Source organism: Corvus hawaiiensis, chromosome 5 (assembly GCF_020740725.1).
Source record: "Corvus hawaiiensis isolate bCorHaw1 chromosome 5, bCorHaw1.pri.cur, whole genome shotgun sequence".
Lineage (NCBI taxonomy): Eukaryota > Metazoa > Chordata > Aves > Passeriformes > Corvidae > Corvus > Corvus hawaiiensis.
The window spans coordinates 12,276,392-12,399,236 of NC_063217.1; the positions used below are offsets into that span (position 1 = coordinate 12,276,392).

Consider the following 122,845-nt stretch of genomic DNA (forward strand, 5'->3'; position numbering starts at 1 on the left):
CAGGGAACAGATCCCATTATTATGTCTCCATGAATCTGCAGTGCTGCAAAGAATTTAGTATTTTTTTATTGAATACAATTACAGGAAAAATGGTGGAAAAATATTTAAAACCCATGAATAACAACTTAGACTTCCTGAAGACTTTGTTGCCAAATAGATGAGGGTTCCAGAGTCAAATAATTGAGGGCTAGAGCTCCATTGCAAAGTGAGGACATTAAGAAGCCAAATATCAATGCAAAAATTAGAAGTTATTAAATGTAAGAAAAAAAGGAAAAAGGCAAAATCCTACTTAAAGGGTATTGGAAACATATTGAATGAGGGCTTCGGTGGATCGATGCCGTGTTTGTCCCTGCTGGGTCCCTCGTGGCCCTCTTAGGCGGCGCTCTGCCAGCACCCACGCGTGCACACAGTCTCACCTTGGCAGTGGTTGTGAACAGCCGCTCACACACACAGGCTGTGCACAGACCGGAGACAGAGAGGCGAGAGGGGTTCTCTGTGTGCAGTTCTGAGGTGTTTAATGGCAATACCCCGAAGAGAGGCAAGAAAGAACAACCAAACCGAAAGCCCACGCCCGTTTTATCCAAAAAACTCCCAAAGGCAGGCAGAGCATTTAAAACCAATGGTCTGAGGGCTAGGGGGCAGAGGCAAGGTTGAATGGCATAACAGGGGCCAATGGGAAAAGGGATGGGAGGGGGGAGAGGGCCAGTGACCATCAGAATCTAGACAAAGGGAGAACTTTCCAGCACAGTGTTGTAGGGAGAGATCACTTTTAGGGTAACTTGGGGGGTGTAAAGTGGACTTAGCCACCGCAACAGAAACATAAAGGCTGTTCTTAATATTCATTATTGCACAAATAAAGTAACTGCAAAAATGAAAAATTCAACACCAAGTTCTGTCCCGTATCTGTAAGGGATCAGGCTGGCCCATCATAGCAGGTAGAGGTTAATGAGGCAAATCGCTCCTCAGACAATGGGCCTAAACAACACACAAGTTGTACTTTTTTTCAAGTAAGTTGGGGATCAGTAAAGGAGAAAACTACACAAGTTTGTGTGGGTCATGACATCATTTCTGACACATTTGTCTAATATGTTCCTAAAAAACTCCAGTGGTGGAAATGGCACCCTTTTTTTAGGTGCTGCTTATGTATTTGCTTTCAGTACTGCTATTGTACTGTACTGCTCTTTGCTTGAGCATTTCCATGGCTACACACAGAAAAGCAGAGATTAATCTGGAAGTGTACTCATCTATACTTTTTAACAGTATTTCTAACAGGCATGATTGCTTAGAGTGGTTTGAGAAGAAATTCAAGAATTTGGAGACAAGGAGAGTTGCTGCTTCTCCTGTGTCTCTGCTTGTAGTAAGTAAAATAAGGCCTGTGCAGAAATGATGGGTAGTTAACCATTAACAATTCCTGAAATCTTTATATGACAAGCAGCTGTAGCACTATTAAATGGCTGTTACTGCTGTTAATAGAAGGGACCCTGCATTTTTACCGAGGGACACAGAGACTTAGGGCTTTTGTAGCCTTCCAGAATCATTTGCCCTACAGGAAGGCCATCAGGCAGAAGGCAGTGTCCATGGCAGCCTCTCAGCTCAGCCTCTGTCCTCACTGTTTATAGGTGAAGTTGTTACACACAGATGAAGTAGGGCAGTGTTTTGTCACTCAGTGGCTTTTTCTCAGCAGCATGTTGGCCCACTGCCAGCTCTGTCAGCTGCTTTTTCCTGTTCATCCCATTATCACTCCATTGGAGCACAGAGGTAGATCATAAAATTTATAAGCACCTGCATGTAATACTACATTTTCAGAGGAACTTGAACAATGGAACAGAAGTCTTACAGTAGGAAGCTAAAATGTATCAGTAAAGTCTCCTTTGTCACAAACCTCTGGAGTCCTGTTGCTAATAGTTTCACAGGTAATAAAGGAAAATTATGTGAGATGCTGTATGTGAAAGGTAATGACTAATTAATTTGGGATAATACTTAACTATGCTGGTCCTGGCAGAGAAAGAATGAGTTACTGTGAAGGAATCCTGGCTTTCCAGAAGGTTCACTACCTTTCCATGTATTTTCACATCAGACACTCCCATGAAGTCACAATGTGACATGCATTTACAGCCTGTCCTCCCATTGACAGATGCATTTGCTGCCTAGAACTATACAGTCATTTTTGCATGACAGAAGCATTTTTTACACTGGAAACAAATTCTTTATGATACATGTATTTAGTATTAATTCAGATACAGGAACTGAAAAGCCTGGCTGATGCAATGTAGTTCTTTAATCAAGCATCTTCTACAAACGCTATGAAAATATACTCCTTCTGCTGTATTTAAGAAATAATTGAGAATAATGTAGGCCTTTAAAAGTTTCAACGATGAAGTTTGAACAAAAGTACTCACCAAAGGACCTTACAGAGTGACTCTTCCATTATTTCCAAGCGTGAGTTTCTGTGTTGTTTTCACTGGACTTCTAATTCAGCAGAGTCAGAATCATTCTGCCCAGGATCCCAAGTCACTTTGGCTGCAGACTTACAACACCAAAGAGCACAAGGCTCCACCAAGTGGAATGTGAGCTGTTGGGACTTTTTTTCTTTTCTATGAAAGGAGGTGCAGCCATAGACTTAGGAAAGTGCACTTTGTTGCCACAGATGCAGTTTTTCACTTATATCACATAGAAGTGAGATACTGATTATTTGATGGCTGAACACAAGTTGAAAGCAGAAATAGAAGTCTGCTGGGTTAGATCCCGTATTACATACAAGTTCTGTAACTGTTATGTGAGAGAGGGTCTGCTTGGGTCAGGTTTTTTTTTGAAAAGGTCTCATGTTTTCTAAACATGAATTTATCATTATAAATTAACAATTAACTTCTACAGAAATAAAGTGGGGACAAAGCTAATTTTGTCTTTTTTTTTTTTTTTTAAGAACATATGCAATGTATTTAATTTTCCTACATCCTAAAAATAGTTTAAAAAATTACAGCAATGAAAAGGACTCCTAAGCTACTTCTCCAGAATGTTTAATGCTTAACTGCATGTTGTATCTAACTTGTACACATTACAAAAGAAAATGAAGACACACACACACCATCCAATTGTCCTTTTATATTTTTATTCGGTGTTAAGTAACTCCACAAGAAAACAAAATCAGTTACTCTGGTGTACGTGAAATCAGAACAATACAACCACTTGAAGCAAAAAGTAGAAACAAATTTCAGCCCAGGAATGGAAAACTGATACTTCAGTGCTATGGATATGCAATGCGCTTCATCCCACAGAGCGGTTCAGCGTATGCCAACCTTTAATGCTCTTGTTGTTATTGTTGTTGGTGTGTGTTTCTATCCATATAGAAAAACTAAAAACCACACTTCAACTCTCACTGAAAGCCTTAGAGCTTTAGCTGTTAAACTATGAAAACAAGTAAAGACAATTTGTTATTGCCCAAACTCAATCTAGGATTTTATTCTCCCCAAAGGTGCTGGAATCATTACATGCCACAATGTAACTACGAGCAACACCTTTGTTACTTTTGAGCCCTTTCTTACCAACAAAGCAGCTCTAGCCAGAATAACTGAGCTGAAGTTTGTGTTTGAAATATGTCCATTTGGTCATTTCCTGTTCTCAAATGAAGTTCTATTCCATTCTTCACTGTAGTGATTTGAAGAATTTGTGTGTAAAGTTCTTTTTTACTTTCATGTTATAGTTAACTAGTTTCAGTGCAGGTGCTAAACAACCTCTCAAGGAAGCTCCAGAAGAAAGTAAAATATATAAAAATCTATTCAAAGTCTGCAAATAAATTAAGAAAAGAAACTGTAAAGTGTCAAAAGATTTGTTGTATGAATACAAACCCTAAAACATAGTCTAAGAGGAGGACCAAAAGAAAGTCCTTGGGTAAGGGCAACCAAGCCAGTTTTAGCAAGTATCTCACAAAAAGCATCGCACAAAGACTGGCATGGTTTCCCAACCACGTATTTAAATTCTTACACTGTCAATTGAATAAAGGCAACAAAACCCAGTTACTCAGAAAGCATTTCTAGCACAGAACATATTTCAAAGGCAGTTCAGCTCACATTTCAAACAGCGACATTTCTTGTGAGGTTTATTGCCTGTCAAAAATAATGGTGAAGCTTTTCAAGTCAGTATTGGACTTTCTGCACTTCCTGGTGTTATAGACATGCTGCAGTCGTGTAGACTAGTTAGTTGTTGTCATTTTTTAAACTAGGAGTTGGTAAAAACTTAGGATGTTTAGTTTTGCAGATATTGCTCCTCCTGGCTTATACATTTTGCATAATGTGTTAAAAGCACAAGGAGTTGATAGTCTTGTACAGATGCAACTTGACAACGTATTGACTTTCTAAGTTAACGAAATAAAATTTAAAAGCAAGTCACATAAAGCAACAATCACTACTGCAATCACACATGTAAGTTGTAATCATCACCTTCCCTACCCCCACCCACCACACACATAACTTGCCCCACACATTCTCTCAGAAACACAAAATGAACTACAAGATTTACTAAATTACAGCCACAACAGCAGCTAACTGCAGCAGCCACAGGATTTCTTTCAAGTGAAGCACTGACTCTTTGCATTTAAAACATTGAACACTCTGAGCATTTTAGAGTTTCAGTCATTCAGGCTCAATTTCAGTTACAGGATGCTTTTGCAGGTTACATGAATGCCTTCATCTGCAACAAGACAACATTCTCATTACTCATTAACAAAATTCACAACAATCCACACATCACCCCAGTGGTTTATTATTTTTGGTGTTACTTTTTGAACTTCTGCCCCACATCGGCAAGTTGCTAAAAAGGACAAAAAAAGAAAAAAAGGAAAAAAAACCCCACATTGCCTCCATACCTACAAAAAATCCTTGGCTTCTCCAGTTAGCAAAAATACAAACCATGGTATCCTCAGTGTTGGTTTGCGGGAGGGGGGAGTCAGAGGATAGAAAACACAGTTTCTGTAAGTCTCTAAAGCACAACCCTGTTGTTCCTACTTCAAAGTTATGAGATTTACTGAATGAAGACTGGACAAGTCATTCATGCTTTTCTCCTGCATTCAGAAAGGCACTGATAGATTACAGTGTTAAGTATTTATCTCCCAGTTCTTAAAGAACAAAGCCTAATGTGCAGAAAGCTGAAGTCTCTGAATAGCAGAAGTAGTTGTAGACACTGCGATGCTAAGAAGATCGTAATAGTGGTAGGGCTACAGTTACGAATGAAAATAACTGCAACTAAGATGCAAAAAAGCAGTGGTACTCCTAAGACAAGCACATGCACATCCATTCTTGATTTGACAACACAATCTAGTCTAGTTCAAATAGCCAAGAATTTAACAGTATTTTTGGGGAAAAAAAAATCTTCAGCAGGACAGCTGTGTCCTCATCTATAAAATAAGCAAGAAGAGAAAGATAAATACACATCTGAATCCATTAACTGAAGAGGAAACTCAAGTTGTTGTTTTAGAGCTACAGACCCTCAAGAAGGATAGTTTTCCATCTCATGTTACTTTTCAATCATCTGTTCTACTCTGCAGTTTTTACAGTTGAGTTCGAGAAAAAAGCTCCTCCTCACACGGATCAGCCCATTCGCTTCCACCTTCTGAAGCTGTGTCTTCAGAGCTGGAGCTTTCACTGGAGTAGATCTTCTTCCTGAAGCCATTTGGTTTTGCCTCAGCATTTATATCATCTGCACATCTTGCTTCATAAACAGAAGAAACCTAAGGATTTAAACTGACAGTGTTGATGGGGAACAATAAAGAACACGCTTGCTTTTCTCTGGGCTAGGAGGTTATATGGTTTTGTAGTTGTCCAAGAGAGATGCCATGATTACAGGGCAAGTCCTCCTCTTTCCTGACTTAGTCCACTAAGTAGAAAGGACTGCAGAACAGCAGGAAAAAATGTGGGGCTTTTATTATTTTTTCCTATTCCTTAATTTTAGGATTTGCACAAAACAGCAAGAGAATCAAAAGTGAACTCAGGATGTACCTTTATCACAGTTCATGTTAGAAAAATTACTGTGAAGGTTATCTCCAAAACTTGGCAGTAAGTATTCAATAGTAAGAAAACACAGCACGTATCTGACTAAACTTCAAGGAAATGTATTTTAAATATATTTTCATCTGGATGAGTAAAGCTATAGCAAGCATGCCACAATGTTAAACTAAGTGCTATCATCACTATGAAGTTTAAAGGTATATCAGTAAATACATGTGTACATGAAATTTTTTCCCTAGCGAAAAAAAATCAGGGTTTTTTTTGCTTGTAATAAGGACAGTATTCAGCATATATTATCTTTATGCCTTTAATTACTGGTCCTTTCTGCCTCATAGTGCACTTCAGCTCACTCTACGCTTACTGAAATTAGAAGTTGAAGGAAAAGAAGACTCATGTTTAACACTCATGACAAGCAAATGCCAAGCATTCCCAAAGAAAACTGGCTTTGCTTATCTACTAGAAGTACAGCTGTTTGTACAAAGGGTTGTACTCCCCACAGTACAACACCTTGAGGAACTTTCAGAACGATGCTCAAGATGCAGAGGAAGTTAAAAAACAAAGTAAGAGAAGAGAAGCTTTTGAAAGTTTTTGCAGGAATTTGATTTGAGGGTAGACTGAGAACTGTGATGAAAGGAAAGATGCAGTAGCCCACCCCTATGAAGTAAGTAAAAAACTTCCTCCCCAAAACCATTGACAAACTTACCATATTAAAATCTAAAAGATGTTCATCATCATTGGATACTTCCTTTACATCTGCAAGTTCTCCTACACCATTCTCTCCCTTGGCATTTGTATAGCACTCTTACATTGTGTTTGTGGGGGTGTTTCAGAGGCAAAGGAAGAAAAAACAGAATTGAGGAACACTGTTATTTACATTTACCATAAATTAAAGCATCCAGAGAAGTATTCTTGGAATTCACACTCTATGCCATGTAAACTCTGTGCTTGTGGGGGATTTTATGGTCTGACACCCTTAAAAAATAAGCATAATACCTCACAGAAGCTTAATCAAATCCTACCTGGATAACCAAATAGTAAAAGAAAAAACTACTTAGATAATGAAAACACCTAAAATACTAACGTGCAAAGAGCAAGAATTACTTTTTTATGATAAATGGTTCAGCACATTTTTAAATTCTGATACTGCACTGTGTTCCACATCACTCCTATTTCTATACCCATACAGTATAGACTGAAACAGCAGCCTGATCCTCACTGAAACTCAAAAACCTCAGTTGACGTGAACGGCTGTGATTTCTACTTACCAGAGTAAACTTATATATATAATGCCAACATCTATCATGTAGATAGATACATATGGATCACATGCACTAACACCCATATATAAAAAGCACCCATACTGAAAACGGGATACAGAAAAAGCTTTGTGGAAGAGTAACACCACCTCTGAGGAGAAAGTCCCGGTCTTGTTTAAAAACTGAGTCCCAAAGAGCAAAGCCTGGCTCTGTTGTCCCTGACAGACACCCTGGCTCTGCGTCAGCAGCTCCGGAGCTGGGCCGCGTTTCCCCCGCGCGCCGGGGAAGCGCTGCCGCAGTGACGCGCGCTCGCCGCCAGGGGACAGCACCGGCCACCGCCACCGGCCACCGCCACCGGCCACCGCCACCGGCCACCGGCACCGGCCACCGCCACCGGGCTCCGCGGCCGTGCCGAGGGACACCGAGTACCCCCGCCTCGGGAAGGAAGACTGACGGCTTTCTCTGACATGGCAGCTTCTGAGCGCCAATCTGCTCTTGCACTGTGCACATTTCTATACTTGGAAGCGAAGTAAAAGTTAAGATCTTCTTAAAAGTCACCCAAACTGTCCTAAACACCAAAGTAAGGCTGATTTAGAACCAAGAACCCAGTTTAGTTGGTTGCACTTAAAGGTGCACTTCAGAAATAGTAACTGGCTAATCTACTTTCAGATTATTAAGGAACCCGGTCTCTGATCAAAACTTTCTCACCCTGAGCCTGTACCAACAGAGAGCACCAGAGATCCTGTCAACTCAGGATACAGAATGTTCTTATTTAGCTTCTTGCCTTCTCCCCAGAAAAGGTGAATTGGTATGCAGGCAAAAAAAAGCTGCCTGGATTCTTGCCAGTCCACTGAAAACCTGGGCTTGAGTCAGTTGTCAGATGCTACAGATTCCTGGGAGTGCTGGAAGCACACCTGCTTCTGGTCATGAGCAGCCTGCCTACTAAGACTGGACTTGCTCTCTGTGCAGGACAGAAAAATTCCCAGACTGGTCAGTGTGAAAGGAGTGGCCAAGTGACAAATCCCTCTCCTTCCCAGTCTCAGAGATATTCCACACATTCACTGAATAACTGGCATGTTATTTATGCACACCCATAAAAGGTAATCATCATGTTTTCACATTTCTTATAGAATTACCTATCTAATAAGTACTTTTCAGGATGAAACATTAAAAAATGTAATAAAGTGTTTTCAGAATCAGAGATTTTCTGTTTACTTAATTGCAGGCTTTGGAATTAAGTAAATTTCCATAAATGTTGAGACTATTTTAAAACCACTTTCTTTTAAAACCAACTTAGAATCATGCTAGAGGTTTACTACAAGTGCAACTGAAGCATCCCAGTTCTCTCTCAAATCAGAGAATTTTTTGTGGAAGCTTACTGGTGTGGGTTTTTTAAATACAGACAGTAAATCCAATTCATCTGCAATTCCAGTCCATAACAAGGAGCATTTCATTCTAACATGGGTGCAACAGCAAGTTAGTTCTAACAGGCAGAGGTGCTTACCTTCACACTGTGATGCAGGAAAAAGGGGAGAATAGAGCGCCTTTTCCCACCAGCATTGCTTTTCCTGGCTGCCACTCATTCTCTGCAGATTAGTATTCAATATAGGAAAGTGTTTAGACAATAATCACACTTCATTATGCCATAAATAATATACTTACATGTAAAGGAGGAAACTCTGGTATTACAATGAATTTTTTCAAGTCTTACAGGTCACGCTGCTCAACTTGTAACACTAATGGGAAATGACTGTCAAACTACAGTGAACATCCATTCTCTGAACTCTTACAGCCAATATGAATTCCATGCTGGGGCTCAGACTTTGCCCATACAGAGTTACACAAATCCAGAAAAAAAAAATTAATTCCAGCCCTACACTTTATAATCTAGAGAGAGCTACCCGATAGATGAAAGTATTAGTGAAATGTTAGCCAACATGACAAATAGTTCAGTGTAAAACAAAACAGAAAAGAAAGTGAACAAAAAGTGGCAAAATTTCATGTTTGAAGTTTGGAAGGATGAATTAGCAGTACCATTACCCAATGGGAAAACACAAAATTAGAGAATTTTGTGTCAACATGAAGAAGTGGTTATGAGGATGATCAATGATTTGTATTTGTGCTAGAAGTAATCTAATCACTAAGATTGCCAAAATACTCTCCCTTCCCCCGTATTTTAATGCTAGTTTAACTTTACCAGAGGCCTTTCCTTACAGAATTGACAGACACGGCTAAAATACCAAGGGCTTGTCACAACAGACATGTCCTCAGTTCCATGGCTGTACCTGAGGTAACCCCATTAGCCTTCAAACGACAATGCCAGCTTGTAACATCCTCTATAGCTATAAAAAACAAACTATAGTGCAACTGCCTACAACAAACACTAACAAATGAGCTTCAACACTGACTTTCTAGCCAGCTTCCTCCTCTGTAAACTTGAGAATGTTTAAACATGGAAGATTAATGAGCATCTTTTTGTTCGTCCTTAAGCTACTGTAGAACTACACACTCATAGAACTTAAACTTACAAACACTTATTCCTTAATAAAGAGAAGCCCCTCTCAAACCAAAGGAATGACTCAAGAGCACTGTATTTAGAAACATGTCCTAGATTCAACTTATTTGAACTTATCTGTGCTGGTTTCCTGTCATAAGACTGAGAAACAGTCTTTTTGGAACCACCCTCCAAAAATTCGAACTTTTAATTCCAGAAAATGGAGTTCTTAGAAACTTAAGCCATTGGTAGGTGTCTTTTTTAACATTAGAAAAAAAAAAAGAAAAATAAAAAAAGCACAGTAGCTCAAGAGTATAAGCAGGACTTCGTAAGAAATATGTACATTTACAAATATATTCAATCCTGAAAGCCTCACTCTGTGCTGATTATAGATAGAGGCATCTAACTCTACAGGCACAATGCTTTATTAACTTCAAAGTCTCTGCTACTGCTGCTGTCACACCTGCACACGGGATAAGCTGGATGAACCCCAGCAGGTTACAAGCAAAGCCAGCTTGAGCCTGGCAGGGCATAACAAGTGCAGCAGCCTTCCTTCCTGGGCTGAGGCACCAGCAGAGCCCAGCACCTGCTCTGGGATGGCTCTGTGACTGAACTGACACTGGCTGCTTCAGCCCCTCTATGCTTCCGTCACAGCCCCGATACCTGGAGAGCTGGAGCAGGTCAAAGAGCTCCCAGCTCAGTGCAGAGTTTTTGTTTGGGAGGGGATAGAGGGCACTTCTGATGTCCATTTTACACATCTGTGGAAGAAGAGTTTTTTCCTACAGTTGCTTAAGTGTTTCCTAGAAATGCACAGTCTCACATTGTGAAATTTTTTGTGAATTCAAGAGACACTCCCAATCAGTAAATACAAAATACCAACTCCAGAATAGCACCAAGAGTCTACCTTCCTTTGCTGGCAATTTTTCCCTTTTAAAACACGATTTTCAATTTATGTCTCCTTCTCCTCCTCTCTCTCACACACACTCATATATACTTCCAGTGTTTTATGAAAAGTTTTAAGTTGTCCAGCTAACCATCTAAATAGCTGTTATTTAGAATAGTTCTGGTATTAAATATTGTGACTGGAAGTCTCTCCTTTCTGAAACTATTCATATTTATTTTACTTTATTCTTAAGTTGAACTCATAGCAGGGCAAAACCAGCTGTAGTGCTGTTTCACTCCCAGTTTTGCTGCTGGTCAGAGGGAAGACTGCTGGGTTTCCTTTCTGTTTTTACAGCTAGGCACAGGGTAACTGAGGCTTCTCCTAGACTATTAGATACTAATTTGGAAACACCATCACTGACTAGCTGTACTGCTTCAGCATACTTGCTGACAAGGGTCATGGCTGACAAGGGTGACAAGAGGCTTGCAGAATGTGAACAGAATAAGCACTAAAGCCTCAGTATGGTCTGAATAAATATTATCAGAATTGTTACAACTGACAGAAAAAATCATATTAATCTGTAAGCACAGATTTATTTGAACCTGCTCTGCAACCCCTTACTATCAGGAAGAATACAACACATGAATAATTCAGAAGTCAAAGCAGCAATGAACCCACTGAGTCCCATTCCAAAAGATCAGGTCCTAATTTTAGTTCATCAGCCACCCAGTGAAGATACACTTGGCTCAAGAAGCCAGTCACAAATGAACAAAGGGAGCCGAGTCGAGACTTCATAATCTTAAAACCTATTTGGCAGTAACCTCATTGTTGAATTTCACTGAAAATATACGTGCAAGGGACTCTATTAGATAATCTAGCCTCTACTCTTGCACAAAGCTGGATTCAACTACAATGCATCATTCCTACATTCAGCCTCATCAAGGCAGAATTTCCACTGCTTCCCTAAAAAATAATTGAGCCTTACAGTATGCTCATTGTCTGGTTAGAATTCTTATTCTCCAATTTCCCTTACTGTGATTTAAGGTCATCACATCCAGTTCCTTTGCGTTTACCAGAGACTACAGAACAACACAGCTTTTCCCTTATCTCCTCTAACTATGAATATGGCTTCTGCAAAACTGCTGCCTTTGCTCCAAGTCTCTCTTATTTGAGATAAAACACCCCCAGTTCCTTCACTCTGTTTTTGTAAGTAGTGAACTTGATGTTCTCTCGTCAAGACACCTTTCCTGATACACAGAGCCCAATACTCTAGCAGAGCAACTCCCCTCTTACAGGAGAGCATTCCTGTTCATGGATCTCAATCTTGCTGTCTTTTGCAGTGTGTCATTCCTGATTTACACTCAACTATGATCTATTTGAAGATGCTTTTCTGTTTCACATAACTGCCTCACCTGTCACTCCTCCCATTGTGTTTGTAAAGAGAGTTATTATTTTCTGTAGAAATTTCAGTTGCCCCTGCAGGATTACATTTTACATTTCAGACACTGCTCCACTTTAACAACCTTTTGATTCTAATCCTGTCTTCCAGGACTGCAGACTTTCCCAGTTTCTTATCATCAGGGATTTTCATAAACATGCCACACACTAGAAAAAATACTCATCTCTGTTGTCCTTCAGTAAGCCACTGGCTGTTATTCTGAGAGTGCAATCTTTCTCCTAAACTAATAATTGGAAACTTTCTCTGTTACCCATGCATTTGGGCCACTTACAATTTAGAGTATTTCTTTATGGAATTTAAGAGGGTCATTGGTTCCATTTTCCCTGAGTTCCATTTTTGTCTTTAAAAACATGATATGCTTTTTACATATTTTCTATCTTCCATGTGCTCTCAAACAAGTATTCTAGTAGGCTTTTCCCAAATTAGTTGCTGCTTTTCATGATACTTGGGTGAATATTGCTATGACTAGCTGCAACAATGTAATACCTGTCTTTTCATTTAGCAATGACAATAGATGCACTAATCAATACCTTGGATATCACATTATCCCAGCTTTCCAAGCTTGTTAGTTCTGTTTCTCAAATATCTTTCTGTCATCTTTCTGTTTCTGATTTACTTCTAGAACTTTCAGGTGTACCAAATCTTTTTTATTGGCTTTGTTTAAACCTTGGTTTTTTTCCTCATGATTTTTAAACTGTTATTGTGAACTCTATCTTTTTTAAGTCCTTTCATACAAGCCCTTCAATATCTCTGCAAAATAATGTTTTCTTAATTAGAAGGTTAGAGCTTAGGAGTCTTTGTAGGTGTTTTCATCACCTGCCCTGATCAGCACTTACCAAGAACTATCTGGATCAGTCCTGTCTTAGGTAGCCCCCAAATTACTCACTCTTTTACAGTCAGTCCTTTGTTTTGTATGTGCATGACTCTACATGCTCTTTTTCCACTTGATTCCCCTGATTTTAAGGCATGCAGCAGACCTCTCTGAATTTTGTCTCCCCCTTATCACTACCTGGATTTATGGCAGTTTATCTTCTACATTGCTGACCTCAGAACCAAGGTTTATAAAGCACTCTGCTTCCCTTCCTCTCTTGACAGCCCTTTCTAAAAGGGTTATGCACTTACATTGCATTACTCCAGTCCAGCACAGAACCTCACCAAATCTCATGGCCAATTCAGTCATGAGATCCACAAACACAGTTTTTGTCAGTAAAATTTCCTCATCCCCAAAACCTTAGGTGTCTTCAGACCTTAAAACCCCTTTTATCTATCTCAAGGACCCAACAGTACGAGCATTCTTAGAGCGTACCTGCTGGTTTGGAGCCCGCATAAAATGTGTTGATAGGAGATGCAGTGTTGGTATATTATTCACAGGCCATTAACTGGTCCACATTGGGTACTTACCCATGACTCCACAGCTAAACGGTAGGAGCATTTACTTGGAAGAAAAAGGACTGTCCTTGGTGGGGGCAAGGGAGCTGTGTTTGTGGGGTTTTATGTAGTTGTTTGGGTGGAAAGTGCTGGCGGTTTTTTGTTGAGGTTGTTTGGTTTGGACTTTTTAAAAAAAATATTATTTTGTTGGTTTCATTTTGTTGTTGGTTTGATTTTAGTTTTTTTTAATCTTATGGCTAGGTATATAAATATCATTCATGTTTGAAAAAGTTCTGCAGGAGCTATTTGCAAATTCCTGCTGCAAAATACACTATAATTCTAAAACAAGTGCTCTAATATAGAAGGTAAGAGGGAGGAAACTGAACCAGATTCTCCTACAGTCTTGTTTATAAATAGGAGGTATTCAGAGATGTGTGTTTGCACAGCACATATGTAACTCCAGTTTAAGTGATGCAAAACAGAATGTGTTACTATTACACTGTGGTTTATACTAGTATTTTCACATCCATTATTTATGCAAAAATGTTGGAGGTACCTCAGAACACAACTCAAACTTTACATTAGATGACTGAGTTAAACAGTGACTTTAATTTCTGTCCTAAGTCAAGCATAGAAACACAGAAAGTTTCATTAAAAAAAAAAATCTTTACAAATATTGATCTATACTAATCAGTCCAGACCATAGTGCCTGCTTTTCCCCCATGCATGTATGTGTGGGGTGTCCATGAAAAGTTTCTCCTAGACTGTCCTAATTCTAGGTATTTTATATTGATTTTGCTTAATGCTCGTGAAAATAAGTAATACCACTCTTAAAAAGAAAAAAGGCTCGCATCTTTTATAGACACTTTTAATGTGCCAAAAAGCCAATTACCTTCAGACTCCAACTACTGGTGCTTAGAAAAGCCCGGAGTGTGCTCACACCTTCTTGAGACACGGTAGATACAGGGGGATGAGTTAACCCAGGCTGTCTGAGCTTAGGGGGTAACCAAGCTCCCCAGGCCCCCCAGGAAGAGCTTAATTGCAAACCAAACTGGAGTCTAGACTGCTGAGAGGGTTGTTGGCCCTTTGTACTTCTCAGTGGTTTATCACTTTGAAGCTATGAAAATGCCTACAAAATCATGTGACCTGAGCAAGGGAAGCAGTAGGTTTTCCTCTTGCACTAAGGAACTTAAATAAAATAAAATACCAGAGCTTTCTGAGCACTGTTCACTACCAAAAGCCCCAGAGCTACCATAAACTATGGTACCACTGTAAACTTACACCAGCCATTTACTAGTTTCTTGAATGGATAAGTGGTTGAAGTGAATAAGCAGCCTCACAGGGCACTACACATCCAGAAAGAAGATCTGAAAAGGGCTGGAAGGAACTTCAGGCTCTTGCTGTCACATGTAACTGTATAATCATTTGTTTGTTCATTGTTCCCTACTGCATGATGAAGTTAGATTTCCCCAACTCCTACTAAAAGGCAATTACAGAATCTGTTCTGACTTACAGTCTATTAATTTTTTTTGATGACTCCTTCTGCAAGGCCTGGCACAAAAACAGAAACTTCCTAGACCCCAGTAAAGATTTTTGAAGCCACTTCATCTCTGTTAACTTAACAGAGCAGGAGGAAGCAAGATGTCTAGAAAGGGTCTGGAAAAGCCACAAACTTGATTCTCTTGTGCAAGCAGGAGATATCAACTTACTGATGCTGGGAAAAGAAGCAATTAATTTAAAGGAGGATGAGAGAAGCAGCAAATAAGGAAGAAGGAAAATAAGAAAGTCTGATTTTGTTCAACAAAAAGGTGAGCTTCAGTTTTAGCAAGAGAAAGGTTAGCTTGCCTGTATATGAGTTAGTGTTTCAAACTTATAATTGAGAAATATGCAATTGCACAACACAAGCTGGGTGCAACTCTTCAGTTGAAAGTGGAAAAACTTCCTCCAAACGTAAATATTACAACTGCTGAGTATGTGCAAGAGGAGGCTGAAGAGGAAAAGAAAATATAAGATGTAAGCAAAAGAAAATGTAAGATGTAACTTATACCTATCCAGACAATATCTCTGGGCTGGCCACACATCTAATTGATTTTGATAGTTACATGTTTCTACTCAAGAGCAGAGGGAGCTCACAGCAAGAAAAACTCAGGGTATTTTTGGCTAGAATGGATTTTTTACCTTGATTATTACTTAACTTATGGCTAAAATTACTGGAAAGAAAACTCTGATCTTAACCCATATTTATGCTGAGTCTTTCTTATAGTACTGTGGTAGTGATGGATATTTTGCATCCACATTTTATTTCTTTTTGGCTCTATGCTGACAAGAGGATGCTTTAATTTCCAGACAATTAAGCCTTTTTACAAGCCTTTCTTTGCTGAAGTTTACATCCAGTAGTTCAACTCCAAATTCTTCTACTTGGAAGTAACTATATTCAAAAGACTGGCTTCAGATCTTTTTCTTCAGAATTTTAAAATATGTTTGAATTAAAATCAGTAATATTTCATTACTCAAAATTTATGCACATTTTAACATTTTATATGTAAATCAGATAACCTAAAAACCTAAGGTAAACAGATTTTAAAGCCACATGAGTGTACACATGCATATATTTCTAAAGGTATGCAAGATGACACCAAAATACCTGAAGATGGTTTATTTTTCACAGAATCACAGAACGACTGAGGTTCAAAAGGAACTCTGGAGGTCATCATGTCCAACTCCCCCTGCTCAAGCTGGGCCCAGTAGAGCAGGCTGCCCAGGACCTTGTCCAGATGTCTTTTGAAATCTCCAAGGATGGAGACTCTACAACCTTCCTGGGCAACCAGCGCCAGCACTCGGTCACCCTTACAATAAGCAAGTTTATTCTTATGTTCAGATGGAACCTCCAGTTTCTCTACAAAACTGTATTTTCTAGAGATCTATACAATCACAAACATTTACTCTAAACTGTCACATGACAAACTGCTGGTTATCAGCTGCCAGCTGCAAATTCTGTAATTTTATATATCCACATACCTCTTCATGCTCTCCTGAAGAAACAGGATTATCCTCATACGTGGGGAAATGACACCCTGCTTTACAACTGCAAAACCTGCCAGTCTCCTCACGTGGCTCCACTATTCTGCAGTTTACTTTAGAGCTCTCCACCACTCTCCCTTCTAGAGATTCTTTCATACTGCATTCTAAGCAGGGATCTTGGTTTCCTACTGGCAACATCCCGGCCGACTCTTCTTGGGAATCCAGTGATGTCTGTGCACTCTTCTCCATTCCAGACTTTTTTAATCTGGGAAGGAATTTTCCAGATTCAAGCTCTGATTTTCCATAATAATGCCCTTCTTTTTCTGCATCTTCTTCCAGAGGTTTGAGATCTGCTTGTGGATCCTCAAATACATCTACTTGAGGAGGAACAGCAATACCTCCCTCATCTTTTTCTGACTCAAATTCTGACTCGCTTCCACCACCTGGAGAAAGTTCAGATGCAGAAATTGGGCGAAAGTGAGTCCTCGGAGAAATCCGTATAGCCCTGTACTGCGTTCGATCAACACCACATATCCTGGGGTGTAAAACCTCACTGTCTGAATCAGAGCACAGAATCGACTTAGGTTTAAAACTAGGGCTGAAAGATGCGATTCCTTCTGGCTCAAATGAACACTCTACATGAAGAACTTGTGAAAATGGATTGTTCAGGTCAAAGGAAGAGAATGAGTATTCAAGCCCTGGTTCTTCGACTTGAAAATTACCACAAGCTCCCAGTAAGTCTTCATGGAAGATAAAAGAAAAACCCTTATTTAATCCATTATCTCCACTCTTTGATTGCTCATTCTGCTCAAATGATACAAACGGCCTCCATAATTGCCTGTGGCCAGGAGCAAAGCTATTACCTGGAGTCATAAAAACATCTGTACCAGCTATTGTCACCACATCAGAAGCTGCACACTGCAGTAAGCTCCCCTTTGAGTGACCAGGTGGCACCACTGCCCATTCTCCATCACTGTTAAATGTTTTGAGCTCCCCATACACACCACCAAGTATAAATGAGTTTTCTTTATCCTGGTTAACATCCCAGGGTTTTGATGGTGTGGTATAGTCACCACCATCTACTTTTGATAAATCATTTGAGACAAAGGCTCTCTTCTCTACATTCTCCTTTTGACCTTCCCAAAGGTGATACTCTGATCTTTGCACTGCTTTATTGGGTTCCTGGAGGGTTTCAACTTTTGCTTCTGTATCCAAACAGCAGCAATAGTTATTTACATCCGTTGAAAACAATTCATCTTCTATTCCTTCTATTTCTACCATCGCTGCAGAATTTCTGTCTGTCATATTTGTCCAAATATCTTTAATAACCCCTGAGCTGTAGCCATCTCCATGTGGACTGCTTTCCCTACACCCTTGTGTAGTTTCATAGTCTTTACTTTCTGCTTTTTGTTCTAGCTGAATACCACAGACAGATTCTAGCTTAGATTTCTTTTTGAAAATCAAAGTGGGCATTTCTCCTAAACCTCTAGCTTGTTGCTGGCAGGTTTCTTCTGGCAGAAAATCTAGAATTTCTTCATCTACATAATTCGAAGACACTCTAGGAACTACATAATTAATATCTTCTGCATTAAATTGCGTGGATTCTTCATATGGAATATTTATAGTCTCATTGTCTGAACGTGTTTCTTCCGAGTGTGACCATGGACTACAGGTTCTTGTTGAAAGATTAGAACAGTGTTCATTTTCATCAAAGGCACTATTTTTGGTCCATATTAGCAATCTAGACTGTGTTTTCCCAAGAATATTAGCAGTGCTACTAGAATCTGCATTTTCATTTCCCAAGTTGAGTGTTTCAAAAGAAAATGGTAAAACAGAGTTACTGCATTGCACTTCAAACACTGAAAAACAAGAGTTTATACCAGACCCTTCATTAATATCTGAAAAGAGCTCTTGATTGCCAGCAAGCATGTGTGAATTAAGCATTGTGCTGTCTAGGATGGGGGAGAATCTAATCGGAGAATCTCCTCCAAAACTTTCCCCATCTGCATCACCAGAACTAGAAGATGAACAGCACTCCCAAAATTGAGCTAAATTACTAAGATCTTGCAAGAACCACCCTTCAGCACCAACAGAGCTGGTCGAATCAGTCCATATTGCACTTTCCCCTTGCAACTCCATTCCATCTAACACTATGCAACATTCTGCCTCAAAATCAGTTTTTTCTTTACTCTTCTGTCGAATCATATTTAAAATCCGACTCTCCCCTTGCATCGTATCTGAGGCACCAGGATCCAACATGGATTGATCAATATCCACTTCATAGAAGTGCGTTAGTTCGGACAGATGAACATCATCTAAATATTTGTCGTCCTCTGGTTGAGAACATATTGAGGTCCCAGCGAGGTCAATATCCTCATTTAGAACTGCAGGCATTTCTACAAAGTGACCATCGATGAAAGTACCTGCTGCGAGGTATGTTTTATGAATATTATTGTTGCTAATACAAAGACCATGCACTGATTCAGACAACTCTTCTACAGCCTCTGATGTTACTCCACATATATCTTCTCTGTTGCGGTATGTAGTCTCCAGCTTGCTTTTTCTGCTAAGAGGAACAAAGTACTCCGTAATCGGCTCAGTATACCACAAGGGCTCTTCTTTATATTCCTTTTCATTTCTACTGTCTAAATATAAATCTTTTCCATCACTACCGCCAGCTTCTTTTCTTCCAATTTCTTTTAATGGCCTTTTACCTCTTTTGCACAGTTGTTTGATGGACCCGCTGCTGCTGCTGCTGCTGCTTCCACTGTGGACTTTTCTATCAGCCTTTTCACTGGATTTCACTGACAGCCTGCTCTGCCCATTACGCCCTTTTTTATTCCGAACCTCTCTTGTTTTGTGTCTTACTTTAATACATTTCATTGATGCCTTGTATTCACCTTGATTACCACTAGAACTTGAGCCAGCCTCACTGGATCCGGACGACCAGGAGCGGGGACGCATCTTTCCCTCAGACTTATGTCGGACTTGCTTTTTGTACAAAACAGGCTTCTCTTCAACAGTGTTGTTACTAAACTTGTTTTCTTTCTCGTTTTTACTCTTCTTCTGCTGGGTTCTTTCCTGGACAGTGGCAGATACTTTATTACTTCTGTCTTTAGTTACTTCACTTTCACTGTTGCAGTCCTTTGGAGAAGATGTATCCGTGCTAGTTGGTGGAACAGTGGATGAAGATGAGGAGCTAGAGTAAGAGCATACTTTGGATTTATTCCATACAGTCATAATTTCCTGCAGGCAAACTGGCTTTTCAGAAAGAGGAGGAAATGCTTCATAGTACCTGAAAGCAAAACAAAAGAGACATTTGGATCATAGAGCTTCAGATAAGCATTAAGAGTATTACTAAAGTATTACTAAAAACACAGCAAAGCACTACCTGTCTAATTGCTAAAAATCTAGTTTGCACTACATATGCACATGCCACTCATTGCTCTATTTGAATGCTATCAAAGGGAAAATGAAAATGAGTTTTGAAAGTGCTTATATTAATATATGTTTAGCAATATACTGCATACAAGTTAAACAATTCCCTTTTCAGAGACTGCTAAATATCACTGTAGAGAGAAATTGTGGATGCTTACAGCAGTGGTTCCAGGTTTATTAGATAATGTGGCAATTCACTACAGTCTTCTTAAGTGTTTGATTTAGATTATAAATGAGGAAGTCCTGAATTTCAGTTAGTTCAGTCCTGAATTTCAGTTTTTAAAATTCTTGTTTATGAAATGAGACACTATCTGTTAAATTCTGCAGTTTGATCGTCCAGTTATTAAGGAAAAGTTATTAAAAAAAGATTAGGTTTTGAGTAGTTTAAGGTGCTTAACAGCTTTATGCAAGAGGTACAAGATTAAAATATGGTTTTCTGCAACATTTAAAGTAGCATGTGTTTGGTGGTAGAGAGATTTATACTGAATCACATATATTTCAATGAAAACCTATTAAAAAAATTTGGACTCCATTAAGTTAAATGCACATAAGCTCAATTAGTTCCCTGAAGATGGATCATCCATTTAGTAACAATTCTACTAGGCTGTTGCTACTATTAAGAGATACAGAAGCAGCTGTATCTCCAAGAGAGGTCAATGATAAAACTCCTGGGTAGTTCAGTAACACTGGACTCAGGTACTTGGTAACTAGGAGATCACTTTGGTTATCAAGAGTTTAAAGGTTCTAAGAGATTTCTTTTGCCATTTATGCAATAGAAAGCAGTGAGTTCTGAATCCAGGAAACAGCTGATTCCCTCCCTGCAAATCTACATGTCAATTAATGCTGTCTTAAAGGTTTTTGTCTGGTTGACTTAGTCTTCAGGAAACTAAAATAAAGTACGGTTTGAGTTCTGTATATAGTCAAACGAAAGCAGTCAGGACTTCGACAGAAATTAAACTAGCCCATGGTACCAAGTGCTTATATTTAAATATACAAGATTAACAAAAGAAGATGGCAGGAAAATAAATGTATTTCTTAATTTCCACAAAACTCCAGATTCCCCACTAAGTTAACTTCACCATGTTAAAATATGGGAGGAAAAATAGAAAAGCGTCTCAGATAACAATAAGAAAAAAAATGCATACATTTCTACTTGATCCTTTGCTGTGGGAGATAAATCAGTCTCAGGAGTCAAAGAGCCTTCTAACTTTTTGTGAATCTTCTCCTCTGTTTTGGAAGAAAATTCCAAACGCTTAACAGAAAAATTCAAAAAAGCCAGTGTACTTTGTAACAGTATTTAACAAAAAACACCAGGATGTATAACTGTAATAGTAGTAAAATTTCCATAAAACACTATAAATAACAAAGAAATTACAAATTACCACCCAAGATTCAAGTTTTTCACAAATCTGCAAATCTGACCAAACGTGACTGGCCAGCAGCTCCATGCAACCACATGGAAAGCAATGCCCCACAAGGAGAATTCCTGCTGAATGTTTAATTGTTTCATATCCAAACCCTTATCTCATTCTTGCACTGCTACAGACACAAAAAATATTTCTTAAAAAAATCAACTATTTAACTGTTTTTATCATTGGCCACATCTAACTTCTCATGTGTTTCACTAAAAGGAAATACCCTTCCAGTAGTTGCTGAGCTTTGAGTGGATGTAAAGGCATATTTCCTGTGTGAGAGGTGACTCTGAAAATTTTCTAATTCTTTATATTAAAACCTTTAAAATATTAAAAAAGTGAGACATACTATTTTTTTAAATTTATTTTTTTCAAAATAAATGCTCAGCATCACCTTGGCTCAGGAAGAAGTTCACAGCATTATGAAATACTAAGAGCTGACTAATGATTACAGTTTAAAAACAAAAAAAAAGGGAATGGAAACAGGTAAAATCATGCTTTAAGCAGGTAAATGTTTATCTCTTATTTACAGCTACTTATACTACACAATAAGCATATTAATTTCACTTCAAGTGTCCAAGGCTGCTACTGTGTCCCTGAACAAACATTTATGTGTGATGAACTTTCACTGGAGATAACACAAGTTTACATTATGCTCCCTCCCCTAAGCTTGATGTCATAAAGCGCCCATTATTATTCCCCTATAGCCCAGAAATTTTAAGTAGTGATGGCTGTTTTGGATGCTTTTCACAGGAATAGTTTCCACATAATTATTTTGAGGCATATCTACTCTTTGCAAGCATCAATACACAAAAGGAACAGAATCAAGTCTACTTTATTTTCATTACTTTTGGTAGGGAGGGGGATGCTGAATTTGGAATATTTACTAAAAAAGCAGGCATAGCTGGCTATGAACAGTTACAGCTTTTCATGAACAAAACTCCATTTGTAAGTAGCTATTTCTAAGGTAAACAAAGCATATCAGCACAAAATTGCTTAAATTGTTTGAATGAAATTATTCAAACATACTTTAAAATTGCATGGCCTGTACTAAAAGTTACTGAAATAACAGCCTACTCCCCCACACCCACCCCTGTCTCAGAATGTTGCACAGTTGATAAATACAATGCATGGCCTCGGAAGTTTTAACATTTTTTTCCTCACCTTGCTTACTCTGAAGGTCTTTCAGTTTGGAGCAAAGCTCCTCCACTAATGTTTCAATCCCAGAGCTCTGCACGACGACAAAACCACATGGGGAAAAAAAAGAAAAAAATAGAAAATATAACTTACTAAAAAGAATTCATAGAAATATATCAATACAGTACACGTATCTCAGCAGACATATTGTTCTTTTTGCACAGTAACTAGATATGAAAAATCAACAAAATTATTTATAGGTATAAATCCAATCCTATAAATATGTAATTAGAGGTCAAAATGATTCCATGAAACATGAAGATACATTCACAGAGAGGTTTCAAACTACAAGTCACATTGTTGCATTACAGGATATCCAAGGCTTTGCAAACACTGCATGTCACATTTACCGCATGGTATTGCTGCAGATTTAGCCAGGAGTCTCAGGATAGAAGTTCAATCACCCACTGAATACTAAGATGCATTTCAAAAAGTTAAGCCTGATCCTTTTGGCTGCACAGTTTATACCTGTGGGAAGGGACTGCTAAAATGATACAGAAAATCAGGCATGAAGGTGGAAAGGAGAACAGTAGGAAGGCGTACACACATATGTGGCAGAGAGGGAGAGGAAAATGCTTCCACAGTATCTATATGCAAAACCCAGCCCACAATCTTGCCAATTTACCATAACCAGGTAATTTTTTCTTTTTAAACAATGTGTTACTAGCTCAACAACACAGGAGAGCAGAGGAAAAAATAAACACCTACTTCATATTCCCTATAAGCCTCTATTTTCCTCCTTTATTCCTCTACATAAATACCGAAATACTGAAAATAAACATACACAAAAACCAGTCCAATATATTACCCATAGAGGAAAACCCCATGATATTCCAATGGAAAAAAGTTGAATTCCCATCAGCAAAATATTAAACACCAATCTACAGCCTGGAATGACCATTCCTGTTGGAAGGAAAACTAGGTGAGGTGGGTACTGTATGGGTACTTGTGTTCTTGTTAATTCGATGCTCAGGAATTGTACTTCACACTTTCCGTAACAGCAAACAGAGCTAGAATCACAGCTAAACACAGCAATCCGGCACTCGTGGGAAGGATACAAGAAGTCCCCTGCACATCACCCTACAGCTGGGAGCGGTAATGAGGGAGGATCATGCAGCTTACTGTATCCTGTGCACAGTTTCCTCAGTATCAACTCCACCATTGTTGGAAATCTAGTTCCAATTACACTTGGAGAAACTTACACAAACCCCCAAGAAAATGATCTCATCTTCTGAATTTAACATGATCTTATTTGTGCATATAGTTATGGGACATGTTTTCTCTCCGAAGGCAACGCCGATCAAATATCAAGTTACAGAAAAAGCACAGAAAAGAGTTTGATTTGCTGTGTGACCATGGTGGTATAAAGATTCAATTTTTCCAAGATCTAAGAGTTTCTCATCTCTCCTGATTACTGTCCAGAAATTGCTGAGAAATGTGAATATATGTTGCTAAAGAACAAGAAAATATTATGAAAAAGAGAATACTAATTTATACAGTCAGACTAGCTTGTTTAATTCACTGTCACAAAAACACTCGAAAAATCATACACTGAAGCAATGATTTATATGCTAACTCTAAACTTTAATTATTTGCAGCCAAGTGAGAAAGAAAGCAATTTTCTATTCCTAACTGTATTGCTGCACTGAACTGCTAAATATAAACCTTTATGCCACATACTTAACTGAGGATGACTTAGCAATATCAAACTTCAGAAGGCATCTTCTGTATCAGTAAATTTACCAGCATAAATGAAATCATTTAGCAAGAACCAAGCAAGACAGTAATATGAATGAAGCTATGTAGTTGTAATAATTTGCCACATATATGCCACTTAATTTATCCATTAATATGCCACTCTTGACTCCCCCCCTCCTACCCCCAAAAGGTCAACAGAGGAGGAGCTGGCCTTGGTTTTCCTTAACTTCCAAAACTGTCTAATCAAACAGACACCTGTAGCAAACACTCCAAGGAATACAGATTCACTTCCTTAATTATAGCATCATGCTAAAAAAATGCCCCCAAACCAGCAACAATATGCTTACCATTGCACCGAAGAAGTGAAAACTTTTGGAATCAAACACTTCATTTCCTCCTGTACCATGAAACTAATACTTGAGTCAGCTGACGTGCTGCCCGCTGTCCTGCATGGCGCTGAAGGAGACAGCGCTCACTTTAAAACAAGGGGGGTGGGACCCACTGTGCAGAACACCAGGTCTCTGGAGATCCCCTGCTCAACTTCTTACTGCAGCACATGAAAACGTGCTGCAGACTTAATGTAACGAATGCCATGGCAGTTACTTCAAATATGACACTGGTGTTAGCGGAATATGAGATTCAGTTGCTTTTTTTATTGTTTACCTTAATGCCTTGTAGCTGTAACGACCCCATGGCCTGAAAATAACACGTTCCAGGCACTGGCTTGGTTCAATAGGACACAACTAGCTAACAAAACTAGGTGATCTGGTTGAAGCATTTTGCTTATGTTCAAATTTAAAGACAGACCCCATACAATACAAATACTGCAGCATCTTACAAACATTTTGAAATATGGAAGTTTTAGTGCCCAATTATGATTGCTTTTGTAATTCCATCATGAAAGGCTTAAAACTCAAAATTGTCTGTCCCAGATTTCTACTAACCTGTTTCTCTCACTCAAATTACAAAGGGCAGCACATAATTTTTTAATTAATATTTTTCATTTTGCATAACAATATTTCCTGCACACCAAGCACATTTTATTCTATTGTACTGTTTTTAACATTTTTCTCTTTCCTTCCCCTGCTTCAAAATACATCCAGTTTCACCAAAAGTTGTTCTTTTTGGCTTTTTATCAGCTGGCTACAGCAAGGGAAGGATTACATAAAGGATAGGTGTTATGTTACTGGCATAGGAGTGATGGTGCTAACAGATAAATTAAGCTTCTGAACTCACCCAGCATGAACAAGAACAGTCAATCTGACTGCTGGAGTTACAGGACTCCAATAGCCACTGTCTTCCTTAGTGACCACCATGACCCTATTCAGAGCCTAATTAATGCAGTTCTGCATAATGAAGAATGAGACCAAATTAATAAAAAAAAACAAAACAGCAAAGCTCACTCACATTTTTATACATATTTGTAAATATGTTTGTTAGTTTTGACTTTTTTTTTTGAGGTTGGATTTTTTTTCTCCCTAAACACACAGGCTCACACATATATATAATATCAAATCTTAAATCAAAGACCTTTTGAACACATTCTGCTTTGGAAGCAGAGCAGCCAGAGATGACAAGTGGTAACTCATTAGCCTGAAGCAAACCAATTGCTTTCATATGTATATCCACACCTCTGTATAGCTACAGAAAATGTTCCCAGAAGATATTAAAACAGTAGGTGTAGTTACTTCTGAAATGTTTTTATAAATTTAAAATATTCAGTTAAATTTATAAATGAACCATGGAAAAACCCAGTATTATGTGTACCAAACTGAAATTCACTAAAAACTGTTGCCTATGTTAACAGTGGGCACTGGCTTCTATGTTTTTACAGTTTTGAGTAAGAAATTGTGAAACATTAGCTCCTCTCATATTCTTGGCAAATCACCTGAATTCTTAAGTGATATTCATCTCTGCTAGCAGGCTACTTCTGAATGTTACAAACAAGCATAGCACAGTCACCATCCAGAAAATTTCAGAAGTTTTTCCTGAATTTCATCGCAAACAGCACCGTTATTATTTCACATAGTTATACTACAGAACTGAGAAGAGGACTGTTCAGTAAATTTTTCATTTTCACTGAGCTTTCACCTCTTCCCATCACCCAGTAATGATATCTGGTTATGGGTCTCATATTTCCGACAAAAAATGCCATGCAAACATATACTTTGTTCTGCAGATCTGTACATATGCAATAGCCAAGCCTTCTGGACAAAACAAAGGAAAATTAAATTCTGATAGCCAGTAGTTAGAATGAGATTTCCACATCCAACAGACCATGAATATATACACAGAAACTGAAAAATTCCATCAGACTGTACAACTCCAAGGGAAGTGTTGTTTTGGGGAGATGTTGTTTGGGCTTAGGTTTTTGGCAGGTTCAGGTTTTTCGCTCCTAGTCTAACATAAGTTAAAAGCTTCCTCCAGAAGCTTTGAACTGTGCAGTGTAAATATTTACTAAATATGGCTTGTTACTTCAGGCCTGTAAGGTATGGAGAAAGGTCCTTGCTCCTCTTCAATCTTTTTGAAAAGCAAAAGCATGACAATTCCTTTTACCTGAACAATTAAAATAATCACTCATTCGCTACTAGGGTTTTGAGAGCTTTCTATCTTTCAAAACAAATCCTTTTCCCAAACATACACAACAGTTTAGGTTGGAAAGTACCTCTGGAGATCGTCTAGTCCAAACCCCTGCTGAAACAGGATAAACTAGAGAATATTGACAGAGTATTTCACAAAATGCAAGTTCAAACAATCTAGAAATTAAAGTAAATCAATATATTCATAGTTTCAAATCATTGATTTTACAGGCCATGGGGCTCTCCAGAGAAGATGGTATTCTGACTGTACCAAGACTGTTTTGTTAGCATGTCTCTGGTCACCAAGTGCAGGATTAGATAGCTTTTCTATATGATTCAGCTGTTAAGCCACGTGAACTGAGTAAGGCACAAAATGTGATTCACCGCAACCACACATCTATTTCTGTATTTTGTAGGATGATGAGAGAAAGTTAAAAGTCTAGGTTTTCATTTTTTAACATTCTGACACAGTATAATTCATCTGATTACAAGTACTCTCACAAGAGGTGCTCAAGACAGACTAAAAAATAATCTTGGCCCAAGATCAGCACTATGTGAATATATGAATAAATAAATCTCAATCCATTAAAATAGCAGCTTCCCTGGGGTGTTCAATCCAGGTGAGTTCAAAGGATTAAAATAAGGTTCCAGCTTGCATTATCATAGTAAGATAGATGACATTAAGAAACACTTAAGACTGTGTACTTGTAAATGTTTTTGACCCTTTAGCAGCAAGAACACAAATCTTTATCTGTTTATTTGAATATGTAATGATTTATCACAAAGATACTGGACCAGTCAGAAAAACAAATTCTATTTATTAACTTCTCTTTTTGGGGCTCATGAATACTTGATCCAAAGTAATCTTCAATAAATGTGTGACCTCAGAATATTAATTTCCAAGCAAACTGCCTTAATATCACATAAATCCAAGCCATTTTAAGAAATATGAGAGCAATAGCTCTCCAACAAGGAAATAAAAATACTTCCTTGAAACTCTCTTAATCCTGTCTTTGGTATTAAAACAACATTAGGAAAGGTAAATTACGTATCTAGCAAATAGCTAGGATCAGGCTCAGATTTCAGAGCTGTAATTCACCACATCACACACCACCTTCTAAGAGAGAGAGAGATAATAAATAGCACGTGTTATTTACTAATTCTAGATAAAAGAGGTCATCTGCCAGCTCAAATTAACTACAAATAAACATGCTATCCCTAAATGTAGGTTACTAGAGCAGCTAATCTGACTTCTGTTATTTAAAACTTAATTCTTTTAGCTCCCTCCCATAGCAGGCTACACTGAAATAGATGTTATCCCCCCAAGAAAGGATAATTCCTCACTAGAAACTATTCTTCCTGATTATTAGTCATCACTTATAAACAAACATGCTGACTTCAAAGCCACAACAGACTTGCTATCCATGTAAGCAGTGCTGCTGTGAGATTTCACTTAATCACAGTACTTCAGCTTGCCCATGCTAAAATGTTCTTATCTGTATTATCAATGAAATGGCAGAAACTTTTAAAGTGAGTTCCCACCAATTACGCAAAAGCTCTTTTCTGCACCAAGTGAAATGCAGAAAGGACACTTGAATTTTCCTCAGCAGGTGCTCTGCCAGGTTCATTCAAGTTTGCTTCTGTGTATGATAAGAATTCATAATGGACCCCCATCTCAAATTGTGAAAATTATTGCTCTACATTAAGGAAAATTATAATCTAATAACACTGCTCTGTGATGGAACACAAGGCATTATTCAGGAGAGCTCTGTAACCAGCTCCTCTGGCATTTTCCTGGCACACCTGTGTGCCTGAAAGTCTGTGCTGCTCCTCCCTCCAAGAAATGCATACACCAACTTCCCTTCTGTCCCAGGCTTATCAGAGAAGCTGCTGCGAGGACAGATCTGCCTTGCCCCAGTTTGCCCCCATTTTCATGGGAAGTACATACAAGGTGAAATAACTTTCAATCACACTGTGTCGGGGTCCCTCCCCCGCCGTGTAGCCCTGGGAGAGGGGCCCTGAGGGCACAGACACGGGGTTCCCCTGCCCCTGCTCAGCCTCGTTCCCATTGGTTGGTTTGTGTTCCCTGCGCGGGCAGAAGGACCCTTGGTCCCGTGACTGGAACAGTTCCTGGGCAGAGCTCCGGCCATGCGGCTGGAGAAATAAACATCTCTGAAACAGCTAGCAAGAATCTGTCTGTCCGTATATATTTCCTTTCCACGGGACGCCTGGTTTGGTATATGCGTGTTGCAGGATCCCCACTGCAACAACACTGAACACCTACTTTCAGCCTCCAAGACAGTCATCTCTACTACGGGAAATATTTAATGTTATGAAGCAACTTTTGTGTAGACTAAGCTCCCACAAGGAATTTCTCCAGTTCAGTATGTACATTTTCTATATTGAGAAAACACATACAAAAATTGGAATAATTAAAACCTTTGCCAACTTCAATTAATGTTACTATTACAGACAGCAAAGTGGTTTCAGTAACATGACAAATCAGATATGTGGAACTATGAATATCTGTTTAATGCCAAAGTCATAAAGAAAAAGGAATTGATTTATTGTAATTAATTTATTCTGTGATGGCTACCTTGGCAAGACAAATGACTTTCATTTCCTATATGGTATCTGAAGTTATTTTTAAAATTCTTTCCTAAATAACGCTGCATGTTCTGGAAACAGCTAGTATATCCCTTTCCATAAGGACAACTGGACACAAACCAAAAGAAAGAGAACATTCATTTAATTTTTGAAGTGTTTTTGGCATTTTCTGGTAAAGGACTCTGAACAATCATCCTCAGACACATAGAAATGCTTACTACTAAGCTAGTCAGGATATATGCTTCAAGAACCATTAAGGCTATTTTGGAACCTTAACTTCATTTTTTTACTTTAATAAATTGAAACTTTTCAACATGCACTTCACCTTTCTATTTGTTAAGATGGCTTTTACACAACTTGATTCATTCTTCTGCTGTCCCGTATCTTTACATTAACACTCTTGTTCATGTCACTTCTAATTATACATAGATCTGTAATTTAAATCACTTACAAAACCGTCTAATGTTTACAACCTGATTCTCCGGTATCCCAGTGTAGTGGTCAGTGTGTATTACCTAATTAATATTAGGTTATGTTAGAGAAGCAGGGAACAGCAGGAATAAATCAGTGATTAAAATGAATTTTAAATCATCTAGTTAAGGTGCCATTCTGCTTAGAAAGAAAGACAGTTCTTGCTATAAACTCCAGAAGTCCTTTTCCCTCAGTTCTTGCCTATCACTATTGCAAAGTGCAAGGCAGATGATGTGACAGTGCCTTGGTCTAAACTGGCACACAGATACCATAATCTCTGGAGACAGCAATAGTTGGCCAGAGTAACCCTCAATAAAAACATGCTCAGATATGCAATCATAACCAATTGATTCATTTGGCCTGATCAGGAGATTATTTCTACAAATAAGGTTTATGTGCAGAACTGTAGTAACTGCATGGATGCCCCACGCCTACTAATGTTCAAGGCCAGGTTGGATGGGGCTGTGAGGAAACTGGTCTAGTGGGAGGTGTCCCTACCCATGGCAGGAGTTTGGAGCGAAATGATCTTTAAGGTTCCTTCCAACCCAAACCATTCTAGGATTCTATGATTCTATGAAAGTTTGACAGTTCTGCACTTCGAGTAAGAAAGATGACAAATGCTAAGAAAATGTCAACAAAATCTTATTTTAGACACATCTCAAGTCTGTGCTGAAAGCAAGGCACATTTGAGAATAAAATTACCATTAAAATTTTTAGCAAAAATTTTTCACTAGAGCCCCACTTGTTCCTCTATGTGCTCCTGCATGATAACACAAGTATCAGAAGAGTTCTATTCCCCCGTCGTAACTCAAAGTCAGCAAAGCCAGTGCTCTATGCTGTTAGCATGCCCACACCTGACTACATTTAAAAGAAATTACTGTTATGAAGTTTCACCAATTATGTTTCCATGTTACCCCCAAGCAGTAATTTCTTAGAACAGTGGGATGTGTGTTCTTGTCAAATACATTAGAGCAGTTCTGTTTCAAAATTCATCACGGAATCTATCAACCAAGACTAGCTCTTGCTTTAACATGTTGCACACGGTTTCATGTGGCAGTTAGAAGACTTTGAGAGCTTGGTTAGTTCAGAATGGACCACACTGCCTGAACCCCATTATGACAGGCCTTGGGAGATCAGCAGCATTAGACACTAAGAATGTCTCAGGATGTGCTGTGGAACAGCTTAGGCAAAGTGGACACCTACATTGGGAGAAGGAAAGAGTCTTGGAGCACTGGTTTCATCAGCGCTGAAAGTAAGATCCACAGGAAGCTGTCTCCTCATTCTTAAAAAGCCCTCACACATTTCATCAGAAGGACACAGACACTGCTTTAACTGAAATTCTGGCGCCATCTTGGAGTGCAGCTTCACGTGTCACACTGCAAGTGTTCAGTGAATTAACTGCACTCCATAGCAACCGCAATAGCACAGCTGCAGACCTGCTCACTATAGAGCAATGCAAATTTTAGCAGAAAAGTCATCAGGTAAAAGCTAATTAAGCTTGGATTTAAGACCAATGGACAGGCATATAAGTAATTTCAATATTATTCCTGGGAAATACACCTATTCAAAAGTCTTACATGTATCAGTCTCCATAAGCAATTCCAACCTTGCTCACAGTATCCACCTTGTAAAAAGTAACACACATGAATTTCTAAACTCTTATTTAATAAATTTCTGAGTCTCAAATATACTGCTTTCTGTCTTTTTACTGACAGTAACAAGACAAGTAATGACAAGTTTCATTATTCAAATACAAAATAATTTAGACTGTCAGAATTAGGAGGTTTTAAAAAAAGAAAAAAAATCTCAAATTGCACATGAACGAACTGATCTGTGTTTCAGATAGGAATTACAAACAACAACAACAAAACTAAACATCAAGTTATTTAATTTTTACAGATCAGCTGTTTTTACTTAAAATTTGAGGCAGTAATTTAAGGATAAAATTTCTTATTTTCATCAGAGGACTTTTATATAAATATTCCCCAGTCCTAAACATTAGGTTTTTTTACTCAACATTTCATTAGAATGGATATCCCTACATGACCAGTTAACTGCAAACCAACATTTTAAAATTTCTTCCAGACTTCAGCAGGATAAAAATTAAGATGAAATCTCTACTCAAGGTCAATATTAACAAGCTTTTAAAAACTTGAGCAATTCTTCAGCATGTCTTTAAACTGCTATTTATTCAAGTGTTTCAGAAAAAATAAACTTTAGAACTACAGTAAGAATAGCAATTGATTGTTACATTAAAGTACTTGGCTTAAAAGTTCTTCTCACCATCATTCTGTCTCCATTTTCTGGCAAGTTGCGATGTACTTACGTTGCCTCTGCTCCTGACTGCAAGAGCATCTGCAGCCAAAGACTCATTCATACGACTATAGACAATTTGAGACACCAAAATGCTTGTCACACAAAATATACTGTCCTCAGAACATACATTAACAATTTGCATTCTTGCATATACCAGATGGAATCTGTTAAAATCAGGCCTCCTCTCACAAACACACTTAGTCCACAACAGGTGCAAAGACACAGTGAGGCAGAGCAGGTTCTCTGACTCGTCAATCTCCATGATGTAGGAAATGTTTTAGAAATAAACACCAAATTGTAGGCTTCTTGAAGTTAAATGTTTGTTTTCAGGACCATGAAATTAAAACTAGAACCTTGAATTTTTGTCTCAGATTAGTGTTTTACAGCATTACTCTTTTTAGTAAGAGAGGAAAAACTGAATTCAAGCAAAACTAAGCTACCAAATGAAGTACACCCTAAGAATGAATACTGTGGAAATGAAAATCGACAAGAGGTGGTTTCAAAATATTTGTTTCAACCACTAAATGAAAGTCTGACAAAACAGTACTTACTGCTATCAAGCCAATTTTCATATAATCCATTTTACAACTTCCTCTCTCCATCAAGCACCTTTTTGAAGCGATCACCCAATTTTAAGGCTTTTGATTACTGTTAGGAGGAGGAGGCAGACTGACTACCGTTTCTCAACACATTATTGGTTTAAATAATTAAATGCAAAATTAAAAATTACATTACCCGGATCTCTGTAATTTCCTATGAGAGTTAGGAAAGTTACTACTGATCCTCATTACCTCTTCATCCTTTGCACACTTTTGTCTCTAAAATAGATCAGGTTGCAAAATCCCAAAGTCTTCACTGAATTGTCTCCCTTGTTTTGGCTCTTTTGTGTGTGTTTGTGTGTGCCTGTACACACGTGTGTATACATATTCTGTCTACAGATGTACATAGGGTAAACCCTAAAATCACTTCACTTAAATACAATTTTATTTAAATATATTTAAGTTGAAATACACCAAGACTTTTTTTTCCAATTACTCCCAATAAAGGGGCTCAAACTTGCTTGCTTTGCTCCAATACTAAGGTTGAAAGAAGAGGTTAGGCTGGAAGAGCAAGTGTTCCATATCCATGTGAGCAGATTGGCATTTCTGTATCCACCTACTTTGAAAAAGGGATCACAGAAGGACAGCAAAACTGTAAAAAAGCTCTATAACTGCCCATGTGGACTATTTATCAGGCCACTTGCAAAAAGAGAACATCCTCATGAACACATCTACCTCATCTGACAACAACAACAAAAAAATCACAGGTAAACGTTTCTCATATGATTCAGAAAACTATTTTAAAAAATTCAAGTGGCACCAGAAAAAAAGTGTTATTTGTATCTCAACAATTTTTATAAATACTCCTTACACACAAGTGACCTACAATTCCAACTACAGTTCACAGAGTATTTTTATCTTTTTGTAGAGACAAAACCATGAAAACTGTTTGGAGCAGCTTGAATACCTCAGCAGAAATAGTATTCGAACATTATCTTTCACAGTCTAAAATCTACTGATTATTCCCATCAGATCAGCACACAAACTTAAACACAAAAATGCAACAACATGAGAAACGTGTTTGAAAAAGCAGAAATAAAAGATATCTTACAAATTATTTTAAAGTGTTACTAGCATTTAAGCAGGATCACCCTTCCCTTTAACTCTAGGGGAAAAAATAAAAGAAGTCTGTATTTCTTTCATGCAATGCATGTGTTAAACTACCTACAAAGCAGCTTTAAGTAACAACTTTTTTTAAAAGGGTTAAAGGTTCAATTCTGTGTTTGAAAACACATTATAAAAATTATGACCTGCAATTTCATTAATGACAACAAATGTGAAAGCTTAACTGTCTGAGCAGGCAACAGAAGTCAAAATAGCTCTGAAATAACTCAAGTCTACAGGTTGCAGATTATAGGTTAATGTTGAACACTAAAAATTTGACAAGGTGACAGGGGTCAAAGATGAAGTTATTTTTCAACCTTTCAGATCCCATGTATTTTTATTCTTTCAAAACTGTAGTTGAATAGTTTCTTCCCTTCTCTGTTATAGGTTATCAATAAATTTACTTCCTTCCTATTGCTCTGCAACTAAATTTCTCTGTATTATATAAACTTAGCTCTAAGTGATGATCATTGATTTTCAGCTATGTGGAGATGCATCAAGGGAGTAATTTCTAAAGTTAAGAATCAAACATCAGTATTCCTGTGGTCTATGTATGAGACCTACATTTTGTTGTTCATAAAATGAGTAGACAAAGTCAAACATATCCTCAAGAAAGACATTACGTCTTGCAATTATTTCCCCATATTTGTTTCATATTTAAATTAACTTCTATGGTAGTTAGAGTTAGACCTCAATATTCTGTAACTATGAGAGCAGAGCAAGTTACCAACAAAATTGTACTTTGCATCACTTTGTTAGGATAATAAGTAATGGGAAAATGGAAGTTCAGAAATCTCCCAGTTAAGTCAGTTAGCTATTTAATAACTGAATGAATACTCAAGTAGCTTCACAAACAGTGAGCCAGAACATGATGGTAATGCTGCTGAAGGTGGTGGGAATAACCACCAAATCATCCTCACTCCCTTGATTATTCTTCCATAGCCTTGCTGGCACAAGTGTCTGTGCCACAAATCTGACCAGGAAACCTCTCTGGGTTAACCTTTCCTCTGCCCCAACCAGGTTAATCTCAGGAAACTGATTCACTTTTCCAAACCAGTTCTCCATGTAACCACCCAAATGCATGTGCAAACACAAGCTATGACTAGGAAGGTGTGTAGAGCAGTAACACAACCAGGCTGCATAGGTGGGGTAGTTTCTTCTTACAGCAGTGACAGATCAGAGAACTTATAGTTCTGTAAACTAAAAAACAGAGTTTCTCATTCTTGTTGTCTGAAAAATCTCCTTAGAGAGCTTCCTTTGACTTGTGCTACAGATCGTTTTTTCTTTTTAAACATTGCCTTCAACTGCCTCTCCCTTTGTCCACTTTTCTGCTCAACTACAATGATACCTGCTGCCTCTGCTATCTTCCTTCACCTGCCACCTTCACCTCTCCTCACCTTCTCCAGTCAGTGCACTTCAACTCCCCTTCCACTCAATCGTGTCATCTGGAAAGTGAACATTTGCTACTATACGTGGCTTTTTATTTAGGAATTCTGGATTACACATGTAGCATGCACAGAGCAAGATGGCTTTCTTCCCAAATATTCCAATCCTTTCTATTTACACAGAACACAAAGTCGATTTAGAATTTTTAGAATTACCTTTATGCAAAGCTTTATGGTAATTTCAACTCAAACTAGTGTATTGCAACTGCCCCTGACAAGAACAGGTGAGGGTTTACAGAAAGAAAAGCATGACACTACATAGTACAGAATCTCTTGTGAAATCAAGAGATACATACCATACCCATACACAGATTTCATAATTTCCTAAAGAAAAATAAAGAACTCTTGGAGAACTCTTGGCGAGCCAGCATTTTAAGAAGCCACAAATTAAAAGATAAGCATCACAAGCTAAATATATCTAGCACAAAGAAGGACATGAAGGACATTAAGTAGTCCAAACTTACTTCATCAGAAGCAGAGCGAAGACACTGGACAGCAGCCTGTTTTTTCATTTCCTCTAGTGTTAAATCAGAGCACTTTTTCTTACTCTTTCCCCATTTCTTGTAAGCTCCCTTTTCCCAGCCCAGGAAGATGTCATTCTCCTAAAATCAAAATAAAGAAATCACATTATTTAAAATACATTAATATCTCAGTACTATAGCAGAACAGGACTACAAATAACATACTGTTCAAAATAAAACCAACTCCTTTCTATCTGCTAAAAACTACTTTTTGCCAAATAAAAGATTAGTTTGATTACATAAAACTTGCACTTACTATTCAGAAAAGCACATGCATTTTTCACAGGACATGGAGGCAACTCACACTCCACTGCAATATTTTCCAATTGCAAAGCATATCCACAAAGGCAATTTTATGGCCAACTTATGGTTGAATGTATTACTGGAATTTACACAAAATATGTTAGAGAGTTTCACTGATCTCTGAAATAATACGAATGAAAAGCAAGTAGTTCTGAGTTAAGATCAAACTTAAGTTAAGCAAGTCAAAAGAAGAAAATGCAATGTTAGATCCTGAAGCCTGTTCAATTCAGTGTTACAATGAACATGACTACAGCTAGAGATAGCAGTACCTATCATAAAATAAACCTGAACTATTTCAGAAGAAAATTCAGATAACTGAGAAGTGAGGGTGAGTAGGTGGGGTTGGCTTCTCATACATGTAAGAATGATGAAGAACAATAAAATCAAAGTAGAATGCTATTGTATTATATGCAATCATCTGAAGATATGTAGCATCCCTTATATATGGCTTTTCAGAATTTACAAAATTTTCTACCTGACTCACTTGTTCTTCACTGTCTGTTCACATATATATACAAGACTTCTCATATTCATCTCATGAAAGAAATATTTTGGCTATCAGTAAAATAGTCTTTAACATCTTATAACGTATGCTTATCTAAAATCATCTTCTTCAGAGAGCTCCACAAACACTTGATGCTTTTCAGCCTACCTGTTTGAATCCCTTCAACATATCTGTGACTGCTTCCAAAGACAACCAGGCTAAGGCCTACCCTCATTTACAAGAACTCCTAATTGCCCATGGTTTTGAAACAAAGTAAAAACAAGTTGTCAGTGAAAATAATTGTCCGTGTGCAAGTAAAGAACAAGATGGGGAAAAAAAACGGAGCCAAGAGAGACCAATCATCTTCAGAAGCAGCCAACAAAGGGCTGCTATTTGTGACTTCACGTGACAGAGTGCTTCATGAAGGAGCAGAGCGATTTGCTGGATTTACTGTTTAAAGTCTTATTTGAGCACCAAAACTGAAGAACTGCATTTAGTGCTGAAAGAACAAAAAGCTACCAGTCACACTGTTTTTCCTAGTACTTGTGCAAGGTGCCAGTGATTCATTTAAAACAAAAAATTTGAACAGGCTACTGTACTGTTATTAGAAGGATTAACAGAAAGAAATAATAGAAAAAAGTAAGAAAAACATATCAGAAAATAGATTTAATAGACTGTGCATATCTACAATTAATTTTTAAAAAATAAAATTTTAAGTCTTTTCCAAAATTGCAGTTTATGTATTTCTTTATACCATGAGCACTCTAACTCTTCCCAATATTCATACAAAAGAAAACAAACTAATGAGAACCACCTACCCCCCACCAGCACCCAAAACCCCTCCAGCTTACTCACATGGGCACAATGGCAAATGAAAAACAGACTCATTTGTGTGGGTGAAAACTCAGGTACACCAGCAAATTTGCACTGGGTTAACTTCATTTATTCTGATTTTAAGTGGGAAGTTCATTAAGACAACATCTACAGTAGGAAAACATTCCCCAAATGCTACGTATTACTGTTTTTCTCTATGCTGACAAAGCTTTGCTTTGTACTGGTATATCACAGCTTTACCAGCTATCTGTCAGCAGAGCAGCAAGAACCTTTATGCTCACAGCAATCTATAGAGTATTTCATTCAGTTCTTTACACACGTAACTTGAAAGATATCTGACACTTGTTTACAGACTTTTGACAGTTTTCAACCTTTAAAAACTGAAAAATCTCTTTTAAGAGATATCCAATCTTTTTAAAGGAGGAAGGGAGGCTAAACATAATTCTCTCTCAGGCCCCTACCCCAGAGCTGTGGTATCAAGGTCTCACCCCTCCCTCCAGAGTGAGCTGTTTGCACACTCTGGGAACAACGTGGCTTGTCTCTCACGATGCAGCGATTGAGGACAGAGCTCTGATAGAGTCCTCATTTTCTTTCTACCTCTGTATACAATACACACAAAAAATTTTTCTGGACACATGGCTTTCAGTCACACTTGGCTGCCAAGTTTAAAACTTGGTTTTGGATTTTTTTTCGAGGACAAACTCATAAATTTTATACCTCAGATTTTACAAGACTAGCAAATGCCATGGATTACAGCTGTTTCATGCAAAATTTTGCAGTTTAAAATCAACATCTAAACTACAGTATTTATCAGCACTATATATGTATTTGATATAGCCTAGGTTACTGAGAATCTTGCACCTTCTGTACACAAATCAAACTACACAAGAGTGAAGAAAAAAAAACTTTAGACATAATTCTTGTGTATCAGAACCATTCTGGATCAAATACAAAAAAAAAAAAATTTAAAACCCCAACATTACAGTAAAATGCCTGAGAAACAAGAAAATGTAATACACCCTCGAGAGTGAGTTTGTAGAACAGTGAAACACGAACAGACAGATCCCCTTCTTTTATGATGACCAAATTGACAAAGGAAGGAAAAAAAAAAAAAAAAGGAAAAACCCAGTAGTTTCAAATGGTTGAAATTACTTAAATTACTCTCTTAATTTTTTTCCCTCTGTTTTTCTCTCTGTTTTCAGTGGTCAGGAGCCCATCAGTAGGTTTACTCCTTAGACTGAAAAGAATAAAGTCCTTAACAAACAGGAAAGCAGCAGCAAAAAAGAAGGCAGCTCAACAAAACATTCTGTATGCATGAAGACAAGTATACTACTTCCTTCCACGTGGAAAGAAGGGAAAGAATAACCAAGGACTTCTGATCTCTTCACCTACTAGATACCTTGTTTCCTAACAGAACCAGAGATCGTAAGATAATGCTCATTTTAACGCAAGAGCTCTACACTGGTCACTGAACATTTCACAAATCAATGCCACTCCAAACTTACAGATTTTAAAAGTGTGCATACACACAGAAGAAAAACTAAAATTTGGTTTACAGAATTCTAATACTTAAACCAGACTACCACTACCTAAATTTTTAAGAGATGACCATCCAATATTAAAGAGATATCAACAGAAAGCCAATGCTCTCTAGATACTGAAAAAAACCTAAGTTTGTACATCTATACTGCTATTTAAACATCTACTCTTCAGAGTCCTACTATCCCCTACCTGCTACATAACTAGGTAATTTTATTAGAGATTTTCAATCATGAAGACACTGAAAGTGCGAAGTTTCATGACAAGAATAACTTAATAACTACAAATATGGCTAAAAAAACATTGATTACGTATCTGTATTCTTCACACTAATGATCCTGCAAGAAATGCGGTACTTTGAGTGCTTAATTCAATTTTAAATTAATATATAGGCACAAATTTTAGAAAGATTTAGAAATGGCTTGTTCTATTCAACTATGCAAAAGCAGCAATTCCACCACTTCCCTCTCAACTACCAAGAAACTGGAGAAGCAAAAAAAAAAGCAAGTTTGGTAGTGATTCTCCTTTCATTTGCTGTAGAGAGAACTATCTACTATCCATAAGAAAACAAATGTGACACCTTGTGATAAGACTGAAATAAAAACATTATGAAGCTCATAGTTCATGTAAATGGCAACATTAGAAAGGGAAATATAACCTATTTTTAAAAAAGAAAAAAAAGGAAGACTCGGGGAACTACAGGCCAGTCAGTGTCACTTCTGTGCCTGGCAAGATCATGGCACAGATCCTCCTGGAAAATGTACTAAAGCACATGGAAAATAAGGAGGTGATGGGTGACAGCCAGCATGGCTTCACTGGGGGCAGATCACGCCTGACAAATCTGGTGGCCTTCTATGACAGGATAACAGCTTTGGTGGGTAAGGGAAAAGTAAGTGACATCAACTACCTGGACCTGTGCAAAGCTTGTGACACTGTCCTTGCCTCCGGAAAGACAAGGATTTGACAGATGGAGCACTCAGCGGATAAGGAATTGGTTGGGATGGTCGCACTCAAAGAGTCGTGGTCAATTGGCTTGATGTCCAAGTGAGGACCAGCGACAAGTGTTTTCTTGGGTCTGTATTGGTACTGATGCTGTTTAACACCTTTGTCAGTGACATGGTCAGAGGGATCAAGTGCTCCCTCAGCAAGCTCACCACTCTGTGGTGTGGTTGACAACCAGAGGGAAGGGATGCCATCCAGAGGGACCTTGACAGGCTTGAGAGGTGGGCCTGTGTGAACTTCATGAAGTTCAACAACATCAAGTGCAAAGTACTCCACCCAAGTTGGGGCAATTCCAAATAAATCCAGGCTGGGCAGAGAAAGGATCAAGAGAAGCCCAAGGAAAAGGACTTAGGGCTGTTAGTTGATGAGAAGTTGAACATGAGCTGGCAATGTGCACTCACAGCCCAGAAGAATAACTGTGTCCCGGGCTGAATGCAAAGCAGTGTGGCCAGTAGGCCAAAGAAGCTGATTCTGGCCCTCTGTCCACTCTCATGAGACCCCACCCACAGTACTGCATCCCAGGTCTGCTCCCAACATGAGAGGGACTTGGACCTGTAGAAGTGAGTCCAGAGAAGGGCCACAAGAGGACTGGAGCACCTCTGCTATGAAGACAGGCTGAGAGAGTTGAGGTTGTTCAGCCTGGAGAAGAGAAGGCTACAGGAAGACCTTTCAGCACCCTCCAGTACCTGAAGGGCCTACAGAAGAGCTCAGAAGGGACTTTGGACAACGGCACGGAGTGACGGCACAAGGGGGAATGTCTTTAAACTGAAGGAGGGCAGGTTTAGGTTAGATATTAGAAAGAAATTCTTTACTCTGGGGGTTATAAGACACTTGAAAGGTTGCCCAGAGAAGTTGTGGCTAGCCCTTCTCTGGTGTTCAAGGCCAGGCTAGATGGGGCTCTGAGCAACCTGGTCTAGTGGAAGGAATCCTTGCCCATGGCAGGGGGTAGGAACTAGATGGTCTTTAAGGTTCCTTCCAAACCAAATCATTCAATGATTCCATGAAAAATTCTATCCAAAATGGAACGGGTCCTCACTGCCTCTAGGAGGATTTCACAATTGAGATTTTGGGGAAAACTGCAACAGATCACAAGAGTACGTCACCTTTAAGATTATTCAACAATGTGTAAAGACCTTCAGTGATCTTGCCTGAAAAAAACGCTTCCACTAAACTTAGATTCAGGAAACTCTTCACAGATTGCTTAAAGCCACAGCAGTGGATACTTTTTCATAATAAAATTTATTATAATTACTGAGAAAGGTCTGATGGGCCAGAATCAGCTTAGACATTTCTTACAGGCTGCCTCAGACTGAGACAAAGATAAAGAGATAATACATAGGTGTGATAGTTCAGAAAAAAACACAAGAACATTGGCTCAAACTCAGCTAATATTCCCCAAAGGAAATGCAGACGAAGAGTACATTTCAGAGAGCAGCATAAGTTTTCTCCATGACAAAAAACCATTGCTAACACAGAATAGAGAGGACTGGAAAATGTTTTGTAATTTTAGATAATAACTCCAAATCCAGGTATTACCAGGGAAAGAATTCATCTTAGACTTTTAGTGAAAAACCAGGGAACCATCTAGCCACTACAGTCACCTCCTTTCCAGTTGCCACAACCGGAACATTACAACCCTGTGGAGCCCGGCTGATAATGTATCAGATAACAACATGCACTGCTACGACCTCAGGATATTTGGTACTGATGGCAGGCAGTGAAGAATTCTACCTGTCAAAACTAATCAATCCAAGTACAAAACCCTGTAATCTGAGTTTCTGTCAATTATAAACTTTTGCTTATAATCCAACCAGTTTGAAAGGGCAGTCTATGTGATGCTCACTAATTAGAAGTTACTTCTAGGCTAAAACTTAAGCAGAAGAAATTTGTCACACCCACTCCAAAGAATGAGAGAACATGCAAATTCTGCATCTGTTGAAATTTTATGTTTGTTGAGCAGGCTGCCTTTAGACTTTTCCCATTAAAGTAAAAGCAGAAAAGAAAATTTAGCAAGACTATAGCTACAGCTATAAAGACATAGTTTTACTTACAAGTCTGACTTACACTGCAGAAAAGAAAGCCAGGAAGCCAACAGAAACTGTCACTACAGAGTCAGGGTGTCTGAAAGGAGCATGTCATTACTGGAGAAGTTATTTCATAGCATTTATAGTTGCTTTCTTGGATTTAGAAATAAAGTTGTGTTGCAATCACCACACCACTGTAATCATCTGATTTCAGAGAATATAGGCAGCATACATCTAAGCTTGGAGAAATGTGACAGGTGTAGTGTCATGCAACGGTCTATACGTAAAGAACACAAAGGAAGTATGTCAGTTATCCCCAGAATTCCAAGCAGTACAATTGTATCAGCACAGAGACAGCTGCAAATAAATCCTGACTGTTATGAGGACTCACCAACCTGGCACTTGAACTTCCATCTCTGCTTTGCATTACATAAGCCTTTGTGAGAATACATTAGTAGTCACAACAAGAAAAAAGGAATGAGCAGTTCAACATGATCACACCAATACAAACGCAGCAGAGAGCTTGGAAATAGTTTCTCAGATAACCACAGTCCTTGAGAACTAATGCTTTTCTTTTGCACTAATACATGAGCTGAAGGTTCTGCAACCCTGTACAGTTTGCACAAATACAATGCCCCTGCGAGCCTACTGCTGAGCTCCAATCCCTGACACCACAATTCCTACCCCTAAAATGGAACAGAGAATACCAAGTCCATGATACTCCAAATCTGTCCCATGCCTAACAGTCACCAGACAGAGAAATACAGAACAGATCAGTTATTGCACAATTAACAAGACAAATGTCAACTAAAAATCAATAAATAAACTTCCTGAGCCACATGCTTTTACAGTAAAGACATTTCAGCTATCTTCCATTGCTTAACTGAAGAGGAATCCATATCCACCTAATTTCTCTCAAAAAACTTGACGTTATACACAAAAAAATTACTTCCCAAAATTTGAATTATATAGTCCTCAGCTACAGTCCCCCCCTTCCTAGAAAGGAATGGAGGGCAGGACCACAGCTAAGTTTTCCTCTGTGAACTTTTAAATTCAGTTATCTGAGCTTTTAGAAGGCAGTTTAACTTCTGTATTAATAAGCTTTATGGGCATAATAATTTCAAGATATAGTACAATTTCCTAAATATGATTAATTGCTCCTTTCTTTAGTTTACATGTTTATGTATGGGAAAAAGAGGAGGGTTATTCCCAATGCTGCAAACAGACACATTTCAGTGATCTAAGGAGTTCAAATTAGTCATATAAAGAAGTACAGCTAAAAGTCTTAGTCTCGCAGTTCCTACCTATTCTTTTCTTCATACACTGATTTCCAAAACTTGTACTTTACACATTTAGTTGGGGCAATGACTAAAAAACTATGGTCAGAAAATTTAAGAAATTGTTCCTACAGGACAGTTATACAGCTTAATAACCAGTAACACAAATATAAACTAAATTGAAAATGCTTTGCACTCAAGAAATTTATTTGTACATGTTGCTGGTGAACTTTGAAATTTACTGACACTTGTGTGCAGCAGTCACACAGCATTTCCCTGCTGTAGCTGAACCCACTCTGCATACTGTAATGCGTTAAGAAAAAATGTGTTTGAGTGACCCCAAAGTATTTCTTAGGGATGATAAAAGAATAGGTGTAATTATACTAGAAGAAGCACTGCTATTTTTGTCAAATAGGCATACCTGCCAGATTAACACTTAACACAAGGTTAGTGGAGTACAGAGGACCAAATCCTCATTTCTCCTCCTCTCTTTAGGTTATGCATGAGACACACAAAACCCATACAGATCCCTATATCCTCTTCCCCCTAAAATATACATGTGAAAAACTAATACCTATTACTAGAATATAAATCCAGACATCAGGTCCCTCTACTGGGTTAATATGGGATGGCAGAAGAAACAGCCCACATTCCACTGGATGTGGGCGCCTAGCAAGTTCGTCCCAAGTTCAGTCACCAAAGTGTCCTGTGTCCTTAGCACATGCAAGCCAAACATAGACTAAAGTTGGCAAGGATATACCCATCCCAGGGCAGAGGGATAGGCTTCCATATAAAAGACTACCTGAATGGAACTACTTCAAATCAGTCTACAAATAATTAGTCTTCCAGCATAAAAGCCTCCCTGTTAAAAATTTTAAAAAAACAAAAGCAAAAATATCATCCTGATCACAGAAGTACATAGTTTACAGTGCAACAGCAAATTAATTCTGAGAGTTAGGAAAACATTATCTTTAAAAAAAAAAAAAAAAGGATATTTACTTTTGTGGGTCAGAAAAAAATTGTTAACTTCCAAAGATGATTTGAAAGAAGTAGATCAAAAGCAACAGAAGACACACGATATGGAAAGTATGCATAGCAAATGCATTTCAATCTTCCTGCTGCATGAGCAAAGGCTTACAAACAAAGCCTTTATCTCACAGAGTGTCTAGCTGTTGGGGTTAGGTTTTGGGGTTTTTTAAATAAAGGCTCTATCCCTTCAAAAGGGAGAGCAGTCTACAGGAACAAGTCTACAGCTTTAAACCACAAATTTGTTATATTCAAAACCAGCTAGGCTTACAAACAGTATATGAAAGATACAACACAGAACACCGATTTTAATACTGTACAAAGAAAGATTAATGAAATAATGTTTCACATAAAGTATGTTTTAAGGCAATGCCTTCTGCTTCACACAGATTGTATTATCTTAATGCAATATTTATTGTATCACAAACTGGTTCGAGAACAGATGCATCTACAAATATACTTTTAATTAGCATTTAAACAACAATTGTATCTTAACAGCACCTAGTTGGTTTGCCACTAGGAAACTGAGAGTAAGGTATTCTGATTAAAAATCAATCTAGTGTGAAGTCAAAAGGCTGTCTGAGAATGTTCAGATCTCCACCAACAGCAATTCTGTGGGTCCCCAAAAGTTAAAAACTTGACAGCAATTCCATGATTTTCTGCTTAATTTATCATTTATTCCAAAGTAAGTAAATTCAGTAAGAAAATGCAAATGATGAAAGCACGTATACTTGGCAGAAACATTCTGCACTTTACTTACATTAAACAGTATGTAAATCCATATGAATTTTGTGAGGTTTTTCTTAATGGACCAAAAGTGACTAAAAATTCATTCACCTCAGCACAAAATACTGGTGGTTTCCAAACATTTTGAAGAGAGACCACTGATAGGCCTCAAATTCAAAAAAAACCAAACCAAATTGAACCAAAAAAAAACCCCTAACACACCTAAATAATGAATACCTTATATAACATGGTTCAAGAGATTTCTTTAGTAATCTTTAGGCCATGTAGACATCTAATATATGTGTAAATCAATTTCAGAATTGTGTTCTCTAGAAAGACTGTAAGCAAGCAACATCTTTGTTTGTAGGAAAAAAAAAAGGCCAAGTCTGCCACTGAAATCCTTACTTGTCTTCTGGTAAGACAAACCTCAACTAGCCACAAAACTCCCAAAACTATTTCTATGAACTGTATCAGAGGAATCAAGGAAAACGTGCAAACCCAATTAGTACTATCTTTGTATTTTCTACTCCATCAGTTGACACTGGGGAAAAAAAAATCCCAAACAGCCTCCTCATTCTGCCCGCTTACACCCTCCCACCAGCAATATCATTGCTGCCAAAAAAACCTGAGGGGAGAGGGAAATTTAAAAAAAAAAAAAAGAGTGCACAGTAAGAATGAAGGACTTTTTAAGAACTTTTACATCTGAAGCTTTTAGACTCATTTCCAAAAGTAGCAAGTACGGCTTGGATAAGAATTGTGCTCTAGGTGCCAACAATAACTACGTTACCTTCAGTACCTGAGTATTTAAAAACAAAACAAACAAATATACATTTAAAGTGTGTACATATGGAGTATTTTACAGTAATTCTTGATAGGTATGTATAACATATGTATAACTATAGCAGTCCTGAAGACTCTGGTACCACAGTACAATTTACCATAAACAAGACTCCTTTCTTGATAGTTCTCTAGTCCTTTGAAATACAGCTGGGTAAAACACACTGGCTTATAAATTTTCCCAATATTTTAATAGCTATTTCAGTTTAAGCCAATGAGTCAGAATAGGAACTGCAGACATTCCAGTAAAATTTGGTTGCAGTGTATTAGGGTTTTACTTTCACCTATGTTTTCTGTTCTTGCAAAAATCTGCTGTGAACTCTCTGCAAACTCGCAAGTTATCAATCTAACATTTTGTGATACTGAGCCTGAATCCGTATAACAATACCCAACAGAGAAGATTTTAATTGGGTAAGGCATAGAATTAACACCAGTAACAAACCCAAACAAAACATAAACAAAAAAAAAAATCCCACTCACACACATATAAAGAAAAGGGAAAGGAAAACCAACACAACCCCCCCTCCCCATCCTTAATCTTATCTTCAATCCAGACATCAAACTAGCTCATAGTACCAAAACAGATAATACTGGAGAAAGCCACACAAATCTGCATTAGACTAACATTGGAGAAATCCACAGAAGTCTGCATCAGAATCAAGACCAAAATCCACATATTAAATATTACTAACAGAGCAGAAGGCAACATCCTGCTTATTCTCAAAAATAACCCTGAAGATCTAATCAATCAAGGCTCCCATATTCTTTTGAAATTCTTATTTTAACTGTAAACAGAAGTGACAGATAATGCGACAACACTGATGTCTTAAATAGCTGTGTATGCCTAGTAAGGTAGGGAATGGTTTTTTTACTTATTTTTGATACTAGATCTTTTTGTACTTACCTGACAGAACCTCAGTCCAGACTTCAGAGTTCCATTTCCCTGCTACACCAGAATACTATAAAGAAAGCACTGAAGGAGGCTCCCTGAAGCAACTAAAACAGTGCTAATGATGCGATCAACGTTCTGAGGTGAAAAGATCTTAATGACCATCTTCAGTCTGTAACATTTCTAATGAAGATGACAATATCCATAAGATTAAGACTTCCTAAATCAGTCCTCTTCACTCCCACTCCCCTAAAAAGCAAACTGCAATGGATTGTTCCTACACATAATCCCAATGTGAGACCACACACTCCTTCTAACCTGCTCAATATAGAAGTTACTGCTATTATTTGGAGGAAAAAGGGATGGCTACTCACTATTCCCAAAAAGAGAGTTGTAAAAGCAAAGAATCATAGAATCATAGGACAGCAAATCATATGGTCTACCCTCCCAAGGGAAAAGGAGCCTAGACAAGACTATCTATCACCCTACTGCGTCTCAAAAACCTCCAGCAACAGGGACTCTATCACATTCCCAAGGTGGCTGTTCCAGGGAATGATTGCTCTCACTACAAGAAAAAAGAAAAAAATTCTTGTATCAAGATGAAACTGCACCCAGTGCAACATGTACCCTCACTGTCCCTTGTCTTCTCCATGTGGATAGAGTGCTTCAGTCCTTTTTGGAGCCATCCTCTAAATTGGAGAGAAATCATCGCACTAGGCACACTATTGAGAAGAGTTCTTTCCCTGGAAATTCTCTCATCTTTCTTAAAAATTAAAGGAATCACATGGGAGAAAAAATTCCTGAGATGCCAAGGGCCAAATTTTCAATGGGAATTAATCCGGGTTAAAGAAGCTCAGCAACTCTAAGTATTTCACTCCTAAATTACTTCTCTTTTAGATATTTAATTCCTGTTCTCTTCCTTGACTTCTATTTGTAAACAACAATAGTATATGTTCTTCCCCTTTGTCTTAACTGCACCCATCACCAAAATTGGATTGAAATTGCTTATATGTAAATACATGTTTTAGAGTAAAGATTTTCTTGTTTCTGAATAACTTTGCTAAACCAAAACTAATTTAAAATGTCAGGTGATACAAAGAACCAGTAAGCAATAAGTAAAATAAAAATAAATTTAAAAATAAATTTTAAAATAAATAATAAAATAAATAACAAAACAAGCATGTGTGTTTCAAGATTTCCCCAATTTTCCTCGTAAGAAATTTGTACTTGCAAGCTTTAAAGACGACTCTATTTGAAAAAGGAATTAGGGAGCAGTATGTTTCATGACAGGTGCATTTAATCATGATTACAAAATGTAATCCCGAAACTAAATTGATATTAGGTCTCAAAACTTTGAAAATGGTTACTTGAAGTAGGGCGAACAAATGCAGTAAAAGTATGCTATAAACAGGATCAAATTGGAGGAGGTGGAAAAGAAACTTCCAGCTTCAAAGCTCAATGGTGTTTCAGAAGACATCCTGTACATTGGTACCACAGCACCCACTCAGCAACACAGGTGCTTGACAGGTTTTGGCTACCCAGTCAGCATGTGGTATTCTTCTCTCTTTGGCTCATTAGGTCCAGATAATCATCTTGGTAAAAGAACAGACACATTCCTCAAAGCTCTCTTATCAAACTCACAAGGGATCCAGTTAAGGTATCAAAATGAGAAATAAACTGAATGAGATTTTCATAATATAGTTACCCTGCTTCTTGCAAAGCCTGATAAAAAGAAAACTAATTTGGGCACTTCAGTAACTTGAAATATCACAGTAGCGACTTCAAAGTTATGACTGTGGTCTGAAATGGACTGAAAAGAAACACGTCTTCACTTTCCCCAATGCCACTGGCCTATCTCTAAAGCTCCTCAAGTTCTCATGTGGTTTCAATTAGTTTGCTTTTTAATGTCCTCATCCCACATGCTCCTTTCAAACAGGTTTTGGAACCTTTTTCTGCCCCCTTCTAAAATACAGCTATTCATGTCTGACGAAGACGTACATGTTAAGGTACATTTCAGAAAGTGCTTACACTGGGTTTTTAAAATTATTATTATTATTATTATTATTATTATTAATAATAATAATAATCACAGGGGTGTTGCTGATGACACCTACTGCTGCCAGATACACTTTTGAACAAAAAGATACAAGTTTTCTGGTTTGCACAAGGGAAGCATGAAGGCTTTTATGCACAGTAATGGTTGCTACAAGTTCAAAAACTGGCAGCATCTGACATTAATTTTTTCTGCTTCAGTTCCATTTATATCTATCTCACAATAACCTGCTCTGCTCTTGCTGGATTTTTAAAAAGATTAACTAGGTGACAATGGAAGTTCTGAAGCAGTTAGGTAGCAATGTATGAAGTATAACCATAACAACAGCAATGAAAAAGAACTAATAATTAAGGTATCAAAACATAGGTATTTGGTTTCCTTCCTGTCACCACAGCCATGTTCTAAGACAAAGTCTATGTTTAACAGCATTGTCACCCCTTTTTGAAAACACTGTCATTTCCCCAAGTCCTGAATTCATAAAACTCCACTATTAAAAGTATTTCGATACAGGTTCATGATGCAGAGGAATTAAAAAAAAAATAAAAAAAGAAAAAAGGTATTGAGACTGAACAGTATGTTCTAGGGTCACAACTCTCTTGCATGCTTTGTATCAGCATTCAGCATTAACATTACTTTAGAGGAGATGAATATAGTGTGCATAACAATGTATTCCAAATACCTGAATACTAAAAAATATTTGGGGAGGTGTTAATTCCTTACTGAAAATAGCACAAAATGAAATCCATGGGAAGTGAGGGAGGAGGTCTACAAACTACTGTGGAGCTGGGCAATTTGACACACAGTTTACAAGAATTACATTAGTTTACTAATGTTCCAATATTAAATTAAGCTTATCACAAGTAGTGATGGTCTGCATTTATGACACAGAATATTCCAGTGTTAACAATTCTGATATCGATTGTAGTCAAGTGAAAACATTTTTTAATGTAATTACCCATACAGCAACCTAACTACTTTAATCTCAGTTCACCCATCAAATCTGACTCCTGCGTGGTTCATACCCTCCTTCCACCCACACACTTAAAGACAACCACCCCCCCCAACTGAGGCATACCCAGGTATAATACACAAAACATAACTGGTACAAAAACTCACTTTCACTGGACAACATCTAAAATATGTAAATACCTGTTCCTGCAGGTCGTAGTCATAGCTATCATGCAGCAGAAGACTGAGGACATACCGAGTATAAATCATGGCATCAATGCCACACTTCTCTAGCTCTTGTCCCAGCCAGGTCTGCACTGGACCCAAAGCATGTAGCAGAGACATTTCAGAAACAGATACAGGGCCTGGATAAGAGCTTGAGGAGCTTTCAGATGGCAAACCATCCACAACAACTGTACAGATAGGGCGCATGAATCTAGGTGGTTGGCATCCTTATAACGTGAAGCATTTTCTGTAGTTGATTTTCCGTCGATATCTGGAGGTGATTTTCACTCCAGTAAATAGGAGAGAGGCTTGACTTCTAGGACAATCATTTATATTTCCTGGCTGTTAGCCGACTAGAGACGAACATCACTCTTCAGGCATGACCAGTGAATAAACTAAATCCTAATAGCAAACACATATGTAGATGTGTTTTTCTACCTTAATTTCACATTGAGGCCAGATGCAAGTCCCCAGCAGGACCTATAAAGAGGAAAAAATGATAAGTTGTGATAATATGTATCCATACATGAATAAATTAAACAGTGAAAAAAACCATCCAAAGTAGAAAGCAGTCATTTACATACTGCTTACTCCAAACATATAGTACATCTACTCAATGTCATTTTGAAGAGTGACAGGAATTATTCCAAGTTTAAAGGTGACTTTTAGAAAAAGTACTTTTTACTGCTGGAAGAGAGACTTTCATCAAAGACTTCACAATTAACCTGTCAATTGAAATATAAGTCTGACCTAGCTTTATGGGAAAGCTGAGATTTTATTACTTTCACTATCAGCTGAAAAAAACCCACCTTCATTAAAAAAAAAACCAACTATGTTAGTTTGAATAAAGACTGACAGCATATTTGGCATCACTAGAAGACAATATAATCCTACTGTTTTGCAGTGATACCCACTTTCCAGAAATAAAAAAAAGTAAAGTATTTTGTTTATAAAACACTGAATTAATGAAATTCATCTGACCAGAAGTTTCATAAATCCTACTACTAAAGAGTTACTACTACCTTCAGGTTCAGGTTTTTTGGTGGCGGTGGTTTTTTCGTAGGTTTTTTTGTAGTTTCAATTATTTGCCTTGTATAAGGACAGTAAAACATTTTATCATCCAGAATCTGTCCTTATAAAAATGTAAATCCCTGGAATAACTTCAAAAATTTGAGCAGAATATCATTTATCTGTGCCAAAAAATAACATTTAACCCTCTTTACACAAAGCATACACCTGTCTTACCTGAGAGCTTAAACTCTAAACCATATCCTAAAATAGACAAACTATCCTAAGATTTTTACCACCCACAATCACAAATCAATCTTGGTAAGCAAGGGGCAGAAGGTGCAAGCACCACACACGTCAGCATTCTGCTCTCAAACGCAGAAGATGTCAGCCCAAAAAAGGCATTTTTGGATTGGTCTACTTATCAACCACATGCCAATCTGGCATTTGTGTAGGCCTTCTCTCTCCTCTCCAGCTTCTTAGCATGAGAAAACAAAGCTCAAATCCAAGCAGGAAATATCCCTTCACTGAAAGGAAACAAAACAGACTCAAGTGACTAAGCAAAATCTACTGTTTTATTTCAACCCCACTTCAAGATAACCAACACACCTACAATAGACATCACCTAATACAACTATCTGAACTATACACTGGGGGTAGCATTTCATGTGCGCAGCATGTGCTCTGTGGCCAAACAAAACTAAAAGTTGATAAACGTCAACAACAAAAGATGATAGATTTTAGGAGCTTTCTTTGCACCACCACCCAGATACAACTGTATATTCCAGATTTTACTGACTCAGCTGCCACATCACCAAAAAGAAACCCATTATGATCAGTTAGTACGGAGTTCACAAAACCCTACTCTCTCCTGAAGTGACCTTACTGCTCTGGGGGCAGTGTTCATTTTGAGAAAGGATGTAACACAACATTATTCAATCTTTCTCAGCAAAATGTTTCAATTAGTCAGAATCTTTTAAGTAAGCACAAATAACATTAGGTAGAAACATGCTGCAAGGCACTGGATGTTACTGCTTCATCACATAATTAGAGAACAGAAAGTATAAGAAAAGTCTAATGTTGTGACCCAAGGTAGTCCAAATCCAAGAGCCACAGGTCCAAACTCTTAAGTCCATACTTCCTTAACTGTTGAAGAACAATATTCCAGAGGATCTGTTTAGTCCTGTTGGCTCTCCACAGCACAGCATGTGATGAATGCTCTCCCTAAGTCAATGCCACAGTCCCTGTCAGCCCCCCACATCCCATATTTCATAGATATGGGAAAACTGACACTCTTCATTTATCTTTCTTGAGACATGGTGCAGAACTACCTGAACAGGAGCTCCCTCCTGTTCAAGGGAACAGGAGCCTTAATCTATCCCATTGCTACCAGTTTGATGCCAGAGCCAGCAAAAGATGCTCAGAGCCTGGAAAGGGATCGTAGGTCAGCAGGAGAGCACTTGAAGAGCAGCACAAAGGAATTCCTGCCACTCTGGCCAGTAAGTCAGCTTTATTGGGAGCCCAGCTTAAATGCCTGTATGGAAACGCGCATAGCAAAGGCAATAAAAAAAAGAAAGTTAGAGACATGTACATGCCTGCAAGGCTATCATCTTACAGGCATCACTGAGACATGGTGGGATGACTCCTATGACTGGAGTGTTGGAAGGCTGGAATGGAAGGATGCAGGGTGTTTAGGAAGGACAGGTATGGGAGAGAAGTAGGGGATGTTACCGTCTATGTCAGTGACCACCTGGAGTGCATGGAACTCTGCCTTGGAATGAAAGGGAGGGCAGGGACAGGTTATGTTATACTAGGGGTCTGTTACAGGCTCCCTGCCAAGGATGACCAAGCTATGAAGCCCTCTATAGACAGACAGGAGCAGCCTCACACTCACAAGCCCTGGTCCTCGTGGGGGACTTCAACCACCCCCATATCTGTTAGAGGGACAACACAGGAGAGCATAGACAATCCAGGACCAGGAGGTGCCTGGAATGTGATGATGATACCTTCCTTTCCCAAGTCAGAGAAGCCAGCAAGGAGAGGTGCTAGGCTGGGTCTTCTTCTCACCAAAACATTGGGGCTGCTGGGGAACGTGAAGCTCAAGGGCAGCCTGGGCTGCAGTGACCATGAAATGGTGGAGCTCAAGATCCTTAGGGCAGCAAGGGTGCACAGCAAGCTTACAGTCCTGGACTCTAGGAGAGCACAGTTTGGCATTCTCAGGGATCTGCTTGGTAGAATCCCCGGAGGGAAGAAGGGCCAAAGAAAACTGGTAAATATTCAAGAATCATCTCCTTCAGACTCAGGAGTGACACATGCCTACCAAAGGAAGTCAGGCAAATGCATGGTTAAGCAAGGAGCTCCTGGACAAACACAAGAAGAAAAAGGAAGCTTACACAGGGTGGAAGCAAGGACAGGTGACTTGGGAGGAATAGAGAGAAATTGTCCAAGCAGCCAGGAATCCGGTCAGGAAAGGTAAAGCCCCAACAGAATTACATCTGGCCAGGAACACCAAGCTTCTTGAAGTTTCTATACAAGAAAAAGCTTCTATAGGTATATCAGTGAAAAAAGGGGCTATCTCTCAAAGGAGACCGAGGACATGGACAATATGGGGTATTTAATGACTTTTTTATCATGGTCTTCACTAGCAAGTGCTCCAGACACACTGCCCCACTCGAAGGAGGCAAATGTGGGGACTAGGAGAATGAAGAACTGCCCCCTGCAGGACAAGGTCCGATTTGAGACCATCTAAGGAACCTGAAGGTACATGAGTCCCTGGAACCTGATGAAATGCATCCCCAGGTTCTGTGGGAACTTAAAAGAGGCTTGGAAGAAAAACAGGGACAGACTTTTTATGAGGGTCTGTAGTGACAGGGTTTTTTTTAAACTAAAATCAGGTTTTTTTTAAACTAAAAAGTTTAGATAGATTTAGGTTGGACATAAGGAAGATATTTTTTACATTGAAGGGGTTCGACAATGAACAACTTGTCTAGAGAAGTTGTGCATGATCTATTCCAAGTATTTAAGGTCAGGCTGGGCAGGGTTTTGAGCAATCATATCTAATGAAAGAGGTTCCTGCCCACAGAAGTGACACATTGTTTAGGTCCTTAGCACCTAGTAAGGACCGAGTTTATCCTTCAGCTTTTCCCTGAATGAGATGATATTGTGGCCTCTCTTTTCTATCTTAACACTTATTTAAGTGAGGCATTTGAGAAATTCAGTTCTTGAGATCTAGGCTAACAAAATTTGATTGACTTCAGCTGACCAGTTAAAGTGTGTCTTGCTTTTATTAGATGGGAAGGAGAGGAAAGACACAGCAAGAGAGAGACACATTCTAAGAGAAATCATGAAATCAGACAACAGAATTTTTGTAATTTGTATTGCAGTCCAGTTTTTTTGAATATCACATTGTCACCTCATCTAACATTCAGTTACATGATATAAAAACTGGAAATCTAAACAAATTTCTTAAATATTATTTAAGAGTTCTCATTTTACAACTCTCAAGTACTTTGTTTCACAGATGGTCCAAAACATTTCCATTATGTTTTAGAATTAACAAAATTTCATAGAGTATTTTCCCATCCCAGTACTAGAGAGACTTTTCATATCAAATTAATACAAGTCACTCAAAGAGCAAACATTTCTACTGATAGATGTGAAGCTTGATTTTAGAGATAACACATTCTGACAAATAAGTTATTATCTCTCTTATATCTATTTCACACCGTCTCGCTAAAAATAATTTTTCCATCCTCACAAGACCAAGGCTAATCTGAACAGAGGGAGCACATTACAGCCTAAATAATTAGTGGAAGGCTAGTTATTTTAACTAAGTCAGAAAGAATTCTCCATTTCCAGCTATAAAATATGACAGATGGACATGCCTTATAACAAGAATTACCAAATAAAAATTTCAACATCTGTATCAATACTTTCTGAAAACTACTTTTTATTTACAAAGTAAAAAATGCATGTTTAAATTATTTCAAAATAATTTCTCCTTACTCCAGTTCTTAGTATATTTTTTCCTTTTAAGTAACCTTCAGTTTTTGCAATACTAATCAATGACCTTAACAAGGTCACACTAGATAAACTGTTAGCAGCTTAACCACTAGAGGCACAAGACCCAATTTATGAAGTGTCTTGTAAAAGAATGAGAACACAGCATTGTGTAAGAACTCAGATTTTTCAACTTAGACTACCTTAGAATACATGTATTTCTCAAAATTCTATTCAGGGTGACAGACACTAAACACTCTTTTGATCTACAATAGACACCAGAAGAAAATAACTAAGCTTTAGTCTCCTGAGATCTAGCTATGGCAAAGCAACAACTTTAAATAACCTACAGCAAGCAACAGAAAGGAGATCAATGGTACAGAAAGTGAAAGTGGAGCACTCCAGGTTTGTTTCCTACAACGGAGTTGCTCTTTCATGGTAAATAACCTTTTTTGAAGACTGAGTAATCTAGTCTTCCCTGTATAATAACTCGAATACCGGTACTGTCATAACAAATACACAGAACTTTTTTTTTTTTAAGTGCCTTGGAACTACAATAATGAAAGCAACACAAACAGCTTCTTATGGCAGTTGTTGTCTATGGAATACAGGATGACAGCATAAAATCAGAGATTACCAGAGAGTGCAGTAAAAGAAAGGTATCATAAATCACTCTTCAATGAAGCTCAATACAAGCTCATCAAGAAAGTGCTAATGTATGGATTATCAACAGAAAGATTAACCAAAAGTTCATGCCAAACAAGACAATTCCATGTCTTTAACAGGTTTTTTTTCCTCCATAGTGTCTTTCATACTACTAGAAAACAGTAACCAAAGCCAAACCACAAAACCCACTGAAATCTAAGGTAACCTCATCTCTATTTTATCAGCACCAAGAGGCCTCTGAAAATTGTGAATTCACACAGCAAGGTCCTAAACCAACATTTTTTGTAAATGAAAAACCCCAAAACAATCCAATGATTTAACAAGCTTTCAAGTTTTCTTAAATATCAACTTTTAAAGTACTAGAAGATACTGGAATAAGAGAGTAAAAACTATACCCCTTACAATTGTATAGGTACAGGTAAACTAAAGTTCCACAGACAATGTCTTAGAGATCATAAAACGTAACTTGAAAAGGAAGCAAATTGTCTGCAGGCGTAAATTCACTACACTGGGGTCTATACCATCAGTAGGAAAAAAAAAAAGTTACTGGATTACATATTGAAAGAGGTTGAAAACTAATATGCTCTTTACTTGCATGATCTGCAAGTGAGTCTCTCAAAACTCAAATTTACTCTTTACACATTTTGATACATTACTACAGAGGAGCTGATCTCTTGGATAAAGCTATAGATGCTACTTTTCCTTCCTTCAAGTACCAAAAAGGAAAAACATCTGTTTCCAGTGTTTCATTCTGCCTACTGCTACATGTTAACAATTACACCAACCACATTGTCACACAATAGTTAAATCATAACTGCTGTTTCATACAAAGTTTCCTCCACTATTCTTTGAAATACACCAGTACATTACAGAGTTTAAATTAACAGCTCTCATTTCAACAGTTCTTTTTCTCCATTTTGACAGCATATGACAGTCATTCAATGAACGGAGAAAAAAAGATCATATACTTCTTAATTTTTTTTTTTTAATGTGGATAGAAGCATCCACATTTTTTAATCAGGACAATATTTTTCAACGTAGTGTTTTCCTACAGAATAGTTTTATTAAAAGCAAACAATCTGTCCTCTCTCTGGCAACTACAGGTATGGAAAAAATATGGAAATCCTAATTAGTATAAAAAAAAGTAAAAATTTTATCAAGTTTGGTCAACAACATACTAAAATCATATATACAATGCAGTAAATTTCAGTCCCCTTTAGAAGACTGATGATCAAAAGCATGACCACATTATATGATGGCAACAGAATTCCAAATTGTTCTTATATATTATGGAAGAATCTGCAATTTTACCCTAATTCTTTTGTTTCTTTCCATGAAAAAACTAAACAAATCCTTAACATACAAACCGAGCAGCCACACAATGGGGAAGGCACTGTCAAAGCCCAAAAACAAAGCCTATTTAAAGTCTAGCAAACAATGGAATCTGTGTGCTTAATAAATTTCACATGGTATTTAAAAAACATGCGAATTCAGAAGTAAGAGAAGTTGTTATTTTTTAACCACATTCCTTGATAATCTAAGAAACCTGGCTGTGTAGTCTTCAGAGCAAAGACAGCTTTTTTATGCACTGGTGATATTTGATGTTATTGCACAACAAACAGCAAGAGCAGGGGCTTGATTCATGACCAAGGCACTGAAACACTATTGTAAAACAAAAAAAAAACTATAATGCTTATGGCTCTCTCTTCATCTCAGTTCATGCAATTCCTGACTCAACATTTCAGAAATATTGTCCGGCCATGAGAAACACCTGGCTGGAATCAAAGCACCATAAGCGGTCAGAAGCATAAAAGCAGCCCTGTGAATCAACTTTAAATATACACAGAACCATCTTTTTTAAGACGCGTTACCAAGAGATGCAAGCATGATACAGTCTTACTTGTAATGGGTTTACATTTTATAGGGGACTGATGTCTAACAGGGCTGGGCTTATGGTTCTAGTGTAACTCAAGTCAGAGAACCCACAGGGGAGACAGAAACTAGTGTGTGGGTGTTACTGCAGGATTTTTTTCCTTACAAATCTGCAAGCTTATTTTCATAACACCAAATGAAAATCTGAAGCTGCTAATCCCATATAAAAGCTTAATGGAATTACTCAAAGGATTCAAGAGCTACCACATAAGCCTCAGTTACTTAGGTTAGCAAAGAAAAAGAACAGATACAATCAAGATGACACCAGGGGAAGTCACCAGCACAGTTCTGAAGGATTCTGCACTGGGACCTGCATTATCTGATAAATTCCTAAGGGGCCTGGAAGATGAGATGGGTGACACAGTTAAGAAGCTACCAAAGGACAGCAAGTGATCAGGGATAGTGACTATAGAGTAACTGAAAAAATGCAGGAGGACATTATGAAACTGGATTGGGCAATAAAAAGGCAAACAAAATTTAGCATAGGTAAACTTGAAATGGAGCAATAAGCACCTGATGCTATTCATGCATAAATCAATGAGTTGTGAGGTATTAATCCATGTCTATCCATGGATAGAGACTGACTGTTCAATGTCTATTTTTTGTTAATAGAAAGTACTAATGAGTTAGTAAGATCTACATACAAAAATTCACACAACAGCTACTAGAATTCCTTGCCAAAAGATACTGAAGACTCAAAAAAAAATTAAAATTAGATGGCCTTCAACGGAAATTGAGTAAGAGAGATCCCTTGAGAGTTTCCAACTTGACAAAGCATATCAGGGTCAGGAAATCCCTTAGGCTGAAAATAGTGTATGGCTGAGGGAGTATTTAGGAGAGGTATCATTCTCCCTGTTCAGTTTTTGTCCCTAACTGCTCCTTTAGAGATGATGTTGCAGGCAAGTACTGGGTTTGTCAAAGTCTTTCGTCTGAACCAGTACAGCTGTTCTTATAAAACATTTATGTTTACCATCATACAAGAACGACACTTCAAAAAACAGTTGCTGGAGAAGTTCAATAAGATGATCCACTCACAGGGCCGCACATTATTAACACATAAGAACTTTGCTACAAGATGTCAAAATACCAATCCTGTCAGGGAGCAAAAACTGAGCTATGGGAAACAACGGCTAACGGACCACAGAATTAGCAGGTGAGACACTTGCACTAGGGGGTCAGTTGCATATCAAAGACCCCAAATTCTTGTAATCTGTGTATTCTTCACTTCTGCAAAACAAATACATATATATGCTGGAAAATGTAAAATTTTTAAGCTAAGAAAAAAAAAAAAGGCAAGACATAACGGGGAAAAAGCATAACAACAAAACCTGCAGACACTGTGTACACCCCAAAACTTAATCATTTCATAGAATTGCAAGGTTTGAATGTGCCTTCATAAGCAAGACTCTTTTGGAAAGGTCCTCGTTACATACAGCAGACTTGTAAAGAATCATCTCTGCGGAGTGGAGACTTATGAAGCAGTCCTTCAGTACATCTAATACAACTTTAAAAAATTCATTAATAAGCCTAATAGTTGGCAAGTTTTGCAGATCATGGTTCAGTGGGAGCCTTGATAATTTAGGAAGCAAATTTTATCTTCAAGATGGAAGTATTTCTATTTCATAGCATCACTCAAGAAACTGTTTCAGGAGGTCAACTCAATAGTAAAGCTGCATTGAAAAAAAACCCAAAAGCAAGCATTTCATTATGCAGCACATAGACACCATTTCTGTTTCAATAAACAGAATGGAGCTCAGAGCATTTCTCACAAAATAAAATTCGACAAATAAAACAATCTCTGGTACCACAGATTATGCAATTGCACCAGGTAAGTTTAAGTACAGCACATCTGTAACTTGCAACCCCCTCAACCCAAAGAGTTGTATCTCAAAAAATTTTGCTATTTAAGAAGGACTTAAAACTGTTAAAAACACCTGCATTGATCAGATTTGAGAAATTGAAAGATTGTCAGAATCTACAGAAGTGAAATGCTGCTTCGCTATTTTCAAATGCCCAGCTGCCATTAACAACGGCAACAATTACATTATTTAAGTAAGAATTTGTCCTAAAGATTATCCAACTACCAATAGAGTCCTAATAATTCCATTCTATCCTTAAAAAACAACATAAACTGAAATGACAAATATTTTTTCCAATTTAGTTTGTTACTGTGTACTGGTGTTTGAACCAAACTTTACTTTGTTTAAACGTGACTATTTTTTTTTAAATCTTATCTGAAAAAAGAAAAATGTATACATATAACATAACATAGATGTATGATAACTTTTTAGAAGTTTAAAAATACAAATCAGCATCTAATGACAAAGAATTTAGGTAAACATTTTTCATATTAAAAATTAATTAAAACTAGTACCAGTTTGCAAAAACCAGAAGTGATCATTTTTATAGCAGCAGTAACTAACTTTCAAGAGAACAACAGCAGCAGCATTTTGACAGAGAAACCCGTGTGGATGACTTAAAGGTGAGTTAGTGTAACAGGAACTGCACCACCACTGCACATTGCCACTAAGAGAGGACAAGACATTCTACTGTTTCTCTCATCCTCCCGTCCATGTTCCCACCCTCTTGTCCTGTACTTAACACATCCACTCTGTGGTTGCAGGGACTAACTGTATCAGCTTTTTGTTCCAAATGGAAAGATTTCATTTTTGGCAACCCAGTCTTCAAAAAATACAAATCTGTGATCAACTCACTCTCTCACCACAAAATTTCTAGATCTGGCATAAGAGAGGAAGTGGGGTTGCCCCTTTCAGCAGCAACCAACTATTAGATCCACTTAAGAATAACAAGAAAACATTAGGAAGGCAGAATGCAGAAACTACATTTTAGCTAATTTAAATCCAAGTCTTTCAGACAACGATTATTCTTAGGAACTTCGAAGTGTGGAAGCCAATCCAAGTACTTCAGCAGGTATGATATTTACTTCCAATATTTATACAGAAATTCCCTAGGCACCCATGCAACCATACCCTGTACTTGTAGCATCCAGCAGATTCAGCCTCAAACAGTAGCCTGGCAATGACAAAGAAATTACTGGTTGCTTCAGATTTGCTGAGAGAGAGGCAGGTGTTGCACTGTAACTAACTGAGAATAGGACAGATCACCCAAGTGTGAAGAATCCAAGAGAATATGTGGTAGTGCAGAAGGCAGCGTATGTGGACCTCCGAAACACTGAGAGGCATTGCCTCACCTCATACTTTACTTTCCACTCATCAGTGTAATTTCAGTACCACTGACATCAGCTTTCAGACCTTCCTGCTACATTTCTTTTACCATTGAAGAGTGCTATGATTCAAGTTTTTCAGTTTAAACTTGCAGATCTTATCAGTGTACCAGAACAATGCCAGAGACAAGCATCTTGCTCTCCTCCCTGTTTACCTCAAGTCTATTACGCAGGGATTACCTGGATGGGCTGCTACTGGGCCTGAGAGATCCTGGGGAGAAATACTTTTCTAGATGCAACTTCAAGGAGGAGATAGCTACAGTCTTTTCTGTTCAGTCCCATGAGAATCTTCACGGGGACACTATTTATCAAAAGCAGTATCTTTCACTATGTACACAAGTAACAGACCACACATCATTGATTACCACCATCATACTTCAACAACACTTTCTCAGATTTAGGGAAACATAAATGGAGTTAATACACACCGAAACCAAATAGAACTACGATCACACAGATGCACATATTTTAAGTTCAGCAAGATATTTATCTTCAGGATTTTTGGCATGTAAAATCTGTAAGCTTTCTACTACTTGTGTCTCACTATATTTACCAGCCTTAGTATCATCACCTAGAATATATGCAGGACTTAAAAACACAACACAGGATGCACTCAAGTAATGGAAAGACCAGATGCACGTTCTTGACCATTTGATCATTTTCTTTCCTGCCCTCCTGATGTCCTTTATTTACTCAACTTCTGGAGCAGTTCAAACTATCTGTTACCAACAGGTACTTGCCTGCGTTTGAAATCCATTCCCAAGTGGGATGCTAATGCTTGGAGGCCCAAGCACCAAGTTACACGTGTGTGCATTAAAACAGACGTGACCCTGGTTCTGAACACCTCAGTGAGCAGACACAGGCACCTGTGTGCCCCAACACGTGTTGTAGACGCCTTCAAGGCACAGGTAGCCACCAGGTGGAACCGTACCGCAGGCCATCAGTGGGGCCACCCTGATAAAATATTCAGTGCTGTTCATACCAGCTGGCCACTTTTGTAGTGCAACCATACAAGATTTATTTCAATTGATGTACAATTTACTCTTAGGCACACACTGCATCTTTCAGTCAGGCAAGGAAAAGGAGAATGAATTATGAATGCCAATGATCCAACCACCAGTGTTCATTTAAAGGCTGTGATATTTGTCCTGCTATTTATACTTCCAAGGTTAATAATCCAGCTGTATACAAACAGCTAACTAGTTAAAGACCACACTATACATTTTACTCTGGTTTATTAATTTCTTTAATTGGTATGAAGGTCTTTTCTGAATACTTACCATTGATGGTTTTTATACTTGGTCTGCATTTCAGGGAGCTAATTACTGCCTTGTTGAAAAGCTTTAAATAGCCTCATGAAGAGTTTAAAAACAAATATAACTTCACCTAACTACATAGTCTTTTCAACAGTTATTTTAATTAAAAAAAGGTTACCATAAATTAAGTTGAAAGCCACATATAGACAATATTTTCATTAATAACTGTGTAAAAACTTACAAGATGTGTCAGCCACAGGAGGCTCAGTAAATGCAAAGGGTTCTGACAAGCTGCATTTGCAATACCTACTACTTAGCCAGCAGAGAAGTTACTGACTTTACCACACATAAAATATGGCAGGCCTACAAAGAAAATTGTTTCCAATACTTTTCTCCTGCCCCTCTACCACCTTTAATTTTTATTCCAAAATATTAGTAAATTAATTTCTATCTATTTATGAAATTGAGATCTGAAGTAGGATACTCTTCAATTTTGAGGAGAATAGCAAGTCACATGAAATAATTCCTATTTTAACATTTTAATGAATTTGCATAGGCATTGACTGTTTAGCTTATGTTGTAAGGCTGCCAGGCTGTCTTTTTCCATAAAAACAGTGGCGATATTTGTTACCATATCTCCACTTTTATGATTAAGTATATTGCCTAAAAAACGCTACTTATTAAAAAAAAATTTACTAACTGAACAGGTAGGACAGTTTAATATTGCTCTTAAAATAATACATTTGCTGCTTGATACTTCAAATGACAGCTGAAAAGGTCATTTTAGTAAAATGCAACCAGAGAACCTCTTACAAAAACAGCAGGTCAGCATTACATTAATTCTCTTCAAGGAAGTTACTGTACTGTTAACCAAGGCATTTCTTTCACAATTCAAGAACAAAGTTACTGAAAACTGGAACTCTGAGGTTTCTCTGAAGTCAATAAGATACTCGTTTCAGAGAGGCTGGTGAGAAAATCATTTACGTATGACAAACTAATATCTGAACTTACAGAGACATTTTAAAACTTTTGTGTCACCTCACGCAACTCAACACTACTTCCATCAAAACAGCTATAAAAACATCAATAAAACAAAAATTACTAAAGGTAATGCAGTTTCACTGTCAAAGGCAAGAGCTGAATATGCAGCAGAGTGAACTTCTACCCCAGAAGACAGAACCAGAAGAGAAATTCACTGAACAGCAGTCTTTAGCTAATTAGTAAAAGTAATTAGCTCAAAATCTTCAGAGAGCAGAATCAAATATCATGAAACAGTAGAAGTTTTTCCTGTAGTTTTAAAAGTGAAGACATCAGCCCAACAAATAACTGGAAGCTAGCTCTATTTCTTTCAGGATATTCCAGTGTCTTAAATACAATGTTATGTTTTAAAGTTGCACTTCCTCTCAGCCACAGTCTTCAAATTTGTTTCAAGTTCAAAATAACACATTACAGTGGCACAAGGATCCAGTGAGAATTAATTACTCATCCAGTGGCAGCAATATGCATTACTGATTTCTTCACTAGTGATTCTTCAAGCAGACCTTTTCCTTTAGGTTAATAAAACACTTTATTTTCTTAAAAAGTACATATGACAGATGCTAAATTATCAAAATAATTTCTTGAATCAATCTGTGTATGTTTTAGCATGTTTTCCCACTTTACTGTTGATGATTATTATCTCAATCTAAATCCTGATTAAGCTAACACTACCTGGAATAACCCTGCAGAGGATATGGATCTTGCAACTCTACTCTGCTGCTCTGATGTTAAAACTGTACCATCTTATGACAGGTTGCTTTATTATTTCTGGCCTTCAGCTACCCTAGTCTCTTACTGCCTTATCTCTCTCTCTCTCTCTGTACTTTCTTCCTCAGACTATATATGCAAAATCTCATCTGCAATGCAACCGCGTCTCCCTTCAGAATTCTTCCACAACCAAGCTAGTCCATCTAACCAAAATATAAAAACAAACTCACACAATTTAACAACCTACAAAACGGATAACAGCTACTCCTTTCCATACAGCACCTTAAACACAAGCACATTAAAATGAAATTTCACTTGAATTCACTTAGTGGCAGAGCTGATAGAAAACTGCAGGTCTCTTTTCTCAATCCTAGCCCAGCACTCTACCCAGAAGACTTTGTTCCTTTGGTAAATTTAGTAGTAACTAGGCAAAGATTTTTAAAAGCTGTAAAAAACACACAGAATTATTCAGATTTCATCCCTGTTATAATTTACTTATTAAAAAACTTTTTTCCATAGAGTGTAAATTTTCACATGCAATCCTTTCTAGAATAAGGCCCAGAAAGTTACAGACACAAGTGACATTAGCATGGACTGCATATTTGAAATTCCTTGCTCAATACAGTAAAACCCAGAAATTTAAACATTCCCCAAATTATATTAAAAATGAAAATCACTATAGCAAGTCTGAGCACAGACTTAGCAGGATATAATTAAACTATTACATGTAATATCAGAACTGAAAAAAATGAATTTAAATAGTTCATAATTTAAATTTCCACACTAATATAATTAAACTATTATACGTAATATCACAAGAGTGAAAAACGAATTTAAATACTTAATTATTTAAATTTCCACACTATTGCCTCAGAAATAAATCTCTTGGAAAGACAAGTTCCGTATGTCCTCTTTAATATCAAAGTTATGAACAGAATTTAGATGCAGAAACAAACAATGTATAGTATTATGCAGGTAGATCAAAACATCCTGCACATGAAATTATAAAGGAAGTAGATGATTAAAAATTTAAAATATTCAGTAGCTTCCAATAAAGCTACAGAAATAGCTGCTAGTAAGATGTCTGTGAAAGAATAATCTTTGCACTGAATGTTTAAGCTACTCAATCCTTCTCCCAACCCCCAACCACCTCTGTAGACCAATAAAATATACATTCAACCTCTTAACATCCATTAAAAATGAACCCAACCAACTTTCAGGAAAGTAGAGCAAGATGCTTTTTAGTAAAAATACTATAACAAGCTCATCTAGAACTTCTTCTACTAAAACACTGGCAGTCCTGCAGTTACATGGTACTTCTGACTAGAAAAGTCTGGTAAATTATTTCCAAATTAATAAAAAAACTGTCATTTTCCTTCCAAATAGACAATTTTCCTTTTGTCTGTGTATTGAAATGTAACTAAGCATGCCAATACTCATTTGAACATTTTTAGTTTGTATCACGTAATTGACTTTAGTCAGAAAAAATTCTTGGGGCGGAACTATGGGGATGGACAACAAAACAACTCATTTCTACAATTACATTTGCAAATTATCCAACCAGTCTGTCACTTTTCTTGGACAAAAATGAAGGATTCCAATCTCTGTTCCACAAGACAGAAGAATATCCCAAAGCCAGAATATCCCAACAAACAGAACATATTAAATAGTTTCTAGAAGATAATTTGTATTCCAAGTTCCATTAGCAATGCAGGTAACTGGAATATTGCCTGCTGCCTCTCCAACTCTACAGAAAATCTGAGTTTTACCACCTTCACCACATTCTGCTTTACCAGACATCGTTGCCTATCCTATTATAGTACTAAATTGCTACTTTTAGTTATTAGCTATTGTTTAAAGAAGCAGCAAACTGAGGCATGATTTTGCTAGGATTCTAGCTAAGTATATAAAATGTCTATTCTGACTCTACAACACTATGCCTAAAACCCAATAAAATTCCTCAAGAATATGCACCTGTGCAACCTCTTGGTTGCTTCATTCCTCCTATTCACCTAGAAACTCCAGATGGACAAATAATGAAGTTTGAGCAGTATCTAGATTTTCCTCTGTCCCTATTCCTGCTAGAATGCACAACAAATGAGCAAAGGAAAATACTGACATCATTTTACCCCTATGGAATTTCTCTGACTTGGAAGAATAACGAATAGCAACAACAACAGAAGCAGTGGGGAATGCTGAAATATGATGATGAAATAGGCATATTAATGTAAAAGAAGTTCAAGGCCTCCATTTTTTCTTCTTGGGTCACATATAGATCTGTTTGACCCTTACTTTCCTTCCAATTCCATTGCTCATGAGCAGAAAAGCTGAAGGGTCATATACCCAATCCAAATTTGCAGAATCTGCGGACTCAAAGGATCTTTATCCCAATGGTGCCCCAAACAGACCAATGAAGTTCTGTCACTGTACATGTGTTAATATCTGTCAAGCACAACATGGTGGGGATATAAACTGCCATCTTTTCAATGAACTGTGTCAGGATTTCCCCTATAATTGTCAAGTCTTTGAAAATGAATAACATGATGAACATATACCAGATTACTCATTTTACTCAAATCACCTACATCCCCTCTTGTATCTCAATGATCAAAAGACAAGATTTTGATACCTATATGATATGCTTTATTGACTGGAAGAGAATGATTGTACACTACCATTTTAGCAATCCATACTAACAAGAAACAGTAGATGGAGGACAGTAAAAAATAAAATCTGTACAGTTACATGTTAAGTAACAATCAAGTTCCACATCATTTACCTTTATAAGGCATATTTTTGTCTTAAATAATAAAGAAAAATGTCAATTACAGACTCCCATGGGTTGTGAGGAGCCTGCAATACTTAGGGTTTAAGCACTGCAGTGAAGTACTTTGTTTTACACAATTATCTACTGAATCATCACGAGTTCACTTTTGACAGCTAAGAAACCAAAGTCGATCGGCAATTCCAACTTCCTCCCAAGAACACGGAAGAAATATACAGTGTACAACAGAAACCATAAACATTTAAAACGGTTTGAATGAGGAAAATTAACTACACGTACCACAGCGGCCTCTGATCCCAAGCTTCTAAATTACAACCCAAATCACTTATACACAGATAACATCAGAATACAGGAATGTGTTTTATTTGAAAGGAAGGACAAGCAAATCATACTATTTTCACCCTTCAGATCAGTATCAGGTACTGCAATGAGTAATTAAAACAAAGACAAGATAGAAAAAAGCACCGCACTTTCGCTTTTCTCAAAGTTTCATAACACGACTCAATACATGTATACTTTTAATCGAGACGACACGAGGAGAAGATGGAAACGAGTTTGCTGGAGCGAAGTGTCAGTTTGTGTCACTTCTGCATTCAGCTGTAACCTTCGCCAAACCTTGTCCCCCACCCCGCCCATCGCCCGCGAGAGGCCGTGGCCGGCGGTCCCGCCCCAGCGGCGCCCGGCTCCCAGCGCCCATAGGATGCGGCTCCCGTCAGTCTCCCATCAGCCCAGCTCCGCCTCCTCAAACAGCAGCAGCCCTAGCCTTCCTATCCGCCTTTAGCCTTCAATAGGCCCTAAAGGACAATGCTGCTGGAAAGGGAAAAAAAAGAAAAAAAAAAAAAGCGGAGGGGAGCGAGTCCCGCCAGATCGGCCCCCGGGGCAGCGCTATAACGCCTCAGCTCAGCCGGGGCGGTTTCCATCAGCCCCAGCCCGTCCCCAGCTCCCCCTCCCCGGTGCGCGGCCGCTGCTGCGCTCTGAACGTTCGCACAAGATGAAAGGTCACGGCGTGAGCACCGGCGGGGCCCGGCAGCGGCACAGCCCCGTCACCTCAAACTAAGGGTCAGGCGGAGCAGGCGAGGCGCTGCCCGGATCGGGATCTCCCTACTGCGACCCGAACCGCCGCATCCTCCGCTTTCCCGTCTGCTGGCACCGGGTGACACCGGCGCGGCCGGCACCCGCAGCGGCTGGGTGCGGGGTGCCGTCTTCCCCTCCCTCCTTCTCCTCCTCTGCTCCCGGGCGTGACCCGGCCCGAGGGCACCGAGCCGCGGCTCCCGCTCCAGGCCGGCGCCTCCCTCCCGGCCGCGGCGCAAGCCGCTCACCCGGCGCCGGGTCCCGCCGGGATGGAAGAGCGCGGAGTCGGCGGCAGGCAGGGAGGGCTCAGCTCCCCTCCCGGGCAGCGCTCTGACCGGGGCACCCAGGCCGGGCCCCCGGCCCCGCCCCCGAGCCCTGCCCGCCGGCAGCCGCCCCCCGCCCGGCCCCCGCCGCTCCTGTCACCCCCTCCCCGGCCCCTTCCTCCCGCGCCCCCCGGCACGCTCCCGCCGCGTTGAGCCAGGCGCAGCCCAGCAGCGGGACGCGCCGTCCCGGGAAACCGTCCTCCCGGAGCGACGAGGCCCGGCCCCGCAACTCCTCCTCTTCCCGGGCTGTTAGCGGAGAGGGCAAGGATGCGCGGGCCTTCCCGGTCGGGCCCCGAGCCGCTGGCCCAGCGCTCCCGGGGGTCCAGCCCGCCTGTCCCATCGCAGCGGCAGAAAGGAAGCGGGGGAGGGGAAGGGCGCCCGCCGCCTCCCGGCTCCGTCCTCCCGTTCTACCGGCAGGGTGGCTGCCACTCTCCCTCCCTCCCTTCAGCCCTGCCCCTCCCTCTGTTCCCCGGGCCCGCGGCGGGCATTTACCTGCCGTGGCGGCGCAGAGCGGGGCCCTGGGGCCTCTGGCAGCCGGAGGAGGCGGCGGACTCCGTCCCGCTGCTGCCGTCCCCGAGTGAGGCGGGCGGGACGGAGCCGGGACCTGCCCCGGGAGGCGTTACGTAAACCGGCGGCGGCGGCAGTTCCAGCGCCACGGGGAGGGAGGGAGGGAGGGGGCCGGGCCGGCCTCTCCGTCACCCGGCAACGGGACTCAGCGCCCCGGCGCATCGCGCCGCCGGCTCCGCCCCGTATCCCTCCGCCCAGAGGGCGGCCCGGCTCCCAGATCCGTGGGGCTGCGCCGGCCGGGCGGCGAGGGGCTTGCGAGCACTGCGCTGGCGGGCGGGATGCGGGGGACGCCCGCACCGCTCCGTCCTGTGCCCGTCCCTGTCTCTATCTCCGTCGTTGTCAGTAGGGCCCGGGCTTCGGCGAGCCGCCTCCATGTCGCGGCCGCGGCGCAGGAAGGGCGGGGGGAGGAGGGGAAATGTCCCTTTGCCCTGGTTGTACAGCCTCTCGCCCGCCGGGAGAGCGCCGCGCTGTCCGCCTGACGCCTGAGCAGGGAAGTGGCGGGCGAGGCGCTCGGAAGTCACCGGGCGGGCGGCGGGAGCGGCGCCGGCTCTCGGGGCAGCCGCCCAGGCGGGAGAGCCGCCGGCCGGAACCACCCGCGCCCCTCGGGAGGGCTGTGCCGCCGGGGAGGGGAACACCCGGGCAGGGCCGGGGCAGGAATGCGAGGGAGGGCGTGGGGGATAATGATGGAGCGTAGCGGTGTTTGTCATGTGAGATCCTTTTGAAATCCTGAACGACTCCGAGGGCAAGGTTAGCAAATGAAAGTTTATTTTACTGCGCAATGAAAGCCCGTCTGGGAGGGAAGTCGTCTTGTTAGAAGATTGGTGCCATTGACAGTCGGGTTTAGTAGGTGAGCTCCTCGGGAGCCACGGAGATTTTGTTCCAATTGATTAAATGCCAGTTTAATCACAACTGTTTACACAACCGTGGAGTAATGAAAGGGCAACATTTTTAGCATAGTAGATGGGTGAAAACGGGCCACTAAGGCTGAAAATATGACAAGACACACCAAAGTACTCATTAAGCTTCTTAATTGGGAAAATAATGATGCCCTTTTCAGGTGTACATTACCATCCCACATTTCTGAAATACATGAACACATACGGGCCTAAGGAAAGTCAATATTATGTAAGATGTCAAAGTAAGTCTTCTGTCTGTGTAATCCTGAGGTTTTCTTCTTTTTGTTCTCTGCTCAACGTGTGGCTCCTGGAGTTCCAAAACGCAGTATGTCATCCATGTTGGCTCACACTGCTTCTTTTGTGCACAACATCTTCAGTCACTGGAACTATGATCGTCTTTGAAAAGATGATCCCTCAGTACCGGATGTAGTCCCATTTAGGCCTTTCAACAAGTTAAGTCTGTATATAAAAAGTACATCTCATAAGAAACATGAATGCAAACACTGCCTCCCAGCCTGTATACTCAATTTCCTGATACAGAGCAGCGTTATTAATTTTGTTTCAGCTAGGGTTTGCCTATTTTGAACATCCTTAGCACCTAATTTAGTCATAAATCTGATTTAGACTAGTCAAAAGTTAAGTATGCAGGATTCTGTAGCTATGTGAGCTACCAGCGTTCTCTTAAATGCTGCTGAGGCAGTAATTGATGTCGTATGAACGTGCAGTTAATCAGTTACTTTCTCCAAACCTTGCAGGAGTATTTTGGGAGAGATCTAAAGAAAAAGTAGTGCTTTAAACCCTGTAATAAAAGGACAGAATTGTTCTCTGAACCATTTAATTACTGTTCAAGTTATTTTCTTGTTATGAAAAATTGAAACTGAAAAGCTTTGGGGGAAAAATCCTGCTGACTTTTTCTGCTGAGTCATTCCCCTAGTTTATCAGAAGCATTTCACTACCACTGTAGCACAATTCGCACCAATCGCAATCAAATCTCCTTTTGTTCAGGAGCTCAGAATGTGAGTTCCCCTTTTCAAGGTAGAATAAAATATACTAAAATATGGGGCACCTGAGATTTGTCTGTGGTAACAATTGGCACCAGTTTAAATCAATCTCCATACAGTCTTCTGCACATATCCTCAATGTATTAGTAATGTATATCATCAATATGAATCCACTTACCTTGTTTCACCCTTTCTAAACATTTTCCTCTGAAATCTCTATAGAAGGAACAAATGGTCAGAATATTGGTGTTCTCGTAATGGAGCAAGTCAGAGCATGGAGGCCAATGACATTATTCTGAATATTCACTTAGTTGCTGTATGACATTTCAAATTGACAGTTCTGGTTTTGTGGTCAGATCTCAGGAATCCCGACAGTGGAACTTTTTTGTTTGTTTGTTGTTTTTTGTTGGGTTTTATTTTCCTAACAACCAACCCAGTTCTGATCTCCGTTTGGCAAGCATTTCAGAAACAGCTGGTACATAACCATATGCTGTGCTGGCACTGCTGTGAGCTTATTTCCCACTTGTCCTCCTGGTCAATCAGAGTTGCTCCATGTGCTGAAGGACAGCTGGTCCCTTGGCATGTGAAGCAGCTAATGAACTTTTCCTCCAAAAAGCCATAGGGATAGAGCATGTGAACTGCAATCAGTGGCTTTTCCTTTCTGAAGTGCTATCAAAGATGGAAGTTTTCTATGGGAAACCGTTTGTGTCCTCTGTGTGATAACCTGCACTCAGTGAGAACAACTATGTGGGTGTGCATTTTAGGTGACAGCACTTGTTTGAAAAATGAAGGCTGAATGATCTGTGTTGAAAAGAATGCTAAACCACAACTGAGTGACTGACGGACTTGTGCCTTTAGCTGTCAGCCTCAGCAAGTATCACCGTTTCCCTTTTTCATTGTGATCCCTGCTGAAAGGGTCTCCAGTAAATTTCTAAAAATGTATCCATTTCATTATATAGTGTTTTTTCCTTTGAGGAACCTGCTGAAGGAGAAATTGCACAGCAGTTCAATATTACATAGCCACAGCTTGTAAACATTTTATTGTCAGCCATTCCTCTTACTTCCTTAAAATCAGTCAGTTTATAATATTCCCTAAAATTTCCTTGTAGGTGCAATAAAAATCCCCTGATTTTCCCTGAGCAGGGATTATGTATGAGTTAACTTTGAAAGTCACGATAAATAATCATTAGACAGTCCTGTTGTTCACAGTTCATAAACTGTTCATATAAAATGCTTGATAAAAACAATCTGCCCATTCAGCATTTTAGAAATGGTGATATAGTACCATTCATGAGGGAATACATGTAGTTTGAGAACTAAAAAGATCATCTAAGTGTGCAGGATCTAAATAAATACATAAATTCATATATGTTTTTAAAATCTAGAAAATTGATAGACCTTAATGTAAGCTGAAACAGAGAATATCCAACAGACACATGATGAGTTCTATTTGAAATCTTGATGCACAGATTCAAAGTTATAATTATCTATTTGAAACTACTTCTCTTAATTCTACGAAGGCTTGCCTAACTTTTTTACTACTTTTCAGGGTCCATTTCAGGTTTTGAACAAAAACGTTCACACCTCCTAGAAGTAATAACTCGGCTCAAATGACACATTCAAAAGGCATTCCTCAGCACTAGATCGGGTTTCAGATTCCTTTTTACTGATCCCTCTTTCCTAATAATATCCCTGTGCAGTGAAAAACCAAGCTGTAGATACCCACAGGATCAGAGGGCCACTCTGTTGTCAGCATCTACAGCAATAAATGGAATGTGACATTATATTTTAGTGGGACTTTCATTAGGCTACAGTTCAACTTTTTCCTTTCAGACTTGTCTCAAAGAGGTTTCAATATCTTTAAGAGGAACACACTAGCATGGTGAGCTTGGAAGATCTGAGTCACTTGAAAATTCAATTACATAATTCAAAGTAAATTTATTTTCTGTTTTATGCAACTTGATCACTATAACCTCAAAATGTATTTTTATTTTCTTTGAACACAAACTGCATGTAGGAAACTGCCACAGAAACTGCAGGTCAGGCAGTGCTGTTCTGTAACAAGTGTCTGGGCTCGGTGTTGGTATTTCTTTAGGACTCCACTTTTTTTTTTTTAATTATTTTGTTTCAGTGTTACTCTTACCCTTTTCATCCTGCAGCACTAACAATTGGGAAACCCTAATAATACCTTGAGAAACCTTTGGGCAGTCCACAATAATACATGAACAGGACTCTCTCTCAACACGGTGCTGTGTGCATAGAACAGACCACCTGAGGTCTACTGTAGAAAGTATTCAGAGAAGATGATAAAGATCCATGATAATTGCCTGCAGCAGTTTGGACAGACAGCCAAGCAGTACAAAAAGATAAAGAAAATGCAAGCGTTATACTACATAATGACTGTAAAGGTCCAAGTACCCAGATACAGCATTTGAAACCACACACCGAGGAATAGCTTTCACTTGTGGCGTAATGAAAGGACTACAGGAAGTACAGTGTTACAAAAATGAAATCATTTTCACAAGTGATGAAATACAAAGCAAGTATTACATGCAATTGCATTTTAAGGACAGTTAGTCACCATTAAATATACCAGTTTCTCAAAATCTGATCTTTTTTGTAATGCATATGTAGAAGAATTTGATGTCATAATGAGGTATGAATTTAATTGCATTATATTTGTTGCTACATCAGCTATTGTCAAGCTATTAAGTTAATTACATGTTAAATTTTAAACTAGATGAAACACATTGTGACATCTGTTTTTTTCCTATATACTCCAGAATTACCATGTTGGAAATGTCTGAGGTTTTGGCAGCTCACTGTCTCACAAATAGTTCATGAATACAATTAAACATCCTTGAGTAGCCTGCAGCATCAGCATCCAATCCTTGCCTTGTTCATCAGAAATACAATTATTGTTCTGCACTAATTCCACCAATTTTTTTTTTTTTTTTTTTTTTTCAGATATTGGCCATATTCTCAGTCAGTGAAAATGTTGAAAACAGACTTGAATGCATTCTCCTAGCTGACAATCTGGCCACAGATTTTGGAATGAATGTCCTACGATCTTTATTAATCATCTATATAAATGAAAGGCGAAGGAAACACTTGAAATTTTATCGCGTTCTTAAAGCACTTGCACTAAAGATATTATTCTTTTCCTTACCATTTTCATAACAAAATATTCTGTTGCAGACCCTGGTAATAGAAAAGTATTCCTTTGTGTATTAATAGCTTATCGTCCTGCAACTTTTACATTATGTTTTGACTGATCAAAAAAGTTTTCTTATCTGATCCCATAGTAAAAACTGCAAAGCATAAAGGTTGCATGTTTTCAGATGCTCAAAAAAAAATGAAAAAAATCCCCCAGACTTCATTTGAAAGATGAGACAGGTGAAGGAATCTGTATACATGAGTTACAGGCTGTAATAAGATTATTATTGTTGTTCTTGTTAATAATAATAATAATAATAATGCTGATATTTTTATGTGTGTGAACTGTTTTATCTGTGTGTGGGAGCAAAAGGAAAAATGGCCACTGCTGCTTTCTGGTAGAACTGATAGGCTGGGAAGTGCTGCCATTAGAAATAACTAATTCTGTAGATATCAAAGGGCTGTTAATAGTGGCTGATTAATACCTGTAGCCATTACAAAGAGTTCATATACAATGGGGGGAAAGTCAAGTTGGACAAAAGCAGCATTTTAAAAGGATATTGAATCCTAACCAAAAACATTACTATTTTGATATTAGGGGAAAAAAATTGGCAGTACATGCAGAGCTCTAGTATCTGCATTTTCAAAGCTGTAGCTGCTCTGGGAAGAGATTTCTAGCTGGTGTGATTGACTACAGGGCTGTCAGCCTGAAATAGAAACCATTTGAGCAGCATGAAAGAAGGAGAGGGTATTTTTCTCTCAAGAAATAGCTAATATTTCAATATTTTGCAACTACACTGATATGCTCTCTAATGTATATTTCATGATATTTTGGCTTGTAATTCTAAGTGAATTAGATTTAGATGCTCATTTAAAGAGTTACTCATTGGAACTTGTTAATGGGAAGAAAATTACCTCACTTTCCAAGGCCAGTTTATGTGTTTATGCTGAAAAGGTGTTTTCTCTCAAGAGAGTTATCTCTGCTGAGATGAAAACTACTTGTTTTCTGGTTTTATTAGGATTTTTTTGTTAAAATAGAGGTGTCTTTTGAGTTTGGTACTGTTTCAATATCAACTGTGAAGAAGCAAAAAAGCAGGCGTAGCTTTAACTGGCTGAACAAAAATTGCTGTCTTGGTGTTAAAACACCCCCCCCACACACATTTTGGCAGTTGAAGAGGTCATGAAATAAAGGAACATTTAAATGCCTAAACCCAGCCAGCTTTTCCAGGTGTAGAGAATTCATTTGTAGGGGTCATTTCCCCTAAGAAAGTAATATTTTTTTTCTTTGAGGCTGACTGCAGGCCCTACTGTGTTCACATAACATAGGGAGGAGGCACTAAAGACCAAGCTAATCAAGACATTCAGGGTGGCATATCAGAGGAGAATATTAAATGGCAGGATTCGGCCACAATTACAGATCACAGATGAGAATATAATCCTACAAGGTGGATTGCTTGAACATTATTTATTAAAGGGGTAAAATGAATGCAGTAACATTAAATAAGAGAATAGATTATTTCTCAGAATAAATATTTTCCTCCTAAATGTAAATATCAATATTCATGGCATTGAATAAGAATTGATAGCCAAGGGCATCACTTTCTGGCTTATTACACTGTTTTGATTTTATAGATTTTTATTCCTGGGAGCGTACTTTCACAGATGCATATGCTTCTGTACAATGAACAGTATTTGACTTCGAAGTTTTCCAGGTAGGAAATTATATTCCTAAGAAACAAGCTGAATTCCATGTTTCACTCTTGGGCATAAAAGTGGTTTCCGTATCTGGAATTGAAGTATTGCTGTGGCAAAAAATATTATGGCAACATTTCTTCCATAGTCAGTGAAAAACTATAAGGCCCTGTAAAAAGGGATTGAGGGCACCTGTGTGAGGCACCAGCTTCTCTCCTCCGACTGCCTACATCTGCCAGCTGATCCAGCACTCCCACATGCTGAAACGGAGAACTGCTTAGAGCTCATCAGTGCAAAACATTTTTGAAAACCATCTGAAGAGTCAGCAGGTTTGGCTTTTCCAGAACAAACTCTTGACATCAAGACATTTTTACAAGTAGGAGCCATGAGAGGCTCCCACTTCACATCCGCATGACTGTTCTTTCATCCCACTCCTCAAAACTAGTGCGGCTGCATCCAGGTTTCCTATCGGGGTGGTTCTTGGCTTCTGCTGCCTTCTGATGATGCTAGGCAGTTGTTGTTGGCCAGCTGTGCTAAGTTAAGTACTGTGTAGTCCTGTGCAAAGGTACCTGTTGGTTTGGGCATTTGTCCTGGAAGACAGAAATGTTTTTTCTAGGTCTAGGTCTAGGACCTTTTCAGTCTTGAGTGAGCTGAACTCACAGATTCTGATTTTCCCAAGGAAAGAGCAAACGGTAGAATGCCCATGGATACAGGCTACTCTCCATCCCTCTTGTTGCAGCTAGGTTATTGTTCAGAAAGGAAAGACAGAACCAAGAAGAATATAAAACCAGACCCAAACTCCCTTTATCTTGTTGCAGAAGATCCTTCTTTATAATGACAAGTCTAAAAGTCTTGGGATTCAAACTCTGTTTCCATTTATATGTACGCAGTTTACTCAATTTTGCAGTGCAAACTGTGAATACTGTCTCTATCTCATGAGCGAGTTACTGAGAGTTGAAAAGAGGGAGATGTGGACCTCATCCTAAGGTAGTCTCTACACTGCTGGTTAGACCAGTCTTCTGGAAGAGCTCACTCTGCAGGCAGGGTAAGAGTGCTAGTGTCAGCTGGGAGTACAAAATGGAATTTGAGCTGAATTCAGAGCTATTCATGGATGTTAGGTGTGGGAATGGCCTCTCTGGGGATGAACTTAGGCATTTCTTTCTCAATTACAGCTTTAAGAGTTCAGTTTGGGATACTTCTAAGTATCTGAGGTGTGGGGGAGGGTAGAGTCTATATAGAAAATTTTGGAGTCCAATATGGAAACCCTAGTAAATTTTAAGCTCTTCTATGTAATGTTAGGTGACCTGAATAGCTCTCTTGGATTTTAGACACCATACAGACTGGAGCTATTACAAAACTGGTAGGAAGACCAATGAGCAGAAATAGGCTCTTACAACTGAAACATGTTTTTTGCCCTCTCATCTTCAAGATACGCACATTTGGAAAAAGTAAAGAAGGCAGTTTCCCTGCTTACAGTCACCCAGTTTTAAATGAGGGAGTCATTTCCCGTAGGTTGGATTGAACTCCTTATTTGATGCATTCCCTGTGTGTCTGTGCAGTTTTCCTTCTGTGAATGGAGTTATCAATATATATGATACTATAATCCATGTTCCTTGTTTCATAGATTCACCACCAACTGCCTGGTAATGTATCATGCAGTGAAAGTGAGGTATTCAGCTGCAATTTTTTTTCAGCAAACTCGTTAACTGACTTTTCTAGACAGTCACTGCTTGTCATTATTTGTGACAAGGGAGTTTTGAAAACTGTTACATGAGCTAGTGGTAGAAAGTACTTCCAATGTACATTAAAAGTACTGCCTCATTTGTTTTACAAAGAAAATCCTAGCAATAGCTCAGCCGAAATTTAATAACTGCCTGGTTTCACTGCTGCTGCTGGTCTCATCCAAAGTCAATTATAAGTGCTTACATTTTTTCAGTGATTGATCTCCGATTTGGAATGTGTGATTGTTTGCATTAACTATTCTGCTTTTACAATTATGTACAGTTATGATACAGATGTACAGATGATAACAAGCTCCCATGATTTGGTAATTATTTTTTTTAAAACTGTAGATGCAGAGAACATTTTAATTGCTTACCACCCCATTTCAGGGGCTCACCAGAGGCATGTCTCACTGAGGCAGGCAGGTTTTGAGTTTATGCAGTTGTATGTTAAATCAACATTCTTTTTTGCTTGTGATGTTGATGGCGGGTGGGGGGGATTTTCTTTTAATTCAATAATGATTAGATTCTCCAGTGCACTTCTCTTATTTTTCATGTAGATTTTGTAATGTCATCTGAGATTATATTCCTTTGGCATGCCTATCATTTGCATACACATAAGGCACTGAAGGCGCTCATTATTTTCAGCTAACAAGTAATCTTGTTCCCACTTAATTTGAAATACATTGTTCTCTGGATCCTGATTTTGGCTTTTACAGTTACTTGCTTCATTGCATTTAGATTACGGTGCACCGTGTTTTAATACATCATATTTAAAACCTGCAAGATAAAGCATCATAATAAATAGATGCATAGATATAGTCACAATGGAAATGTGGCAGCTATGGAGGTTGACATGATTTATCACCTGTCAAGAGTATGTCATCCTTGGCACGGTGGACAGTATGGTGCTGCTCTGTTGGTAAAAGCTCTGTCTTTCCACTGGTCTTACCAGGCTCTCAGACTGCCCAGGGCTGAATAGAGAGGTTGTACCAAAACATTGCTGCACTCACTAGAACGGTGACAGAACTCTCTACAGACAGGGTCTTGTGATAATATTATTGCAGCAGCAACCCATTCCTAGAAGGTGAAAAGACTTATGGAGGTGCATGCACCTGCATGTTCCACTTTCTTAACCCTTGAGCTGCTGGACAAATATGCCAGTGTCTCCTTGCCAAGCGATAGCAAACCACTCCTTCATGTGGGAGCAGCAACTTCTGCTGATATTCATGCACCTCCTGAATTAGTAATTTCCTTTCATGTCCAGTCTAAGATTGTACAAGATGGTAATAGTGGTACGACAGGAATTGTCTTGTGGGCTGTATTTGGCTGGAACAACACCCATGGTAGTGTATCATAGTTGCAGACAGTATCAGTTGCTATTTGCAGTGGCTGAATATCTTGGTAAAAGATTAATGTAATGCCAATGGAAAAAATAAGTTTCATAATTTAAGTTATCTCTTTGGGAAGGTTTTATCAAATACAGCTGTGAATGCTCCTTTCATCTTGCATTAGGGTTGTTTCTTTCAGCTCTTTTTCCATGTCTTAAGATAATCAAAAGAGCCATTTGTACGTTACAATATAAGGGACTTCACAAGAAGCCACCACAGAATATTTCCATTAATATGATACTGGAAAACCTGCTTCTGAAGATTAAACATTAGTTAAAATATTTAGGTTGCATTAAACAATATGGTGTACATTTGGTTTTTGTCAGAACAGAATGCACTCTGTAAATCCCCATACCTGGAAGGTCTCTGTGGAAGGACCATATGAGCTCTGCCGTATTTCGACAGGATATAGCATTTATAGAATGTTCCAATAGTCTCCCACCTTCAGCATGCTGACAGCTTAGTTGAGGACTTCTAGAAGGCACAGAATAACATTGATGTAGCCAACTGGCAGTTCAGAAAAATGTCAGATAAAGTGTTACACAGAGATGAATCTGTGTTTACTTGGTTAATATACACAAATTCCTTATTTCCTTGGAAAGAAGAAAATACTGGTGTTGCAAAGTTTGTTGCAGAGGTGCATAAAAGTGAAAGCAGAAATCCATAAATATACATGTATATGCTACAATATATTCACATCTATAAATTATACAGGTTTTTCAGCAAGGAGTGGTGAATGGTACATCCCTGCATTTCTCAGTATAAGTGTACATCATTTCCATGTGTGTTTCAAGAAATCAACTGAATGCTTGAAGGTGAATGATAAGGGAGTGAGGGTTGTGGAGGACTGAGATAATGCCAGGAGTCACCTGCAGGGTATAGAAAGGGCGGAGCTACCAAACTTACTATGTCGGACCTCACAAAATTTGAATATTTAAGTTGTCTCAGTGCTATTTAATATATTTTTCAGTTTCTCATGATCTCATAGATTTCTTTTGGTGGATTGCCTGTGTTTTCCAATCACAGGGAAATAATGGTTTACCATGATAAATATTCTTTCAGGAATGCATGTTATTAATCTGCCCCTTTAAACACTGAAGTGTTAGCTGAGCCGTAAATGTGTGCTGAAGTCTTAATTTCACTGAGATTTAATCACAGGTTAAAATGGTTTCCTAAGTTAGAGCCAGAAAAGTAGACAGTTTACAACTAAAGGACAGGAGGAAGACAACCTGGTTAGCTCCTAGACTGCATTTGTCATCCATATATGAACGTTTACAAATCCATTTTCATACAAATTTGGGCAGAATTAGAGCTTGGTAAGAGAAGGGAGTACATCAAAGCCTGCCTCTGAACTTAATTGAACTTAGAAGTCACTGAATTGGGAGAATTGCTTCAAACCCATCTTGTACAAACATGATTTGGAATGACCACAAGATGCTGGGATAATATCCAAAAGATAATTAGTAAAACAAAAGCTACTAACATATTTCATGATGTGCATCCTGGCAAGCAGCTCAGCAAAAATTCATATTGATAAAGCCATTGGGGTCTGGGTCACCAGTGTTCAGGATCATACCTTTAAATATTGGAAAGAATTACCAGGAATTGTGTAATGCACCATTTTAATAACAACAAAGTTTCTATATTACAGAAGATAATGTATTATTATAATGCATAGTTTTGATGATGTATAAAGAGAATTTCTTGCACTTACCAAGAACACAGAAAATAAAAAAGTAAAGGAGTGGTCCATTATGAAATAGATTAAATAATTTGACAGAGAATGTATTAAAATGTATGCTTTGGATTATTTTCTGTGCTATATCAACAAAAATATCATAACAGAAACATTTCAAATATAAAATATGTGATTAATGTGCATAAATTTAGCTAGTGTATACAAAATAGAGACAACAGTAAAACAAAAATAGAGACAATTTCAAGTAAGCAAGAGGGACCCGGACATGCTCAAGAAGTGGGCACATGGGAATCTCATGAGGTTCCACATGGTCAAGTGCAAGGTCTTGCACCTGCTTTGGGGCAGCTCCTCGTATCATTGCAGGCTGGGGGATGAATGGACTGAGAGAAGCCCTGTGGAGAAGAACTTGGGGGTGTTGGTGGATGAAAAATTGGACGTGAGCTGGCAGTGTGCACTTGGAGCTTAGAAAGTATCCCAGGCTGCATCCAAAACAGCATGGGCAGCAAGTCACAGGAGGTGATTCTGCCCCTGTACTCTCCACTCTGGTGAAACTCCACCTTGACTACTGTTGCAGTGGTGATCCTGCAACACGCATATATCAAACCAGGAGTCCCGTGGAAAGGAAATATATACGGACAGACAGATTCTTGCTAGCTGTTTCAGAGATGTTTATTTCTCCAGCCGCATGGCCGGAGCTCTGCTGAGGAACTGTCCCAGTCACGGGACCAAGGGTCCTTCTGCCCGCGCAGGGAACACAAACCAACCAACGGGAACGAGGCTGAGCAGGGGCAGGGAAGCCCCGTGTCTGTGCCCTCAGGGCCCCTCTCCCAGGGCTACACGGCGGGGGAGGGACCCCAACACCTCACCCGTTTTATTTTAATAAAAGGAGAATGAAAACAACTGGATAAACATAACAAGAACCGTTTCAAGACAAAACAAGCCACCCTCCTGAGTCTTTAAATGTCCAAACAGATTCTCTGGAACATCTTAGGGCTGACAGAAGGGAGACAGAATTCTCTGAGCATGCTTTGTGGGGAAACTGAGGCAGGAGAGGGTTTAACTTCTTCCCTCCCCCTTTTCATCCCCCACTCGGCATTGGAAAGGGATTTTTGGGGACACAATTGGCAAAAGCATGGTTTTGTGAGGGAAACCATGGATGAAAAAACGGATTGGGAATACACTGGGGGTAATAGGACATAGGGTAAAAGGGAAAGGTGGGATTAGGAAAGGGAGACTGTAGCGGGGGCTTACAATGGAGATACTGTCTAACATGACTACGATTTTTTGCATATATACTGCCTTTTACAGAAACACCATCAGGCCCAGTGACCTGCGATGCTTGTAACCCTTTTCTCCCTAGTACAATATTAAATTCCACCACCTCTCCATCTCCCAAGCTTGGGATCCATTTTTCAGGGTTATTCTTTTTAATAGCAGTTCTATGCACGAATATGTCTTGCTGGTTGTCACACCTTGTTATAAAACCATAATTTTGCTTAACATTATACCATTTTACTATCCCTAAGGTCTTAGTTACTATGATTTTTTCCTTTTTCCGAGTGGCTGCTGTTTTCTGTCTCGCTGCGTCTTTGCTGTCTCTTTCGGTCGCTCCCGTGTTGGAATTGTCGGGGCTGCTGGTGCCTGCGCGCTCTTCCCGGGGTCGCGTTCGGGGCTGCGCGGGCCGGGCCGGGCCGCGCCGCTCAGTTCTCCGTGCGTCGCCTCCTCTGGTCGCAGCTTCGCTGCCGCTGCCGGGCGCTGCACCCACGTCTCGGCCGGGCCCCCGAGCGACGACTCCCCCGTGCCCTGCTCCAGCGCGCGTCTCGGCTGGGCGCGGCTCCGTTCCACCGCCACCGCCTCCAGCCACCGCCCGCGTGCCGTCTCTCTCGGTCGGGCGTTCACGGGGCTCGCTCCACCACGCACTGCACAGGACCGGGTGGGCACCGCCGGGTCCCGCCGCTCCTCGCTCCGCCACCGACACTGCGGCTCGCGTGGCTCCGCCCGCACGCGGGAACTGCCTCGCTGCTGCTCGCAGAGCGCTCGGTGCACGTGGCCTGGGCCGCACGGTCCCTGCGCCAGGCTTCCCTTCGCCAGGACACAGCTGACATTGCTCAACAGTCTCGGTAACTAAATAATATTCACGAAAATATTCTTCCATCGGCATATATTTTGACTCCAGTATTAACTGTGTCCAAACAGTTTTCCAAAAGCCCTTGGTAAGAATTAAATCCCAAGAAACATAGAAAAAGTTCTTAAACAACCATGCCAGGAAGTGTTTCAGTTCTTTTTGAGCTTGAATCAAGCTAAAATTTACAAATCGTTGTTCAAGAATCATTTTAAGTTTAAGATAAATGTCCATATGCGGCTCTGAGAGCCAAGAGTCTTCCCACGGTTCCTCCATAGTTTAGATATGGAATAGCAAAGCAAAACCAAGAAGAGGAATCCAAAGTTTCCAGGGTTTACTCACACAAATCAGTCGCTTAGGGATCGGGGATCGTTCTGCTCTCAAATCTCCACCATTTGTTGCAGTGGTGATCCTGCAACACGCATATATCAAACCAGGAGTCCCGTGGAAAGGAAATATATACGGACAGACAGATTCTTGATAGCTGTTTCAGAGATGTTTATTTCTCCAGCCGCATGGCCGGGGCTCTGCTGAGGAACTGTTCCAGTCACGGGACCAAGGGTCCTTCTGCCCGCGCAGGGAACACAAACCAACCAATGGGAACGAGGCTGAGCAGGGGCAGGGAAGCCCCGTGTCTGTGCCCTCAGGGCCCCTCTCCCAGGGCTACACGGCAGGGGAGGGACCCCAACAGACTACTGCATCCCACTTGAGATCCTCAGTAGAAGAAAGCCATGGACCTGTTGCTTTTAAATGAAAGGAGGGGGGATCCAGACTAGTTGTAAGGGACAAATTTTTTATGATTAGGGTGGTGAAACACTGGAACAGGTTGCTCAGCGAGAAATTGGATGCCCCATCCCTGGGAACATTCAAAGTTGGGCTGGACAGGGCTCTGGGCAACCTGGTCTAATGTAAGATGTCCCTGCTCATTGCAGGAGGGTTGGACTAGATGAGCTTTAAGGGTCCCTTCCAACCCAAACTAGTCTATGATTTCATGACTGCATATCGGTTCTGATTCTGAAAATATTTTGACTTGTGAATAATTTTATTTCCATATTCTAGAGTTTGTGTAAAAGATGTGCCACATTACAGGCAATTATGCAAATCAAAATTTTTTTGTTGTTGTCACTGTAATTGTAGTTAAGTTTACTAGTAAGATACAGCAAGGAACAATGGGCTCTAAATCCTTGCTTAGTTTTTTAGGTCCCATATTTGTGTGCTATTTTCTCTTTCCTAACTTTCAGTATCTCTTTCTCAGCAGCCACCCAGTGCATGATGCATTCAGTTCACTACTTTCATGTGATATATCTGATTATAGTGTCAGAAACAAGGTTACTCAGTGATTCAGCCTGATGGAATTAGTGTTTGGTAGTGGAAGTATTTGGATCAATTTCTCTATAAATACATTGTGAGCAGAATCTTCAAAAAGAGCTAGCATTGCTGTGCAGATTTATTGTCTCCATTTGGATACTTGTGATCATAAATAGGAATAAAATGTGTTTTATTGAAGTATTCTGTATGAAAATTTGCATCTTATGAAACTGAAAAAACACATTCAATGATTTGAAATTTTGAACTTCACTTGAAATCTGAATTCAGATTTAGATCCAAAAGTAGTAAATTATCTAATTAGCAAAACTGAAATTTCTGTCTGTGATGGTAGCTCTTGCACAAGAAAAGAAGGTATAGAAGCTAGTAACAATTCCACCCAACTAATATTTTTGCCATAGTTATTTCTCAAATTGCTTTGCAAATTGACCTTCTCTCATTTTGTAAAGGAAAAAAGTGAGACACAGAGAGAGAAGGTGATTTACCAAAGGTTTTACAGCAGGCCAGAGGCAGGGGTCCAAGCAGAAGCCCTGTCTCTGCTGCCTGGTTCTGCCATCTGTCCACCAGCACCATGGTGCTCATCAGTGATCACTGGGAAACAGAAATCTTCTTCAGCTTTTGCCATAACACAGGCCATTTCTTATTCACATATAGATATTACTTTATGTGACTGGATGAATGAAAACAGATGAAAAAACGGAAGGAAAATCCCTTCCATTTTCAAGATGAGAATCTGGAACATTATAGTAAAATGTATGATGCCAGAGAGATTTATCCCTCTGTGATCTCTTACTGTTTTCTTAAATGAGCAGCTTCTCTCCATCCAGCCATGGTAATTCCCTCTTCATTCCTATGCAAAGAATCAGTTTAGACTGATTCATGTACTTTTACAGGCAGCCACCAAATGAATACATTGCATTTCACTGAGTTTGCAAATGCTGGTTAGGTCACAAGTTGCTTAGACAAAAAGGGTTCTATCATAAACACTGGTCATTTTCACTTCTCTCCTTCTCCTTCTCACGTGCAAGAGGAGTGAGATTCATCAATTGACAGTTATTTGTGAAATAGAGAGTCTTGTCTCTTCATACATCATACACCAAATTAACTACGTTAACTCAGCTGCATGGATTTTTACAACCCATTTAACGATACTATTTAAAATGACGTATGCTTATACTGGTATGAAGGTGTTTTACACTGCCACTGGTTTTCCTTCTGCTAAGGAAAAATAAGCTATTCTTATACAGCTCCTAAACTGGAGAGGTACAGCTTTAACTGTACTGACATAGCTAGGTCAGCACAAGGTCTATTGTAAACAAGGTCTGTGTTGCACAGCTAAGGCTAGATTACTCGGGTTTGCAAAAGGTCTGCCTACAGAATATGCACAACCAGTGTAACTAGTTGTGTTTTAATAAATACTAATAACACATGTCTAATTACCACAGTTCATCTCGACATTTCCTGCCTGCCTCTCACAGAATGACTAAGCGCTTCTCTCTCACCACCGAACCAATTGCTGGCTACACACTATTATTAGGGGCGGTTCGGCATAATTTTCACAGTTATAGTACATGTCATTTCATACTTGTGGACTGCCAACAAGAGAGCACTGTCCATCCAGAAGAGAAATACTGCCTGCAATCGCTTTCAAGGGCTGAGAGAGGCAAATGTTTACTCGCAGGCACAGCTTTTCTGACTGTGAATAGTCCCTGTGCTTTCAAAGGGATTAAGCCTGGTAGTAAGTATTTGCAGAATCAATGCCTTGATCAGCATGCTCAAATGGTTAATTTTGCTCTTTGCAAATGTGTTTGAAGGATGCTAAAGTAGTGTCATGATTGTACACATGGAGGTTAGGTCCTGTTTTGGAATTTCATTTCAGTTTTTAAAAAGCTTTCGCAAGCAAACCCCCGCTGTTACATTTACTCCAAAGTGTGTTTTGTGATGAATGTAGTGGTCAGAATGTCACACAGACAAATACTTCAGTAGAAACATGCAAATAATCAGAGAGAAATGAGCAAGTAATCCAATTACAATGTTCCAAAGTCTCATTAAATAATGGGATCTAGAAACTGTGGGTTAGATTTATTACTGGAATGAACAGATACCATTCATAGAAATTGTAGGCTAATTGAAAAAAATTCAGTAGAATATATGGATTTTATGGAAAGAAAATATCATTAATATCTTTTCTGCCTTCTTTTCCATTTCCTCTTAACATGCAGCCAGTTCCTACTCTCTGTTTTTGCCCTGTTGTCTTGCTGTCATCTTTTCCTGTCTACACCCTTTCCATAACTCAGTGCAGCACTAGATCCAAGAAGCCAGTTTTGCCTGCTACTGTGAAATCTGTGGTGGTTTTGAGTGCTCCTCTCAGCCAAAAATCAACTCCACAACTTGGGCTCTTCTTGTTTCCCCCTGTGATTAATCCTTCATAGATCACTAAGGAGTTGGGCCACAGAGGAGCTCTCTTTCTCTCTTGCAAAAGGAAATGCCCTCGAAGGTGCGTTGAGCCCCTTCCAAGGAGCTCTGGGAAGATAAATAGCATGTCTGTGCTGTCCACATTGATCAGCTGCAAACTTTGCACCTACTTCTTATCTTCACTTGTCCACAAAGCCTGCCTGTCACTGTGCACATGCAAATGCAGCCTCGATAGCTAGCTCTATAAATGAGAAATTCGGATGTAGGTGATAGCTGCACCCATACCTCAGCTCCACCTCTTTGCAAGCATGGTTGATGCCCCTCCACTCCAAAAAGTTGTTGAGACCCCCACACTGAAGATGTACTTGGTGTTCAGCACCTGAATTATGAACATATTTCTATATTTTGGCAGTGTGATTAAAACCGGTCACATCATAGGGAACAGGATTTGTAGAAAATTTTGCAAAGAAGGTAAGGTTATGCTACAGCAGTTGTGCATTGCATGAACTTAATGATGTCTTTGTTCTGTGAACTCTAATAATTAAAATCTAGTCCACAGTCGAATCAATATATGTTGCCATTATTTTCACTAATGTATGCACATAAATAAGAGTATAGGGAGAAGTTGTAAGTATATGTGATGAGGTTAATGAAGCCTTTGATAATACTTCACCTGGTATTTTCATAGTTGAGGTACATTTAGGTACTGATAAACATCATTGAATGTTAATAACTTAAAATTAATAATGCAAAAATGGAAACTGCTTACCAACAGCAGTTCAGTATAAAAATATTTTAAGATTGTAGAAGGGAAAGAGAGCACATATAAGTAAGCAATGTCATACTGCTGCACAAAAATAAACATCCTATGAGGATGTCATAGGAGAAATGCTGTATGTAAATAAAACCAAACAATCCTTCCACACTACTTAGCTTTCTGAAGGTCCAAACTTAAAAATTGCTCATGTTCTTGTTTTTTCTGCAGATCAATGAGAGCAGGAATCCAAGGACAAGCAATAAGATTGATTGATTCCCTTCCTTGACAGTTCAGGACCAGAACCACTAACTGATGCTGCAGAGAAGTTCACTGTGCACATTTTTGATCCACATAATGTACATAAGCCTAGCATGTTCATAAACTAAGGGAGTAGGATATTATTTACCTGAATGCCACTGAAAGCATTTGCACTCACAAAAAAATATAATGACCTCCCTTTTAATAAAAGTAGCACATGACTTCCATCAACTGGGACTGAAAATTTAAAATCATAAAATCCTAGAATATCCTGAATTGAAAGGGTCCTACACTAGGATCATCCAGTTCAACTCCTGGCCCTTCACAGCACTATCCCCAAGAGTCACATCATGTGCCTGAGAGTGTTGTCCAGAAGCTTCTTGAACTCTGTCAGTCTTGGTGCTGTGACCACTTTCCTGGGGAGCCTGTTCCAGTGCCCAAACAGCCTCTGAGTGAAAAGCCTTTTTCTAATATCCAACCTAAACCTCCCCTGACACAACTTCAGGCCATTCGCTGGGGTTCTGTCAGTACTGCAGAGAAGAGATCATTGCCTGCCCCTCCTCTTCCCCTCACAAGGAAGCTGGAATTGCAATGAGGTCTCCCCTCAGTCTCCTCCAGGCTGAACAGACCAAGTGACCTCAGCTGCTCCTCACACAGCTTCCCCTCAAGGCCCTTCAGCATCTTTGTTGCCCTCCTTTGGACACTCTCTAATAGTTTCATGTCTTCCTTTTATTGTGGCAGCCAAAACTGCCCCCAGGACTAGAGGTGAGGCTGCCCTAGTGCAGAGCAGACCCTTCCTTGCCTGGCTGGCCATGCTGTGCCTGATGTCCCCAGGACAGGATTGACCCTCCTGGCTGCCAGGGCACTGCTGACTCACGTTCAACTTTCTGTCGACCAGGGCCCCCAGGTCCCTTTCCATGGTGCTGCTTTCCAGCATCTCATTCCCCAGGCTGTCTGTACATCCAGGGTTGCCCCATCCCAGGTGCAGAATCTGGCACTTTTCCTTGTTCCCTTCGTATGATTGATGATTGCCCAGCCCTCTCATTTGTCAAGGTTTCTCTGCAGGGCCTCTCTGCCTTTGAGGAAGTCAACAGCTCTTCCCAATTTAGTGTCATCTGCAAACTGATTGAGTATACTAGCGGTATATAAGGGTCTGCATAGCAAAAGCAACTTAAAAAGAGATTATTTGGGGCAACATTGAAATAGTAAGGCATGTCCCTCCTGACCCAGACTGTCACAAGAGCAGCATACAATAGAAGACTAGACTAGGATCCAACAGCCTGAGTTCAAATCCTTCTATTCTTGATCTGCTCAGCAGTAGTGAAAAAGTCAGTGTATCTCTCTGTTTCCCTTCCCACTGAAGTTCTTGGTTTCTCCTTTCTGTGTTTTGACCTTTTTGCCAGCTTTGACTTTATCTCTTTGGAGCTGGACCATCTTTCCCAGTGTTTCCATAAAGTTCAGTAGAATGTGTCTCTGGATCTTTGTGTGAGACTTTAGACACTACCACGATTGTAATTTGGCAGGAAGGAAATTAATTTCTTTCTTAGGCAGGGAAATGATCCCAAATATATATTAACGTCTGAGACTTGAGGTTCAACAAATGGCTGTTTGCTTCTGTGGCGTCTACTTTAGCATGCCATTGACTTCACAGGATGTATGCCGAGGACTGGAGCTGTACATATGCTGCAGACAACTTGCCTTTGGCTGAAGACTACAGAAAGCTAGACTGGCATTAACAGCTGCCTGAAGCACAGATTGCAGTAAAGTATATCATGTTCATATCATCATTACATACCTTGGATTCCACTGTAAGCCTGAAGTCTGGGGGTGAGGAGAACTGTTTGGGCCATAAATACATTAGCTCAGCATGATGAACTGTGTGGATCTCTTCTTCTTAAGGGAAAAGAAGAAAGTGCTTTTATTCCACAGTCACATTCTTGGGACTGCTATAGTGCAAATCAAGACAGGAGTTTTTTGCTTGTCACAGAAAACTTGGAGACATTTCTGTCTGTAACAGATATTACTGATAATCTCAATACATGTATATCTGAGGCAAGGTTAAGTGTAAATCTTCATTTGCAATCAAACTCAAATAATAATTCGTGAGTGTGCTTACAGCTACATCTGCAATAATAGTTATTATTCATTATGCATTTTGTGGAGTGTTGGCAATTTTCTTAAAGGGGAATAGAAGAAAAATTTTATAAACAAGTAAGAGATAATTATTAGGAACCCAGGGAAAAGAGAATTTTGGCTTTTATGATGCTTGGACACTGTGGCGAAGAAATGGACCAAAGGCACAGAGAATCAAGGATGAGGAAAAAAAAGGCATGATGCTTTTATGAGGGGAGGACTTGGCAGCAAAAGAAATGTTTTGCCTTCCCTAATACTGAATTTTTCATATGGCCAAAATGAGCATAAGGGGAAAAATAAAGCCAGAGATAGAAATCCATCTGACTGAGAATGGATCCAAGAGATTCTTCTTTGTTGTTTTGTTGTCAAAGTTCAATACATAGTTGGAAGATACAGATTTTTAAAAATAATGCATATTTTAAAGAAATTGTATCCACAACTACCAAAAGCAAGTTCAGCATGAACAGAAATGTTGCACTGCTTTCCCTAATAAGGGAAAAAAGGGCATAATATGATGTCTCTGATTGAAAACATGTTCTCTTTTCTCTCTTGTTTGCTGTCAAAGTCTAACAAACTTATTTGCATTCAGTTCTCCCAAAATTTCTGATAATTTTGTCACTTGCAGCCGAACCTTTATGCCTTGAAACACAGCATCGCCAGCTCGTCCAAACAAAGTCTTAGCTGCACCATTTACTGTACACAAACTGAGATTAAATAAACAAATTCTGAAAATAGGGCATTAGGGTGTTTGTTTGCACTTGGAAATCATCACTATTTTTTACCTTACCAGAAAAATTGCCCCACAAAGCAATTTCCGACCCTTGATTCAGCATGCTGCTTCGGCATCGTTCCCAATCCCTGTTAAGCCTGAGCATAAAAAACACCCGAGGCTACTGCGTGCTGCTGCAGAGCACCACACTGTGGGTCAAAGGGACAGTCCTTCTCACCTTTCTTTACTGCCCTCTATCAAACAAATAACTTTGAGATGTTGAAAACATTTGGAATTAATAGAAGAGACCCTACCCCCACGTGCAGAGTGTTTCCAGCGAGCGGCACGGGGCTGTGCAGGTTTCACCTGCACATTAGCTCATCCGTGGGCAGTTCCAGCAAGGTTCAGAACATGAGGCCCTTCTAGCAGGGCTTGCAAAAGCTAATCCACAGAATGTTTCTGCTAATTGAGTCATGTGCTTGAACATGTGGAAATTAAAATGTAGCTGAACCTTTTTATCTAATTGCTAAATTGAGCTTTGTGTACTTCAGCTGAAAGCAGCGGAGGGGACCTTCCCACTGCACAACGTATTTGTTGGACTGTGCATGGACTGAATGGGCAATTTAAAACAGGTATTTATTTAGTGCATTTCTCTGATAGAATATATTGAGTGTATTTCTCTTCTTTAATTCCAATACTGTATTTCTCTTGTACATCTATCTATATCTATTTGAGCATGTTTCAATGATGTTTTAGCATGAGCATCTTGAGGATATTTTTATACAAATGCAGGAGCACATGTATTGACAGAATGGAAAGTTGGGGAAAAAGGAAACATTCATGGATATTTTTTTCTGTAAACACAAGTAATTTACAGAAAGATCCTCTGTAAATGTTATCAGTTTGTGCTACTGTAACTATTACTATCAAATGAAGTAGGAACATTGCAGTAGCTCCTGAGGGCACTAGTCATAAATCAAGTCTGTACGACTCGCTGCAAGAGTATCAGTGGCTCCAGAAAAATGTTCTGCTGGGGAACGGGGGAGGCCGCCAGGGATAGCTGCTTGCTCTTTCTGCTTGATTAGACATCCAGAGCCTGACGAGTACAGCTGGCCTTGTCATATGCAACATGCCAAGGCCAAACATGGCTGACCATGGAGAGCTGTTCTTAACTCATGAAGTATGGCCCTAGTCCTGCAAGGACTGCAAGCACAAGCTTTCTGAGCTGTACAAAAGCATATGAGTAATGCCCAAGTCATCTAGCAGTAGACACAGAGCTGGATTAAACGTATAGGTGCCCACATGCAACTTTTTTATCTGTTGACAAATCTCTAAAATTTGAGCAGGAATTAAGGCATTAAGTGTGGAAACCCTTTTATAAGCAAAAAAAGAGAATGCATTGACATAGTTTGAAACAGAACTACCCAGAGTTGTGCCAAGGCACCTGGTAGGGCTCAGGTTGGAAGATCAGCCCAAGCACAGATGAAACTACACAGTGAAGCCCCACACACTTTCCCAGTGAGTTATCACTGTGCTGCAGCATTACAACTGCAGACAAAAATACCGCCCTGTAGCAAGCATGAGATGAGTGAAGCAACACAGTTATTGATGCAATCTTGGAAGTGCCAGCAGTGACCGAGGTTTTCCTTTTGGTTTCTCTGTGCAGAATCCGGGTCTGAGAGACCCTGACATTTAATTCTGGAACTCCCCCTGTGATATTCACGCACTTCCCTAAACTGGATATTGCACAAATTGAAATGAGTGTCTGTGCTTCACTGATCATTCTGTGGGAAAATGTGTCTGATAAATAAGTTTACTTCCTTTTTCCCCCTCAATTCCTTCTCTTTGTACTAGATTTTGCATAAACAAAATCCCAAATACCATATTCCCTTGAAAATATTTTCCCCCAATCAGATCTTAAATTTCTACTCCTGGCCTCTGATTCCCGTTCAAATGTTGTATGAAGAATTAAATATCTAAAGTGTAGAAACTGATAAAGTCAGACTGTGAAGCACTGACAGTTTTTGCAGCTGTTTTTGCAGTGCAAGCCTGCGTCCTTTCCGTTTTTACGAAAACACGCTTTATCCTGTTTTATTATGGCTAAACTCCTGCAGATTGTCTGCTTCAGGGAAATACTGCCCCGTGACCTGGCAGGAGTCCCTGCCAGCGATAACCCCGTCCCTGCCGGGGGCCCTGGCTAATCGCACCTCCCCAGCCTGCCGGCCCCCTCGCCCCACGCCCTGCGCAACCAAGACATCTGTATTCACTATTTAACAGAGTTATTCTCAACAGCAACTTGTTTCCAATATCTCCTTACAGTGCTGCTGGAGAATGAAGCCTGTCACAGCTTTCCGTGGTTACTTCGCATTAGCGCAGAGCTGTTTCTGTAAATATGCAGCCTGAAAATACTTGGTTACAAACTCTCATCCATGCAGAGCTATGACCGGATTTGCAAAAACGTGTGGAAAAAAAAGATGAAAATTTTCAAGATTTCTTTACTGCTGCTGAAAATGAATCATCTATACATGAAAATTATGAAAACTCAAAAAATGGCACATTAACATACATCTAAAGAAGAACTGCATAACAATTATATAAATACTAAGTCTGTACCAAGATCTAAAACATAATTACAGACTCAATTTTCTGACAGATGAAAGAGACAATTTTCCAGAAATTTGGTTCTGTCTATGTCTTAAAGATACTGAATAAAACCTTTCTTTTTAATTTTTTTTTGTCCTGCTACATTGCTTCTACTAATCAGGAAAATTCCGTATTTTATTTCATATTGTCTTTAGTAATACAGTTGCTACCTGGAGAATTATGGCAATAACAAGATATTTCAGCCTTGATGACTAGGTAAAATTAAAATATGGATATGGTAAAATAATTCAAGTTATTGCAAGTATAATGAGAAATTTTCTCATGATTTTTAAAAATTTTAACTCTTTTTTGGTTTAAATTATATGTTTATAGTAAAGGCCTACTAAAATGTTTTGCTACTACTGTCTTGAGCCTTGTGACCTTGAGCCTAGTGTAAGGGAATTTATTTTGAAAGTAAAACTGAAGACAGTCACCTCATTTAAAATTTTTTCTTGAAGGCTTTACATACAACTTTTAAGTGTTAGTTTCCTCCCTCAAGAGCAAGTGAGGGAGACAGAACAGAATTTCAATCTTCAAATAAATGTAATCAGTTCTCAGGACTTGTCACTAAACTTAGAGTTTCCTGTGGATTTTCAGCCTTCTAGGTGCCCATTCTAGCTGTCCCTTCCTCATGTGAACTAGTAGTGTGGTGATCACTAGAATTTTAATTCGATTATTTTATTTTATACTGCATTTTGGTACTGTTTGTGATAGATACAGTAAAAAATGTGTCAGTCCAGGTTTTGCATGAAGCAGCAATCAGCCACTCGCAGGTTGGCATTAAATGGCTGTGTGGGCTGGATTCCTGAAGCACCTGAGAAGTGTTCTTATGTCTGATGTTTAAAACGTATTTATGCATAGCTTCGCTGAGCGTGACAAGGCTCATATGAACTAAAGGACTAAGTGGCATTTCTGAAGTAGTATGGATGCTGCCAGTTCTGAGGATGTAGTGTGACAACATGCAAAGGTACCCAAATTAGAGGCAAACAAGGTCACAGCTAGAAAACAAGCCAGTGCTGCAACTGAATTAATCCACCGTCTTCCCCAGACTAATTGGCCCTGCTGAGAGTGAGTGTGCTCATTAGCCCAGGAGCAGCAGCAGCCTCGTACCCACTGCAGACCGAAGGTGCTGGTTTTGACAGGCAGAGCTCCACGATGCACAGATGTAGTAGTTTGCACAGAGGGTCCTGGTGCAGCATGGCATGGCTGGAGGGGACACTGGGTGACACTGAGGCTCAGTGCCTGCACTGCCTCAGTCGGCAGAGGCACGCCTTGGTGGCGGGTTACACCAGCCCCAGAGGGATTCAAGACCTGCTGCTGGCAGATCCTGAGCTGATAAACTCCACCAAGGCTGCCTGGCTTCGCTCCAGCCCTGACTGCAGGAGATCCAGGCTGGAGCAGGAGACGTGTGGGGCAAGGCAAGGGTGGCAGATGTCAGTGAGAGGCTCAGGGCGAGGAGGCAGCAGGAAGCTGCAGAGGAGGGTGTGGAGACAGAGAGGTGACAGTGATGGAGCCGGAGTTTTAAAAGTAAAATTTTAGAGGTTTTTCAGAGCAAAGAAACCTGTCAGTAAATCTCCAGGAGTAACTGGTGGAATCCGCATGGACTATCAGGCTTCATCTCCTCTATTCATCAAAACCAAGACTGGGTTCTTTAAAAAACTGCCCATGCTGCATTGGGATGGGGTTTTCTGCTCAGCAAAAATATGCTTTGATAATTCATCTGATCAGATGGAGAAAGGCAGAAGTAGTGAAACCTGAGAAATAAAAGGGAAAGGCAAATCTGCTCAGGAATAGGACTGATCTGACAGTCCACCTGGACAGTGGACTTTAAGATGGGAGGAAAGGCTGTAATCTTAAAGTTGTCTTGGTATGGTACCCAAAGAAAGTGTCACACAGTTGGGGCTGGTTGTCACCCTGACTAGCAGGTCTGCTTCTTCATCAGATGCTTTTAAAAATAAATAATTCCTTCTAAACCACATCCTAATATATTAGTAAACAGTGTTGGAAACTTTTCAACATCGTTTTATCCTGTTGTGGAAGCACATAGTAACCATCCAACTACTAATAACACATTAGTTTGGAGCTCCTCCAACTAAGGCAACTTTGTACTTCCTAATAGAGAACTTTTGAACATCTTAATATCCATTTTCATGGTATCAGGCTAGAATTTGCATTTTTTAAAATTAACTAACCTCTTTACTCCTTTGAAGTACATATCTGTTTTAATTTCACTCTGATGGGTCTTGGGTCTCTTATAGATTGTCCTTTAAATCTGGATTGCATCCGTGGCCAGGATGATCCTCTGAAGGCTGAATTCCACAGTTACCTCTTTGTGCCACACAACTTCTACCATTATATGGGTTTGCTGATATTCTTTAAAAGCTCTGTGACTTCTCTAAAGTTGTGCTAAACTATTCAGACCCAGTGAATATGCCACTGCTAGAGGTGCAACCTTGAGACACTGAGCAGAATCTTAGTGTAAATGAGATTCTTGTGCCTAAAAAAGTCTAGGACAACATGCTGCCCTGAATTTCACTTTTGCTTTGGATGTGATAAAAGGATTTTCCTTTGCACTTTCGGGGGAATATATTTTGGGCCTTATACTGCTAGACTGGTCTTGGTGCAGAAGACACGGTGGGAAGATTTAAGAAATGTAAAAATCTGTTCAATAATATTTCATTTGTCTTTAATACCTGCCTTTTACGACCTGTAAAAATCCTAAATGTTTGTTTTATAAGTCACACTCCCTGTGTAAGAGGTAAAAAACATCTGTAGCACATTGCAAGACCATCCTGTCTGTACAGATGGCTGTATGCAAAGGAGAGAAATTACCACAGCAGGTCTTGGGCAGCCTTTACCCCTGCACACTTTGGAACTCTAAGCCTTGGTAAATTCAGTGGGGTGAGAATAGGGCTTCAGTGCAAAAGATACTGCTCTGGCCAAGCATCTGTCCCACATGGAAACACGAACACAGCTGGAAGGTGTGTTTTGGAAAAGATTTGTGCATGCAATAAGACATGCACTTAGAGCAGCATGTCAGCATGACTTTCTACCTGCTAAAGAAGTTTTTCCTGCCCTTTTTTGAATTTGCATACAAATCGGTGTGTGTTTTCTTGGCTGAGTCCTAACAGGACAAAGCAGTCCCTGGCTGAATTTATTTTTTTTTGTTCTGTTTTTGTAGGGAATCTTCTGTCTGCTTGTTCATCTCTCTCCCAGTTCTCAGTGACTTCTGGAGCTGTGTATCAGATTTGATTGAAATTTGCCAGAATTGGGTTTGTTAACTGTAAATTAGATTATTCCAGTCTCACCATATTCTTACAGTACTTGGAGTTTATGCAATTTAATTTGGCTTGAGATTTCCTCAGTTTCTTGCTTTGTCTTGCATAGATGTGATCATTGCATGCAGGACCAGCAGTGGTAGTGACTGTTCTGCAGAAAAGATGCTGATATGTGCTGGAGAGACAAATGGGAAGATCTTTGTTAGAAGAAATGGAGTTGGTATGTGCCCACTGCTAAACCTGCTTGGAGCTGAAGTGCTCTTGTGCAGTATAAAGGCAGCACTTTGACTCTGGCCTTTGTAGTTCAGGAATTGTCTGGACAGCAGACACACAACAAGAGTGAAATCACAGTGGAAACCTTGATGCTGGTCAGCCGTCTCTTCTTGTTAGCTTCTTACAGCACACATGGCTTTTTTCAGTTTAAAATGATGAGATTAATATAGATTCTTTGGCTTCATTTTTCAACCAGCAAAAGAGCAATATATTTATCTTGAAAGAAGAAAATATATTGCTTGTGAAAAATACTCACTGGAGAATCTTGGAAAAAGAAAACTGTTCCTTCTTGTTCTTTTATTAAAGGGGGTAAAGCACAGGCTTCCTTGCTGCCCTGTCACAAAACAAAAAAGGGTTTACTTCTAATTTGAAGAGACGATACTTATGCAGAATTTTCTCAGCTCATCTGTCTGGGTACAGACAGATGAGCTGAGAAAAAGAATTTCATGAGGCTTGAGTGCTATTGGAGTTGAACAGGTAATTTATTTGCATCTGCATGACATATGTGCACTTTTGTTTAACTCTGACATATTAAATAAAATTTCTTGGAAAGTATGATTAATTGAAAGAGACATCAGGAATCAGGCTTTTAAAAAGGTCTTCTGCAATGGAGCTACACCACAAATGTTTTCCCAAAATGGAACCCCAAAATTTTCAACCAAAAGGAATTGAGTCTTAGATTTCTCAAAGATAGTCTGCTTTCACAGCCTTGCAAAACTTCTTCAGGGAGGTAGATGAAAATAAGCACTCCTCTCAGTAAGGCAGATTATACTGTGAAAGCAAATGTGTTAGTGAGTACCAGGGAACTCACATGAGGGAGGAGAGAGCTGCAAGAAATGTTTCAATCAATGCCTGCAGCATATTACACACATAATAACCCAACCAAGCACAAAAAGCCCTCTGAAATCAACTTTCACATGATCTGTCATTTAAAAATTCTTCATTTGTCAGACATGGATTGATCCCTGCTCATAGGCCAGTGAAGCTGAAGCATCCTCTGGAGCACAGATGTGTTATTCTCTTGTATTCTGCAGGCACACATCGAGTACCTGCTCTGTGAGCAGCAGGGAGTGATGACAGGCTGCCCGGGGACCAGCAGCCTGCTGTGCAAACGCAGCACGTCTCCTGCATTTTCAGCTCTGTCTCCCCCTTCCTCGCCGTATTTTTCCATGGGGTTGCAGCACTACCACAGTCAGTTAAGCCCAAATATTTTCTAGCTAGCTAAGAATTATTTTAGATCTCCAGGTGACACTGGAAGCAATTTGATGAGTTTCCTTTCACAGCAGCTGGCCAGCAGTTTGCTGTTGAGAGAGAAAATGCCAGGCAATGATTCCTTTTTTTAATCTGCTGTGCAGCTTCAATTCTCGAAGCTTTCTGTTCTCCACTGAAGTTGTTCCCCCAGGTCCCAGTCTCCCTCTTCCCTCCAGCAGCAGAAGCCATCACTGTACTCACTGAGAGCTTTGCCCCTTCCCCACTGCCCTCTGCCCCATGGGGTTTTGTCTCTGGTCTCAGGCATGGGCATGCAGGGAACGTGACACACTTCCAACACTTCTCAGACAATGTTAAAAGATGGTGTGGGATCATAGTGAATTAACTTCAACCTGTGAGCAGGTGCAGTTACCAGGGTAAGGACCACAGGCACCTTGAGTTCCAGATTATAATATTATGCAAGTTCATCTCTTCACCTCCACTTCTCTACTCCTCTGTGTGTGTGTGTGTTTTGTGTTTGTGTTTCAGAGGCATGGCAATGTGAAAAACCCCACAGTTTGTAGAAGGGAGAAGAGGTGGTCAAATGAATAACTGGGTTGGAGGGGAAAGCCAGAAGAGCACTAGCTGATTCACACACACTATCCACCCAGCCAGATTACTGAATTATCCATCCTGAACCTGGACAGTTTCCAAATTCTACATTGCAGATTCAGCTTATCTAATTAAATGTGTTTCAGAGGCTTGACTCGCTGCATGCCTTTATTTTGCAAAAAATGTAGGAAAAAGAGGCAGCTGCCATGCACACCACAAATCCTGATTCTGCTGTACTTGGGAAGGCTGTATAACCCTGGCTGATAATTAGTAAAGAGATACCTCTAGTAAATAGAAAAGCCAAGAATATATTGAAGGCAAGGTATTTGCAATCTCTTGAGACTTGGCTGTAGATGCCATGTAAGATTGCAGTTATTTCTAGTTACTCCTTTTAGGGAGCAGCTCCATGTCCTCTAAAGCCAGGCAGTGGCCCCCCAAGGCAGGGTGTTCCTGCAAATTGCCTTAGCTCCTTTCTCATACACCCACCCCTCAACAGAAGCTATTATCTGAATATCTTGAGTCAAAAGGCTTTAATCGCAGGTCACAACTGCTGTACATATTCTGTAAGGCTCTTACAGCTCAAAAAAGTGCTCTCACCTGCCTTTGGCTATGCTCAGAAGTGTGTTAGAGTGGGAGACTTTGACAGTCCTTTTCCTAAGGCAGGGAAGGCTTGGGCAGACCTCTGTCCTGCATTAGCCTGCTGAGTCTGCAAGCTGTATAATGGCTTGCTCCTTGCAGTATCTTCAGCAAAGCCCATGGATGTGCCTTGAACATACCCTGTGCCCCCACCAGCAGCCTCTTTTGCACTTCTGCATCACCCCTTTACACAGAAATTGGGCTGGTACAGTGTATTCTGAGGAGAGAAATATTCCATAGTTGTGTCTTCCCAGAAGAAAAAACACGTTCTTTAAATATAAAAGCAGATTTATTACATGAGAAAAAATGCATGGTGCATTTTGTCACTATGTTTTTATTGCTTTCTGACCCAAAGGGAAAATATTTTATTACAGCAGCAGTTGCCAAGTCAACTGCTGTGTCCCAGCCATCCCCACAGAGGGGGCCGCATGTCACCTGGTTGTGGGCACAGACACTGAGGGGAATGAGAGCTTTTTTTAATCACATATCACCAGTTTTAATACAGCCCAGGTTTTCAGCAGTTATTTACAGGCTGGTTTGTGACCTGTTGTGACACTGCTCTGGATTTACTCCAGGTTTTAGTAGGCAAGAACTCACATGTTTCACTATTTTTTTATTCTCAACCACAAGATCTGAAAAGGCACTGAAGGTGGACTCCCAAAATGCTGCAGCCTAGCCTGTGCCTACAAGTGATGGCAAAAGGCTTGTCATCCCTTCCTCATTGTCTTGGAAAGAAATCCTGGTCATTTGGTCATTGTATGCGCTCAGATTTCAGGATGTATTCACCAGGATTTCTGGTACTCCCTCAAACAGGTGATGTGCCTAAGGAATTTTAAAGCCCCTGCCATAGCAGAAAAAAGCTTGGCTGGTCTACCTATACCAATTAATCTTTGAGTTGCAATTTGTAGCAGTAGGTACAGGCATTTGCTGGAACTTGACTGTTTGCCTTCTTATTTATGACCTTGTCCTCATGCTCAGCTCTGGAAATTCTCTCTCTACTCTTCCATATATCAGCCTAAAACAAGTCCTTTAAAAATGTCTGTTCTACTTTCTGCTAACACAACCTGGCCCTGCAAGAATAAACCTCTTCCATTCCAAGATGACTACAGGGTATACGTCCCGGGCCCTCCTGGGAGCTCCCCAAACATTCAGCTTTAGGATTTGTCACCTTAGTATCATTGCTTTGTTATTTCTTAGCCCAGGCATTGTAGGTGCACCATTATTGCTTCAGCACTGTTTCTGCACTCACATGTTGGCAGCAGCGCACCTGCAGCAGGTGGACTTGGCCCAGGGAATGGGCCAGTTCAGTCTCTGTCCTCTGAGCTGGGGGCGTGGAGTGACAAGGACAGGTATGTCCTGCTAAGCATTCCGCAGCCACCATAGCCATGCTACTCCTTTTCTTGTGTTTGATGAGGTACCAGCAGCAGCAGTAGCAGCAGCAATGATACTGTGTTTTTAAGGGGTCCCTCCCTTGCCTGGATGAACTGAGGACAGAAATGCAGGGTGATCACTGTCACTTGTGGCTCTGAATAGGATGCTGCTGTGATGCTACCAGTTAGCCATTCCCCCACCATCCTGAGCCTTCAGTTTACTAAGCCCGGCATTTATAATCATGAATCTGTAATTCTTTCCCCACTTATATTGAAGAAAAATCCCAGACTGTTTTCTTAAACTCAATAGTGAATAAAAGCACTAAGACTAAGTTGGGTCTCCTCAATTTCTATTGGAATCTCCTCTGCATGAACCAGGAGAATAAAGTGAGAATTTGTTTTTATCCAACTTCTTTTAGCCCTAGAGTTTGCTCAGTATATATTGCTCTGTAGTGAATACACCTGCTTATTACCAGATATTTCCTTTCCCCCTCCACACTATAGAAAGCAATACTATGAGCAGTAAAAGCGCAGCACAGTCTAGTCCTATCTGCTACTAGAGAAAAAATTATCCTTGCCCCTGGAGTGCAGGCTTTATTCTGGGGCTGCGATAAGTGGGCTTGAGGGAGCTCTGTATGAGGAGAAGAAAGGTACAAACAACAGCTTTTGGGCCATATCAGTATCAGAACTGCTAGTACCCACGTTTGTTTAATTCTCTAGTATTTTCTTTTTAGTGGTTGTTTTGGTTTTAAAATCACACAGATCACACAGGGGGATTCTAGATGATGGGCTCCACTGGGAAAATAATCAGCTGTTGCTCTAAGTAGGCATGATTACACATTGTTCCAGCAGATACCTATTTGGGGAAAAAAAAAAAAGTGTGTGCAAGTGCATATACCACAAACACATGAGTGTAGACTCTGGGAATTAGAGCAGGAAGGGAAGGACCTCATGGATGGTTGGACTTCCTGGCTGTAACAGTCACTTCAAGCCCTATTTTCTCAATAATTGACAAAAGAGAGGAGAGCTTGAGGAAAAAGTTGAAGTACCCCATCAAGGCATTGGGAGGCCCAGCATTCAAAGAAGTCCTGTGGTCAATAGTGCTGGGAGCAGCTTCTGGTTTGGGTTGGGAAGGAAGCAGTGGGATGGCTGAGCAGAGAGCATGGCTGCTGACCAGGGAAGAGAGTCCTGCCCTTTCTGATTAATTTTAACATTCTGCTCCGAATATTAGGAAGTACATTTGTAACAGATGTTTCATGGGGAGAAACCTCTTTAATCCCTTCCTTCAGGCTAAATAGCTTTACAAAATCCTCCCCAGGGCTTTGATAACCCAGTAAAAATAACAGCTGAGCTACAGATGATCACTAATCTTGCTGTATGTGTTCGATCACAAAATGGATGGATGGCCAGTAATATGTCACACGTAAGGGCTTTTTTGCTTAGATATGTTATGAGTTATACTTCTAAAATCTCCTGATACAAATTAAGAAATTATATGATTGACTATGTGCTTGGGACATCAAACATCAACCACGTTCAACAACAGGAAGATGAACATAGGATCTACCAGGATAAATTATACGAGGGATGACAGAAGATTGAGTTAATGTGATATAAGCATCAAAATATTACTCCATAAGAATAGAAATAAATTTACTTCCACATCCCAAATTATATAATCATATTGGTATCTATTTTGAATGAATGCCCCAATCACTCAAAGCAACAAAGTTGGAGTTAGACCAACACTGAGGAATTAGGAAAATCCCAGCTATGAAAACTGTTAGAAGACTCGTAAGCAACTTGAGATGTAAAGAGAGATATTATTAACAATTTTACTTATCTTGCCATACTGCCTGGATGACTATATCAGGAATTTGGACCTCCTTTGAGCTGGGAATCATGCATAAATTAGAGCAGATCTCTTTAAATTAATATAAAATACTATGTTTAGAAATGGTTACATATTAGGAAATATGGTTTCTTTGTGCCTCCATCTATGTCTGCACCACTAAGAACTAGTAACCCCTTAAATAGGGATTTTTTAGCTGGAAAATCAGCAGCAGAGCAGGACCTGCAAAGAGCCAGGTACAGATTAAAACAACGGCTTTAGGCTCTGCAGCTTCTGGAATCACACAGCTACATCAGCATCTAAATTGTTTCTAAACTTAGATAATTTTTAAAAAGGAAGTTCAGCTTTTCCTTTTGTTTCATTGAGCTTTGCTGCTCTATGTAGGTCAGTGGCCAGCCAGTTGGAGCAAACAGTCCTTGATCTTGCAGAAGCCAGTCTGGGAAGACAACGAAGGCTCAAGCCTTGGCTGGAGGGATCATGTTAAATGGAGCCAAAACCTATTGACATAGCTGTTAATTATAATTTTAATTCCTGGGTTTTTAGAAGGTCAAAGCCTGTGGTATGTCTGCTAACATTGCCTGCCTTTTGCAGAATCTTCACTTACCTCCAGGCCCCAAATTACTCCGTATGTCCCCAAATGTTTGCTTTCAAGATTTCCCAGGCTGAACTGGGAAGACAGAGTCTGCTCCTGTCTGGTGTGTCAGGCTAGAACTGATTGCAGGACAGCACAGCCATCACTGTCAGTCCTTCAGCTGCTGGTTGTTCACAGCATTTTTTACCCATGGCCTATGGAAATTAATACATGTGGTTTTATTTGGACAGCAGTGAAGAAGTTGGATCCTTCCTGCACTGAAAGTGTAACTTCAGGTTTAGTTTAATACCCTGAAAGGTGATTTCTTCCCATCCCACCCCACTATCTCCATCCCTTCCCCATGCTCTCTATAAGAGTACTTTTTAGTTTTCCCACATTATCTTCTGCTGTCTTCCTGAGGGCTGCCATGATCCCCTGCCCAGCTTAGACTGTCCCAGCCCAGCAGAGGCAGATAAGCACTAGACAGCACATGGGAGAGCATGGAGAGGAGAATAAGGGTTCCAACTCTCCTAGTAGAGGGCAGATAATGACAAGGGTGAGTCAGAATCTCTTTGTAGAAGGAGAGGGCAAAGGGCATGGGCAATTCAGCTATTTGAGGGACAAAAACAAAGCTAAAATTATTTTGCTAAGTACTGCAATGCTTCTCAGCAGGTCAGAAGCATCAGTGCAAGGTAGGCAGACTCTAGATAATCCAAAACTTGCGGCACCCATTTCAATGGGGTATGGCAGACTTAGGCACCACGGTGAGCAAAGCAGGACACCAGGAAAGGTCTAAAAGAAAGGTAGATGTGGTCTCTTCATCTTCCCTCAAGGAGAACAGCAAAAACATACTTCCTTGTCATTCACAATTTCAGACCTAAATCTAGTCATAGGAATCTATTTTCTTCATTTTATGCTGCTTCTCCCACTGCTTCATCTTTTCTTTTCCTCTGCAAGCCCTATCTATTGTTCTCACTTGAGATCCAGAGCTGATGGCTTGTTTGCTTTCATTGTCAAGTATTGCTTTCTGTTTCACTATTGGTATCCTTCACTTGTACTTTGAAACAAAGGCACTATGCAAACAGAGAACAAACCATGTCCTGTAGCAAAGCATTTAAGGCTCTTTTGTGTGTTATCATGAATTGTCTTCTATCACCCCATATTGTTGACTAATTGTGAAACTTAGTACTCTCTGCTATGCACTGGATTTGGGGACCCAGCACTTTTTTTCAAATCACGTTAGGGGTTTTTCCAACCAAAAATCTTAATCCCCACATCTTTATGCCAAGGTCCATAGTCTGATGATCAGATATCAGCATTCCTATAGACAGGCAGGAGAAGGGCCACCACTTCTGGTCCAAGTACAGCTGACTTTTGACACTGTTTGGAAAGATCATGTGGTTATAAGTTGTGGCACACTTACTAGGCCTGTACTTCTGGTTTTCTTCTCATGTTCTTTTCTAGATGTGCTTCAGTACTATGTACATTTTCAGAGATAAAAAAAAACTTTCAAAAATTTTTATTTTTAAATTTATTTTACAACACTATATGAAGCCAAGCCTTTAAAAAATCTTTTTTTTTGTAATTAAAAAAAAATTGAAGTCTAAAAATGTTTTTAAAACCCCAAAATACAGTAATAGACTCTACAGGGTGGTAAAATATACTAATAATTGGTTTATTTTAATTTGAAGATGATTCTTTCTAAGAACAAGTATATTTAGAAGAAAGGCTGAGGTCATACCAGCATCTAGAGAGTGCAGCAGCTAGTGACCACCATTAAAACCTTTGGATTATAGATGACCTCCTTGAGTTACAGGGGGGACAGCACTGCTGAGTCTCAGTCCAGGCATGGGGCCAGTTTACAGCAGGCTCTGGACATCATCTCCCAGGACAGCAGCCCTCCAGAGTGTCTGTGATTCTACCATTCTGTGTCTTCTACTGCTCCATATGAGATGGCTCTGCCTGCGCTGATTCTACAGGAAGCATTTCTAAGCCCAGTTACTGTGAAAGCCCAGAGATGCTTTCATCTCTGAGAGGCAAAGTACTAATGTGGCCAAAATTGTCTTTACAATAGTAGAAACTGATGTAAACCTACATCCTCTTACTGTCATCCTGTCCAGACTCAGACCTCGTATGGGAGGTGGGTGGTGGGAGTGATTCTTATCTTGCCTTCCCATCCAGGGTTGGCAGCCTCACTCAGTTTTTTCTGAAGCACGTGGTTATCACAACCTGCATGTTGCTGTCAGCATCTGTATTCCTAATATTCAGAGAACTGGTCCAGAGCTTCCCCGGATCATTTTAAAAAGCCTTTCCCCAGCTTTCCTGATTACCTAAAACATTCCTGTGGAGGAGAACTTAATCCAAAAACATAATTGTGGGAGGAGACAGAGCCAAATGGACCCTGGGCTTGCTTGGCACCACACTTATTATCCCAAAAGAAAGATTAAACAGCTATTTAGAACTGTTGAACTGTCCCTTGAAGAGCCATCCTTTCCTAATTAAAGGTATCAGGAAAATATAATTATTTGTCCTTCTGCTGTCTTTAGCACTGAGCTCTGCGGAGGACAGGCTGCCCATAGAGAGATCTTTAGCTCATGCTACTGTAGACAATATCCCCCAGAAAGAAGGTTAACATTGCTTCACTTTTATTGCTCTAAAACTGAGAGGGCTGCAAAACCCAACCTAAAGCACAGCTTTGTTTTATTTGAATCCTGCTGCAAACCAGTCCATTAATAAAGTAATTGGGCATAGCCTGAGCAAACTGGAATCAAACATTGCTTATATTCAGCTCCTAATGTGCTCATTCTCTGAGGGCTGAAAGACTGAGCTGCCATGCAGCAGGGCGGGACTCACCAGAAATGACTACGTTGTGCAGGCTGGACTGCGAGCCAAAATAGCAGCCGCCTCTGTCGAGAAGAGGACAGTTCATCTGCTTGTCTTTGGGGGACTTTGCAGGACAGAAATGCTTTGGTTTGTTATTTACAAAATAAACCACAGAGTGGCTTTCTGCTGAAAGGCTCCTTCATATTAGGGCTGGAAGAAAAAAGGAAGGAAAAGAAGAAGGAAAGCACGAAAAGCAGGGAAAAGCAAGGATACGGGGAAGTGTCCTGTCCTGCAGGTCTGCCTCACCCCACTCCGCTGCCTTGGCTTTATCCTGCCCTTTGTTGTCTCCCCTCGCGGAGCTGAGGCGATGCGCCTGCAGTCTGTCAGCAGGGGCAGCCTGTCAGCGAGGATCTGCTGCTGCCTCAGGGCGTGGGAGAGCCGACAGAATCTCCCTATCGAAAGACCAGTAGGGCAGTACCTGGGTTTGCAGGAATTGCTCATATCCCTGCCAGAACCAGACTAAAAAAAACCTGCCCCCGAGATGATGGCTGGCACAATACCAGCCTGAGGAGTGTATGTCTTTCAGCATCCCTGTGAATTTGAAAGGTAAGGTGGTATATGACTGAGCACCCAGCTCCATGTTCAGACCAAATGCTCAAGCAGCAGCCCCAGGTTAGCCCTGGAAGGTGCTTTCCAGTACTCTAAAACTGCAGCCTGGTCTTTCCCTTTCTCCTAGCCCCAGTCCCAGGCTGAGTCCCAGGCTGAGCCTTAGGCAAGGCACACATGTTCGCCTCCAACTACAGAGCCCTCCGACACAAGCCTACCATCATCCCTGCGTTGGGATTTTTCAGTTGCTTTAGATCCTTTCCAGTTCCCCTACAGCTGCAACTCTGGGTTTTCTCTTTCTCTCGCCCATTTCATTTGGGAAGTCAGTGATGGGAAGGAAGAAGTCAGTTTTCTCATGGAAAATTAAATATTCATTTCAGACAGCCCTCTTCGTACCTGCCAAAAGAGAAGCAGAGGGCACTGGCTCATTGACCTTTTGCCTGTTCTGCAGATTTTACTGCTCAGTCTTTTAAATGTACTAAGTTGGCTCTGACAGATAGGAAATCTCACAAACAGTATGGGGAGACTGAGGTCAGCACAGGTGAGGAAGTTAATTCAGAAATGCAAAATTGACTTTTGTGATGTGTTAGTGGCTTCCAGAACATCTCCATCTGAAACTGCTCTGTCAATTTAAGTCAATAGACTTAAATTACAGAGTAGGTTTGGAAATGAGGAGCAAGAAAGGAGATACAATCACTAGAGCAAGGATTTTGCAGGCTAAGGGAAATAAATACTTGAACATTAAAATGCTTCCAAACCAAACCCACAATCCTGGGATTTCAAGCCTTCACCAGGTTTAAACCCTTTCAGGTAACAAGGCTAAAACTGTAGCAGTGACCAACAGGTTGGTTCAGTCTCTGTGTTCATGTGCTTTTGTCCTGGAAAGAAAGTTTCTGGCTCTCACAGCAGATCTGTGCTCAGCTTTCTTATCAATTTCTTTTCAGGAACATTTTGTTCTTTCTGGAGGCAACAGTCAATAGTTACCTAATACTGCAGAGACCTACTTCTTGTCATAAAACAAAAGAAAATACTATTGGCAATTGCATGTAAATAGAAAGTTATAAAATTGGGAGGAAAAGAAAATCAGTACCTTTATTTAGATACAATGGAAAGGTTTAAATGGCAAACTCAAATCTATTTATAAAATATTCTGGTGCCTAGTCCTGCAGTGTAATATGGTGTATGCATCTATTGATCACCTGCTGGAGAGTAGCAGAGCTGTGTCCTTAAAAAACTGGAATTTTCACTCCTTTCAGATAATGAACAGCTTCCAGAATGAAGCTGTGACCCAGAGGTTTAGAGGTTGGTACAGGATTAGGAAAAAATTATTGACTAGGAAGGGAAAAGAAAGGAATTTGTCTGAGCAAGAAAATGGCCTGTAAAAGCTGTACAAAAGCATAATCAATTAGCTGCTGGAATGACTAATTTCCAGGTGGGTGGATCTGAGCAGACTGCAGAAACCTGTGTTAAGCCCCAAGGCTCCGCTCCCAGCATGTGGGAGAGGTACCTCAGCAAGGGACCCAAAAGCATGAGCACATCTACTGGGGAGCTTTATGACACAGTCAACAGGGGCCAGGCAAGCTCTGAACCTCCCCCGGCCTGCAGTTGTGAACCCTTTGTAGCAAAACAGAGACCTCAATCCTTCCCTCCAGGTACCGGAGCAGGAGCCAGCTTTTCTTTTTTTTTTTTTAGTTTTTTTAATTTCTTTTTTTATTATTTATTTAAGAGCTTCTCTGAGCACTGCTGAGTGATTAAGGCAGGGGAGATGTGCCAGCAGGACTTTCACTCTGCTGGTGGTGGGCTGAGCATCTCCTGCTGTTTCACAGGGCAGGAAGAGTCGCTCCCTCAGGGAAGATGAGAGTAAGAAGGAGGAGGAGAAGGAAAAGGAGGAGGAAATGCTCCTTCTCCTCCTCCACTGGCACCTTTTCAGCCTGTTGCAGAGAACATTGTCCAAGAGAGGGGACCAGAGCAGTGACCATACTTCTACTGTTCAGTGGTTTGGGAAGTCACCTGGCAAGAATCATGTCTTCAATTATGCCAGCTGTGTGTTTTGTATTAAATACAAAAATGCCCTTACTGTGTCTCTGGGACATGGACACCTGCAGGACTGGCCATATACTCCACCTACCAGGCTACAGACATGTGCTGTTTCTCATGCACCCCTCTTCAGGCCTCCTCAGCCTCACGAGCCTCTGCCACTATGGAGGGAGTCAGTGTCAGGTGCCCTGGGCCTCCTGCTATTTGCTGCACGCAGCTGGCGTGGGTGGGTTTCACTCAAGGAAAGGTTTGAACACAATTTCCCAGCTCTTACAGGAGCATTTCACAGTGAGACTGTTACATAAAAGACAGGTAGCATCTCCTCCTCCTCCCCTGCCTGCCTTTTGTAAGGAAGCCAGCAGCTAAAATGTATTTTGTGAAGAGCTTGATCTTGACATTCCAGGTCAAGTGTTGAAAGTGCACAGTTGCTAGTGTAGGATGCTCAGAGGGTTTGGGGAAAGGAATCTTCCTGTTTTCAGCCCCAGACTGGGGTTACTGGGGAGATAACCCCCGTGTGCTTGACTGGGTGAATTATTTTTTTTTGATGAGCCTCAGTGAACTTAAAGGTACAACAACAAGGAATGTTCCCAGCCAAACTGCAGCGTAAGTGACCCCGAGTGACTTAAGGGTTAGGTAACATTGTGCCTGTTTTCTCCTGTATACACACTCAGAAATCACGTTTCAATACGTCATTTTAAAAATTGAGGAGTCTTGACAGTAGCCCAGTAGATTTCAAAATGGCAACTACAGATACTGGAGTATCTTAATCTATAGAATTGACCTGATGTTAATATGAATTTGTATTTTTTCTGTATTATAAAAATACCTATTAGCTGATTTGCTGCTTAGCTAGCTTTCTCACCTCTGCCTTTAAGACTTGCTTAACTTGGAACTCATCACAAATTATGATTTCCCATATTGTCATTTGCTGGTAATATATATTTTTTTCTTTTTTTTTTTCCTTTCAGATAGCCAAGTCAAATGTGCACAAGCCACAACTGTTAGCTTATATATTCTGTGCTGCCTTTTATGTTGTCTTTTCCTTTCTCTTACAGCTGCCTATACCATTCCTTAAATTATCTCATTGTACATAATTGAGGCCTAAAAGTTGAGATTAAATGGCAGGTATAAAACCAGGTCTACCATCTCTGTAGCTTGAACCTTGAATTAAAAAAGTTTACTGATGGAAGGAAATATGCAGTATATTCTGGGTAAACTGTAGGTTCATAGTGAAAATTAATAATACAGGGAAAGAAAATTAATGGATTGAAAGATACTAAAGTGTCTCTGTTCAGATGCTTTTAGGTTAAATAATATATTCTGAAAAGTCACTTTTGTTCTATGGTAAGGTGGGAGCTATATGTTAATTTCTTTTATTCCTGGATCATTTTCTCTCTGAGGTGTCATCAAGTTGAATTTTCAGTACTACATTGAAATGAATATTCATCACAGAGTTACAGCTTTTGAAAAATCTGTAGGGAAAAAGAAGAAAAACCCAAGCCCCCTTTTCTTCCCCCTCTTCATGCAGCTCTGAACATGCACAGCTCCCTTGGGTTAGCAAAGCAGTACACAGCATCCGTGTGCTTCTGGGCACAGGCTTTGAGCTCTCCAGCTGTCCCCTCCTGTGGGACCAAGGGGTCTAACAAGAGCCAACACAAATGTAAGAATTTTCAGGACTGGGGGCAGCAGGAACAACCAGAACAATGAAGGGTAGCCCTGGTACTCCCTCAGGGAGACAAAGGTGCTTGAGCTCATCACGGTCAGTCAGAACCCCTTTTGGGAGGTGGAGCAGTTACAAAGCAGCTTTGGGCTGATGTGACCAGGACTGCTGTGAGCAGTCCTCCAGCACTGAAAAAACCTACAGATTATCAGGAAAATGGACAAAATGGCATTAATGTGTGAGTGAAATGGTGTGTGTATTGGACTGGGGGCAGGAAGTTTAGGAAAGAAGAGTGAAATGTGGGGTATGTCACAGCTTTCACTGCTCAATAATGTGGTTTTAAAAATCTGATAGATAAAATGGAGTAACAAGATGAGTCCCTCGGCTCACAAGACAGGTGGAGCTTTTCACCAACCTTCTCTCTAAGAGCTATGTTTTAAAAGCAATTTCAATGCTGTGGAGAACAACACTGCAATAAATTTCACAGGGGGTTTGCAGTTTACAAGTAAGGGGAAGCTCTTTCACAAGGGTGAGACCGGGCTGGTGCAGCTAAACCCTTCCAGAAGCTCAAGAAATGGAGCCTCTGCCTGGCCCTTGGCTCCTGCTGCTTCCACTGCAATCAGTGAAATGCCCTTGATGGGACATACAGTATTTGTCCAGACATAAAATTGCCATTTTATTGACACAAAATGATATTATGAACACTTTTGATTCTTTTTTTTTCTTATCTTAACACTGATTCTTTTCATTCTATCTGAATAATTATACTTGGACTTTTGGGCTCAATGAGTATTAAAAAGGCTGCATTTGGTGCCACATAGTGGTAAAAAAAAAAATTTCAGTGAGGATGGTTATTCTGAAGCAATGCAGAACATTAGATGTTAATGCTAAACTTGTAAAAGTAAAAATACATTTCAAAAAAATTAGGATGTACCAATCAATTTGTGATGTGTATCACCAAGATTTCCTCGTCTGAGGATGGTTTATACCACTAGCTAGCTAGATGTGCAATATAGGAAATTTGGAATGTATTTAGAATTAGCTTGCTCTGCAACAAGCAGACCATTTTGCTCATTTATAGCCTTGACAAAATAGTGAGGGATGTGATAGAGGAATCTGCCCTTGGAAGTGGTGAGCTGCACAGCAGCCACAGGGCAGAGCCAAGTTGGATTAGAGTTGTAAAGATATCTCAAAAAATGGAAATAATATGGAGCAGTCTCTGAAGAAAAGGCGAGTTTGGGATCCCTGGATTGGGAAGACTTTTGCACATTTTGCTGACAAGTAGTTTTCTTGCTCAGGTAATGCAGAAAAATAATACTGTTGTCAGTAACACAGGTAATGGTACTTCTGCAAGTAAGTAATGGGAGCGTTGCAATTCATCTCCAGCCATCCAGCACCAGAGCAAGCTAGATGAAACAACACCTGTAACGGTTAAAACTAAGGCTGAACTAAACTAATAAGACCAAATTTTCCCATCGAGTTCCCCAAAGGATGAATACACCTAAACAATGCATGTTTGTATAGGGTTACAAATGGGTCAAACCTGTGGTGTAACTTCAGATTCAGGAAACACAGTGAAACTGAGCTCTTTTTCCAGGCGTGCAGCTGTGGTCAGCCAGCTCATTGTACCAGGCTCCAGGAGGAAGCGGAACATGTTTTTGTGTTAAAGCAGAGCTCTTCACCTACAGAGCTCTTGTTCCTGCTTTTGCTGTGCTTCATGGTCTTTCAGGGGCTCCAGAGTGTGCAGGGAGTTGTGGCACCTCTACCTACACAGCACACTTGTACGTGCAGTAGGACAGGGAAATGTTTGGCTTCTGCCATACGATAGGAGTAGCACCAAACAGTACTGTTCTGTAGATAAAGGAACTAAATTTAATGTTTTTGCAGTTTGCGTTGGGATGCTCACCTGCAAAGTGCTTCAAAATATATATTTAATTCTTTATACAGTCTTGCTCCAATTACAGAGTTCAGATGAAAGCAAATTCTTCCACTTCCCCACACAGACATTTTTCAGGTAAGGAAGCAACAATTGCTGCCATTTTTGCTTCAGGCAAAAATATTATGGCACAATATTTGGGAGAGTATTTAAATTAATTTTAAAGTAATATCAATATATTAGTACAAAATTCTTATGGTGTCATAGAAAATAAATTTATGTGATCTGGGTGAGATGGCTCACTAGCACACAAAACTGCACAGAATCCTCCATGCTGAAGAAAAACCCAAAAGCTGTTTGGGGTTGCTTCGATGTTTAACCAAGAAGGAACCTACAAGGCAGCCCTGCAACAACCACACAGCTGAGGGTACCAAACAGGCTCAAGTGTAGTGCCAGCGGGGCCTGTCCTGTACAGCTGTGGTGGCACACGTGGATTTGGGCTGCATCCCAGAAATGCTGATGTATAAAAACAGCCTCCAGATGATTCATGGCTCCAGCAGCACTTATTCTTGTGCAGCTTCTGTACTGGGGTGAATATTGAGCCTTTTGGCTAAGAAAAGAATTTTAAAATCACAGAAAGGGAGAAACTACTCAGTGTGAATTAGTGGGAGCCATTAAACCCAGGCTGTTCCACAAATGAGAAGAAATTAGCATTCAGGATAGGGAATTAAGCTCAGTAGGGTTTATTTTTACAGTGCAGCATGCTAGCAAACTTCATGGCAGTACATGGAAGGAGTGAAGGGATCCATATCACTAGCATATGGAGCACAGGCAAAGACAGCTTATGTGAGTAATTTGACAACTACTTGGCTGCATTCTGCTCAAAATATTTGTGACAGCAGCAAGTCAGAGCTGCCACAAAGATGACAAATTCTTTGAAGTCCACTTGGGAATCTCCATTTTCATCCAGGTTCTTGAAGACATTATCAATAGCATCCTTGTCCTTCCCAGACTGCAAAAGAAAAAGAGCAGGTTGATCTGAGAGGATGCATGACCCCAGAGCAGCAACATCTCCACCCACACTCCAAACAAGGTCCTTGACTGGGCTCTGGGCACTTGCTAAGGTCCCCTGTCTTCCCACTGTCTGCACAGCAGCAAGTACCCAAAGCATTTTGTATTACACCTGAGAGCTGCAGTCATGCACTGTCACAGAGAGGCAGGTTTGCTACATTTAAAAGTGTTTATCACCATTAAAGCTGTGTAACACAAAGCCCTGAGGACACTACCCAGATGAATTAAATGCCATGAGTTCCCCATCCACTCCCCTGGAAAGGCTCAGCTGGAGCTCAGGCAGCTTGCAGTTTTGCAAAATGATGCTTTCCTGAGGCAAATGTCAAATTTAAGCTTCATTGAATACCTCCATGCCAGAAAAGATGCAAACAGCCTCAAAAGTGCTTTGAGTGCTGCCACTGGCCTTATGGCCCAGCAGAAGCTGCTCACAGGGGCTGGTGGCTGGAAAGGTGCCTCCTGAAGCCTGCGGGATGCTGAGCTTGAGTTACCAGAGCAAATCTTTTTCTAAGTTGTCATTATTCTTCTAAGTTGCCATTAATCTGATGGAATGACTGAACACAGTCATCAATCACAGCTGTCATGGCTTCATGAGAGGGAAATCCTGCTTATCAAACCTGATTTCCTTTTACGACAAAGTAACCCACCTAGATGATCAAGGGAAGACAGTTGATGTCATCTTTTTGAATTTCAGTAAAGCTTTCAATACTGTCTGTCACAGGATCATTCTGGACGAAATATCCAGCACACAGGTGGATAAACGCAATAAGGGATGAGTGAGCAGCTGGCTCGTGGGTGGGGCAAAAAGGGTTCCAGTGAATGGGATGACCTCAGACTGGGGGCCTATCACTAGTGGGGTTCCACAGGGTTCCATCCTTGTCCTTGTGCTCTTCAACATCTTCATAAATGACTCGGACATAGGACTGGAAAGGATACTGAGCAAGTTTGCAGATGATACAAAACTGAGAGGGGCTGCTGACTCTGTTAAAGGCAGAGAGGCCCTGCAGAGAGATCTCAAGAAATGAGAGGGCTGGGCAATCACCAATCATATGACGGGAACATGGGTAAGTGCCAGATTCTGCACCTGGGATGGGGCAACCTTGGATGTACAGACAGCTGGGGAATGAGATGCTGGAAAGCAGCACCATGGAAGGGCACCTGGGGGTTCTGGTCGATGGCAAATTGAACATGAGTCAGCAGTGCCCTGGCAGCCAGGAGGGCCAATCCCGTCCTGGGGACATCAGGCACAGCATCACCACTTGGGCAAGGGAGGGGATCGTCCCACTCTGCTCTGCACTGGGGTGGCCTCACCTCGAGTGCTGAGGGCAGTTCTGGGCACCACAATACAGAAAAGACATGAAACTACTAGAGAGTAGTTTCAAAGGAGGGCAGCAAAGATGCTGAAGGGCCTTGAGGGGAAGCCGTGTGAGGAGTGGCTGAGGTCACTTGGTCTGTTCAGCCTGGAGGAGACTGAGGGGAGACCTCACTGCAGTTCCAGCTTCCTTGTGAGGGGAAGAGGAGGGGCAGGCACTGATCTCTTCTCGCTGGTGCCCAGTGTAGGAAGTTATGTCAGGGGAGATTTAAGTTAAATATTAGGAAAAGATTCTTCTTCCCAGAGGGCAGCTGGGCACTGGAACAGGCTCCCCAGGGAAGTGATCACAGCACCAAGCCTGGCAGAGCTCAAGAAGAGTTTGGACAATGCTCTCAGGCACAAGGTGTGATTCTTGAGGATGTTGCTGTGCAGGGCCAGAGGTTTGACTCAATGATCTTTGTGAGTCCCTTCCGACTCTGTATATTTTGTGATTCTGTGAACATCTCAAGGCTGATGCTAAGCAATGCATCATCAAAGTAGAAAGTGGTTGTTTGGGGTTTTGGTTTTGATTTTCTTTTGGTTTGGTGTTTGTTTCTTTTTTTCATTTTGTCTATCTATCTATCTCTATCTATCTATCTATCTATCTATCACCTATCCATCCATCTATCTATCTATCTATCTATCTATCTATCTATCTATCTATCTATCTATCTAAAGAAGTTATTTTCTAAAATAACTTACAGGAGGGATTTTTGGCTTTGATAATCTACAGGGATTTTAGAGGCTGCAATTTTAACATTAAACAGGAGATGGCAGTACAGACCTGTTTAATGTAGGAAACAAGCGTGTGGCTTTTGAAGATTAAAAAAAGTCTGATATTATATTAGAAAGAAATTATACAGGCTTTTGGAAAACATCCACCAATTTTAAATAATTATTTAAATAATTAATATTAATAATTTAATAGTATTTAAATAATAATAATAATTTAAATCTGAAGGCATTTTTTTATCATGATCTATTACCTAAATTTCTTATTCTGTAATTTAATATATCACTTTAAATACAGTGTATTTAATATCACTAAAAATTGAAACAGTTCCCTAGATTTGACTGATGAATGTGTCTGGAAGGTTTTCTACATTTTCACTTTGTAAATTACAGTGGTTTAATTTTATAAATGAATATTTAAAATTATTTAGTGAACTATATGAACTAGTTTTAGCCTCTGAATTATTTCTGAAATGCACAAGTGGGAATTGGCTTTGGAAACTGTTTATAACTGAGTCCAGTCCTTCAGTCTGGTGGTATTTCTGCCTGATTGATTCAAGACCTTTCCAGGCAGTTGTGAGCTGTGTCAGCTATAACCAATTCTAAGGCCAAAGGCATACATGAGTGTTTAAAAAAAACTGTTTTCCAGAATTTCGTGCAAGTAAAAAGCATGGATATAAATGGCAAGAAAATACAGGTAGAACTTCTTTCTGAAGTCATACTTATGTTCTCAATTTTTTTTCTTGCAATTATCAGTCTGGCAGGACAGGAACAAGGAACATTGTTTAAATTTATTTAAAATACTGGCATAAAAATGCCTCTTTTTTTTTCCCCTAGAAGAAGTAAAGCAGGAAAAGGAGATGGAGATTGGAATACAAGAGAACAATTAGCTAATTACCTTCCTGGAAAATTCCAGTTTTTCCACCAGTTGCAGGAAGTAAGTAGAGCCAGTAAGAGCAGCTGTGAGGAACTGGCAAAAGTGGTGCCTGGTCACCAAACACAGTCAGGGCAGACCTCAGAGCATCATCCCATGTGGTAGCTGCCTAGTACAGTGGCTCCCCAGCCTTATTTAGACCAAATGTGGAGTGTCTGGGGGATTTCCACACCCTCCCAGAACAGTGGTTTTGTTGTTGGTTTAGTTTCCCTTTCCATGGAAGTGCTGTGGGTACCACACAGCTCCATGCTCAGGAGCAGGACCCTTCTGTGATGCTGTTGTGTCCCAAGCACTGATCTTACAAAGCTTTCTCAGAAACATTGGAATCTATCCCCCGGAGCCTTTATCCCCCAGGTCCTTGTTCTGAATATTGCATCTTTTTGATTCATGAGACATAACTCCAGCAGGCATGGATTTCATATGGTGAATTCATACAGTTTACACGGAAAGATGCTAAATTGTGTCAAGTGCCCTGGCTGCAGTACCCTGAAATAGTTGTTAAAAAACTGAACTATGCTGGATACAAAAATTGAGAGTGACACAAGGAGCATTTGGTTCTAGACTTTTGCCATTAAGAACAGTAAATGTACAAATAGGGAAACATTACTCCAGTGTGGAAAGAACAATGTATTCAAAAGTATTGTCTGGATTTTTGGTGAAGGGAAACAAATAAAAAAACCCAAACAACTGAAAATGAAAACTATTTGTCTCCCTAGCAGCTAAAGCTTTCACTAGAACAGATTAAGCCCTTTGAATATCTACTTAAATGCACTTTATGATTACATACAAATCTATGTTGTAAAATATATTTCCATGTCTTTCTTTTGCTATTAAAGGCAAATGCCAAATACTTTGCTCTGAATTAATCTGTTGTTCTGGTTTATGCATCATTTTGATGAGCATACTGAGTATGTAGTATAAATACCTAGAGAAGGTAAGTGAATGAATATTTGGAGAGATTCCCCATCTGCAATCAAGATCTTCAGTTGCTGACAGCACAACTACCTTCACTGCAGTTGTGACATGAAGTGAGATGATAAATCCAGGGATAAACAGAAGTAAGTGAATTCTGAAGTTGAAACCCAATCTATTTCAAAGCCATTGTCCTGATAACTCAAGTGATGAATTTAGCAAACAGGGGAAAACCCTGCATATTAAAATCAGTTTTACACAGTTTGTGCAAAACATTTTTTAAATTGTGTATTTTCCTGCAAAAAATTGCATATTTTGGGATGTAATTTCGCTAAAAATGTACTAAAAGCTGTTTCTGCTCTTGTTCGTGCTACACAGAAACCGTGCCATGCTGTTCTCTTACCGCAAGGAAATTTGGCAGCTCCTTTTCCAGGAGGGTCTTCAGCTCTGCTTTGCTGAGGGTTTGCCTGTTGCCGTCAGTCCTTGCATACTGGTCAAAGACAGCAATGGTCATTCCCATTGCAGTTTCCAGCTGAGACATGTTGCTGCTGGAGCCTGGCTTTCTCCTGAACAGGCACAGCCTCAGGGCTCTCTTGGAGGATGGAGCCTGCTCTGCTTCTGGGGTTCTTTATGCATCTGTCCCCTGCAATCAATGGCTGCACACCCAGGGGACAGTTATCCCTTAGCAAACACCTGTATCTGGGTACACACCTCCATGCCAACACCTATTCAAAACTCAGGCTTTATCACCCTGGTGTGACTGGTACAACCAGTTGCTCACCAGTAGAAACCAGCCTCTCCTTCAGGGTACACAGTGTGACTAACAAGCGAAAATCAGGTTTTGTTACTGGCTGTTTGCTCAAGATTTGTTCCTTCAGATATCCCTATGGGAGCAGAGGGTTGGCAGCCCAGTTTCGGTGGAGTATCAGCCTGCTCAGGAGGAAGAGGAGCATCTCACCTCCCCCTCACCACCATAGTTAGGGACTGTCAGGGGCTGCAGACTTGGGCAGCCCTCTCTACCTAGTTACAGACCACATGGATCACTAGCACACACTTGGGATGGGATTCTCTGGATCAAAGGTAGAGATCTGCCATGCAGACAGCTAACACACTCAGTCCATAGTGGGTGTCACAAGCAAGTCTTCTGAACCAGCATCTCTCCAGGGCCAGCAAAGGGAACTGCTCCACAAAGAGCTTGCTCAGGTAGAGATATCTGAAGCAATAAACCTGATACTTGAGCAAACAGCCAATATCAAAATCCATCTTCATCTGCAGTAAAAAAACTTGCTATTTACTTTACACAGTACAAATTTTGCAATGAAATGACTTGTTATGAAAACAAAAGGTCACTCTCAAGTCCTGTGTTCCTGTATGGCCTCTGATGAACTTTGTGGTTTGCTTGTAAACTGAGGTCCCCCATCATTAGACACTGTTGGGGTTTTAGTTTAGTCTTAGGTTTTCCTGTTAAAGGAATTTTCTCCCATATGCATGTTGCTAGGGGACAAATAGCTGTACTTAAGAAAGACAAAAAGGGGAGTGGGGCGGGGCTGGCTACTCTTTTGTCTACACCTGGGTGTGGGGACAGTTCGCTCTGAGCGTCCGGAGAGAGAAGCTGCAGAGAAAGGAGCTGCTGCTTCTTTCTTTTTGGCCGTTCTTTCTTCCTGCTGGAAGCAACGCCGGGACCCCAAAAGCCGCTTTCCCTGCCCTGCTGGAGACCGAGCTGTGGCTGCCCTGCTCCGCTGCTGCTTCGAGCTTTCGCTACGCTGTAGCCCTGCTCGCCCTGCCTGCCTGGGCCTCCGTGGTTTTTTTCCCATCTGGATACATCTCGTCTGCCACCCGGGATTTGCCGTTCGTCCCTGCCATTCCAGCCTGCTGTTCCTGAGAGCCCGGGATCAGCTGCCCAGCGGTTTGTGAAGCCTTTGTTCCATCCTTCCCGGGATCCCAGGGCACCAGAGCCGCGGGTTTCCCGAGCTCGCTCCGGAGCGCCCCCTGCAGCCGCGGGGGAACCATCGCACCTGCCCTGCTCACCGGGAGCCGCCAGCGCCCCTGCCGGCTGCGAGCGGAACTGCACCCGAGGGGAAAGGGCCTGACAGCCGAGAAGGCTGGCACTGGGTTTGTGATTGCTGTTACTGCCAGAGTTGTTGTTGTTTTGTTTGACTGGTTATATACATATATATATATAGTAAAGAACTGTTATTCCTATTTCCCACATCTTCGCCTAAAGGCTCTTGATTTCAAAATATAATAACTTGGAGGGAAAAGGGGTTATATCTGCCACTTCAAGGGGGGCCTCTGCCTTCCTTAGCAGACACCTGTCTTTCAAAACCGAGACAGACACCAAACTGGCTGGACTCACACCTACACAGAGCAGAGCTCTTTGAGGGTCTGTGCTGGGAGCTGGGTGGCACCTGGACAGTGGGAGCCCAGCTGGTGGAAGCTCATCAGCTGCAGCCATGCTGAATTTTGAACAAATTATGTTTTCTGGCCAAGCACAGGGTAACTTGGTCTCTGTCAAACTCCAGGTGCCTATACCAGACCTGGAGGAGCTCATTTGAGGTAATATCTAGAGTACGTAGAAGGAACACACTGAGCAAATTATTTGGGGAAATCTACCAAAACTAGGGCATCATGCATGAATAAGGTCGATGGATCCCAGGGAGCAGTAGCAGTGTTCTCTGTAGAAGACCCTGACTGTGGACTCCCAAATGAAACCTGAGTTTGGATGTCTTTGGACATCCTTGAAGATGCTTTCAGAGAACTTTCCACTCATAAAATACTATAAAAAAGTTAGAAAAAATTGGTTTTTAATTAAGCAAAACTTTAAAAATTAAACTCCTTTCTCACAAATGCCTATAGCCGCCTGTTCCCCAGGCAAAATCTGTCCTCTAACATCAACAATATCTCAGAGCAAGAGTACACATCACATGTATGTATGTATCTAGAACTGTTCTGAAACAAAATTCCTATGATTTTCCATCTGTCATTTTCCAACAACTGGTTTTGCATTTCCCAAAAAATCACAGCAGCACCTCAGTCTGCATACTTCATTCAAACAGTTCATGAGAATTACTTGTTCCTGACTTCAACCTTACGACATAGTTGCAACTGATTTGCATTACAGGGATAAGGGTTTTAGGTTAAGTTTGAAAATTTTACATTAAAGTGCATGTTGAAACCTGTGGGGTTTCTTCAGAAGAAGGAACAAGAATAGAGCAAACAACTGGCCCTTGTCAGCTATGAACATCATCTGGTGTTTGCACACACACACAGGGGCAGTCACTGGTGTGTCAAGTGACAGGAACTTTTCTTTGTCCTTTTCTGACATGTATCTGTAACATGAATATTAAACATGTCCAGCAAAGAAAAAACAACTCCTCACTCTAAAGGAAAAAAAAAAAAAAATTATTTCATGCATTCTTATGACTTTGAATCATGAACATCAATGTTAGCTATACAGAAGGAAAAAAATTGTTCTCAAAAGGGCAGAGAGGGAGATCAGCTTCAGTCAACAGGATATGTCAGTATGTCCACTACTCTGCCATCTTTCACCAGCAGAAAAGGTGTTCTCACACATTTTCCTCCACAAACAGGTAACTCACAATTTTTATGATGTGGCTGCAAAAGTGCTAAAACACAGAATAAACCACAGGACTTGAATTTCTACTAACTGAAAGGTCACCATGGCAGTGCTGCCTGGTTGGGTTTCTTTATTTTTGATGTGTATTTTATCTGTATTCATGCATGTTGTGCTGGTTTGGCCAAATTTAGAAATATATCCTCTGAGAGAAGGGAGGTTACAAACCACCCCTCCCAAAACTTTCCTCAAAGGAAAGTGAAGGAGATAAAAACTATTTATTTAACAAACACATGGGGAAAGGAAAATAATTCTAAATAATAAAGTCTCTCACTGTGAAGAAAAAACCTGGGAAAGTGTTCTAGTCCTCCCTTTGGTCTCCTCGGAGCTGGGGCTTGGCCCAGGGCCAGGCCCTCTGTGCCCGGTGGAAAGTCCTCCCGATGTGCTCTGATATTGAAACAGTCCAGTAGAAAAGGGAGAAAATCCGAAATTCCAGGGAAGGAAAAAAGTTCAACTCTCAGTCTCTCTCCAGAGAAAAAGAAGCTGAAACTGGCCAAAAACTGACCCGGGAGCAGACAGTCAGGTGCTTCCTCCCTCCCCTGCCACAGCTGAAAAAAAGTCTCTATCTCTGTGTGACCTTGAACAAGCTGCAAACTGCTTTGAAGAAGTTTTGCTCAAATTTTTCTCCCTCCTCTCAGGCTCAGTTTAAAGGCATAGAAAGGCACAAAATTAATTCCTGGGCATAGGGCAGCGATATGGGATACACATCATAAAGTCACCCCAAGACATGTGCACAAACAACAGTACTGCTCAGAGTTTTCAATTCACACTTTCTGTACTGTTTAAATATTTTCTTATGATTTGTTTGCTATTAAAAACAGCAGCTTTGTGCACACAGCACAGGCTATTACAGTTGTTTGCAAAACCAAAACAGAGTACAAATAGAAGGCCCACATAGGACAGCAGGCAGTGTTTTGATGCCAACCCATCTGTCCAGTTCCCCAGTGAGAGAAGCCATTTTCTGTGGGCTTGTTCAAATTTTGTATTATAATTGTAATGTAAGTAATACTCATTTGCTTCTTTCAGGTTTCTTTCTTTGAAGAATGGTATAGGCAACAGCTTGGATGAACATTTACTGAGAGTTTGTACAGAATTAGGTCTTGCTGTTCCTAACTGGGACCAAAAGTTTAAATTATATATGTGATACAAATGTAGACTGTCACATGCATAATTTTCAAAACCCATTCACCTGTACCCAAACTTTATGGCATTTGGTCAGATATTCAGGCTTACATGAGGTTTGTGTGACTCTGTGCTGATATTATCTTAGAGAATAAATTTTATTCCATGCTCTTTGCAGCAGTGTCTGTTTTAGAAAAGTCTGAATAAATAGGCTTATCAATTCTACTGTAAAGGCCCATTTGAGTCACAGCCACATAAATAGATGAAATGGGATAGCTGAAACAGTAAACTTCTCTTAGAGCTTTTCAACCCTTACAGCTTATCTTATTCCTATAGGTGCAGGAAGCTACATGAGAAGGACTTTTTGATTTTCCACAAATCTGTTATGTATCTGGATGGCAGAAGCACAGGAGGAAGAAAACATAACCTGAAATTATGAACTTGGTTTTTTTCTTGTTTCTTGGCAGCAGTATGAAGAGCAATTTATTTTTCTCTTAGCAAGAGAGTAACATCTGAACAATAAACAAACATTTCATTTTCCACATTGAGATAAAATAGTCAAACCCCCCAAATGTTCCAGTGTCCTGGATAGTCTGTTGAACTTCAAATATCAACATACTTCATTTACTTTGCACTGCTTCTCAAGATTTTCTCTGAGTCTGGTTAACAGTTTTTAAAGGTCACTTCATTTCCGCAATACATGGTGAATTTATTTACGTCTAGTGAGCAAATGATGCAATTACTAAATTGCTTTGCAAAACAAAGTAAAAAAGATCTAAAAAACACTAAACAGGCACTGGTGGGGCACAGACAGAAGAGAAGTTTGTACAAAAACAGTGTGCTGTTCATGACACACTGGATAGGTTCTGTTAATTACAGACAGACAGTTTTTCACTGTTTTATTATCATTTACTTCTCAGAATATCCTAAAAATGTATTTCAAAAAATGCAATTAATAAGTTCACATATCATTTCAGTGAAGTTTAAAGGCAGGTAAAATGGAGAAGACCACAGTCAGCTAACTGGCTCTGTGATTTCCCGAGTTGAGAGCTGGAGCAGTAACACTGTCATCTGGCAAAGCTGTGCCATGGGAAACACACTTCCAGCACTGCATATTGACTCTAATCAAACACATTTATTAGTGCATGAGACATACCCACATCAGACTGCAAAATCAATGAATATATTTGCAGCCAATAAATTAATATTTGCAGGGTAAATACTTCTGTCTAGTTTTCAATCCTCATTTCAATAATTTCCTGGATGGCATTCTTTGCAGCGTTCTTTTATACTTCAGTTTAAAGGTTCTTGATATTAAGCCTTCCAAGAACACCTCTTATTTTTAGTTGTAATGACAGAAAAAGAGGTCACACCCTAAGGTAACTTAATGTTGTCCCCACAAGTGCTATAGTTTCTAAAGCCATCATTCCACAGCCGGTGTCACACCAGCAGCCCAAGTGTCATTTTCTCTATTTTAACACTTATGTAAAATCCAACTCAGCTATCAGCCAATCTTGCTGTGCTGTGGTGAGCATAGTAAAAAGCTGGTCTATGGTATGGTCAGAGAAAACAGGAAAAACAGAAGAAGAGAGAAGGGAAAAGAAAAACAAAGAGGAAAAGAAAAAGAAAGAGAAAAAGAAAAATCAGAAAGGATCAGAAAGCGCTGTGAGGGAGGATGGTTGTTTTGTAACACTTAAAGCAACTGAGCAAACCTTTTAAAGGAAGTTCCTATTTGTTATAGAGAGGTAAGGACATGCAAA

The 122,845-nt window shown here is 40.0% G+C and overlaps 2 protein-coding genes and 1 long non-coding RNA gene across 5 annotated transcripts; 1 reads left to right on the forward strand and 2 right to left on the reverse strand.

Moving 5' to 3' along the window:
- Positions 1–3,092: 3,092 nt before the first annotated feature.
- On the reverse strand, positions 3,093–68,808 carry KIAA0232 (KIAA0232 ortholog). Its single transcript, XM_048305146.1, has 9 exons — positions 68,557–68,808; positions 50,473–50,514; positions 35,811–35,948; positions 22,495–22,561; positions 21,064–21,145; positions 16,478–19,775; positions 8,760–8,841; positions 6,703–6,800; positions 3,093–5,722 (listed from the first exon to the last, which is right to left on the reverse strand). Exons 1-9 carry the CDS (start codon positions 68,791–68,793, stop codon positions 5,543–5,545), a joined length of 4,224 nt encoding a protein of 1,407 aa, XP_048161103.1. The 5' UTR covers positions 68,794–68,808; the 3' UTR covers positions 3,093–5,542.
- Positions 68,809–75,311: 6,503 nt separating this feature from the next.
- Positions 75,312–92,634, forward strand: LOC125326708. Of its 2 annotated transcripts, XR_007203958.1 has the most exons (3): positions 75,312–75,396; positions 88,717–90,539; positions 92,227–92,634. It is a non-coding gene; the product is annotated as an uncharacterized LOC125326708 (long non-coding RNA). The 2 variants fall into 2 exon arrangements; XR_007203957.1 differs by lacking the exon at positions 75,312–75,396 and having other exon boundaries at positions 88,071–90,539.
- Positions 92,635–112,059: 19,425 nt separating this feature from the next.
- LOC125325632 (S100 calcium binding protein P) lies at positions 112,060–116,995 on the reverse strand. 2 transcript variants are annotated; one of them, XM_048302786.1, is made up of 3 exons: positions 116,733–116,995; positions 115,382–115,453; positions 112,060–112,344 (listed from the first exon to the last, which is right to left on the reverse strand). In XM_048302786.1, exons 1-3 carry the CDS (start codon positions 116,868–116,870, stop codon positions 112,195–112,197), a joined length of 360 nt encoding a protein of 119 aa, XP_048158743.1. In that variant the 5' UTR covers positions 116,871–116,995; the 3' UTR covers positions 112,060–112,194. The 2 variants fall into 2 exon arrangements, with proteins under 2 accessions (XP_048158743.1, XP_048158744.1); XM_048302787.1 differs by lacking the exon at positions 115,382–115,453 and having other exon boundaries at positions 116,733–116,985.
- Between the last annotated feature and the right edge of the window lie 5,850 nt (positions 116,996–122,845).

Excerpts from the sequence above, each read along its gene's own strand:
- KIAA0232 (XM_048305146.1), bottom strand. The coding sequence starts at position 68,793 with ATGCGCCGGGGCGCTGAGTCCCGTTGCCGGGTGACGGAGAGGCCGGCC. Across the intron at positions 35,949-50,472 it reads GGCCTCAATGTGAAATTAAG|GAGAATGACATCTTCCTGGG; the intron begins GTAGAAAAACAC and ends TTTTGATTTTAG. Across the intron at positions 21,146-22,494 it reads AGACCTTCAGAGTAAGCAAG|AGGAGAAGATTCACAAAAAG; the intron begins GTGAGGAAAAAA and ends CTTCCAAAACAG.
- LOC125325632 (XM_048302786.1), bottom strand. The coding sequence starts at position 116,870 with ATGTCTCAGCTGGAAACTGCAATGGGAATGACCATTGCTGTCTTTGAC. Across the intron at positions 115,454-116,732 it reads AGCTGCCAAATTTCCTTGCG|TTCCTCACAGCTGCTCTTAC; the intron begins GTAAGAGAACAG and ends CACTTTTGCCAG. Across the intron at positions 112,345-115,381 it reads AACTGGAATTTTCCAGGAAG|TCTGGGAAGGACAAGGATGC; the intron begins GTAATTAGCTAA and ends TTTCTTTTGCAG.